This window comes from Schistocerca serialis, chromosome 6 (genome assembly GCF_023864345.2).
Source record: "Schistocerca serialis cubense isolate TAMUIC-IGC-003099 chromosome 6, iqSchSeri2.2, whole genome shotgun sequence".
NCBI classification, from domain to species: Eukaryota; Metazoa; Arthropoda; class Insecta; order Orthoptera; family Acrididae; genus Schistocerca; species Schistocerca serialis.
In genome coordinates this window covers 620,407,359-620,551,537 of record NC_064643.1, presented here as the reverse complement: position 1 = coordinate 620,551,537, position 144,179 = coordinate 620,407,359, and the positions used below count along the sequence as shown (strand labels likewise).

At 42.2% G+C, this 144,179-nt stretch overlaps 1 protein-coding gene across 2 annotated transcripts; it reads left to right on the top strand.

Moving 5' to 3' along the window:
- Positions 1-27,312: 27,312 nt before the first annotated feature.
- Positions 27,313-137,053, top strand: LOC126484416 (probable cytochrome P450 6a14). 2 transcript variants are annotated; one of them, XM_050107926.1, is made up of 7 exons: positions 27,313-27,415; positions 88,212-88,674; positions 91,665-91,919; positions 111,614-111,785; positions 114,062-114,292; positions 129,516-129,767; positions 136,187-137,052. In XM_050107926.1, the coding sequence occupies exons 2-7, from the start codon at positions 88,228-88,230 to the stop codon at positions 136,360-136,362; spliced, it is 1,533 nt and encodes a 510-aa protein (XP_049963883.1). In that variant the 5' UTR covers positions 27,313-27,415; positions 88,212-88,227; the 3' UTR covers positions 136,363-137,052. The 2 variants fall into 2 exon arrangements, with proteins under 2 accessions (XP_049963883.1, XP_049963884.1); XM_050107927.1 differs by having other exon boundaries at positions 27,367-27,415; positions 88,193-88,674; positions 136,187-137,053.
- Positions 137,054-144,179: the final 7,126 nt, after the last annotated feature.

Here is a 144,179-nt window from a genome sequence, read left to right as displayed (position 1 = left end):
ATGCGTTAGTGTGCTTTTGGAAACCTGTTAGAATTGCTTAAGTAGTGAACAGCATATTAATTGAGATTTTGGTGTCTTAAATAATATTAACATGTAACAGGATGCTGAAACGTAAGAGAACGGGACCTTGTCAATGCTGAATTCAAAATAAGGAAACAAAAAGAATAGTGAAGAAATTAAACAAATGTAGAGCGACAACGACATTTAGCTTCACGACAGAAGGAAATGAGCAGATTGAGGGAAGACTTAACATATGAACAATGAGATGAAATTACAGAGGAGGATCGAGTGAGACATTCAGCAGAGAGACTTTTGAAGAAACGATTATGAAATGAACTAAGTACAGTTAAAACGACTGAAGTTTGTGAGAGTGCATAAGAAAAACATTAGTGTATGAGAAGCATAAAGCAGGATAATATACAGGGTATTCAAAAAGAATACCACAACTTTAAAAATGTGTATTTAATGAAAGAAACATAATATAACCTTCTGTTATACATCATTACAAAGAGTATTTAAAAAGGTTTTTTTTCACTCAAAAACAAGTTCAGAGATGTTCGATATGGCCCCCTCCAGACACTCGAGCAATATCAACCCGATACTCCAACTCGTTCCACACTCTCTGTAGCATATCAGGCGTAACAGTTTGGATAGCTGCTGTTATTTCTCGTTTCAAATCATCAATGGTGGCTGGGAGAGGTGGCCGAAACACCATATCTTTAACGTACCCCCATAAGAAAAAAATCGCAGGGGGTAAGATCAGGGCTTCTTGGAGGCCAGTGATGAAGTGCTCTGTCACGGGCTGCCTGGCGGCCGATCCATCGCCTCGGGTAGTTGACGTTCAGGTTTCATAACTAACCTTTTTCGTAGGACTCTCCATACAGTTGATTGTGGAATTTGCAGCTCTCTGCTAGCTCTGCGAGTCGATTTTCCTGGGCTGCGAACAAATGCTTGCTGGATGCGTGCTACATTTTCATCTCTCGTTCTCGGCCGTCCAGAACTTTTCCCTTTGCACAAACACCCATTCTCTGTAAACTGTTTATACCGACGTTTAATACACCACCTATCAGGAGGTTTAACACCATACTTCGTTCGAAATGCACGCTGAACAACTGTCGTCTATTCACTTCTGCCGTACTCAATAACACAAAAAGCTTTCTGTTGAGCGGTCGCCACCTTAGCATCAACTGACGCTGACGCCTAGTCAACAGCGCCTCAAGCGAACAAACGTATAACTAAATGAAACTTTATAGCTCCCTTAATTCGCCGACAGATAGTGCTTAGCTCTGCCTTTTGTCGTTGCAGAGTTTTAAATTCCTAAAGTTGTGGTATTCTTTTTGAATCACCCTGTATATCAGTTTGGCAGATGAAGCTTTCCATTATGATTCCACTACAGAGTACAAGAAACACAAATATGTTGTCACCGGAGAAATGAAACTAGTGCGCCAAAAAATTTAGTAGAGAAAAACCAGAAATGTTTTGCATTAAGTGGAAAAAATTCATTAGCGCGACCGGAAATGTCTCCATCAGAATTATTTCATTGCAGGACTCGAGTAACTCTGGAATTAAAACATTTTCTACAAAAAATGAGAGTGTACAATGCTTGGTTTCAAACGACATATTTTGACGATATTTGCGTGAGCAGTGAAGAACATCAATTTATTCTCGTGTTTTCGATTAAAGGACAAGTGTGCAATAGAGTAGGATCATTGTTACCATTGCCAGACTAATTTTGTAAACTTTTGTAAGTGTATTTCATGGCGATGAACAAACGAAAGCTGATCATCCTTGTGTAAATTATTATAAGTGGATTCAGACAGGAAACCATTGAAGAGGATTTTGCATAAACGCAATCAACTGATTCACATATTCAGAACAACACTGGGTCAAATGGTTTCAGATGAGTATAAATTTATGATTCGAACGAACAAAATACCAGTTGGATAACATGAACGTAGATTCTGTGCATCTCAAGTCAATGAAATTGCTGTTGTAACTGTGGACAGTCCGTCCAAAAGTCATGATATAATTGGTCAGCTAAGAGCAAAAGGAATAAAACTTATCACAGAAACACATCGTTCTTGCGATGCACTTGAAGATCCTTAACTTTTATAACAGGAGAACATGGTTGGCATTTAAATTTGAAAGAAGTGAACCCTAATACAGGTAAAGAAACAAACAGGAAAGTAACTTCGAAGGAATTTTAAGTGTATCACATAATGATCAGAGACAAAGAGGGATACAGACAGATGATCAGTTCCTGCAATTACATCAACAGTATTTAGTCGAGATATACGTAAAAGAAGAGGCAGAACTAATAATATTCTTAGGACAGAATCAAAAGAAATTGCACACATAACAGAACATCCATTTGGTAGACGCAATTATCAATATCGGCAATGTTGACGACATTGGAAAACCATCAACATGCATGAGTACACACAAGATGCTAAGACCTATGTACGAATACATGGTTGTTTTGATTTATTCACAACATTCACTTGCTATTCGCCATTGTCAAGGTTAAAGAAGATATGATTTATGGATAAGCTCCCAGGGACAGACATAACATAATAATCGAGTTTTTCGACAGAAACAAATGAAATTCGTGAATGTCATCGGAAAGTATCAATTTTTGGAATCGTTAGATGCTGGATGTACACAATCAACTGACAGCAACCTCATTTATACAATTTAATTCGGTTAGAGTAGAAGGGGGCAAAGGTGTGCATGGGGCAAAGGTCTGAATCTAGTGTTTTTCCTGCTTGTGAGTGTAGTGTGACAGTCCTGCATCTTCCCTTGAGAGCTTTTATGGTGGAAGAGTCAGGTGGGTTGTGTTAGTGGTGTGCTCTCTGAAGCTTTTAAGATATGAGATGAGCTAGTTTTTTGGAATTTTCGAGGTAAGTATTTACTAGGTAACTGATGTTTATCAGTCAGCTGTAACAATATCCCAAAGAATTATCAATACCTCACAGGTAAGTACATAATCTAACTCAGGCTTTAAGCGTAGCTGTCAGTTTAACAAGCTGTCATATATGGTAACTGATACTAGGAGTTCAGAAATAAGCACCACATGGCAAAGATCCTATGAACTAGCTGGGACAAATGTCCACATATGTACATTCGACAGCAAAAACAGTGGGTCACGCCTGAATTCCAACGTGTAGGCTGCATTGAATTTATGCAACCAACATAGCATATTTGTGTTGCACATCGTCGCAACCCTTCACAGTACAGCCGTTGTAAGATACACGATGGGTACCGCAAGAGACTACTAGAGAACAACGGTCTTTATGACAGTCCGTCCAGATGTAAAGTAACTCCACGACAGTACAGAAGAGATCAGGCAGTCCTTAACGTAAACTTAATTACAATAAGTGAGATTTCAAACGTTATGGGACAACTAATTTTGTCACATAAATCGTTTATTAATCCTTAGGCACAATTAAATATTTGAAAAGTATATGGATTTATAAAGTTGTATGGCAATTGGAAACAAGTTCTTTGCTGTCTAAAAGGTTTACCCACCACATGCTGTACGTCGTTCAACGTTCAACAAGGAGTGGTTTCGCATCAACTTTATGTAATACTAAGCAGTTAAAACAAAACGTGATTAACGGTGGCAAGCACTCTACGGAAATCCCGAGAATAACAGCGAATCACAAGTAACATCGTTGTTCACATTACTCATCAACAGTTACTTGTACACAAAGTCATACTTTAAATGACATGACCACCGTCTTCGTTCTGGATCCGGATGCAAACCCAGAACGTAAAGCAATTGTTAACCAAGCAAAGCTTTGTGCCTTATCGAGACTCGATCACTAGGCAGAAAGAGACGTCAAATAATGACGTTTGCACCAGTATCAGTTATCAATTCTCAACTTGAACGTAAATGACGATAATGTTTGTACGAAACCAGGAACCCTAACATGACAATTACCTTCTTGGTAATTAACCTCGAAAGACGTTGTATATTGTTGCATTGTCAAGGAACAATGTATGCTCATGCTCCATTAAGTTTCGGGAATGCAGCCGCATAAATTCTGCTTCTTCTTCTAATATTTCGGCTGTATACCTTTCAGCCATCTTCAGAGAGAGCCGTACGACTGACGCTCCAGCGCTCGCTCCATCCTTTTAAACTCGAGGACAGCGCCACTGCGCATGCGGCCACAGATAAACAAGGCGCCAGTGATGTTGATTGGCGGCAAAGACGTAACATATGCATGAGTTACGTCTGTGGCTGCGCATTCGATCCATGCTGGTAGGTCGATGTATTACTGGAAGCTGAACTGTAGCGACGTCTTTGTAAGTTCAATATTGAAAGTGCCGGATTCCATGATTTATCTAATGTGAAACCGCTGTCTCTATTAATTAAATTCTTCGCCAAGCGGATTTCAATGGCCTCTTTTACTGCGGAGTCCCAGAAAGATGAAACAGAAGTCAGAATTTCGACATTTTCATATACTATAAAGTGACCAGAATCAATACAATGCTCTGCCACAGCCGATTTACTGGGTTGTAAGAGCCGAGTGTACCTGCGATGTTCCGTACACCTCTCTTGGACTGTACGATTCGTTTGTCCGATATATGAAAGGCCACATTCACATGGTATCTTGTAAACTCCAGGCTTGCGGAGTAGTAAGTCATCTTTAACGGAACCCAGGAGTGCAGCCGTCTTCGCCGGTGGACGAAAAATCACTTTTACTTTATGTTTAGTGAGGATCCGTCCTATTTTGGATGAAAGTCTTCCCACATACGGAAGGACAGCCATGGATTTAAATGTTTCCTCGTCATCTTCTGCATTCTTTACGGACACCTTAGGCTTTATTTGTAGTGCCTTACGTATCTGTTGTGGAGAATACCCGTTGTCCTCAAAAACTCTCTTCAGATGTAAAAGTTCGTCTTTTAAACTACTTTCATCAGATATGACGTATGCTCGGTGTACCAAAGTTCTTAGAACACTGCTCGTCTGCGAAGGATGGTGACAGCTATTTGCATGTAAATATAAGTCCGTATGGGTCGGTTTCCGATATACTGCATGACCCAGAGTGCCATCTTCTTTGCGCCGAACCAAGACATCCAAAAATGGAAGACATCCCTCCTTTTCCACTTCCATTGTAAACTGAATTTGTCCATGGATGGAATTCAGATGGTTTAAGAAGTCCTGCAATTTGTCCTCGCCATGGGGCCACACTACAAAGGTGTCGTCAACGTACCTCCAAAAAACTGTAGGCTTCAAACTAGCAGACTCCTGGGCCTTCTCCTCGAAGTCCTCCATAAATAAATTGGCCACCAAGAGTGACAAAGGACTACCCATGGCAACACCGTCAGTCTGTTAAAAAAAGTCGTTATTAAATAAAAAGTATGTGGAGGTCATCACATGGTGAAACAATGCTAAAATCTCCTTATCAAAACTTTTTCCAATGAGATCTAAAGATTCAGAGAGAGGTACCTTAGTAAATAGCGACACTACATCAAAGCTGACTAATAGATCAGAGGTGTTCAGTTTCAAAGATTTTAATTTGCCAATGAAATCTGCAGAGTTCCTTATATGATGATCACATTTTGCCACAAGCGGCCTCAATAGTGACGCCAGGTGCTTGGCACAATCATAGTTGGGAGAACCAATATTGCTCACGATAGGACGTAGAGGAACGTCTTTATTATGGATCTTTGGGAGTCCATAAAGCCTTGGAGGCACTGCACCACTTGGTTTCAGTCTTCGTATGACTTCCGGTGGAAATGGGGAGGCATTCAAAAGCGACGCCGTCTTCCTTACCATCTTGTTGGTGGGGTCCTTACTGATCTTCCGGTACATACTATCATTCAGTAAGCTGTATACCTTATCATGGTAGTCGTCACGTGACATTAAAACAGTGGCATTACCTTTATCAGCAGGGAGAACCACCGTTTCGGTATGTTGGCGGAGCATACGTAGTGCAGTCCTCTCTGCCACAGATATATTGCTTCTTTGTGGGCGAGCCTTCATAACAGCTCGACAAGTTTCGCGTCTTATTTCATCTGCAGAATCTGTAGAGAGTGGCCGAACAGCTTCTTCAACGGCACTGATGAATGCAGGTATAGGCAAAACCTTTGGCGTGGGTGCAAAATTCAGTCCTTTGCTTAAGACCATCATCATAGCATCGTCCAAATCTCTACCCGTCATATTAATGACGGAGCGTCGAATGATACTTTCTTGCTGTGGAGATGGCTCAAGTCGGCTGAACTTTGCAGTCTGTCCTGATGTCGCTACCTCATGGACCCAGTCTGATTTGGCCCATGTTGTACCCTGTATCCAGTTCCAAGAGTTGCTGGGTGACTCCACAGACATCTTCAGGTGCAGACGATAAAGTTCTTGAGAAACAATATCCAGCTTCCTTCGTGTAAATCGGATCCTCTCCTTAACGATAGCAGAACCAGCTTTAAATAAAATCTTATTCATGGAAGTCGATTTTATAAAATGTACTAACCTGGCAAACTTCGGATGGCTGAAAGGTATACAGCCGAAATATTAGAAGAAGAAGCAGAATTTATGTGGCTGCATTCCCGAAACATAATGGAGCAGTCTTTGCGCCGCGAAAAGATGATGATTCACATCAAGTACCTCTTCGGGGTGGAGATGGTTTTATGTGTTCGACGATTGGACAAGCTACGACATTTGAGAGCGAGATTATTGAGCTCTTTAAGTTTTTTACTGAGGTGCCGTGACCATGGCATAATTCCGAAGTTGATCTCCCGCCGCAACTGCTTCGCGTTCAGAAAGTGATTTTCTCTGCTCCTAGACCCTAGGTCCCTGTCTTCCTACTGTGAGCTCACTCTCTTCCTGCCTGAGCCAAGAGCCCTGTTGATGGTGCCTCTTTCAAGGCAGATCCTCCATCATCTCGTTGCAGTGACAGGATTCGCCGAAGGCTGAGGGACGCTGGACTGCATGCACGACGATCCGCCGTGGAACAAGAGCTCAACGAAAACAACGTTTTATACCAGATTTTACGTACTTCGTTAACAAGCCGATTAGGTGCTGGGTTCGCATCCCTGTCACAAGCTTTACATGATGGCATTTCAATTTTAAACATGAGCATACATTGTTCCTTGTTAATGACACCATATTAAACGTCGTTGGGGGTAGTTTCCAGGAAGGTAACTGTTATGACAGGATTCCCACTTCAGTACAAACATTTTCGTCATTTATTTTCAGCATTTGAAATGATAACTGATACCGGTGCAAACGTCTATACTTCACGTCTCTTTATTCCTAGTGATCGGGTATCAATAAGGCAAAAATAAAGCTTAGCTTGGTTAACAATGGCTATAGGTGCTGGGTTTGAATCCAGATCCAGAACGACGCCGTTGGTCATGTCATTTAAAGTTCAAATTTGTGTACACATAGCTGTTGATGTGTTACGTTCAAATGGTTCAAATGGCTCTGAGCACTATGGGACTCAACTTCGGAGGTCATCAGTCCCCTAGAACTTAGAACTACTTAAACCTAACTAACCTAAGGACATCACACACATCCATGCCCGAGGCAGGATTCGAACCTGCGACCGTAGCGGTCTTGCGGCTCCAGACTGTAGCGCCTAGAACCGCACGGCCACTCTGGCCGACCTGATGTGTTACGAGAACAGTGATATTACTGGTGATACATTGTTAATGTTGAGATATCCGTAGAGTGCTTGTTGCCGTTAATCGCGTTTCTTTACTGGTTCGTCCAATATCCAATTTCCAGAGCCACTCGCCGTTGAGTAACGTTCAGCATGTGGATGGAAAACCTTTTCGAAAGGGAAAAACTTTTTTCCAATTTCCGTACAGCTTTGCAACTCCATATATTATCTCAAGTATTTAATTTCGACTAAAGATTACTATATGACGTAAGTAAAATAATCCGTTTTCTCAGAACTTTTGGAATGTCACTTGTTGTAATTAAGGTTAGTTTATGAGTATTATGGGGTGTCTCATCGCTAAGAACGTGTTTTCTAAAATGTTTTGTATGACGTTATTAGTTGACGCTTAGACTAGCTGCCTTAAAGACCTTTGGTCTCTAGTAGTCTCTTGCAGTACCCATTGTGTAATTACCAGTGACCCACTTTTTTTGCTGTCAAGTGTACTTCCTCCTCAAGACGTTGTCTTTTCTTTCTTCAGTTTTAATGCTGAACATATAGATCTGTTCAACATATTTATTGGACTTTGATTCATAGTTCACTATTTCACCTCGGCTCATTGAGTATTAATAAGACTAACTGAACTTCGTGTTACACAGACTGCGAGAGAACAATGTCCTCCATTGTGCTGTCTTCTATAACGTTAGAGGAGGCTAAATATCTAACAGAAATTGGATCTCCGATTGGAAATCCAGCAAAAAGACTTGGATGTAATGAGTCCACAATATATAAAAGACTTAAAGCAGGCTATGGAATGGCAAGAGGGGGATATTTCAAGAGAGAATTCTGAGACAGAGGAAACTGAATTGACAGAGCATTGTATCAGTCTGTACTTAAGTTATATTGCCTTATGTTTATTCATTTCTGACATTCAATGTAACAGTTTGCCAAAAGTAACAACCCATGTAAAATAGAAAACTTAGTGGCAGGGGAAGAATGGGGTTACTCATTCATAATTTAAGCTCGAGGCAAATGGATGAAATCGGTATCGGGAGATAATGGGGCTCAATAAAGCACAAATAGAATTTGTTCAGCAACTTGGAAATTTTGCAATCTAAATATAATTTTTCGATTCATCGAGTCTATAATGAAGGGGAAAGACAGGTAATCTGAAGAAAAGTGTGGCAAGAAAAGATTCAATAATAATAATAATACAATGTCTTTCTTTGTGCTAAAATGTCTTTTTATTTAAATTAATGATATGTAAGTGTCATGTTTTGATGCTTGATACCATCAAGATGACTGAGACAATGATGGTGGTGATGATTTTGATATAGTAAAACTTTACACAAGTTAATAATAGCAGTACTTGACAAACACTGTACTTCTCCTTTAGTCTGTTATAGTTTTAATAATTTCTTTTTGCATGGAATTTTGCCCCATAACCATAGCACATTCATCGCAGTCCTGGGACAAAGATCCAGTTTCTATATTTGTGACATTTTGTTAAATATAACTTTAATACATCATTCAAGCAATCTTGAACTTATACTGTCAAGTAAAATATGATCCTATTGTGTTTGGTGTACAATGTCCTGTAACCACAAAATCAGAAGGAAAAAATAGACAAGTGTTAAGTGCACACCTATCTCCCCTCCTACCCTACATGGAAAAAAAACCGTCCAAATGGTACTGAACAAGTAATTCAAGCTCAATTTTGAAATCCTAAAGAGTATCCAGACTTATGCAATATAATGGTGTGATTCATTATATATGAATCATCATATATCAGTGAAGTCATGTATACAAAGAGATATTCAAGCCCATATTTAAATGAGACACAAGTAGGAGAGATGGACAGTCTAGGTAAAGAAACAGATAACCAGAAAATGATAGTTTCACTGCCATGTACGAATGTGGAGTAGCCAAGAGATGGAAGCAGATAATCAGTGGGTGGTACCTTACAATCTACTTCTCTCACAAATATTTCAAGCACACATAAACACGGAGTACTGCAACTCTGTCAGTGAACTCAGTTATGTATATATGTGCAAATATGTTAAACAAAGTTCATCCTGTACAAAAGAGTCATGAAAAGATATTTAAACAGTCACGTATTTGTTTGGAAGATAAATGCTTAATAAGGCTACATTCTCAATAACCAGAAGAAATAGGGAACAGCATAGAAAAGATGAAATACTTCAGTACCAAATGGGCAGATATATAAACTGTAATGATGTGGCTTACCAAATACTGAGTTTCCCAATACATAGCACAGAACCAGCAGTTCTTCTTTTGGAAGTGCATTCAGAAAAAGGTGAATGAGTATTTTTTACAAGAAAAACTGCAGAGAGGTTAGGCAGCGAAATATGTGTGAATTTTTACAATTTTGTCAATGTGATCCATTTGCAAGAACATTGACATATGTCAGTGTACCATCAATTATATATGGAATGTAACAAGTCGAATCTTTCAATGAAGAAAACAAGGCACTCCAACAGAAAGTCATAAACGAATCTTCAAAAGTGATGGCTTGGTACAAGTGTGCACCGTGAATTCAAAAAACTGTTTGATGCTTCTGTCATTGAATGCTACTAGATGAAATTCATAGAAAAAAATGTTTCACTCATTAAAAAGACCGATGGATGAAATGTACAAAGAAGCATGTCCGCATTTACGATAACTGGAAAATGATAACCATTGGGAGTTGGCATAGAGAAAGTAAGACACATATTGGCTGTAGTGTTGGCAAAGCGTAGTCCATCGAATCCTAAAGATCATGCAGAAATTAAAAGAAAAGTACTATGTGAGTGTTGATGTAATCCATCAGATGTGACAAGTTCATCCTGTACAAAATATCAGAGTCAATGAAAAGATATTTAAACAGACACTTATTTGTTTGGAAGATAAATGCTTAAAACTAAGCAATCAAGCTTTAGTGGAACTCGGAATGCAAGCGCCGCAAAGATATGGCATCGGTGCATTGGATTCCGAAATACTGAAAGATAAAAGTTATAATGTTGATGAATTATTGCAGTATGTCGCTCAAACAAAACCACTGTTAACAGAATGTTCAAAGCAAACTTATTATCTCAGCACGGATCATGCAAACAGAAGTACTGTTGAAATAATCTATTTGGAGGCTACAAAACGTACTTGAAAAACATTTTTGATAAGTTAAATATTGGCCGGAATAACATGCTAAAAGAGAGACTGTACTTGCATGGCGTCATCTGTAATTGCAGTAACATTAATGCAAAGAGGACGAACTGCCTATTCTACTTTGAAACCGCCATTAAATGTTACAGAAAAAAATTTCAGTCAGTTATGTATTAAGAGCATCCGGAGAAAGCCAACTTTTAAAACAGCTTAAAGCAATCATCTGCATCTACATACATACTCCGCAATCCACCATATGGTGCGTGGCGGAGGGTACCTCGTACCACAACTAGCATCTTATCTCCCTATTCCACTTCCAAACAGAAAGAGGGAAAAATGACTGCCTATATGCCTCTGTACGAGCCCTAATCTCTCTTATCTTATATTTGTGGTCTTTCCGCGAAATGTAAGTCGGCGGCAGTAAAATTGTACTGCAGTCAGCCTCAAATGCTGGTTCTCTTAATTTCCTCAGTAGCGATTCACGAAAAGAACGCCTCCTTTCCTCTAGAGACTCCCACCCGAGTTCCTGAAGCATTTCCGTAACACTCGCGTGATGATCAAACCTACCAGTAACAAATCTAGCAGCCCGCCTCTGAATTGCTTCTATGTCCTCCCTCAATCCGACCTGATAGGGATCCCAAACGCTCGAGCAGTACTCAAAAATAGGTCGTATTAGCGTTTTATAAGCAGTCTTTTTTGCAGATGAACCACATCTTCCCAAAATTCTACCAATGCACCGAAGACGACTACCCGCCTTCCCACAACTGCCATTACATGCCTGTCCCACTTCATATCGCTCTGCAATGTTCGCTCAAATATTTAATCGACGTGACTGTGTCAAGCGCTACACTACTAATGGAGTATTCAAACGTCACAGGATTCTTTTTCCTATTCATCTGCATTAATTTACATTTATCTATATTTAGAGTTAGCTGCCATTCTTTACACCAATCACACATCCTGTCCAAGTCATCTTGTATCCTCCTACAGTCACTCAACGACGACACCTTCCCGTACACCACAGCATCATCAGCAAACAGCCGCACATTGCTATCCACCCTAACCAAAAGATCATTTATGTAGATAGAAAACAACAGCGGACCTACCACACTTCCCTGGGGCACTCCAGATGATACCCTCACCTCCGATGAACACTCACCATCGTGGACAACGTACTGGGTCCTATTACTTAAGAAGTCTTTGAGCCACTCACATACTTGGGAACCAATCCCATATACTCGTACCTTAGTTAGGAGTCTGCAGTGGGGCACCGAGTCAAACGCTTTCTGGAAATCAAGGAATATGGCAATCAGTTGAGATGAATGTACAATCGTGCATAATAGGTAATTAGAATCATTAAATAGAACACTGTATGACCTCTAAAGTGATTCAGAATTATTCTTTCTGGAGATATCAACAAACACTCTCATTTATCGAAAATCGATGCCAGCAGAGGAAATCAATACCTGTTTGAAACAGTCATTTCTTTGGCCTGAAGTGAAGAAAGCACAATTGACAAAAACTATGAGAGTTCAATTTTAAAGTGTTGAAGAAGCGAGAATTTTTTGCTGAAAAGCTCTTTACAAACTGAGGAAGGCACCCACTCAATTGATTGTGTAATGGCCAAATTTAACTTACACATCATTAATGTGACATTGTCAACAGTTCAGATGAATCAAAAGATAAAGCGTATCTGAATACTGTCAACAGGTACACAGATTCAAATTGGTTACCTAAAAGAGCCATTTTAACACTAAAAATGTAGTTGATGAACGCACTGTAAAAATTCAAAACAAGATTTTTGGTGAGAAAATAACATTTATGTAAATAAACTGATTCAGTGGCTGATACAAATGAAAGTGTTAATTTTCACAAGGAATTTTTGAATTCTACAGGGTGATTCACGAAGGTATGCAAATATTTTAATATGTTATTCTACAAGTAAAAGTAAAGAAAAAAGTTCACATGAACATAGGTCCGCAAATTTTTAGTTGCGGAGTTACAACTAATAAAAGATTTTGCCTGCAATTTAGCAACTTCGCTAATATGAAGCCATCGCAAAACTGTACGAGGTTAAAGTAAAGCACGATTTCCATTTATTTTGTTGCTATTCTCTGACATCTCCCAGATGTCTATCTGCAGTAGTTTTCCAGAACATCCAGAGAAGCAAAGATTATTATACAACTAAATTTGTTTACTTTTCATTAAGAACGTAGAAACGTATTTGTCATTGTTGGCAACAGTTAGTGAGTTGTTTCAGTCGTTTCCTAACCTTGAAACGAGTTAGTTTTCTGTATTTTTTAGTGAAAGGACATAATAACAACAGCGTATTTAAGTGGAACCACACAGTAACTGTTGTAGTTTGTAGGTTATTTGCGAAATAGGGATGCCTTTCAAATTTACGACAGAGGAATACGCCGATAAGGTGTTTATTTATGGCAAATGTGATGGTAATGCTACGTCTACAGTCAACGAATATCGCGTTAAGTTATCCAACTCGGAGGATTCCGAATGTACGAGCCATTAGTTTAGTATTTGGAATATTATGGGAGACAGGTTCTCTAACTAGCGTTCATAATCAATAAGAGCACTCAGTACGTGAAGACAATGATGAGGATATTACGGATGTCGTTCAATATAGCCCGGGTACCAGTACACGACGCATGTCTCAACGATTAGGCTTTTCACGATCTGCGGTATGGCCTACACTGAAGTACAATAATGTGTATCCTTACCAAAAACAAAAAGTGGATCATTTACATCCGGGAGATCCTGCCCTTCTTTTGGAGTTGTGCAACTGGTTAAATACTAATCGGCGGTAACTCAAATACATTTTATTTACGGTACTGATGAGGTACAGTTTACTGGAGATGGTATAAACAATTTACATACGGAGCATGTATGGTCTGAAGCAAATTCACATGCAACAGTGCAACGCAATTTCCAACAGCGATTTAGCATTAATGTGTGGTGTGGTATAATCAACACACACTTTGTTGGACCATTCATTTACCCAGGACGTCTAAGTGGCGAGACGTACTTACCATTTCTTCAAGAAGAAACGCCCCGCTTGCTCGAAGATGTTCCGCTTGCTACGCGATTGAAAATGTAATTCAACACGACGGCGCGCCAACACATTTCGCCAACGCTGCTACTACGAATTTAAATGAATATTTTCCCCAGAAATGGAATGGCCGTGGTGCTACATGTCAGTGGCCACCAAGTTTGCCCGATTTAACACCAATGGATTTTTGTGTATGGGGATGGATGAAAGACATAGTTTATGAGTACAAATACACGTGAGGCACTACTTGCTCGCATTATGAATACAATAGACGAAATTAATAACAACCCTGTGAAACTGAAACGAGCAACAGAATCTGTTCATACACGTGCAACTAAATGTATGGAGTCGGTGGAGACATTTATGAAGATATTTTGTGAATGTGTTGTGAAGTTGTATGCACGCTGTACGACTTCCTTAACACTGAGCTGTGTCTTTTCCGGTTTAACCTGAATTAACGTCCGCTATGACATGAATAAAAGCAGATTATCTGACATATTCATACAGTTTCAGTTAACGTTATTACCAGCATTTTGCCAAAATTAACTCCTGTACAACTTCTGTTGAAAACTTTGTGCAATTGTCTAGAATTTAAAAAAAGAAATTGGACCAAGCAGTTAATAAATTAAAAATTTTACGATATCACTTCTTTGTTTCTCTGGATGTTCTGGAAAACTACAGCAGATACACGTCTGGGACATGTTTTATTAGATTCACCAGATCAATAACAACAAAATAATTGGAAACCGTGCTTTACTTTATACTCGTACAGTTATGCGATGGCTTCATATTAACGAAGTTGCTAAATTTCAGGCAAAAATCTTGTATTAGCTGTAACTCCACAACTAAACATCTGCGGATCTATGTTTATATGAACCTTATTCTTTAGTTTTACCTGTAGAATAACATATCAAAATATTTGAATATCTTCTTAAACACCCCCAAAACCAACCCGCCTCCATTCACAGGTCCTTGTGTCTGGTGCTACCCTTCCTCTGTTGAGTACTATAGTGGTTGTGGAGTGGTACCTGATGTGGTTGTGGAAATATGAGTGTAAATGAAATGGTCACTATCCGTTGCGGTTGTCACCTGGACATCCCCAATCTCTTTCTCATCTATGTAAATTTCAAGGGGAAAGTTCAGAATTTTATCAATAATGTTCTCGAGCTTTTACAAATATTCTTGAATGTTAACGAATATTCTCAAATGTTATAAAATATTCTCAAATGTTGTAGAATACACCAGGGGTGTTCTTGATTATTTCAGTGCATTCTTTAATTTTTTTCGAATGTTCTGCATTTTCAGAGTTTTATGGAATCTTCCAAAAAGTTCCTGAGTTTTCTTTAATGTTCTCAAATATTTGCGAATGTTTTAGAATAGCACAGAGTGCTTCGGAATGTTCTCTGTATTCTATGAAGAAAGGAATAAGTGAGTGACAGAGTACTAAATTTCAAATAAAGTTATTGTTGAATACCTAAGTGGATTCAAGAGTGTTTTTAATCATTCAACGGAATTTTTGAGGATGAAATACTAACATTTTTACGAATTTTTGGAAGTTCTGTCTTACAATGTTCTCAAGTGTTTGTAAGTGTATAATACTAACGTGTCGTGAAACACGCTAATGTTACTCTCTGAGAGGATTTCAGAGTTCTACCATGCGTGTGTCTAATGGAAAAGGGTATCGGACTATAATTTCGAATTTTGTGAAGTTGACAGTAAATCAAAAAGGTTCTTAACCTTGGGAGTTAACAGAAGTGGTAAAATTATAAGTGAATGAAAAAAAATGAATGGTCACCAGCGTAATAAGGCACATTAATTTGAAAACATTTGAGAAATTTGGATATTAGCTATTGAAGTTACTTTTGTTGAGATTTCCTTTTGAATAACAAACAGGATACAGGCTGACACAGTACACTTTGTACTGTGTGTAGCAGCAGTTACCAATAACACAGACACCAGTAAATTATGGGAAGCAAAATTGCACCGAGCTTATACTAATGACGGTCACAATCATTAGCATCACCTAATCAAAATACTGAAACATCACCGCATGAAGTGCAGAACTAATTTTGGACTTGAGGGGCTCCCATCTTGACTGACATGAATAACATAAATAAAGATGATTAACATCTTAACTACACTGTTTAAGCTCCTCTACATAAAGCAGTTTTCCTTAGTAACAGTAGTAGTTCATTGTTTTCTTAATAGGAGGACAATATGATGGGGACCCATAAACTGGTATAGTTTCACTAGCCAAGGTTCTTTGATTATTGAAAAAGTAAAAACTATCTCTAAAAGCTTATCATATATTTAAATTACTTTGCAAGGCAATAAAATGCAACACTGGGCTTAATTAACTTCAAAAGGGACCATTCATGATGGATACGAAAACTACACTATCTTTGAAAATGTGCATAAATTCACTTCTAATAACACTGTCGCAAATCGGTTCATTAAAGATGTATATGAACTTGTACTTTAATCACCTGTGAAGCAGATATTCTTGGCAATAATATTTACACAATCATGCACTGTAATCCTACAAAACTATATTTTGTAACAAACTAAGGATATTTAGCAAAAGCCTATCTAACTTCACTTTTATGGTTTTAGCTTTTAAATAATTATGGTTTTCACTTTCCTATTGATTGATCTTTAAGCTTTTGTACTTAAAATTCCTACGTTAACAATTTCACTTGGAGTAGTCCATTAACAAAGCATCCAAATTTTACTCTTACTTTAACTTTTGCTTCTCCTTTTACTTCAGACAAAAAATCACTTTTAAACACATGAATTCCAGAATTGTTCATTTAAATCAGGATACTCGTCTTTCGTAGCACTTAGGTGAGGACCCTGCGTAGGTTCGCGATCAGGATTGAAAATATGGTTTCGAACACGAATTGACGTTTTATGTGATTGTTATTGAAACACACAAATTAACTGATCCATGTCAATATACATTATGAGACTAAATGTATGAAGTCTATGAAGCAGTGGCGAAGATTAGTGGCAGGCGATATGGCGGCTAACTGTACTCACAGCTCTTGATGTGCGACTACTCTATAAAATCTCTTCCTGGCGTCGGATTTTCAACATATTAGAGCCATTCCATTATTCCGTGAATACCCAAATAATAGCGAGTTCCACGTCCCAGGCAAATCCCTTCTAACCCCACACTGCGTGCCGTTTACACAAAGGAGCCGCTCAGCTCGACCGCCAAATCCACCTTTTACATCGCGCCATTTCACTCTCGTTGTGGCATGGACCAGATTTTAACACATATACTTCTTTCATACACAAATTCATATAATAATAATAATTTAAAATTTGAACATATTCTTTTGCTTTTTTCATATATTCATTACAAAACTAATTTTCTTGCCATACATCGAGTTCAAACATCACAGAATGCACACTTTATAAACTGAAGATACACATTTACTTAAAATAAACCTACTCCTAATCGATGTAAGTGTTACAAGTGATTTGTAATGTTCTCAGAAAACAAATGAAAATTATGACCAAGTGAAGCAGATCACTTCCATCTAGTTTAAAATTCAAAAAAATCTTGTTTGTAATACTTTTTCGCAGGCCCTCTTACAGTCATAAAAACGTACACACAATTTTTTAATATGGGAACAGCAGAGTTTTTCAATAGGCAGTTGATATGAACCAACTCGACATTCACCTCTCATACTTGGCGCTCCCTCGCATCAAATTCCCAGTGTTGTCCAGTCCAACGTGTGGTATTTTAGTTGGCAATTATTCCAAAACTTTTAAAATTGTAACTAACACAATTTCCGTATCTTACTTGAGGCTTTCCCAACGGACTAGTTGTAAAAATGGTTCTCGGGCGAGACTTCGTATGACGTTATGAAAACACCATAATATTTTGTCGGTTCAGGTGACTGACATCTTCAGGTGTGGCTGTGATCGAAACCTCCTATTCACGACAATCGGGGAAGAAACTGCGCGGGCGTGAACGCGCCAAGTTTCGGTTAACAACATCGCATGAATGCAGGTTGGTAGCGAGAAAGACGGCTACGCCACCAAACGACGAATGCACGTTTAGAGGCTTCCAGTCATAGTGTGTGCCGTCATCTGCCGCCCAAGCGCCCTCTGTCGGCAGCCGCCTTTTGGAATATACATCCACGATGCTGAGTGTTCATCCTCGCTGTTGTCAATCAAATATGTATGTCGCCACTGCAGCACCATCCCTCGTACGACGAATGTTCTTTTTTGTGTTCGGTGTGATTTTAACATATCCAGTGCTGGATCCCATGCTGGGCTGAGTTGGTGTCCTGTTTCCCTGTTAAGAACACTAGTCGAGCTTCCAATTTTCACTGCTTCCTCGAACTCTATAGCCGCAAACATATTTAAAAATGGACCTGGCCACGCCCTGGTGAGAGTAAGGATTCGTCACACTCTGTGGGAACTGGACTTCGTACCAAGAGATCTACTGTTCCTCCATCTGAAGATTTCGTCGCGACTCTCAGAAGATTCTTGGGCGTGCACGTGGGTGTTCTCGGACTGTAACCGACAACACGACACAGCCTGTTAGATTGGGAAACAACATCGCTTCAGAGACCGTTTTCCACAAGAAAAAAAGTTAGATGACAAACCCCATAGAAACACCGTGTACTACCTCAAGGATACATCTTTGTCTGACGTGGCGGATTCGGCCTTGGACAAGGGGCTGAAGTTTGCACCGTTACCAACTGCTCTGGATACCCTTCAGCTGCCGAGGGACACTGCCAAAGAAGTCAGACGAGAGACTTGCTGTGTGCACCAGCGCCCAACAATAAAATCTCGGCTGCAGAGAAGTCAGTGATTCGATCCCTGGACGACTCTATATATCGCCTTCTAAACAAAGACCTCACTACCAACAGACGACGAGAACTTTCCAATTTCTCAAGAAGAGCACAGTCTCTGACGTTGTGGCCAAGAGACTCTGTACACAGGCACTTGTTCCTTCAAGACTATAAAGACTGCCTAAGATTCACAAGGATACTGAGCCTCTTCGATCAAGACTTAGCAATGTTGGTGACCCAACATACAACCTGGCTAAACATCTAGTAGCGCAATTGTGCCATTTGTGGAAAAAAGTGAGCAAGACATTCGTAACTCAGAATATTTTGCCCGTCGACTTGCGACCTGCACCATCAGATATTTTCATTAGTTTCGATGTGGTCTCACTCTTCACTAGAGAGCCATTGCAGGAATCACTGTTGCTCTTTGGTGAGAAGCTGGAAGGGGAATTTGTTGATTTGTTTAAGCATGTGCTCACCACGATTTACTTTTTTATTCAATGACCAATACCTTGAACAGACTGACGGTGTCCCAGTGGGTAGTCCCTTGTCATCCATTGTGGCCAGTCTTCTTGTGGAAGATTTCGAGGAGAGAGCACTCCAGCCAGCAGAGTTGAAATCTACGTAATTTTGGCGATATGTGGATGACACCTTTGTCATCTGTCCCAACGGCACTGTTTCGCTGGATTCATTTTTGCAACACCTAAACTCTCTTCATTCAAATATCAAGTTCACGATGGAGATGGAGAAAAATAGCGTACTCCAATTCCTGGACGTGTTGGTGTAGAGAAAAGAGGATGACAGCTTGGGCCTCACTGTGTAGCGTAAAGCTACGCACACGACCTTATATTACAGGCCACCAGCTGTCACCATCCTGCACAACGAAGTGGCGTGCTTAGAACGTTGGTACACACAGCACGAGACATATCGGAAACTTGCCTGATGAGCTGCGCCACCTCAGTATCGTATTTTTAGAGAATGGATATTCTGAATGGGAGATTCGCCGTGCCTTACGTCCGGCGCATGTTAGAGAAAGTGAGGAACTGGAAAATATTGATGAACAAAGAGGAATGGTCGTTTTGCCGTATGTCGGCGTCGGCGGTGTTTCTTCGAAAATAGGCAGATTGTTGGAAAAACAAAATATTAAATGCGTCTTCCTCCTGCCAACAATACTCAGAGCTCTTTTAGGCTCAATGAAAGATGATCTTTGTTTGAGATGGCTTGGTGTCTATAATATCCCCTGTAGCTGCGGGATGTCATACATTGGACAAACTTGTCGCACCATGGAGGATATATATGTCTAATATCGACGACATACACATCTGAACCAGCCAGCAAATCTGCAGTGACCGAGTGTTGCCTCAGTACAGGACATTATATGGAATAAAAAAAACACCGAAATTTTGTTGGTTGGTTGGTTGGTTGTTTGGGGAAGGAGACCAGACAGCGTGGTCATCGGTCTCATCAGATTAGGGAAGGATGGGGAAGGAAGTCGGCTGTGCCCTTTCAGAGGACCCATCCCGGCATTTGCCTGGAGTGATTTAGGGAAATCACGAAATTTTGTCGTCGGCGTCTTCGTACAGGGACAGCACCATTAAAAAAGCAGTGGGAATTCGCAACTCGACAAATTTGCGTTAACAGGGACACAGGATACCAACTCAGCACGGTATGGGATCCAGCGCTGGCCATGTTAAAACCACACCGAACACAGAAAAGAGCTGTTGTATGTACGAGGATGACGCTGCGGTGGCGACATAGATATGTGGTTGGCAACGGCGAGGACGGGCACACGGCAGTGCGGATACGTATTTTAGAAGGTGGCACACAACACGTGGCGCTAGGGCGGCCGACGGCAGCGTACAGTGCGACTGACAGACAGGCTCCGCCTTTCCGTTCATCGTCCGACAGGAGGCGTAACTGTCCAACTCTCTACCGATCTGCATATCTGTGATATTGGTCGCCGAAATTTGGCACGCTCACGCCTGCGCAGTTTCTTCTCTGACTGTCATAAATAGGAGGCTTCCCGTCACAGCTTTCCCCCTCATCCCCTGGTTGCTCCCCTCCTCTCCAACCCCCGCCCTCTGCCACGCCTTCACTGTTGTGTCCCCCCTACCCTCCATCTCTACACCTTTCATCTCCTTTCCCAAGGTGGCTTCCGTCAACTCCCCCTCCCGGATCATGCCCTTTCTCCTTCCATTTATTCCTCCTATCAACTCTGATCCTAACTTCCCCCTCCTTTCCTTTGTCCTTTTCCCAGGCTTCCTCTTCCCTCCACCCCTTCCATCCTGCTTTTTTCCCAACCTTCCCTCTCCCTGCCTCCGTTCTCTCCGCCGAGTCCTTTAGCGTTTCCTTCCTCTGCCTTTCCCCATTCTCTCTCGCATCTGCCCTGCTCCCCCCTTCTGAGCCCTCTCCTTCGCCCCCCCCCCCCCCCGCCTTTTCGCTTTTCCTATCTCCCCCTTTTTCATCCTCATCGGTCCAGGTCCCCCCCCCCCCCCCCCCCAAATCTGACCTTGCCAGTGGTGTGTCATCTTCGTGCCGACTTTTTAGTGCAGTGTTTCCAGTGATTGTTGTGCGTCTTTTCCCAAGTGTTGCAAACAGACATCATACTGTTACAGGGTGTGATTTTTTTATCTCTTGCGAACAGAAACCAGACTGTCGCTGTGTTTTTTAATTGTCTGTCTACTATTTTCCCTGTCTGCTTCCTGTGTATTTTGTCATCATCGCTCACCTTTTGTTTTATGTTTTAACTTTCCACAATTTTCCGCCGTTTTACAATTTACATCACCGTTTTATCGCCTGCTTTTATTGTTTCTTATCTTCTTATGTTTTAAGAATTCTGTAGGCTGAAGAGCAGCGTACTAAGCTTCACGGGAATCGAAATCCAACAAAGAAAGAAAAAAAATCACAGCCTGAGCAGTGTGTTCAACACACCTGAAGATGTCAGTCACTTGCGCTGATGAAATATTGTGGAGTTTTCACAACACCCAACGTCTCGACAGGCACTATATTTACACAGTTCTGATAGTTTGAAACTAGTTAGATTTCGTCAAAAGCCGATTTCTTCTATGTACCTTTTCATCCAAACTAGGACTCATAAAATGTAGAAGGTGTTTTCCTGACACTGAGATAATTCTGGGACTGCAGCAGTTGCTTCTGATTTTAATTAATGCAGATAACGATCCAGATGGGACAGCAAAAGAATGAGACTTTGTATAATGTTCTACATGAAGTTTTTAAGGTTGGTTTTGTGTGTGAACAGTGTCCTCTTTCAGCTAAGTTTGAACTGATAATTGTTATGTGGGATGCTCGCGTGCATGGAGGTGCTACATGATGCAGGCAAGCAGACATCTGATAAACATTTGATAATGCACAGTGCCGGTGTACTCACCTCTGATGATCTGGTAGAGATGTGAAATGGAGTGATGAGTCCAAAGACACTTTTCGTCTTCTGTACATTCAGCAGTTGATGATAAACACTTGCACTCAAAAAAATACACGATATTGGTGCAAGTTACGGATTCAGACTGACCTCTTGCCTCAAATGGCAAGTATCAATAATACCGCTACAAAGACTATGGTCGCCGTGCGTATAGCACTCTAAGTTATGTGCAAATGCATCGAATACAGCTCGCGCGCAGTTTCACTACAGTGACATTTACTAGTTGTCAGTGACGAACACTTAAGTGATTGTTAGGAACCAGTGGAGGCGTTGATCTGTCGTCGCATGACATCCCCGTACACCTGCATCAGCCTCTCATCACCGCAGAATGTAGTTGCCTGCTGTAAAAAATTTTCTCAACAACTAGACTTTCACATGAAAATGTATATAATGCAAACCAAAAATGTAATGACTTTATCAATAAATTTATATTTCCAAGAGAAGAACAATTTTGGATGCTTCATGTATAGACACATCATTTATGTACATAGTTGAATGTACTCAAAATCTGTAAATTTAGATGAAACTTTAGACGTAAATGTATCTCACAAATATGTTATGGAGTATCTACTCCTAAAAAATGCAATAACGGCGTATAACTCGTAGTAATGCACCTTGGTCTGGTAGGTTTTTCACCTTGGCTCCTTTCTCCTGCGAGCTGTACCCAAATGAGGAGGAAGAGAAAGCTTAGAGCACTAAAGGCGCCATGAATACCAGATAACCATTAAGTTCTCATGAACGCTGTGAAGTCAAATTAATTTTGTTACCATCAGCGTACTTTCATATGCGTGCTTATCCAGATCATCTTTCGATGATTTACCTTGCTTGTAAAGATTTTTTAAGGAATCAGCTGGGTAATATTCTTCTTATTTGTTATCTTACACTGTATGATTGTTTACTAAAAGCTAATCTGAATATGTTATGTTGAAACGCAACTTCCTGCCACTGCAGATGAATGCTTGTAGTATATACTGTTAACGTGATGATTCCAAACAGTCAAGGGAGTGATAAAATATTTCTTATTTCTTTCTGTCTCTGGTTTCCCCTCATCTAGCTTATAATGTGGTGATTTGTAAAAAGAGAAAATAATTTCATTTTTAAAAAAACCGTATAATGAAAGACAATATTCACCAAAGATCAAAAGAACATATTTGATACATAGATACTTCCAGAAACTGAATAGGTGGTAAATATGAAGCTTCTGAAAAATGTGAAAGAGTTCTGTTGATTTGTCATATTCTTGTTAACTTATCTCTTGTTCGTGGAAGTTCAAGCTGAGCAAATGTAAGTTAGGTAACCTCTTGACTGTTGGCTGGATAAATATTACTTACGTCTTTATATTTTGTTGAGTCCATAATTAATCTGAACCAATACCTGTCTCCTTATCGTTTATTCAATTTACTTTGTGATTTATATATGTTTCAGAGGAAAACAGCCCAGGTTGGTGGCGGATTATTTGGAGAAGAACGACTGAACACTGTTGGTGTCCTTTCATTATTCGCTTTTCGATTAAGAGCTAGAACCCCCCCCCTCCCCCCCCCCCCCCCCCCCCGAGATACCTTATCCAATCATTTTCCTGCTGTACGTGACACTTTATAGTGAGAGTCACATGGGTCTGAGAGGTTACCATTTCTGAACAATGACGCTGGCAGCCTACTCACTGGCTTGATACAATGCACACTATCGTGAAAAAAATCGAAGATAGACTATAATAAGGTAACATGGATCTCTCGGAATCCAATGGAGTTCCAGTTAGATCACGTGGCTGTTTCTAAATGCAATTTTAAAGAAATCATGAATGTAAAAGTAGCAAGAAACAGGGAATTTGATTCTGATCATTACCTGCCTAAGATTAAACTGAAAAATCTCCCTAATAAAAACCAAAAGAGACAGAAAAAATTAATTAAATATAATACAGACAGGCTCAACATCACCAAAGAGGTAGTAAAAAATTTTCAGGAGGAAATTAAAGGAACTAAATCAGGGAAAGGGGAAGAAATATCGAAAGAAATCAACAGTGCAGCGAAAGATGTTTTTGCAACAAAAAGGGAAGACGAAAGTCTGATGGAATGAAATCTGTGAAGAAGCAGTTACAGAAAGAACAAAGCAGTGGAAGAAACAGAAATTTTCTGGGAAGCCTGAACACCTTGATGCATTTAGAATGCAAAGAAAAGAAACAGCAAGAATAATAAAGAGTGCTAAAAGATCTTTTGAGAAATCACAACTCCTTGACATACAAGACAACTTTGTAAAAAATAGCTCATGGAATTTCTATCAGATGTTTAAAAGTCATCTAAAGGGCTACCAAGCTCCAAGTATTTGCGTCACAGATGAAAATGGTGGCCTAAGCAACAGTCAGAATTGTGAAATACTAAGAAATTACTTTGAAACATTATTGAACTGTGGAGATCCAAAATGTAATCTAGAATTTCCAGATCTCCATGAAAATACAGAAGCGGATCCACCACCTACAGCTGAAAAAGTTAAAAAAGCAGTAAGTACCCTGAAAAACAACAAAGCCAGTGGAGAAGACTCAATTACAGCTGAACTTATTAAATGGTCTCAACCAAAAATTATAACTAACCTTTATCTCATGTTTGAAGAAATATGGGAAACTGAAAAGATACCACAAGAAGACTGGAAAGTGGCTCTCATCCATCCCTTGCACAAGAAAGGTGATAAGCAAAATGTAAATAACTACAGAGGTATATCTTTGTTGCCAGTGGGTTATAAAATATTTTCAACAATACTTCTAAACAAGGTAGAAGCAACACTTGATAGCCAATTGGGAGAGTATCAGAATGGATTTAGAAAGGACAGCTCTTGCTCAGATCAGATTTTCAATCTAAAGTCCATATTTCATCACAGACTTACAAACTCCAAAGATATAGTTGTAACATTTATAGATTTTAGAAAGGCATTTGACTCACTTGATAGGGAAACACTAGATAAAGTGATCAGAGAATTTAGCATCAAATCTAAATTAGCAAACCTTATTCATGAAAGGCTCACAGATACCAAATCAAAAAGGATGAAATATCGAAGGCATTCGACATGAAACAGGGATAAGGTAAGGTGATGGCCTCTCTCCACTCCTCTTTAACTGCGTACTAGAGAAATTAGTAATAGAAAGGAAACAAAAACTAAAAGAAGAGAAGCTATCACTAATCAGACTGGGAACTAAAAACAAAGGTATTGAAATTTGCTGTTTAGCATTTGCAGATGATTTTGCCACTCTTTCTGAAAACTTAACAAATGCTGGAATACAAATCAATCTCTTAGAAGAAATAGCCAAAACAGCAGGTTTAAGAATATCTGTAGAAAAAACAAAAATTTATGACAAATATAAAAAATTCTCCAGGATACCTAGCAACAGAGATTGGCCAGATAAAAAGGGTAAATAAATTTAAATATTTGGGAGAAGTTATCCAAGAAAATGGCTTAAAAATTCGCTATAAAACAAAAGGGTACATAAAATGGAGAGAGCTACAACAAAAGGTGTCTGTCTAAAAATTTGAAGATACAGCACTAAAACACAGTAGTAAAAGCAGAATGTCTTTATGCAAGTGAATGTTCAGTACTGAACTACAAATTATGCAAACTTGAAGTCCTAGAAAGAAAAATCATTCGAAAAATACTTGGACCACCAAAAAATACAGAGGTATAGAAATGAAGAAGCAATGAAGAAGTTTATCACAACATAGAAAACATAAATGAAACATTATGGAAGAGGAGACTGCTAGTTTTTGGACACTTATACAGAATGAACAGCAACAGGTTAACCAAAGAGATTTTTAAATATCTTTGGGATAGGAAGTCAACAACAGTCTGGATTCAAGCAGGTAGGAAGTATTTGGAAAGAAACAACATAAGTGAAAAAGATGCAAGAGAAAGAGAGAGTTTCAAGAGAAAAGTGTTAAAAATGGATGGATTCCAAGGCAAGAGGGAGGAGAAGACAGGGTCAAAATGGTCTGAGGAAAGAAAAAGGATACATAGTGAAAAGATGAAAGAATACTGGAGTAAAAAGAAAGAACAACAAAGAAGGAAGCACTGTAATTGGTGTGTAGTCCTTAGATGACCCAAACGAAGAAAGAAAGAAGGAAGAAGTAGGTAACCTGTTAATTAAAACCATCGAAACTTCTATAGCTTCACTGCATCATGCTAATTACGTAAAAACTGTCCATTCTCAATGTTGCTAGCTACCATGTCACAGCTGTTATAGTGTACTGAGCTCCATACATTGCAAATTGCTAAATTAATGTCGCATCTCTGAGAAATCTATACAGTAGTCTTCTCATTATAAGGCAGGAGGTAATGCCACAAAATGATATTTTAAGACGATTAAAATATGAAGATATTGTTAGTATGAAGTATAGGTGGAAACCAATTAGCTAAAAAGATTATTTAAAATTTTCGTTTTAAGGCTGACTACTTGGTTAAGTATTGTATTTGAATGGAATATAGGAAAAATTTGCTCGGTTGATACATTTCTTTTCTTATTATTAATTTACCTAATAAAGATATTTGCTTATGGCTGCAGTACATTTTTAGTAAAAGAGAAATGCTGATTTTTGCGTTAATCTGGACTTTTTTGTAGGTGTGCACAGCTATGTTAATAGATCGTGTTGAACACGTTAAATGATTTCAGTTCTTCTGTTTTTTTTCCCATTCTAGCAACTTATTAAACCATAGACTGCATAGTAAAATTTTATAGAATTAAGTAATAAAACTTAAAGGCTGCATTATAGGCTTTAGATTCTGAAACTGCTGTACAATGTAATTTTTTGCAGGTCGTTTTCATAAAATGTCTCCGAGTAGGGCCAACACCACATGTTCAGCAATAGGCTGTATGAATCCTAAATATGGGCTAGGGTCGTACTGAGGTGGACGTATGTGTGGCATCAGGATCCATTCCCCAGGGATACTTGCAAACCACTGTGTCACCCTATGTCAAACACCTTGGAGACGTCAAGGAACAGCGCTTCCTAAAGATCGTGACACACTTATAGTGTTAAAGTCCTCTTCCGTCTGTCCGAGTAGTTGCTAAACGCCAAAGTGCCCTAGGCGTGACTCAAACTACTTACTACTTACTAGTACAGCCGTATCACATCCGCGCACACTCCGCTGCAGAGTGAAAATCTCATTCTGGAGCCGTATCAAAGTTTGCCACCTCCGGCGAGGACACAGATGAGTCAGCTGAAGTTCCTCGTCCTGCCGCCATGCAGCGCTGCCATCGGTCCGAGTTACTCATCCTCCGGCCTCGTAACACAGGCCACAGAAAGCGGTGAAGGACGTGTGTATCTAGATTTGGCGTTCGCCTGGTGTTGTTCCGCGCGAGATACAGGTAATTACGAGTACTATCTACTCAGCTTCAATACTGCTGTTCTGATATCTTATTTTCGTCTGATGAACCTATTCTACTAACGATTAACGCAAGCACGGTTTATAAACTTCCCAATGGAAGAAGTTGTTTACTATGATATTTATGGCGACAAACACTTTCTCCTGTTATTAATTGCTTTCAGTGGACAGTAACTAGCGAGACGTTGGAGACGATAAGTCTTAACAGATACAGTGATTAATAATACGCACTTTTGGTTTATCGATATGCTTGACTTCACGGTGACTTGACTAATTTTAAGACGGCGTGGGAATACAGCGATTAATGAGAAATGATTTTTTTGCTGTTGCAGTTTTCACAGCGAATTACACAGTAACGCTTGTACTTGCGTTACTGAACTAAAATTTAAGTTAGTCTGTGAAAATTATACTCAAAGTTGTCAGTGGAAATATTTTCCTTGATGCTGTCTGCGTTGTTATAATAACGAATGGAGCGCACATATCGGATGCACCCACCAGATCGAGGTTGGAAACAATGTCCTTAACGTATGGTTTTATTGTGGCGTCCCTACTCCACTTGACAGTTCTGAATATCCTTAAATACTTGCATCGTTAGGTACTTCATCAAACATCCTCCGCAGTTGACACTTGTACTTAGAGAATTCCTTTCATTGACAGGTAACAATACAGTATTGTCCCAGTTTTACAAGAATCTTGTCAGGATTAATCTAACACTACATACTGCACTCGTGGAAGGGCGCCCATGTGATAGTTTGTAAAGCGCGGGGGGGGGGGGGGGGGGGGGGAGGTAGACCTGGGAGTATTGAGTATTTTTAATATTTTTGAAGACGAATGGCGACATGTAAGTAGCCATAAAAAAGTTCAGTTACCGACCCTGTTACAAATCTGCTTAATAGCGGCTTTTAAATCATCTTCTTGGAAGAAAAACCCCTGAGTGGCCTATAATTTTTCCTTTCCTTGAGAGCTAGGGTGGGGCGGGGGTTGGCGGAGGGGCGCGGTCCCTCCCTCCCACCCTTACCGCCGCGCGTGGGCGTCCTTTCACTCGTGTTCTAAAGTGTGATGTAGTTCCATATAGTACACATTGATTTGCAGTCTTTGAATGTAGGCGTAGAAGCACTGTAGTGAAATGTGCCTCTTTTATTAGATTCTTTAATTTCGAACTGTGGAGAAGAAAGGTCAGAGTTAAGCGTCTTGTTGACGTTGAGGTCTTTAACGACGGTGAGAAGGTAAACTGGAGAAAACTGGGCCTTAGAAGTGACTGTCCCGACATTAACCTGTACTAGTTTAGGAAAAATCTAGTGAAAGACTAAATCAGTATCGGCAGAAGATGATCTGAGACGCGCACCTTCCTCATAGGAGTCCATTTTCTTAGCCACACTGCTAAACAGTTTGGCTTTAATTTCAAACATGTTTGAAAAATGTGACACAATGCTTTAGCTAGAAACTCGTATACAAAATACAAATTTCCTCTGGTCGCAATTTATCGTGATAAGAAACGTACAGGTGAGAGATACATTGCTAAAATAATTTAGAGTGCATCATATTACAAGCAAACATTCATAGGTGAGATAAACCTGAAAAACAGTGAATGAGGTGGCACAGTACTTACAACACTAGATTCACGTGGTTTCTCTAAATTAGCTAATGAGGATGTCAGAGAACACTCCTTCGAAAACGACATCGGCAACCCCCATCCCCTCTCCACTTTCCACCAATCTTGGTTCAATTCGTATTTCTGCTCCGTCTCCACCGAATTCACACGTTTTAAAAAAAATCTAGATCTTGGACTACACATGTCAAGATATGACTTTTTAATCTATAGTTGTGATGGCAAACAATACTTTTTATGGAGCATGTCGCTTGGTTTTACTCCATAATCTTTGTAAGTTAAAAGAAAAGCAAGTAGCGATTCCTTGCACTTGTTGCTGCTGCAAAACAGGACCTTCTTTAACGCAAAACCTTACAATCGGACATACGCAGATTAAGTGACTTAAAAGAAACTTACGAATTCACGTTTAACGTGGACTCTGTCTTCTTCTGTACAATTATTCCCTAAGAGTGGTACTTCTGTAGTGATGCAGTGGAAGGAAACGAACACGCGCTGTATCTTTCTGCTTCAAATATGAATGATATTTCTGTAAACAGTAGTTGTAAGATTAGAAAATGTGTCTGTCCTGAATGCCTTCACTGACACAAGACACAGTGATATTCCTCTTTCAGAATCATCGCAAATGCAAGTTTCACTGACTAGTAGTCGCCTGACATTACGGCAGCCTGCTCATTCAGACAATAGTAGACAAATAATGTTGTTATATCTAAAAGAGAAGAAAAAATGAAAGGTAAAAGAGAACAAAACCTAAAATAATACTACGAACTACTTTTCTTAAGTACATGAACTTTACACGAATTATTTCCTAAATACATCTAGAACAATGTGCGTCCTGCGCTGATAGCGCCCCCTCGCCCATTGAATCCGCCACGCGAATTAATAACGAGGTCTGGTGAACCGGGCAGGCCGAATATTGTTCTTAGTCGGTTTCCATATACCACTAGATGAATATCTGGCTGGTACGCACGCCCCATCTCAGGCAACCGTACGGTGAGTCTCTTACCTTTAAGCGCATTTTCTCTGGCGTTTCGGCAGATTTTTGGAATTTCATTTTTTCAGCGTGTAGCTCGAGTCAGCCAAACAGATACTGCCTATCACGTCTTTCATAGGACGTCCAACGTCGATAGAAAGCGTCGGCTAGTTTCCCGTTGTAAACAAAATGATCTTTAGCGGCCCCATGTTGGTCTAATGCGTTATTCGTTTCACCGATGTGTATTAACAGGTACAGTAAAACACAAAGAGTAAGGAATACTCCGACAGTGACAGCACCAACCCAGTACGTGCTGCTCAGTCGCTGCTGGAGTACTGATTATTCTTCCTGTTTTACTATTCCTATTAATGATGATGATGAGGTCCCATACTCCGAGAAGCGTAGGGGACGATGCGGGGGACTCGTACCGCTGTACTAGGCAAGGTCCTAGTGGAGGTGGTTTGCCATTGCCTTCCCCCGACCGTAATGGGGGTGAATGATGATGATGAAGACGACACAACAACATCCAGTCACCTCGAGGCAGAAAAAATCTCTTACCCCGCCGGGACTCGAACCCGCGAGCGTGAAGCGAGAACGCTCCCGCAAGACCACGAGCTGCGGACTCCTGTTAATAAATATCGGTAAAACGAATAACGCACTAGACTAATATGGGAGCACTCTATCGAATTGGCCCGTAAAATTCCGATTTAAAAATCGTTTTGTTTGTAATGAGAAACAAGCTGACGCTTTCCGTCGACGCTGGGCGTCGCATGAGAGACGAGACGAACAGTATTTATTTGAGGTGACACCAGCTACATGTTGCCGAAAGTAAATTGCAAATATCTGGCGAAATACCAGAGAAAATGCGTCTGACGATCCCTAGAGGAGACACCCGGTTTATTATAGGCGCAGACGGATAGAGTACACAGATTCCATCCCATGGGGTTGGGGGGTGGGGCTGGGGGGTGGGGAGAGGGAGGAATAGTGGCGTCAGGAATGGCGACCGGCTACCAACTGTCACTAACATTGACAGAATCTAACAAACAATGCTGAACCAGTAGAACAAACAGGAAAAGGAAAGGGACAAGAAGAAGAAGAAGAAGATCTAGAACACTGTGCATTGTATTTTGTTAGATAACAGTTTACTTTTGATCTGCAACACGTCTTATTTCTTGCAGCGATTCATATGATTAGATATTCTGGATATTTATCGTGACAGAATCGTTGCGTCTTATATGCATCTATATCATATATCGTTTATTTATTTTCAACAAATTGTTCTGAGCACGTTACTTCTTTATAATCGAATATCTATTCCGACTGTTTCTAGCAACGCTGCGTAGTTATCTATTACACGCGTGATATTACTTCGCACTTTTGTAAAGGATGCTGTGAGCGGAGGTATCGACAGTAGTCGGCTGGTATTCAATTTAGCATTGTGCAGTAGAATTGTTCATTTGTAGCTACAAATTTCAGTAGCGACTACACAGGGCGATTTTTTTCTATCATGTACAAACTCTAGGGATCGATTGACGAGAGGCCATGTGCCTCAGCGCATGAGCGTACGCAGCGTAGCATGTTCTGTCTCACACGTTCATATGGGCCAGACTGCATCTGAACAGTGTCGAAGTCAGCATGAATACACTGTTCCAGTGTCTCCATGTCTGGAATTGGCTCTGCATACATGATATTTTTCAGATGGCCCCATAACCAGAAATAGCACGGGTTGAGATCTGGTGAACGAGCAGCCCATGCAACTGGACCCCCTCGTCCGATCCATCGACCAGGGCAGACATGATTGCGATGCGTCCGGACGTTAACGGCGAAGTGGGCTGCAACACCATCATGTAGCAGCCACATAACCGTTCGAAGCATCAATGGTGCTTCTTCCAGCAGGGGTGGCAAAGTCACCTGCGAGAAACGCCGATAGTTCCGGCCTGTTAAGCAACGTGGAAGGAAGACTGGTCCCAAAATACGGTTTCCAATTATCCCGGCCCACACATTCTGACTGCACGACGCTGATGATTCACTGTCACCATACCATGGGGGTTCTGCATACTATCCCATAGATGACTGTAATGAAAGTTGAAGATACCACTCTGAGTAAGGGTGGTCTTAACTGTGAATAAAATGGATGACACAAATCCCAGGATCGTTTTTGCCCGGTGAAGAAACCAGTAACAAAACTACTCCCGATGTGGAAAGTCTGTCGCTAGTAAGCCCTGCACGGGCTGTAGGTGATAAGCGTAGCAACATTTGCCATGGAGAATGTGCCAAACGTCCGTCTGGCTTACCCTGCACTGGCTGGCCAACAGACTGGTACTGACACGGTGGTCGCCTCCCACAGTGTTAACCACTTTTCCTCCAAGTCTGGTGTCCAAAATATTTCGGGTACGTCCTTCATGTTTTTCTGCTTCCTGAAATGATCCTGTCTCATACAAACGGCGAAACACTGTTGCAAACTTTGAGTACGGTGGTTGTTGTCGGCGAAGACAGTTCTCTTGATACAACCTTGCTGCTCGCCGCTCGTTGCCATTTGCCTTTCCGTAAGTAAAACACCAAGTCGGCAAGCTCTCGATTCGAATACGGAACCATTGTGTACAATGCTGCATCACATCCCCTACAAGATGAGTCAGCAAGAGAAGTAAATCGGACACAACATTACAAATACTATGGCAGGAGAGGGCGGTAGGACATGACGTATGAGGAACATTACCACCCTCTAGGAGGAAACCATGCATACTGTAACTGTGGCTGCATGGTACAGCGCGTATTAGACCGCGGTCTCTGTGACTATATACGACTGAATAATGGTCTCTGGCATGTAAACCATGCATTTCCGGACATAAATTCATTAGACCTTTTTTGTTCCCTATCCTCTTACCGATCAATCCCTAGAGTTTTTACACGGTGGAAAAAATCGTCAAGTATAAACTCATTCCATACCATCATTACTCTCGTTTGTGACCTCTGCTTAGGTAGCAACACTGACGAATATTCATTTTACATGTTGCTTGCACTGCCAGAGAAGTGTTTCTGAGAAGCAAGGATCGCTTTCTCCACCCTTGCAAAGACCCTATTATATTACAAGTCTAGTAGACTTGCAAGATTGCATTTCGTTTCGATGAAATTGGATACAACTAAATAACAAATAAGTAACGTAACAAATGAGCACATCAACTGCATATATCTACTGTAGAAGTCAAAGGAACGCTTTTAAGGACGATAGGCAAATGTATTTAATCTTGTCAATGCTGATCCCACTGACTAACTAATGCACGTCTTTGGTTGAGCATATAAATATGTTACGTCAGCTCTCCTTCACTATGAAGTTGAAAATTATTGTAGCAAGTAATTTACATAATTTTTTTGTTTGTGTTATAGTTTGTCTGCTACTGTCATTTCATTTGCTAAATTGCTGTAAACCATCTGAATGTGGTACTTTTTCTCAATTTTTTTCAGAAATGTGTATATAATATGCTGATTGCCTGTGAACATATAAAACAAGATGAGTATTTCACACGTCTACACAGTACTGATACAGAGAGCGCTTGATTTTGCTAGACTGATTCAGATCCAGTGTTTCATGCAGCCTGTTCTATACATTCGCCACCTGCTGCGTTTTGTTGTTGTTGTGTTCTTCAGCCCAGCGACAGGTTTGACGCATCTCTCCGCGCTCGGCTGTCCTATGCAGGCCCCATCATCTTCGAATACCTACCGTTACCCATATCCATTTGAATCTTGCTACTGTATTCAAGTAATGGTCTCCATCTGCAATTTCCACACCCCACACTCCCTAGTGTTACCAAACTGACAATTCACTGATGCCTCAGGATGTGTTCTACCGACCTATCTCTCCTTTTAGTCAAGTTTTCCGATAAATTTCTTTTTCCGCCAATTCCATTCAGTGATTTCTCATTTACCAATCTAATCTTCAGCATTCGTCTACAGCACCACGTTTCGAAACCTTCTACTTGCATCTTGCTAGAAATGCTCGTCTTGCACGTGTCGCTTCTGCACCAGGCTACACTTTTTCTATTTCTTATGTCTTTGCCGCGCATCTGCCCAGTCTCGATATGGTTATTTAAAGATTTTGCACGGTTAATTTAAGGGATGGCCGCTTGCCCAACCTGTCGTCACCCCCCCCCCCCCTGACTTTCTTAAATCTATTTCCTAGGATAAACCTTATTGCCTCACGTGTTCCTACATTTCTCTGGAAGCCAAGCTGATGTACCCAGAGGTCGGCTTCTACCAGTATTTCCACTCGTCTGTAAATAGATTGTCAAGATTTTGCATCCATGACGTATTAAACTGATGTTTCAGTAATATCCACATTTGCCATTTTCCCTGATCTCTGAGGGTATTTCATCTGTTTCATAAATCTTGCATCCCACAAGGAATTATTTTCTCATGATTGGCTCTCCCAGGGATGCCAATAATTCTGGAGACTTATTCCCACTTAGATCTTTCGCTGATCTGCCGAATTCTTCTCACCGTATCGTATTTCATTTCCACTCACTTCCTCTTGTGTTTCTATAACACATTCTAAGGAACAAAAATTACGCAACGCAAAAGAATTATTCGAATGGGGTGAAAACCGTAGACGTGACGTGCGTGTACACACAAAAAATGAATATAATTTCAGAAAAAATTGGTGATTTATTCAAGAAAAAGAGCTTCACAAACTGAGCAAGTCAATAAGGCGGTGGTGCACCTCTGACCCTTATGCAAGCAGTCATTCGGCTTGACATCGATCGATAAAGTTGTTGTATGTTTTGCTGAGGGATATCGAGCCAAAGTCTGTCCAATTGGCGCGTTAGATCGTCTAAATCTCGAGATGGTTGGAAGGTCCTGCCCATAATGCTCCAAGAGTTCTCAGCTGGGGAAAGATCCGGCGACCTTGCTGGCCAAGGTAGGGTTTGTCAAGCACGAAGACAAACAGTGGAAACTCTCGCCGTGTGTGGCAAGCCCACAATGGCTTGCCATGAATGCCAACAAAACGGGGCGTAGATTATTATCGACGTACCGCTGTGCTGCAAAGGTGCTACGGATGCCAACCAAAGGGGTCCTGCTGTGAATAGAAATGGCACCAAAGACCACCACTCCTGCTTGTTGGGCCATATGGCGAGCGATACTCAGGTTGGTATCCCACCACTGTCCAGGGCAGACACATCTTCACTGGTCCTCAGGGCTCAATTCGAAGCGCGAGTCTTACTGACTGGAGCAGAATCGTCTCCATTGATGAGTCGCAGTTCCAATTGAGCCCCGACGACCAGCAAAGACGTGTCTGGAGACGCTTCGGACAGTGGTGGGGTACCAACCCGACTGTCGCCCGCCATATGGCACGGCAGCCAGGAGTGAGGGGCTGGAGTTCCATTTCATTTCATAGCAGGTCCCTTCTGGTTGTCATCCTCGGCACCTTTGAGGGACAGTGCTAAGTCGACGATATTCTACGTCTTGTTTTGTTGCCCTTAGTGGAAGGGCGATTACATTACAGCAAGATAACGCTCTTCCGCACTCGCCGAGAGTCTCTGCTGCTTATCTTCGTGGTTGCCAAACCCTACATTGGCCAGCAAGGTTGCCAGCTGTCTCCCCAATTGAGAACGTTCGGAGCATTATGGACAGGGTCCTCTAACCATCTCGGGATTTTGACGCTCTAACGCGCTAGTTGGACAGAATTTGGCACGATACCCTACAGGAGGACATCCCACTACTCTGTCAATCAATGCAAAAGCCGGATAACTGCTCGCCCGACAGAGGTGGACCACCACGTTATTGAGTTCCTCAGTTCGTGAAGCTCTTTTTCTTGAATAAACACACACACAACCATGCCCTAGGGAGGACTCGAACCTCCTCCGGGCCCAGCCGCACAGTCCGTGACTGCAGCGCCTTAGACCGCTTGGCTAATCCCGCGCGGCTGTACTCTTTTGTTCGTCTCTACATGCACGTCACATCGATCGATGTCCGTCCCGTTCCGACAATTCCTTCGTGGCACGTCTTTTTTCCTTGTCTTAGAGTGTTCGTTTATGGGCTATTCAAGAGACTTCAGATGATGATGATGATGATGAAGATTGGTTTGTCGGGCGCTCTACTGCGCCGTTATCAGCGCCTGTACACATCCCAATCTTTACACAGTCCAATCTCGGCACTTTCACGAATGATGATGAAATGGTGAGGACAACCAAACACCCAGTCCCCGGGTGTATAAAATCCCCAACCCGGCCGGCTCAAATGGCTCTGAGCACTATGGGACTTAACTTCTGAGGTCATCAGTCCCCTACAACTTAGAACTACTTAAACCTAACTAACCTAAGGACAAAACACACATCCATGCCCGAGGCAGGATTCGAACCTGCGACCGTAGCGGCCGCGCGGCTCAGACTGTAGCGCCTAGAACCGCTCGGCCACTCCGGCCGGCAATCGAACCTGGGACCCAGTGATCCAGAGGTAGCAACCCTAGACAACGAGCTGCGGACAAGAAACTTCAGGTTGTGAACAGAGGCTTGCGTTCACTTTATCTCTCCTCTCAATAAGAGGGAACAGCAGAGACTGAAAAATTTTGCGAAGACCTTACTATAGTGTATTAAAAAGAAGCCTGTGAAGAGTGGAAGAGAATTATGATTACCTATTTTATGTCCCTGTATGATAGGCCTCTCTACGAACGCAGCAGATTGTTTACAAGCGAACGCAATTCATTTTCGAACAATGCTGGTCTATTTGGAGTATGTATCAGATCAACTAAGACCGTCTGGAACTTTTATGAAGAGATGGGGCATCCCATTGTGCTGCTCAGCATACTTCACTGAGGTATGCTGTACCATCTGTAGGACTGCTGCCGTGATACTGAGAACTTGTTATTGCACAAGTTTTAAAAAACAATCTTTTGTCTGGGTGGTGAGACCCACTTTATTTAAAAATCATATAAGCTCCGCTCTTAATTGACCACAGGATTACAAAATAACGCTAAGCGGATACCCTAATATGTAGGCGTGCTGAGAAGTAATGCCTCGCCGGCCGAAGTGGCCGTGCGGTTAAAGGCGCTGCAGTCTGGAACTGCAAGACCGCTACGGTCGCAGATTCGAATCCTGCCTCGGGCATGGATGTTTGTGATGTCCTTAATTTCGTTAGGTTTAACTAGTTCTAAGTTCTAGGGGACTAATGACCTCAGCAGTTGAGTCCCATAGTGCTCAGAGCCATTTGAACCAAGTAATGCCTCCGATTTTTTTAAAGATAAAACTAACATTATTATTATCTATCTACATCATTATTCTTCGTGTCTATGTATTTATTTCCCAACATAGTCACCGTGGCGACGAACACATTTCCCCAGCTAGACCAGTTTGTCGATACCTTCACTGTAGAAATGTGAGACTGTCGACGGAGCCACAACCTCATCTCTGCCTGCACCGCTTCATCACTATCAAAGTGAAGTGCTCGAAAGTGTCCTTTAAGTTTTGGAAACAGATTAAAACGGGATGGGGCCAAGTCGGAACTGTATGGAGGACGATCGGTAACAGTGAACCCAAGGCGTCGGATTGATGAAGATGCCGCACCGCTCCTGTGTGGTCTGGCATTGTCTTGCTGGAGGAGAGGACGTGTGGACGAATTCGTGCTTTACATCACGCTCTTTCTCACGCACCGATATAGTAACGTTACACACTACAGTTCGAAGCCCTCTAGCGGCAGACGGCTACAAATAGGTAGACATGATTAATGAATATGTAGAATGTTAATAGCGTTTGTTTTATTTAAACGATTTAAGATTTTCACATTAAAATTTGGGGTTTACTACTTTTCAGCACGCTCTCATATGTTGCTTACGAATGCACTGTCTCGTCTTGAGGCGAACCGAAATGTAATCTGTGTCCATAAAGCCCAAGACTGTTGCTGAAGAAGGACGTTGTTCCACCCGGCTGCGTTTCAAATATTTTATTTTCACTACTACTTTCGGGCACCGAACTTTCTAAAGTCCAACTAAAAATCATAACAATACGCCATAAAAAAGAGAAGAAAGCTAAAACATGAAAACATGAGTGATGATCTACACATGGTATAGTGTTAAACCACTACTACTACTATGCCGGTTTAATGCTAGATCCGATGTACATATATTAATTTCAGTTTTAGTTTTTTGTCTTTTTTATCGTGTGTTTTTATGTTGTTTATATGCACTTGAGAGTGGGCAGTGCCTGAAAATAGTAGCGCAAATAAAATATTTTAGACAGCCTGGCGGCATAACGTCTTTCTTCAAATCTGCTGAGGCCCGCCCAGAAGAAAGTGACTGTTGCTGAGCTAAACATAAAAACGGCCAAGCACATATCAAACCCGAGGCCGCAGTTGTAGTGCAGAAAGCAAAGCGTATCTGAAGTTAAAATCTTCTGAGTTGTTAGGCGCATCATATTTCTTCAGACGTTCGACGTTTCGACCCCTCTGCTTTGATCTTCTTCAAGATCTTGTGGTGTCCACATTAGATTGAGCACTGCCAGAGACCAGTGTCGCCTTTTATTATGTAAGGGAGTCTTCCCGAGCTTGTGCTGGAGAAGTGGGATTATTGGGTAGGAATCTCGTGGCTACCGTGGGTGGGCCGTAGTAATTGGTTAGAAAGGAATTTTTCCCGCACTTACGATGGAGAAGAGTTGTCAGTTAAAATTCCTCCTCCTACTATTGGCAGGTCAACATCATTGGCTAGAAGCGAACAGAGCATTTCAGGAGAGTGGTAATATTTATCCAAAATATTGTTGTTGGCAGACACCCAGGGCGTTGTTTGCATCGCTCGCTGGCCGCTGCCGCGTATTCGCATCCTTCATGGCGGGGACCCACGGTGTCGGAAGCGTGTAGCCGTCGTCTCCATTGCAGTTACATGCCATTCTTTGAAATAGCAATCGCTTCTCAGACTTGTTCTCTACAAATGTTGGTTACCTTAACAAGCACACATACGTTATTGAAATCGATGACAAGGCAACAGTTCTCGTGATGTTCCGCTACCGCCGTTTTATACTTTGTTTTAGCCGCAACTGATGTTCGTGTTCCGTAATACATACTTTAACGGTTGTTCTCATTTCGCCTGTGCGCACGCACTCTGCCGCATCCTCATGTCATTTCGTACACGCCCGCAGTGTGCAGACAATCAGGCGCATACTTTTCCGTCGGAAAATGTCTTTTGTTTTGACTGAAGGAAGTGATCTGAAAAGCATTTTTCCTTAGAATTCTGTTTATGCGATCAGTGACCCCACGAAGAAACGGTAACTTAATAGAGTGGGAAGGCGGTTTCTCGTCGTTCCTATTAGCATAATTAATATTTCTCTTAAAAGCCCTGTCTATGGACAAATTGTCATAGCTATTGGTCTTCATTTTCTTGGCTCTGAGCACTATGCGACTTAACTTCTGATGTCATCAGTCGCCTAGAACTTAGAACTAATTAAACCTAACTAACCTAAGGACATCACACACATCCATGCCCGAGGCAGGATTCGAACCTGCGACCGTAGCGGTCGCTCGGTTCCAGACTGTAGCGCACAGAACCGCACGGCCACTCCGGCCGGCTTCATTTTCTTCTTTAAAAATCCAACTCCTTGTCCTGTTCCAAGCTATTATCATAACTGATATGGAAAGCTTGTGAAGACAGAGTGTTGAACACTGATTGCATCTGGGTTGGGTGGTGGCACGAAGTGGCGCCTGAATACCTCTTTGTGTTAGCAGTATGACGTGGTCGAACAACCAAGAAGATCTTAACTCCAGTGACAGCAGCCAGGAAAGCCTACGTTACACAAAGAGTACCTCTTTGGGAGCATGTGAACAAACATCCATTCCAAGTGTGGCCGAAGCACAGTGGCAGTGCCTGCAGCGCGGCCAAGTTTCAAAACCACCTGCTGACCAGCGAATCTGAATTACGCGCAGCGCCTCCTAAGCCTCAACTTCTGCGTCTATTTCGATGCCTAGTGGGAGTATTAATTAATTAGTTAATTAATTACCTTGCATCTTCGTAGGTAAAAATGAACCACAAAGTCTACAATGATAACATAAGTGAGGTATGTTCGTGTATGAAAATCGAAAGGTATTCGCTAGCATTCGCATCATCCATCAATGATATAGCGACGGATATAAGTACGTAATTAACTAAGTAAGTAACTTATGCTATATGTTTTCATCTGCTAGATTTCGCCATAGTCTTTTCTTCATTACCATTATATTTCGTAGCAACAAGAACACAATTATCTCACATGTCATAATACTCACTAGACACTTAGGTGACAGAAGTCATGAGATATCTCTTAATATTTTATCGGATCTCCTTTGCCCGGATTAGTCCAGCAGCTCAACGTGGCATGGACTCAACAAGTCGTTTGAAGTCCCCTGCAGAAATACTGAGCCATGCTCTCCCTATAGCCGTCCATAATTGCGAAAGTGTTACCGGTGTAGGATTTGGTGCAAAAAATGACCTCTCGATTATGTCCCATAAATATTCGACGGGATTCATGTCGGGCGATCTGGATGGCCAAATCATTCGCTCGAATTGTTCAGAATGTCACTGAAACCACTCGCGAACACCTGTGGCCCGGTGACAAGGCGCAATGTCGTCCATAAAAAATTCCAACATTGTATGGGAACATGAAGTCCATGAATGGCTGCAAATGGTCTCCAGATAGCCATAAAATAATCATTTCCAGTCAAGATCGGTTCTGTTGGACCGGAAGACCCAGTCCATTCCATGCAAACACAGAACACACCATTATGGAGCCACTGCCAGCTTCCACAGTGCTTTGTTGACTACTTGGGTCCATAGTTTCGTGGGTTTTGCGCCACACTCGAACACTACCATTAGTTCTTAATAACTGAAATCTGGACCACCGTTTTCCAGTCGTCTAGGGTCCAACCGATACGGTCACGAGCCCAGGAGAGGCGCTGCAGGCGACGTCGTGTTGTCAGGAAAGGCATTCGAGTCGATCGTCTGCTGCCATAGCCTATTAACATCACATTTCGCCGCACTGTCGTAGCGTATACACTCATCATACATCCCACATTAATTTTTGCAGTTATTTCACGCTCTGTTTCTTGTATGTTAGCACTGAAGACTCTATGCAAATGCCGCTGCTCTCATTCGCCAAGTGAACGCCGTCGGCCATTGCGTTGCCCGTGGTGAAAGGTAATGCCTGAAATTTTGTATTTCGGTACACTCTTGACACTGTAGATCCCCGAATATTGAATTCCCTAACGATTTCCGAAATAGAATTTCCCATGCCCTAGCTTTAACCACCATTCCTCTTTCAAAGTCAATTGCCCCCGTGCGGCCATAATCACGTCGGAAACCTTTTCACATGAATCACCCGAGTGTAAATGACAGCTTCACCAATGCACTGCCCTTTCCTACCTTGTGTACGCTATATTACTGCCATCTTTATATGCGCATTTCGCCAGCCCATGACTTTGTCTCCTCAGTATACATTCTGTGAAGAGGGTTCAAATGGTTCAAATGGCTCTAAGCACTATGGGGCTTAACATCTGAGATCATCAGTCCCCTAGACTTAGAAACTACTTAAACCTAGCTTACCTAAGGACATCACGCACATCCATGCCCGAGACAGGATTCGAACCTGCGACCGTAGCAGCAGCGCGGTTCCGGGCTGAAGCACCTAGAACCGCTCGGCCACAACGGCCGGCTGTGAAGAGGGAAAATAAGGTCACTACATCGGTATTTCAGCGAGTCTCTCGTACATCCGAGAAAATAGTTCATCTCTTTTAAGGCCCGAAAAACATCGTTCGGAAACTTGCGGCGTTTATAGATGTAGGTAAATTAGGTAAGTGAACTCGCAAAGAAACACAAACGTAAACAGAGTGATGACAATGGCTCACAAAATAATCAGACATCGCATCTGTCCTTCACACTTACAGAGTAGAAAGCACTTGCCTTATGTGGAGGAATGTCTCGCATAAACAAGATAAGAGCGTATCCAGGATAACCTTCAGCGAGAGGTCAGGTTAGGAAGACTGAGAGGCCAGATGCATTCATTTCTTCGCTGTCCCTCGCACAGAGTTCATCAATGAAATATTTTCATTGTCTCAATTACGCTTCTAATGACTGATTACTTAATAATGACGTCTGACAGCACTGTACTCCGTTAAACCTAATTTTAGGTCTACGTATGTTGCACTTACGTTATTATATAGTGCATGGAGATATGGTGCAGAAACCAGCATTAGTCTCTTTCTGTCCGATTATATTCGCGCATGCGGTAAAAGGAACAATGACTTCTTATCTCCGTAAGCACCCTGATCGCTCTCAACTTGTTCAGTTGACTGCTACAAGAGAAATGCCTTCGAGTTGACGGAATTGCTGCACTGTCTTCCTAGAATGCTGAGTCCCTCAAATTACTTAAAAGGATTTCGTGATAAATACGTCGTTTTTTGTTCCAGTGATTGCAATTAAAGTACGCCGAGAATTTCTGTTACATTATCGTATGGGCTACACCGACCAGTTAAGATTGTAGCAGCACGTTTAGGAAATTCTTTGGTATTTACTGCAATTTCTTCTTAATAAAGACTCCAGATACTGAATCACTACCCTACACTGTGCCTGGCACCTTTTTTTTAATAGCTTCAGCTATTTCCGAACAAAAACTCACCCATTTGTGAGGTGGTTGTAGTGCTCCGAAATATTGAGCCATATCACTGCCGGTCTTTACGGCATCAATGGTATATGGTAAGTCGATTTATGTTTGAATATAATTATGACTTATGATTTTATATTTATGTAATCAGTACTCTTCGCACATGATTACACAAGGTGTTGTTTTATTTTGTTCCATGAGCTGCGCAGCAAGAAATATGTCTTCACATCCGAGAGAGCAATTAACGTCATCGGACACAGAGGGATGAAGAAAATGCCGAAAGTGTCAAACCGCGGGAGGTGGCGCAGTAGTTAGCACACTGCACTCGCATTGGGGAGAACTTCGATTAAAACCCGCGTAGGCCTTCCTGGTTACGTTTTCCGCGATTTCCCTAAATCGCTTCAGGCGAATGCCGGATGGTTTCTTTGAAACGGTACTGCCGATTTGCTTCCCGTTCCATTCCTGAGCCTAGCTTGCGCTCCGCGTCTGATTACGTCGTCAGGATGGTTCAAATGGCTCTGAGCACTATGGGACTTAACAGCTGAGGTCAAAAGTCCCCTATAACTTAGAACTACTTAAACCTAACTAACCTAAGGACATCACACACATCCATGCCCGAGGCAGGATTCGAACCTGCAACCGTAGAGTCACGTGGTTCCAGACTGAAGCGCCTATAACCGCTCGGTCACTCCGGCCGGCTGTCGACAGGACATTAAACACTAATCTGCTGCTCCTCCTCCAAGAGTGTCGAGCTATGCCTATTTTTGTTAACAAAAAAAATGGTTCAAATGGCTCTGCGCACTATGGGACTTAACATCTATGGTCATCAGTCCTCTAGAACTTAGAACTACTTAAACCTAACTAACCTAAGGACTTCACACAACACCCAGCCATCACGAGGCAGCGAAAATTTTGTTAACAGGAGGAGGATATTAGTGTTTAACGTCCCGTCGACAACGAGGTCATTAGAGACGGAGCGCAAGCTCGGGTGAGGGAAGGATGGGGAAGGAAATCGGCCGTGCCCTTTCAAAGGAACCATCCCGGCATTTGCCTGAAGCGATTTAGGGAAATCACGGAAAACCTAAATCAGGATGGCCGGAGACGGGATTGAACCGTCGTCCTCCCGAATGCGAGTCCAGTGTGCTAACCACTGCGCCACCTCGCTCGGTTTTTGTTAATAATGAATAAAGAATGGAAGAGATAATTTGTATAGTAAAACTTTCAACCTCTCTTTAGACTTTGAAATGTAAAGAGTCGTAATCTGATGTTGTTATTAAATGTTATTACATGACACAATGTTGTACGCAGTGTTCCAATAAAACTTCTGTGAAGTTGTTGGAATTAATTTGAAGACGTTGGTATTCTGATCACTTTGAAAATTTTGTGAAGAGAATATTTGAAGAAGTGGTACTAGCTAAAGTAATATCATTTTAGGAAAGTGCATAATTAATGACAAGATTCATATTGACATTAATGAAAAAGTAAGCAGCATCGGTGTAAACATTTTCAGAACACCTTGGGAGTGCATTTGGAGGAACAGTATGTTGATGCATAATTAATGGTTCGTAAAAGGGTGACGTACATATAACGATCTCAGCCACGATGTGAAGAACTGGTCAGCTATGTGCGTGTGATTCACGACGACCAGCACCGTGCTGCTAGAGAGTCTGTATAGGCTCTCTACGTGCGGCGTGTTTGCTGCAACCTCAGGCCACGCAGCGGTCGAAAGCAGAACTACGTGTACGTGCCACACAAAATTAATGTCGCCGCCACTCTCAGAGTCTGTCTCTACATCGCTGGAGTGCTAGGATATTGGAGTACCGGTACGAGCAAGAGAGCAAACTATATCACTGTAGTATTAGGGCTGCATTACGAAAATTACCGGTTACAAAGAATGAAGACCAGAAAATAAAAACGAGTGCATGTGTCCTTTGCACGAAGACTTAAGCGCCAGTTACTGGATAAATACGAACAGTTAGCATTTACTAATTCGTAACATTCTCTTTAGTTTCCCCAGAGCCATTGACTGAAATAATTTAATTGAATTTTCTCATGATGACAAATCTGAAAGAGCGACCTGTTTTGCTAGGTAAAAACTTTCTAAAGCCAAGATCACTTAAATATTTCTTTTTGCAAACAACCGGCTTCAACAGACTTTGTTGGCATCTTTTGAATCTTCAGAAATTTCTGTTATAAAATGTTAGTTACAGCTCAAAATGAACAAATTTTATTACAAAAAATTTGGACACCTGATGATGAGAGCAAAGTCTGTCGAAACCGGTTGTTTGTACATAAACAAATGTTTATGCGGTCTTGGCTTTAGAAACAATTTACCAAACTAAAATAATGAAAACAGCATACAGTTAGTTAATGATCGTGTCTTACAACGGTATTACAGGGTTTCAAGCCACTACTGACAAATCTGAGCTGAGCTGTAGTTAAAGCCGCAGTTGAGTTGTAATATAGGCAAATGCATTCTTTTTCAAATCCAAACAAGAGACAGTCGCCACTTCATCACAAAAGTCTAATGAAGATTAATTTCGACAGAGTCCTAAAATGAAATTTTAGTCATCACGCGCCACTCAAATGACACATATACAGTGTGTCCCAGAAATTTCGTGACATACTTCTAGGGGAGGGGAGGCACACCATAAGGATTCAGAGCTATAGCGTGTAATGGTTCTTTATTTACGTGACCATTACGGCACACCAACCACAGTTCTCGATACCAGTAATATCGTACTACTTTTCTGCGAAGTAACAGACATATTTTTGTGACAATAGTCACATTTCGTTTTATTAATGCATAGGTACTCCGATGTATCGATATATTACAGTGATATGGTTCTTGTGTTTATTCATTTCTGTGAGACTGTCATAATCTTTGACTTACTTGTAATCGTTTTGGCGCGAATGCGCACAGAGCAGTCTTTGTTTCACTTTGCAGAAGTTATGTTGTTATTTCGCTTTGTAAAAGAACAGTGAAGTCTTGTGTTTGGTTAAAGTAGAAATTAAATATATGAAGATTGATACAAAACTGTTTTCTTGATGATGTGACAATTAAGAAGAAGTATATGTGAATTTACAAGAAGTTTATTAAAAATGTGGATCGTGAACACCAAGTCAAAAATTACTTCTACCATACCATTGTTCTGATCTGGGATTGTCTGATCATTAAGAATTTCCTGAAAAACGCATTTGTTAGGTCTTCAAATATTGCTAAAATACAGATCCGGACCTTCTAGCAGCCAAAGTGGAATCACCCTAGAATCAACAAGATGAGCCATAACTACTTCGACGAAATCTACGTGGGAATCCATTCAAGATAAGTGCCAAATTAATGACTTTTTTTACAATGACATCATTATTTCTATTCTGACGATACCATCCACAGTCAATAATTTAGTTGTTGCCCTATAAAGCGAACATATGCTGCGTGAGCAACATTATTAATCTGATTTCTAATCTACTTTGCAAGTGGTGGTATTGTTAGAAGCGCAACCCATGGTCGCAAATGTCGTCGTATGCCGCTAAGTGGTACTGTACACGAGAATACTGGAACAGGTTCTTGCTGACTAGCTTCAAGATGTTCCAGCAAATTTGAGGTATAGCATGTGGTTCCAGCATGAGGGGGCGCCTGCTCATTTTCGACTGGCTGTTCGTAGGGATTTGAACATGTCGTTCCCGCATCTGTGGATAGGGTGTGGTGGACCGGTTCCGTGGTCCCCACACGCTCACCGGCTTTATTGAGACTTGATTTCTTTCTGTGGGGAGCCATGAAATCCTTCACGCATCGCGATCCTGTGGAGTCTGAAATGGATCTAGTTGCAAGAATCGTCCGTACAGCTGCAACAATCAAAGAAAATCCCGGCGAGTTGGGGCACGTCCGGCAGTCAATGCACCGTCGGTATTAGGTACAATTAGAGCTGTATTCACGTCGTACGCCCTGTGTACTCATTATGTCAAATATCTTTTTCTTTTTTTTTTCAGATGGATCAGTCTCTTGTTTCCGTTCCAACCTTCGACCTCTGCTACCACTTTCCCCTGACGTTTGCGGCCATGGGCTACTATTCTCTTAATCTTTATGTGCTCTTCGCTTGGTTTCCTAAAACCGAACAAGAAAGAGATACAAAAATTGGACAGGCTGTGGCAGTAAGGATAGAACCAGAGCCAGAGGCTGGGCAGTCTTGTGCGCTTTCATCTACGCTATGGGAACAATTGACACTCATAATTGTATCTGGCGGGCCGCTTGAATTTGCGTGTACAAAGGCCTGATTGGGTAACTTCAATGCTAATGAACTCGGAAACAGCGCCCTCTGTATTAACCCCCTGACGCAAATAATAAAACAGAGAGAATAAATTTTTTTAAGATGGAAGTATTACACTTGTCGCATAAGAAAGTACAGAAAATTATCTTAAGCAGAGGCTTCAACGTTTTATTTCATGTTGCTTCTCACAATCCAAACTTCGACACTTCGGCAGAACTAAAGATGCCCATTGAAACGCTTGGTTTCCGTGACATATGGAAACCAACAAATGCATCAGTACCAACTTAACATGTACGTAACGAATACAGCTGAACAAAAATGTGAAACACCAAAGACACAGCGCATTGCTGTGCCTAAGACGGTATAGGAAAGCCGTTGACATACAAAACAGCTTTCAACAGTCGTCTCGGAAGGGATAAATACGGATCCTGTAAGGTTTTTAAGAGAATGTTATCCCATTCTTCCTGAGCCAAGTTCACGTAACGATGATGGAGGTATATAGCGATCATGCACCCATCTCTTCAAAGCAGGTCGCAAAGGCTCAAAAATATTAAAATCTGGATCAGGGGAGATGCAACAGTTCATCCTCATGCTCGCAAAAACAGTCCCGTAAGATGTGATCTATGTGAACAGGGGTCCTGCCGTCTTAAAAAAAGCAGAACGATCGCGAAGAAAGATTGTACCATGGAATGGACCTGATCAGCCAAAATGGTCACATAATCCATGGCAGTAATGTGAGATTACAGAGTACCTATGTGGCCTATGGAATACAACGATATGGCTGTCCAAATCATCACCAAATCCTAGACCCTACCATTTTTCACTCCTGGGACGTAAACTCGGCCAAAAATAGGGAACAGTGTGAAGCAAGACTCATCCGACCTAACGACATTCTTCCATTGCTCCACTGTCCAGGTTTTATGGATTCGGTACATCGTTTTAATGTTGCGGGCATTTGCATCGCTGGTGAGTGGTTTTGGAATTTCAGCTTGTCCTGCAATTCCCTGCTTATGGAGTTCCGTTCTTGTTGTTTTGGCGCTAAAAGAGTTCGCGCGAGCGACATTCAGGTCTGAAGTGACTTTTTCAACTGTTGTCCTCTTATCTTTCGTTGTTGTTGTTGTTGTGGTCTTCAGTCACTGGTTTGATGCAGCTCTCCATGCTACTCTATCCTGTGCAAGCTTCTTCATCTCCCAGTACGTACTGCAGCCTACATCCTTCTGAATCTGCTTAGTGTTTCATCTCTTGGTCTCCCTCTACGATTTTTACCCTCGACGCTGCCCTCCAATACTAAATTGGTGATCCCTTGATGCCTCAGAACGTGTCCTACCAACTGATCCCTTCTTCTAGTCAAGTTGTGCCACAATCTCCTCTTCTCCCCAATCCTATTCAATACCTCCTCCTTAGTTACGTGATCTACCCACCTAATCTTCAGCATTCATCTGTAGCACCACATTTCGAAAGCTTCTACTCTCTTCTTGTCCAAACTGTTTATCGTCCATGTTTCACTTCCAAACATAGCTACACTCCATACGAATACTTTCAGAAACGACTTCCTTACACTTAAATCTATACTCGATGTTAACAAATTTCTCTTCCTCAGAAACGCTTTCCTTGCCATTGCCAGTCTACATTTTATATCCTCTCTACTTCGACCATCATCAGTTATTTTGCTCCCCAAATAGCAAAACTCCTTTACTACTTTAAGTGTCTCATTTCCTAATCTAATTCCCTCAGCATCACTCAACTTAATTTGACTACATTCCATTATCCTCGTTTTGCTTTCGTTGATATTCATCTTATATCCTCCCTTCAAGACACTGTCCATTCTGTTCAACTGCTCTTCCAAGTCCTTTGCTGTCTCTGACAGAATTACAATGTTTTGGCGCTAAAAGAGTTTTTATTTCTTCTCCATGGATTTTAATACCTACTCAGAATTTTTCTTTTGTTTCCTTTACTGCTTGCTCAATATACAGATTGAATAACAGCGGGGAGAGGCTACAACCCTGTCTCACTCCCTTCCCAACCACTGCTTCCCTTTCATGTCCCTCGACTCTTATAACTGCCATCTGGTTTCTGTACAAATTGTAAATAGCCATTCGCTCCCTGTATTTCACCCCTGCCACCTTTCATTATAATCCTCTTAAATGACCGTTTGACGCGATCACTCAACGCACAATTTCGTCAGCGTTGTGACACAGTGGATGAGGTTCTCCGCTTTCGCTGTAAATTTGTGGTAAGGTCTTATGGGACCAAACTGCGGAGGTCATCGGTCCCTAAGCTTACGCACTACCTAATCTAGCTTGAACTAACTTACGCTAAGGACAACACACACACCCATGCGCGAGGGAGGACTCGAGCCTCAGACGGGGCAGCCGCGCGGACCGTGACATGTGTCGACGCCTGAGACCGCGCTTTCGCTGTGGGTGATACAAACTGTTGATACGGTGCCTATTGAAATACCACTTCGGCTCCGTTGGTTATGGAAGCACCCGCTATAAGACCACCAACAATCTACCTACGTCAGAATTGACTTACTTCCAAACAATGCACTCACAACCACGACTGACACGGTGCAACTTGTAGGCTTGGCTAGCATCTGCTTTTATGTTCGAGCATATACACTCCTGGAAATTGAAATAAGAACACCGTGAATTCATTGTCCCAGGAAGGGGAAACTTTATTGACACATTCCTGGGGTCAGATACATCACATGATCACACTGACAGAACCACAGGCACATAGACACAGGCAACAGAGCATGCACAATGTCGGCACTAGTACAGTGTATATCCACCTTTCGCAGCAATGCAGGCTGCTATTCTCCCATGGAGACGATCGTAGAGATGCTGGATGTAGTCCTGTGGAACGACTTGCCATGCCATTTCCACCTGGCGCCTCAGTTGGACCAGCGTTCGTGCTGGACGTGCAGACCGCGTGAGACGACGCTTCATCCAGTCCCAAACATGCTCAATGGGGGACAGATCCGGAGATCTTGCTGGCCAGGGTAGTTGACTTACACCTTCTAGAGCACGTTGGGTGGCACGGGATACATGCGGACGTGCATTGTCCTGTTGGAACAGCAAGTTCCCTTGCCGGTCTAGGAATGGTAGAACGATGGGTTCGATGACGGTTTGGATGTACCGTGCACTATTCAGTGTCCCCTCGACGATCACCAGTGGTGTACGGCCAGTGTAGGAGATCGCTCCCCACACCATGATGCCGGGTGTTGGCCCTGTGTGCCTCGGTCGTATGCAGTCCTGATTGTGGCGCTCACCTGCACGGCGCCAAACACGCATACGACCATCATTGGCACCAAGGCAGAAGCGACTCTCATCGCTGAAGACGACACGTCTCCATTCGTCCCTCCATTCACGCCTGTCGCGACACCACTGGAGGCGGGCTGCACGATGTTGGGGCGTGAGCGGAAGACGGCCTAACGGTGTGCGGGACTGTAGCCCAGCTTCATGGAGACGGTTGCGAATGGTCCTCGCCGATACCCCAGGAGCAACAGTGTCCCTAATTTGCTGGGAAGTGGCGGTGCGGTCCCCTACGGCACTGCGTAGGATCCTACGGTCTTGGCGTGCATCCGTGCGTCGCTGCGGTCCGGTCCCAGGTCGACGGGCACGTGCACCTTCCGCCGACCACTGGCGACAACATCGATGTACTGTGGAGACCTCACGCCCCACGTGTTGAGCAATTCGGCTGTACGTCCACCCGGCCTCCCACATGCCCACTATACGCCCTCGCTCAAAGTTGAAGTTGGAGGGTATCGCATACTTCGGTAAAGTAAAGCCTTTTATAGGTTTCGTTACAAGTGTCAATATTCTTTTCTACAGTCTTTTGTTTTTTGTGATGATTTTGTTCGTTGTTTTATTCTAGATCTTCCTCTGTTAGCGACCAAAGAGCCGGCATTTTCGGTTGTATCACGACGTTGTTTCCTTGCGCCACTAGCCAGAGGGAACTGATCGTTTCACAGTTCTCAGACAGACATGTAGCAACATACGCCTTTGTTCCCATTTCTTCGATTATCATTTGTTCCTCATTCGTAGTTTCCATAATTTCCTCCTCCTTTTGCTTAGTTACTGACGACTCATTTATTTCTTGATCAAGAGTGCATGCCAAGTCCATTTCATGGATTCATTGCTGAGTATCCACAGTTTATCCATTCTACTAGCGTTCATTTCTGTTTCTGTCTGCTCATTCTACATTCCTAGACACTCTAGGGCCGTATAAAGTTTGTTAGATTTTGGTATAGTTGACTGTGATGTACCCGCCATTTCCATTTTATTTGTTTTCACTCATTATTCGTTGCTTCTACACATTCAACCTCATTCTCTTGATTAGACTGCCAAACACTGATTTCCTTCTGCCTCGGCCAAATGGTTGCGTACGTACGTATCGGCTGGTAGTCCGTGTCACTAGGAAATTGTACAGACTTTCTCCGATCACAAGAATCCCTCAGATCCTCCGCTGAGTTGCCTATTTAACAAGTACGGGGCTAATTTTCGTATTTTATATACGCTCTGTGGCCACTGGTAAACAGGTAGGGCGTGATTCGTTTCTACATATCTACTGTGGCTACCCTGTTTCCATTTAGTTTACCATACATACATTTTACCGATCATGCATCCTCTGTAACATAGTGTACAGTGCCATAAATATTCAGACTATCTCCTATTTTATCAGATGAAACTTCAAAGGACAAATTGTAAATTATGACAGACCGAAAAACTTAAGGCTGCATAAGTAACACGAAAAATAATATCATTAAAATAAATATTCAAAAAATAAAAGTTAAAAGATAAATCTTAAAATTAGAAACTGCAGCAGAGTTTATCGAACCATCAGCGTGTTTAAATTTACCGGCAACATTTGTATTTGGTTCTATTGTTTCACAAACTTCACTATTGATACACTTTACAAACAGTCTTTTAACTGGACAACACACGAATACGCTATTGACTGAAGACGCTTGTCATTCACATGTGATGCCAAACTGCCTTTCTTTGATGTTCATTTTCTACCTAAAATGTGCACGGGAAGAAATTTTATTACAGGCACAGTATGCATGGAATCGCGGTGTGGCATTGAAGTGCCCGAATTTCGGTTCACCACAATCTTTGTACCTGACGTCTAAGAATTACAGATCACGTCATGGGGGAAAGACTTCTGTTCGCGGCGATGCCAGAATCGAGATTTCACCGAACTTCCTAGCAGCATCTACTAACCAGGTGTGCTGCCTGCTACCAACCCAAGTAAATTAACTGAGTGACTTTCAAGACGGAAAAAATTTAAGGATGAGTGACTGTAAGCGGAGAAAGCGAATCAGGAACTTAATTTTTCTAGGCCTACCCCCTTTCGTAAGGCACAGACGAATCGATTATTAGCAACATACAAGGCATATGCATGGCGCAGAGTCGCGGGGAATCGTCAGAGAACATTTTGTCTCTAACAAAACTTTGTTCCTCGTGACATGACCTTTTATCCATAAACTTTGAAAGACTGTTTAAGGAGGTTAGGCGGAGGTACCGGCAGAGGGCCCCTAGGGCGCGTGCAAATTGAACGCAACAGTGTAAATAAACGTAAAGAGAAATCTTTGCGATGGCGAAAACATTTCTGCATTTAAGGAGTAAAAGCGGAGAGAAAAACAGAGTGCAGGGAAACAAAAGGCAAAAGTCATGACAACAATTCATTCCTTGTCAAGTAAGTCGTCCTATAAGTACAAATACAGGAAAATAATAGTAGTTGCATTAAATTTTACGAGAAGTGATGTGAACAAGGCACTCAGCGTAGAATACGTTCGGTGGAGTACATAAGCGAAAAGAAATACAACAATAACAGCTTTAAAAGTTGCACAAGACACTCCAGTTTGCAGAGCGAATAACGATTAATAGCTGATACGCTACCAAATATTACGTAAAAATTTCGCACATGCTAACCCTGTTTCATCAAGTGAACTCCGCCCGAAATTTGTACGATATAATCTGCTGCGAATTTCAGCCTAAGTACATTGGACTGAGATACGCGAAAGTGATGTGTCATCAGTTTAAATTTATTGTATCTCGATCTCGTTATTCCTTCTGGGACTTACGTGACAAGCATCGACGGTCAAAATATAGCGCGACTCACATTGCTCGGCATCAGAATCTGATAACGCAAGGTGAACTGTCAAACGACGCTTCATCGCCTGTTGAACAATGGCGTGTAACTCAAAACGCGAGATAAGGCTGTCGTTCAGATAATTACAGCGGTTACCTCTAAAGGGTGATAAAAGTTCGACGGTAGTGACTGGTTTTACGTTCTTTGTTTCGTTTGAGAGTTTGTTGACTTCCACAACCACTAAAAACGTACACAAAGTCGTAGGAAATATCATTTTATTAAAGATCAGAACCCTCCTAAGTGCTGCACGTAGTGATTCCTTGAAAAAGTATATTTTAATATCACAAATATTTCTCGTCACTCAAAGGATAACATCCTACGTCAGTACAGACAAAATGCATCAGACTTTGAAAAACTACAGTCAGTAGTAAAATAATAGATTTAAAAACTAAAAGTGCTCCCATCACACCTGCAGCATGGGAGTAGATTCGAATAAGTAAGAGTCAACGGACATTTTCATAACTCCAATGTCAGTCACGAATGGTTAATCTGCAAGTAACATAAGTAAGAACAGTATAATCCAATATATCATTGCCAGAAGTATGAAAATGAACGTAGTAGAAAAAAGAAATCGAAATTGTCGATAAACCTCTGTCATCACATCTTTGTGATTTAAACAATATAAGACTGCATCAGTTAGTTTTTGCATGCATAGCAAGTGTGTTCCCTGATTATCAAGTGCAAAAATTCACAATGATGTTTTCTGCGATGTTTGCGTCAGAGGTGTTCTGCCTCTCTTGCCCTGCAGTCATTTTTTGTAATTTTACTGCAATCGCAAAATCGGGAAATATAAATCTTACAATTTTTTTCCGTGCCAAGGTTACAAAAATTGTATTTTTTCCTGCCTACGTACAGGTGCTGTGTCTCCTTGTGGATTTCTGCACAATGGTACTCTCAACAACAGATAGTGTACAACTCTCAACTATGTGACGACGGACTTTAAAATGAATGTAAAGAAAAATTTAAAGATAGGTTAGGTAAAAGGTTTTGCGAAATGTTTCTATATAGTGAAATTAGAGAATTGTTTAAGAAGAAGTCCACGTGAGGAGATGAGTTGTATTAAGTACCTTACGGTTATTGAAGGCCGTTTCTGTTGTTCAATTCTACGAATTGTATAGGGATATTAGTGTCTTAGTTCTTAAAGAAAAACAGACTATAGTTTTAACTCGAGAAGAAGTTACTAGATTCAGTAAAAAAGAAAGATTGCGTTAAAAATGGGGTAGGTAAATGTGATATGAACAATAAAACCTTTTATTTAAGAGTTGAAAACTACGTTAACATAGAGTTCTCCAGCGAGTAAAATCGATATGTTTCCTTTTACGAAAACTAGATCGTAGAAGCGAAATATGACTATACTAGTAGTTTTTAAGCAGGACTTAAGAAACTTTTAAAGAAACTTAGTTTTTGTTCACTAAAGAAGAAATAGAAAACCTTACTATAATGAACCTCGAAGCTTCGTACCTGGATGCCAGGAAATCAGGGAACCAGTGAGGTTAATTGGCATTACGTTACATTAATACTTTTTCCACAGATAATAAAGACTCCGTTTCTTAGTGATGTGTAACGTGTCAGTTTAACGTAAAGTTTCTTAACATGATATAATTATTTTTTCTTTTTTTTTACATTTACTACTTCATAATTAAAACTTCATCTACTGAGAAGAAGGAGTAGTCATTCAGAAATTCTTTTAATTAGTTTTCAAATGTGGGTTCGCTCTCTGTCAGGATTTAATGCAAGTTGGTAAATAAACAAAGACTTCTGTGGTAGCGTAGTTCGCCCTTTTCTGTGCAAAAGTCAGATTTAACGCACAATAGTGAAGATCATCCTTTCTACCAGGTATGAACTTTACTACTATTTTTGAACTGGAATGGGTTACTACAAATTTCTTAAGTGAATATATGTACTGTGAAGGTACTGTGAACATGACTAGCGTCTTAAATAAAGGTGTGCAAGCTGATTTTGGGTGGCCTCCAGCTGTTATTCTGATGGCACACTTTTGTGCTATCAATACTTTTTCTCTTAATGATGCATTACCTCAAAATATACTGTGTTTTCTCAAAATTTTGTGAGAGTCCATTCACAGAGAACCACTTAATAATTCAGAGGTTGAAAGATGTTGGCTGGATCAGTACTGTCGGTGTCTTAAGTGCGTGACAAAGCGTCAGCAACGACATTGTGAGCTGACATCAAAAATTCTAGTGCTCTATGATCTGTGTATACTGTAGTGTGTCTACCAAAAAGAAAAGGTCTAAGTTTGGCAAATGCCGATACAACAGCCAGAGCTTCTAATTCAGTGATGGAATAGATTCTTCCTGAAGAAGATAACACTCGACTAGCAAATACGATGTTTTTTTGTACCTTAGTTTCACCTTCAATGAGCTCTTGAAAGAGATGAACTCCAAGGGCTGTGTTTGAGGAGTCTGTTGAAATGCAAAAATCAGTAGTAACATCTGGGTGAGATAACAGGGGTGCACCTATGAGAGACTGTTTTAGGGTCTCAAATTCCTTTTGAGCAGTATTATTCCAAATCCACAGACAATTTTTTCCTGTTAATTTACATAAAGTTGGCGTATCTAAAGCTTTGCTGCTAATAAACCTGCGAAAAAAGTTCATCATTCCAAGAAAACTGCGAAGTTGCTTTTTAGTGCGAGGAACTTGGATGTCATGGATTGCTTGTAGCTTATCAGGGTCCGGTTGAATTCCGGATGATGAAATAAGATGGCCTAAAAATTTGATTTGGGCTTGTCAAAAATGAGATTTTTCTAAATTCACTGTAACACCGAAGCTAGAAAACGAGTGAAGAAGTTGAGACAATATTCCATTATGCTGTTGCCAGGAAGAAACGGCAATGAGAATATCATCCACGTAAGTGGTAATCCTGTCTTTCAAATGAGGTGGCAACACAGTATTTAGTCCACGGATAAAGGCTGCAGATGAGATTGTTAACCCAAAGGGGAGTCTGCAAAACTGGTAGCACTGACCAAAACAGAGAAAAGCTGTGTATTTGCGGCAGTTGGGGTGTAATTCTATTTGGTAAAAACTGGACCGAAGATCTAAGGAGGAAAAAATAGATATGCCGTGAAACTGTTGTAAGATTTCATCCAAAATTAGTGGCCTATCCGTCTCTGGTATGATGATCGTATTGATTTGCCTTGAATCCATAACAAGACGAATTGAACCATCCCGTTTAGGCACAACATGTATTGGAGAATTGTATGGACTGGTAGCAGTTTCAATAATATTGTGAGCTACCATAGATTGGATTTCCTGTTTGACTTTGTCACGGTGAACTAGCGGTATTGGATACGGTGTAACAGCAAAAGGGGTATGGGGTTTTACTTGAAATTCATATAAAAAATCTTTAATTGTGCCTGGAGCCGTTTCAAAAACATGGGAAAACTCAGTTAAAATGGCATGTAAATCTTCCTTTTCTTGAACTGAAGCTGAATCACCTACTTTGATTTTATCCTGAATAATGTTACCAATGTCTGGTGTCGTATGGTCATTGTCAATGTTTGGGGAAGGAACCAAAAATGACGTCAGTGTTACGTCCGACGGGAGCTGAGATTGAATGAAATTAATTTTGTTAAGGTCTTGTTCTGCTTGCGACAAACGTTTGTGAAAGTCCAAAAAGAAGCAAACTCCATCATCACAGAGACGAATCCAATGATCTTCAAAATCTAAAATTGCTTTATATCTGTTCAAAAAATCGATCCCAAAAACGACGTCTGTAGTGAGAAGCGGAACTATTAAGAATGTAGCATATAAAAAATGTGTATCGACTTGAAACTGCTGGTAACACTGCTATTTAATATCTATACTTTTGCCAGGAACAGCACCACTGACCTTAGTATGAGAAACCGGAAGTGATGGAATAGTAGAAACAGTGGCGCATTTTTGGAAGAGACTTCACTAATAACAGAAATGGGAGAACCCGAATCAAGGACTGCAGAGAATATTAATGAGGGGATGATGAACAGTTGGTTGTAGTTCGATTTTTTCCAGCAGAAGGTCCTCTCGTAATCACAACGGATAACGTGTGATGTAAAATTTTCAGAAGAAACATGGCTCCGCTCGCGCTGCAGCGAGCACGCGGTAGGCAGAGCAGTTAGTTGCTATTGTTGGTGTTCTGTCTCACGCTGATGATCTCCATTGTTTCGTGGATTTGGTGGACGAACTTCTACAACTGTACTGTTCTACCTGATGAATTGTTGAAATCATGTCTGGGGTGGAACCGGTAATCAGGCTGATGAAATGGTACTCGTCTGTCATTGCCGTAATTCTGTTGGCTGTCTTTGGTTTGTCTCTGGTTATGACTTGGATAATAATCACTACGTTTTGGAAAATTCTGTTGACTGTACTGATGAGTGGGTGGGCGATCAAAGGTTTGTCGTCGTTGGTAGTAATCATTGGTTCCGTATGGTTGATGGCGGTTCTGTTGCCACATTTGGTTTCTTTGTACAAAAGAAGTGTTGGAACTATTCCGCTGATTCTCCCAGTTTCTCTGGTTGTTACTGTACCGCCGATTATTTTGTGGGGTATTGCCATATTGTCCATTGCGGAACGACATTGATGGAAGGGGATGATAATTTTGATTCCTGGATGGGTAGGCATTCACAACATTCTGCTGATACTGGGATTGTGGAAGAAAGCATCCTGCATTTCCATATTGAGGTCCATTATTCGGAAACTGCCTGCCGTTATTACTGAAACGGTTGTCTCTATTCTTTTGTGATTCCGGTTCAAAACTGGTTCAAATGGCTCTGAGCACTATGGGACTTAACTTCTAAGGTCATCAGTCCCCTAGAACTTAGAACTACTTAAACCTAACTAACCTAAGGACATCACACACATCCAACCCGAGGCAGGATTCGAATCTGCGACCGTAGCGGTCGCGCGGTTCCAGACTGTAGCGCCTTTAACCGCTTGGCCACCCCAGCCGGCGTGTGATTCCGGGAAAGCGTGTTGACTAGATCGTTGATTGCGTGTTTCATCCAGTTCAAGAAGCTGTAAAACATCACGAAAAGTGGTCAAGTTTTCTGTGCGATTTCCTGTCAGCAACGGAACTCTCAATGATCTAGGTAATTTTGAAATACAAAGCTGAATGAGACCGGAAGGGCTGTAAGGTTCAGTTAAATGTTGATTCTGTTGAATCATGTGGTCAAAATATTGTGTCGAAGTGCCAAATCGTGAATTATAAAAGGGTGGCATATTTACAACCGATCTTTCACAGCACGCTGTGAAGTGGGATTCCAGTAAGCATCAAGAAATTGTTGTTGGAATGACTGGAAAGACATTGCCGTGCAATGTATCTCATTCGCGTTGCAGGTTCGCCCTCCAAGAAACTGCAGACAAGTTCTAATTGATGTGCCACTGGCCAATTTGGAGGAAAAGCTAATGTAAATTGCTGAATCCAATCAAGAGGATGTAAATCATTCGGGTTATTCCGGAACGTCTTAAATTTGACTGATTGGATTGACAGGAAGTGTTTGTAATCTACATTGTCTTGGTGTGGAAAAGAAGGAGCATCATGGGGCAAAGGAAAATTGCCTGGGAAGGTACTACTTTGCACAGGGTAATCTCGTGCAAATGTAGCCTGTGAAGTTAAGAATGGGGGCTGTTGTTGCTGGTATGCAAACGGATTTTCCTGCTGTTCTGGGACAAAATTACGAGGCGCACTGTCGTCCTGTAATTGGTGCTGAATATCGGAAAGTTTACTATGAATTGAGTTGAGTTCTCGTTTTTGTTGTTCATTAATAATTTGTTTAATCTTAAATTTAGCCAGAGCTTGGTATTCAGTTGTCTCTGAAAAGGGAAGTGGGGTTGTCTGATCTAATTCATTTACTGCATGAGTTTCCAAAGCACCTACTCTTTCCGTTATGTTTTCTTATTGTCAGTGGAGTTGCTCTCCCTGTTCACTGACCTTTGTTTTAAGTTGAGTGACGTCAGATGTCAGGGATTCGGTACATGATTCTAAGGCCTGTATGTGCTCAGAATGAGCAGGGAAGTTTGTTGCAACTTTTCAATAGATTCTGGTGGAAGAACTGCATTGATTCTGTCCCTAAGGTCAGTAACATCGCGCTTATGCGTTTCAATGATATCCTGTAATTTATTGTCAGTTACTTCTTTAAATGTGTCGATAGTTTGGGTTAATTTGTGATGGTACCGGTGAGGTATCCGTCACGTTTTGCGTTCTGTTCATCACGCTTAGTATTCTCTGCACGGTATTGAGCAAATTGTTCATCACGTTTAGCACTGTCTGCACGGTATAGCGCAAATTGTTCATCACGCTTTGCGTCACGTTCGCTCAGTAGTCGAAGAAAACAGTCTAATTTATCTTCAGCTAGAGCTGGGGATGTCACCTCGGGACTTGGGTGTTGCAACTCATATTGCTGGGAAGGGTTGCTAAAATCTTTTTGAGAATTCTCAGATGAAACAATTTCTCTGTCCGTGGAAGAACACTGCATGAGAAATTGGTTGTCGGAATCAACCACATGGCTTTGTGAAGGTTGAATTAACACGAACGAGCCATGGGAAACTGTTTCTAATTGGCTTACTGCGTTCTGAGAACCCGAAGGTAGAAGAGGAACCGACGCGGAATTTTGTGGCTCTGTGGCGTCATTACTTGCCGCAGCATTGTTGTCAAATTCCTGATCATTTTGTGAAGTAGTAGGGTTAGCTCTTAGCTGACAAAACTAGGGCATTGTCCGGTTGTTGTTGCTTACGCGATTTTGAGGAACTGCGTAATTGTACTTTATCACCCTGTCGATTTGTTTTGGACAACTTGAGGGAGACAATATGGCGGACAGAATCTCAAAATGGTCGTAATTCACAAGACGATATTTTTCACACAAAAGGTAAAATATTTAGAACAGACACATAAAATCAGTATAATCAGAAGCAGAGCTAAAAAATAAATATTCACAAGCGTAGCATCAAACTCAATATTACTTAACTAGCAATGCAGCGCACGGCTGAAACAGTGGTGGCGAAAAGAATGCTTGAAAACAAAGTCCACAGTTACAGAAAATATATCAAAGAACGTCTCCACAGAGGATGTCGCCAAGTGAAAAGTATCATTGATAAGATTGTTCTAAATTAATTATTCAGCAAACCTGCATCTGACTGCGTCTGTGAACTTGTTTCTTGCACTCCTCCATTTTGCCAGAAATGCAACTATATTTGACTCAGCAATAAAATTTAAGAGAATAATGCCGTTTGTGCAATGGCATTAAGATGGTACTGGAAAATTAACTTTTGGCCCTGATGTTTACTTGGTTCTTTCATTGGTGGGTAACTTTACTATTTATTTTCATATTCAATTTAAGCAAAGGATTTGGATTATGATTCAGGCTGTTAGATTTAAACACATTGTTGATCTCAATATATATATTGTTAAAATTTTAAGTCATACACAATACCTATCATTTCCAACATTTTTGTAGCACGAAACACTCTTACAAAAAATTTTACCAAACGCTTACTGTGTCAAACCTTGGACATACAAAACCTAACTCTGAATATTATCTAACAAAACTAATTTGAAATCATTATACATCTTCTCCCATTTACGTGCTAAGGTTTGGTCTGGGGCAGCGAGCGCGACCTACCTTATACAGCTGTCACCACACGTCTACTTCCTCCGGGCACCTACCTGCGACTCCTCGGTTTTTTACTGCACGCGCCCGGCTCTCTTAACCATCAAAGAACGTCCTACTCAAAGATATTGTACTCGTTCCACCTTGCGGTTGGCAACTACCGACTATATTCTGGAGCTACCCTGATCAGACCTTTGCACATACCTTTCAAGGTTGAAAATTCCGCTGCAGTTGTAAAGTTCTTTAATTATCACAGGCCGGATTCGGGCTCTTGTACGCTATCTTCAGGTCTGGTAACTAGGTGTTGTGATCCATGAGCGCCGTGGTGGGCGTGTACAAGGCGGTGTTTGATGATGAAGGCAATGAGAACACTGAAGTGAAGCCATTTTCGATGACGTCGGAGCAGTAGAGATGTGAAGAACAGGAAGCGAAGTAAATTTGATGACCATTGTTAACGTACAGTTAAGCGACGTGGGGCGGTATGTCACGTGCAGTGTAATCGATGTCACCGTTGTAAATGTTTTCCTGCGTCTAATGGAAGGGAATACACCAATAACACCCGAACGCAGGTATTGCAGGTTTAAGCATATATTCGTAAGCGCACAATATACAGGGTGTTACAAAAAGGTACGGCCAAACTTTCAGGAAACATTCCTCACACACAAAGAAATAAAATATGTTATGTGGACATGTGTCCGGAAACGCTTACTTCCCATGTTAGAGCTCATTTTATTACTTCTCTTCAAATCACATTAATCATGGAATGGAAACACACAGCAACAGAACGCACCAGCGTGACTTCAAACACTTTGTTACAGGAAATGTTCAAAATGTCCTCCGTTAGCGAGGATACATGCATCCACTCTCCGTCGCATGGAATCCCTGATGCGCTGATGCAGCCCTGGAGAATGGCGTATTGTATCACAGCCGTCCACAATACGAGCACGAAGAGTCTCTACATTTGGTACCGGGGTTGCGTAGACAAGAGCTTTCAAATGCCCCCATAAATGAAAGTCATGAGGGTTGCGGTCAGGAGAGCGTGGAGGCCATGGAATTGGTCCGCCTCTACCAATCCATCGGTCACCGAATCTGTTGTTAGAAGCGTACGAACACTTCGACTGAAATGTGCAGGAGCTCCATCGTGCATAAATCACATGTTGTGTTGTACTTGTAAAGGCACATGTTCTAGCAGCACAGATAGAGCATTCCGTATGAATTCATGATAACGTGCTCCATTGAGCGTAGGTGGAAGAACATGGGGCCCAATCAAGGCATCACCAACAATGCCTGTCCAAACATTCAAAGAAAATCTGGGTTGATGACGTGATTGCACAATTGCGTGCTGATTCTCGTCAGCCTACACATGTTGATTGTGAAAATTTACAATTTGATCACGTTGGAATGAAGCCTCATCCGTAAAGAGAACATTTGCACTAAAATGAGGATTGACACATTGTTGGATGAACCATTCGCAGAAGTGTACCCGTGGAGGCCAATCAGCTGCTGATAGTGCCTGCACACGCTGTACATGGTACGGAAACAACTCTCCATACAGTGACGTGGTCAACGTTACCTTGTACAGCAGCAACTTCTCTGACGCTGACATTAGGGTTATCGTCAACTGCACGAAGAATTGCCTCGTCCATTGCAGGTGTCCTCGTCGTTCTAAGTCTTCCCCAGTCGCGAGTCATAGGCTGGAATGTTCCGTGCTCCCTAAGACGCCGATCAATTGCTTCGAGCGTCTTCCTGTCGGGACACCTTCGTTCTGGAAATCTGTCTCGATACAAACGTACCGCGCCACGGCTATTGCCCCGTGCTAATCCATACATCAAATGGGCATCTGCCAACTCCGTATTTGTAAACATTGCACTGACTGCAAAACCACGTTCGTGGTGAAAACTAACCTGTTGATGCTACGTACTGATATGCTTGATGCTAGTACTGTAGAGCAATGAGTCGCATGTCAACACAAGCACCGAAGTCAACATTACCATCCTTCAATTGGGCCAACTGGCGGTGAATCGAGGAAGTACAGTACATACTGACGAAACTAAAATGAGCTCTAACATGGAAATTAAGCGTTTCCGGACACATGTCCACATAACATCTTTTCTTTATTTGTGTGTGAGGAATGTTTCCTGAAAGTTTGGCCGTACCTTTTTGTAACACCCTGTAGAACGCCACCTTTCTATTGCATCGCTCAGCGTGTCCAAAGCGCAGACGCTGCGCTCCTCCCCTCGCTCACGTTGATCAGCGATCTTCTTTGCCTCGATGTCCCCACATCAGTATGTTGTAGTGCGAAATAATGATTTCTGCTTCCCTGTTTTAAAGATTTTGATAAAGAGATAATGTAGTACCAAAATATGTTGTAGTACATACGTCACACATTTTCGACAGCTGGTGCGTAACATTCTCAGTACCGATTTGTGATACATTTGAACGATGGCTTCACAGCAGGGTCACAGGATTATTTGACCGATACGAGAGCGACACGGAATCGAAGCAAAGCCTGATGTGACAGATGTTTCAAGATAGGGTCTCCTATGCCATGAAAGCCTCATTGCAAAGTATAAGAAATCATTGCGAAGTGAAGAAATGGTTCAAATGGCTCTGAGCACTAGGGGACTTAACATCTGAGGTCATTAGTCCCCTAGAACTTAGAACTACTTAAACCTAACTAACCTAAGGAATCACACACATCCATGCACGAGGCAGGATTCGAACCTGCGACTGTAGCGGTCGCGCGGTTCCAGACTGAAGCGTCTGCTTCCCTGTTTTAAAGATTTTGATAAAGAGATAATGTAGTACCAAAATATGTTGTAGTACATACGTCACACATTTCGGCCGGCGCGAAGTGAAGAATCTGCTATAGAAAGTATACTACAGCCCCCTGGGTGTCGCTGCGGAGGGGGCTGAAAAGACAAGATTAGATTAATTATAGAGCACAGAGAGACACTGTGTCGTTTTTCCCGCGTATCATATGTTAATAAAACAGGAAAGAATCTTAATATTTGTTATACAAGTGGTACCCTTTTGCAGAGTATACATTTATATCTAGATGTACAAATAAATGAAGTCCGTCCGGTCTTCTCTTCCTCGCCATGTTCTCTCTCCATCTTACCACCCCCAACCTAATAGGAGGTCGCTTGTTCTTAACCTCACTGTATTTCTTTCCAGATTGTAATTGTCTACCAAGTTTGACTGAAATCGATCAAGGGGGTTAGGAGGAGTTTTTTATCCATGGCTTTGCTTACTACATACATGTGGTATATATTTAAAATACACTGAAGAGCCAAAGAAACTGGTACACCTGCCCCCGCGAGCAAGCAGAAGTGCGGCAACGCGACGTTGCATGGATTCGACTAATCTCCGAAGTAATGTTGGAGGGAATAGACACCATGGAACCTGCAGGGCTGTCCATAAATGCGTAAGAGTACGACAGGGTGGGGATCACTTCTGAACAGCACGTTGCAAGGTATCCCAGATATGCTCAAAAATGTTCATGTCTGGTGGCCAGTGGAAGTGTTTAAACTCAGAAGAGTGTTCCTGGAGCTACTCTGTAGCAATTCCGGACGTGTGGGGTGTCACTGGAATTGCCCGTCAGAATGCGCAGTGGACTTGAATGGATGCTGGTGATCAGACAGGATGCTTACGTACGTGTCACTTGTCAGAGTCTTACCTACACGTATCAGGGATCCGATATCACTCCAACTGCACACCCCCCACACCATTACAGAGCCTCAACCAGCTTGGACAGTCCCCTGCTGACATGCAGGGTCTGTGGATTCACGAGGTTGTCTCCATACCCGTACTCGTCCATCCGCTCGATACAATTTGAAACGAGACTCGTCTAACCAAGCAACGTGTTTCTAGTCATCAACAGTCCAGGCGAGATATAACTTTGTGACGTGCAATCATCAAGGGTACGCGAGTTGCCCGAGTGGACCTTCGGCTCCAAAAGCCCATCGTTGATGTTTCGTTGAATGGTTCCAGGCTGACACTTGTTGATGGCCCTGCATTAAAATTTGCAGCAATTTGTTGAAGGGTTGCAGTTCTGTCACGCTGAACGATTCTCTTCAGTCGTAGTTGGTCCCGTTCGTGCAGGATCTTTTTCCGGGCGCGGCGATGTCGGAGATTTGATGTGTTACTGGATTCCTGATATTCACGGTACACTCATGAAATGGTCGTACGGAAAAATCCCCACTGTATCGCCACCTCGGAGATGCTGTGTCCCATCGTTCGGTCGCCAACTATAACACCACGTTCAAACTCAAAATCTTGACATCCTGCCATTATAGCAGCAGTAACCGATCTAACAACTGCGCTAGACACTTGTCTTATGTAGGTGCTGCCGACCGCAGCGCCGTATTCTGCTTGTTTGCATATCTCTGTATTTGAATGCGCATGCATCTTTGGCGCTTCAGTGTATTTCACACATAACTGCACATACATTTCACCTGTATCACTGGCGAATTTTGCCCTGCAGTTTCATTCCACGCAGCTCAGTGTTTATGACATCATATCTCCCAAACTATGTGTCACACAATGATACAAATATCGCTACGTTCAGCGGCATATTTGAGTGCTGTGTGAAATGTTTTGCGAAGAGAATTAATAGCAAAGACATAAATTTAAACCTCAGGCATATTGCAGCAGTTTTTCACGCATCCCGGTGTTTATGACATCATTACTCCTGAACCATGCGCCGTACAATGATTTAATTTTGTAGGTGCACTGAGCGGCATATGCGGATATTATTTGCGAGTAGCGTTTCGAATAGAGTTAGTAGCAAAGAAGCACGAGGGTCGTTCAACAATTAAAGAGACAAACTGGTCTGGAGAAAAAAGCGTTTATTTTTACAAAACAATACTTTTTCTACTTTTCAACATAATCCCCTTGAACATTTATGCACTTTTTCCAACGGGCTAAAAGAATTTTTATTCTGACTGCAAAGAACTCTTTATCTTGATGTTTGAACCAATTTCCCACAAACTTTTTCACGTCCTCGTTGTCCTAGAACCTCTTCCCACGTAGTGCCTCCTTCAGTGCAACAAACAAATGGAAATCACTAGGTGCTAAATCAGGACTGTAAGGGGTGTGAGGCAGTACTTCCCAGCCCACTTAGTCGATGGTTTCACGGGTTAGTTGAGCAATATGAGGACGTGTGTTGTCTTGCTGGAGAATCACACTTCTCCTCTGAGATCCAAGACGTCTCTCTCTCATGGCTGGCTTCACTTTGTTTAAAAGCAAATCCGAATAGTACTGGCTATTCATTGTACGCTGATCTTCGAGATAATCACAAAAAACTGTACCTTCAACATCCCAAAACACCGTCAACACGACTTTTCCTATTGATGATTGGGTTTTGGATTTTTTTCTTTATCGGCGAGTTGGTGCTTCCACTCCGTGCTTCGTATTTTTGCTTGTGGCTAATGATAGTGAGCCCAAGTTTCATCACAAGTTAAAATTTTGTTGAGGAAGTGCTCACCTTCTATTTAATAATGTTCCTTTATCTCTGTTCAAACTCTCAACCTCATTTCCTTGTGTAGCCCCATCAACTCCTTTGGGAGCCATCTTGCCCATGTTTTGCGGGACTTCAGCTTGTTATGAACTGAACCAGTTCTAATTTGAACCTTATCAACTATCATTTCCACAGTCACAGGCGGTCGGCACGAATAATGTCATCAATTCGACTTTCAAGTGAGGAAGTTGAAACTGCAACTGGTCGGCCAGAACTGTGTTCGTCAGTCGCTGTGTCGCGACCATTTTTGAACTGCTCTACCCACTTGTAAAAATTTGCAGGATTCATACAACCTTCACCATAAGATTTAAACATTCTACAGTATATATTCACTAGTTTCTCGCCTTCAGCAAGTAAAAGAAAATGAATAACAGACCGTTGTTCAACTAATGTGGACGTCTGAAGCGGACTCGCCATCTTGAAGTGTATTTTTGAGGTTATAAAGAAAACAATGTTTCCAGAATGAGAATTTCATTCTGCCACGATGTTTCAAAAAAAAATGTTGATACATCAGCTGATCAGGGCTCATCCCAGTGATGCCAACTTAAAGCCATAAAAATACCAATCTTCCGCTACTAACAATTTTTTCTCCTGACCAATTTGTCTCTTTAATTATTGAATGACCTTCGTAATAAAATTGAACGTCATAATGATGCTGCAGTTTTTCACGAATTTCAGTGTTTATGACGATATGTCTCCTGAACTATGTGTCGTACAATGGTATACTTTTGCAGGTATTTTCAGCGGTACATGTGAATGCTGTCTGCAAACTGAGTCGCGAATGATGTTGGTAGTCCAGAAGTAATATACTGAAACGTCATGTCTGATGCGGCAGTTATGCTGCACGAACAGCGAAAACGTAGTTAGCGGTAAACTTTTTCCTTTCATCATTTTGTTGGGGGTTTCAGTGGAAAAAAGTTTCGTAAAAGCTTGAAATGGTGTGTAAAGTTTGTGGCAAGTAACTAAGTGCTCTCATTCTTAAATACTGGGTAAATGAAGTCTGAAAATTCAGGCGTCGTGAGCTACCCTTCTCTTTCACCCCTACCCCCACCCCTTTGATGGTAGGCATCCACAGTGATTCTTTCCTCACAGTAAGTGATATGGATACCACGTTTGGCTGACATTGGCCCAGTGGTTTAGGGAGAGATATGGAACTTACATACATTCATATATAGGCCGCAGTCCTTACGTACTTGCTTTTATATATGCCTGCATTTATTTTCCCATTTTCCTTTTGATATATTTCACAAGGATTTAGGTCTTCCATCACAAGACGATAGACTTTTCCTTCTCTGAGAAAATTATTGCTGAATCGAGAAAAGTGGCTACTTGCTCCCACTTGCTCCATCGACACAAATATATGTCTTAGAAGATCAGTAAAGGTACCATTAAAATTTTTTATTGCTTTAAATATTCTCATGCCGCAAGTTTTCTTGCTATTAAATGCTATATTATTTCTCCAACTTTCAGCGACACGATTATGCTAAAGTTTCATCAAGTTTTAAGCCATTAAATGAATAAAATTAGATTGCTTGCTGTGTGAAGGCAGAGGGTATTAGAACAGAAGGATAAGAGATAGTTCGTATTTTTTTCTGGAAGCCATTCGCAATCGGTAACGAAGCTGCACTTTTGTGAGTTAAATGTATTCACAGTGCCTCTAACAGTTTCTAAGAGTTTAGTGTAGTAAATAAGTGCATCTAACCATGTGCTTTGTGTTAAAATGGGTTCTAGTTGCATTTTATGTCAATTGGTGCTGTTTTAAAAACCTATTTTCTGCATGATGATTCGACAAAAACTTTCTTCGCCTCAGATAACAGCTTAGGAACAAGCTGAAAATTTCTACAAGTAGTTCCCGCAACAACATGCGTTTTTTGGGTAAATCAGGTCAAGTGTATCGCATTTTGATATAATTTAAAAGCAAGTAAATCTTTTTAACACATAACTTTCGTCGTTTCCCACAGTGGGCAATATAAGCTCTTACTAAATGCTATTTGACCATAGTAAATTAATGGAAAAAGTGGTGTAACTACCAAGGCTTTCATCGTTAGAAACCACTCTGCTATAGCGAGATACGGTGTAATGTTGTTCTTATTTAGTTATGAAACTACAATGTTTGTCAGAGACTTGTGCTTCGTCGAGTTACTTAAGTAAAAAATACTTTTAAATTTTGTTTCTGGTTTTTTAATAGTATAGTGACACTTTGCACTGTGTTTACTTGTGCGTATAATTTCTCAAAAGAAACTGATTGATGTTGACACTACAATAGATACAAGGAAAGAAACTGCACAAAATTCTAAAAACTACACTAACAAAATTAATTAAACAGGTTTCCTGCAATATTACATTCCACTGATTTGATTCTAAACTTTTCTGCACATTTACTTTTGTTCAGAGCCTGAAGACTTGGAAAGGTTCTTCAGAAGCAGCGGCGTCAGGTGACAATGACTTACTTGCAATATTTATTTATTTTGTATGTGACAAAACTAATAAAGAATTGCAGCATGCAGCTCTGGGTGGAGAGGAAACAACGGTAAGAAATTAAAACAGAACAGGAAGTAAAATGGAACTAACAGTTCTGTTGGTTAACCAAAACTACGATTATATCGCATTGTTGACTGCAATATTCAAAATTGAAACTAAGTTTACGAACACCACAGAAAAATTGAATGCAGAATTACTTAGTAGTCATTTCATTGCAAGATAGGCATCATTAGTAGATATTTTAGAAAACATGATGTTTCATTACAGAACATGAAAAATGCACACTTTCATCCACTGTAAAACAACGTAAAATACAAATAAAGAAGAACAGTTATTGCTTAATAGGACATGTTTGCAAAACTGTGAAAGCCAGGAACAGAAATCACGCCTTCTGACAATGAGCGGGGCATCTGAACACGCCAAGATACTTGAAAGAATCAGAAGCGGAAAGTCATTGGGTGCTGAATTATTTTCTACACGTTTGCTATCACACAGCCACGATGCTTCTCAAGCAATTTCATTCCTATAAAAACAGTACGAAAGATGCCTTGTGGAGGGGAGCGTAACAGATAAAAAATTGCCAACATTTCACATAGAACATTCATTGGTGGCTGTGCAGCTTTATCACTCCATCACATGCCGATAACGTTATCGCTCAGAGTTAGAGACTTGTAAAACCATGAGTGCAGTGTATCCAGAACAACGCATATTCGTCTCAATTTGCTGTCTGTACGACATCCTGTCACTTCATTAGCTAAAAGAAGGTATGTCTCGCAGAAGCCTCTGTTTCAGACAATATGAAGTATACACATACATTTTTACTGTGTACACTTCTCTGCACAATTTTTGGTTGCTTGCAGTTTAACTGCAACGTCTGTTCATTGAAAGCAGTTAGTTATTGTATGTAATTATTGTAGCTTTTAAGATCCAGAAATTTTTAATAGTATTATTAAGTACTCATTGCTGTCGAATTTTCTATGAGTCCGTAAGAAGTTGTGGTCAGCCGTTAGAGCCAATGAAGAGAATTTAAGCGAAAATGTCACTATAAGCTGTAATTGGAGGAATACTACCAACACAAACCCGTTTGAGTGGAGCTATAATCTACAAAAATACAATACAAAACACAGGAATAATTATCTCTAGACTTTATCTCCTTGTCTACGGATGGAAATGAGCGTACGGTATTGTGGGCCGGTAGTCCACCATTCGGGGAATTCGGCTGCCGAGAGCAAGTACTTATTGCATTCGCCGCCACATGGCGATGGGAGATGGGGATGAAATAATGATGAGGACAACACAACACCCAGCCCCTGCTCGGAGAAAAACTCCTGTCCCAGCCAGGAATCGAACCCGGGCCCCTTGGCATGGCATTCCGCCACGCTGACCACTTTTTTTTTTCTTTTTATCTCATTTTTGTTCTATATTGTTCGTTGAATTGTTCATTACGGACGTCCGATGACAGCCGTTTAGTGTGTTCGTTGTTTCGTTCACTCAGTTTTTTTTTATTACAGAGGGTAGCTCTGACCGAACACGCTGAGCTACCGTGCCGGCATCACTCAGCTAACGGGGGCACCTACAGATAAGATAGAAGTTATGCACTGTGGTCCAAAGATATTCAGCAGTATCGCATTCAAAATAAAGAAATTGGGAATCTCAACCAAATCTAACGAAAATTAAAGACATGCTTCACTAGAAACTTTTTCCATAAATTATCTGAATATCTTAATTCACAGATTTAAGAGCTCTTTTAGCTACATGGTAAATTGCAACTTTCCTTGTAAAGGTGCATGACAAGGCGTAATGTATTGTAAATATGTGTTGATAATATTTTAAAAATATCAACGCAAAGAAATAAATATTAAGCTAAAAGAGCAGCTTGTTCAGAATTACGACTTTGTCATTTACTTGCTTAAATTTAGTTGATATGAACTTTAACAGCTTTAAGCTGTATAGTGATTCTTCATAGTTAATAGATTGTCCACACTAGGTTTTCATGATTTGCCTTTTTTTTAAAAAAATGCATTCCTTGGTACAGTCACGGCAAAAAAATCGCAACACCAAGAAGGAGTTGTGCGACATAAACGAAAGTTGGTAGGCGTGTTTCTATACCTGAAAGATGATGTCCATTCCCATTATGCGCCAGCTGTGTAAGACTCGCGCAAGTGGAGCCTCTATGAGGATGCAAATCAGGTTTGCTTCAAATACACGCTGTAACGGTCGTGAGCTTTAGTTACCTTTGAGACTGGGCGTGGTAGTTGACGTTCGTCACGAATGCCTTTGGCCATTTCAGACCTTAATTTTTTCTGGAGGAAGGAAAATTTCTCTTTATGCTGTAATGTTCTTAGGTGATTTTTTAAAATGATTTTAGATGCAAGAGCTATACAAAAATATGTATCTGTTTTCAAAATATACTTTGTACACCTGGCATCTTTTTATGGACTAAAACAACTAATTTTGAAATGTTGACTGTTGTAATAAATAAACTGATCATTCAATAATTACCATGCAAAGTAACAAAAATGATATTCATTTATACAGGGGAACACTTCCAGTATTATGACGGTCACAAGCTGCTGCGCACTGCTACATTAACTTGTCGATATTTTTATAGTGAGCCCCGCAGTTGGCAGCACTTGTACATCATAAAAAAACTGAACATTCATCATTGTGTACATGAGATTTCCACTGGAGAAAATATTTCTGTTGCAACTAAGAGACAGTAAAATTTAATGTACAGAATTGTATCCAGTGGGTCTGAAAGACGCCATTATCACCACGTCACTGAGATTGAACGAGGTCGTGTAATAGGGCGACGAGAAGCTGGATGTTCCTTCTGCGAAACTGCAAAAACACTTGGGAGGAATGTAGCCACTTTACATGATTGCTGGCAGCGGTGGCAACGAGAATGTACGGTCGCAAGAAGACCGGGCTCCGGACTGCCCCGTGGCACTGCGGAGAGGGACGACTATGGTATTCGACGAGGGACTGTGGAGCTACTGCATCTGCAAGAACAAATTGAGGAGCAGTTGGCACCATTGTGACATAACGAACTGCTGCAAATAGATTATTTCAAGGAGAGCTCCGAGCCACACGCCCTGGCGCGTGCAGATCACCACCATTTTCGACTTCAGTGGTGTCAATTGAGAGCTCATTGGAGAGCAGGGTGGAGGTCTGCTGTGTTTTCTGGTGAAGGCTGGTTCTGCCTCGGTGCCAGTGATGGCCATATGTTGGTTAGGAGGAGGTCAGTGGAAGACATGCACCCATCTTGTCTGCGTGCTAAACGCACCGGACCTACACCTGGAGGTATGGTCTTGGGTGAGATTTCGTATGACAGCAGGAGCATTATCGCGGTTATCCCAAGCGGCCTGACTGCAAAACTGCACGTCAATCTGGTGATTCGACTTTATGTGCTGCCATCCCAGTGGGTGTTTTCCAATAGGGATACGCTCGCCTACATACCGCTGTTACAAGCGAAGATGCTCTACAGAGTGTCGACATGTTGTACCTTGGCCTGTTCTGTCACCAGTCGAGCACGTATGGGACGTAATCGATCGACAACTCCAGCGTCATCCATAACCAGCATTAACCGTCCCTGTATCGATGAACCAAGTGCAGCAAGCATGGAAGCCTATCCCACAAACTGACATCCAACACTGTACCATATAATGCGTCCACATTTGCATGCTTGTTTTCAACATTTGGCGGTTACATCGGTGTACCAGTGCTTCACATTTGCAATGGCTTATCTCACGCTTACATTAACCTGTGATCTCGCAATGTTTATTACTTAAATATGTTATCTAGACAAATGGATTCCTGAAATTTCGTTACTCTACATTAATTATATTTTGGTGCTGGGATTTGTTTTCCTTGAGCGCAGTTCCACATCCCTGAAGGTTATCCTTCTTAATCGGATGTATGGAACACGATGAGCGAATGTATGGGTGAACAGGAGGCACATATCAATTATGCACACGTCCATGTCTCCAGGGGATTATCAGGCGTATCGTCTTTCATCATCCAACACAATGAGCTTGGATCCTGTGGAGATGCTACATATAGTACGTAAGGAGCACGTAACAGTTATCTGTATGATTATAAACTGCTACTTGACAATGAAAGGCTACTTCGCATTTCTCGCATTAAACAGGCTTTGCGGTCAGGAGTAGTTATCCAAGCAGAATGGCATTCTTTGACGTGAATGCAAAGGGAGGTGGCAAATTGTTCGAGATATCTTTTATAATGCTCGAATATGATATTTGTTAAAATACGGAATATGTCAAAGAAATTTGAGTAATTTTGGCTATCTGCTATCCCACTAAGTGTGGTGTAAAGTAATGATGCCACACTAGAATTTAGAAAATGATGTACACGCTCGCAATCTGCTTCTTTTATCAGATTGTTGAAACACGTTAATTCTCAAACAGAAAGCCGTCTGTGCTTTATAGTTTGCAAAGGGTGCGTCTGAAATAACGGTTCACGTGCATTCGTTATTAATTTAACTGAATGTTTATCGTGACGTACCTTGATTGGACGTTTGTGGGCCAGTTTTCTCCATTGAATCAAGCCAAATTGTAAAATATAATACTGATCTACAACTATAGCTTTCTCTTCAAGTGTAACAGCAATCATACAATCATAGAGCTTTGTTTGGCGGCAAGATATTTTTTTCCCAATTTTGATAACTTTGTACAGCACTGGTTGAAAGTAAACGTCCCCAATCGCCTGACAGGCAGCAAGGGACACGATGGGACTTTTATTAACCGTCTCTTCCAAGTTCACCCAATCTATCACCGAGTGATTTTTTTCCTTTTGGTGTCTGAAGGATCAATGGAAGTATAACAGTCACACTCCACTAGACGAAAAGAACTGAAACAGCTGTCATATGAGTTACACAAGAACCTTGTTTATCCGGGCTTGGTAGGACCTGATGTGATTCGGATGAACTAAAATCCGGATAACGCGGAAATATTTTTACTGCATGCAAAAACTCCAGTACGTACTACATTATACAGTATACACGTTCAGTTTTGGCTTTGACAAGAAACACTTTTTTTGGCACTTAATCTCTACACGAACTGTAGTTTACTCAGGTTTATTTACTGAAATGGCGTGTAAAATTCGCTTAAAAAATAAAGACTTGTGTGGCGTTCGAGAGCAGCACGATGGCATAGACGCTTGACGAACAACAGTTGGGCTAGAAATGTTTCCGGGATACGTTCTACATAAACCATTATTTTTTTCAGCTGTGCTGTCGCCTCTACATGAGGCACTATCTCTTTCCCTCATGGCCGAGCGGTTCTAGGCGCTTCAGTCTGGAACCGCGTGACCGCTACGGTCGCAGGTTCGAATCCTGCCTCGGGCATGGATGTGTGCGATGTCCTTAGGTTAGTTAGGTTTAAGTAGTTCTAAGTTCTAGGGGACTGATGACCTCAGATGTTAAGTCCCATAGTTCTCAGAACCATTTGAACCATTTTTTCCCCTCAAACGCCACTTTCTTTGTCCAATTCACCGTAACTGTCATTCACTGTAGTACGACAGGCGCAAATACAAATTTCAATTTCGGTCATCATACGATGAGCAGCATCATCGTCATTCTGCAACAAGCATTTACGTCACAATAGTCCACATATGAACAACCAGGAACGTCTGCTGATATTTTAAAGGATTCAAAGGTGTTGACAACATCACAAATTTCAGTGGTGGAATTACAACTAGCAGGTCAATCTGCTTTCCGCGCCTTCAGACTCGATAGTTCAGCAACTTGATCCCTGTGGTGCCAACATAACAACTGTGCACATACCGTATCATACCAACTGTACATCGCACATTTTTGCGTTAAAAAAATTTAAAAAAAAGGAAATAAAGAATGAACCTGGATAAACCGGGAATTCGGCTGGATAGGCTACGTTCCTGTGTGCTAGGAACATTCTAATGTGAAATGCTCCTGTGGAGACTGAATGTGTGGCCTGTGATAAATGGTATTCACATTGCACATTTCAAGGACAAACTGTTTTGAGTTTCTTTCTCATATCATTTGTCTACATAAGTCAAAGTTAATAAACAATACAGTAAAAATTCAGTGTTTTTGTCTAAGTAACTGGTATATTTGTAGTTCATAAAGTGTTGAGTGATTACTCTGATGTTCAATTAATCTGAAATTCCCAGACTGCATCCTTAAATCTGCAGCCAAGTGTACGCTGTGGCGGAACTTGCTGACACACTAAAGCTATGTGCCAGCCAGCCGCCAGTCCCCTGTGCTTATCTATCGCAGGCAGCGCTCTCATTGACTGAAATATTAAGGTCCTACCGTCATCTTGCAAATGTAGTCATCCTGCCGCCTCAGTGAATAATGTAGTTGACAGTGATCGCAACAGACAATATATTTAAGATCTGATCAGCTGTTGCACACAGGGTGCATTACGAGATCTCAGGGCCTTTGTTTTCACTCAGATTACTGATGCGCGGCTCACCCGAAGCTGTTCGTACACAGAGCCTGTCGCTTGGCATCGTGTTAAAGAGTCTCCGGCGAGTATCTCAATTCGGGTAAGATCGCCGCCACCACTATCAGTTGCCGTGGACAGAAACGAAAGAACTGCCGCTGATTAGCTACACAGACAAGAAACAAATTTTGATAGTAACCATCAATATCTTAGCTGTCATATCATGCGAGGTGTAGCACGAATTAACAAAAAATAAAGCCTCTTTACGTTGGTGTGGTTTGTCACGATTGCCGTTGTAGCATGAAAAATACTTGGTGAATATTGTCTTTGCTTTAAACGCATTGTAAGTTAAAATCAAAATGGTAACATAAACGACTTCGCTTTTAAGTAGACGTTGAGCAGAATTATTTTCAATATGGCTATTAAATGTCCTTGCAGAGCTGTGGCATTATTACGTAACACGCAAACCTTTTTGTCTCACATCAGGCTGTGGAATTGTTACGTAACATGCAATCCTCTTTTCTCGCACCAGGCTACAAATTTTTTGAAACATGAGCTCTGTTATTCATCTCAAGTATCTGGTTCGATTTATATGTAGACAACAACCCACATTTTATTTGGTTAAGCTCACTAATGATATTTACTTAACATAATGTAAAATTTTCCCGTTCTAGCAGCTATTAGTTAACGCATTCGGCATTTGTAATTTGGTACGAGTGAAAGTTGACGCAAAATCTGAAAATTCTTACCACTATTATTAAATATTTCATCACATGTTAAGGAATTATCACATCTCTTTAGCAAAACTTGGCTCTCTGGGCCCTATTTAACAAAATTAATACTATGCGCCTTAAAGGCGGTCAACAATGGGAATAGTCCACTAATCTTAAAGTCCTACAACCCAGGAATGGACGATCTTTTACGTAAACAAAAGAATATTGTTTTAAACTTTATGATAACAAATGTATTTTAAAACACAAAGCAAGAAATTATTAATTGGTACTGTCGAGCAAAGTGTTAGTGCGTCCATTCAGTTCTGCGGTACTAGCCAGACAGATGAAACATTTTATCAAACAAAACACTTGTCATCTAGTTTTTGTCATGTCTTTATCTTTTCCTGCCAGATCTGTCTCTCTCTCTCTCTCTCTCTCTCTCTCTCTCTCTCTCTCTCTCTCTCTCACACACACACACACACACACACACACACACACACACAAACGCTATTCAGTGTTATGTCTTTGGTTCAATTCGCCTTGCGAGTAAGAGATGAGTATTTTTTTTTTTTTAACATACATTTAATGTCTTTACTAAAGTCATTTCCAGGGGACGGTACAAACGCAATCTTCTTACTCCGAGGAACAGAACCAATCATCCGACAATAGTACAACTGCCCCCAATAAGTACAGGGTAGACAGAATAAAATGAACAAAGTATAAGTAAAATAAGACCCTTGGTGCTGTTAGGTCATGTAACGCGGCTTACCTGTCACACCGATCAGAGTGATGAAGGCAGCACTTGACTTGTATCGTCGAGAAAAGCAGAGCGATTGCTGTTAACGGGCGCTCGAGGCATGTTATGCGTAGTTACGATTCTCCCTCTATTCCTACGGTCAACAGTTCTCTCTGTAAGTATCCGAAGTGGACCGTATCTTCTAAGAAGAAGCGGCAGGGAATAATCCGTAATGCTATTTAAAAACCGTGTAATCTTGTACACGTTGACAGCAATTAAACTTGAAACAATGCAGCGAACGCTACACGAAAGCCATCAGTCAATACGTGTCCCGAGCCTAGTCCGACATCTTACGTAGCCATTCCTGTAGCTACTCCGTACACTACGTGCCTTTCAATAAATAAACAATTCTCATTTTGTTGCACTACCAACCCGTCAATGCAGATCTTCATAGTCTCCCACTAACTATCGCCATACCGAGATAACTGAAGCGACATAAATTGAGACTCAAGTAGTCAAGACCTTAAAAAAGTTTATGCAGAACACAAACTAATGAACGTAACCTTCTTGAACATAAAGTATTCACTGCACAGAACACTGTAAGCATAGTATCTAGTGTCCATTCTGGAAGGCAACATGGGCAGCTGTACAATAACTAGGCATATTTAAACTTCTAGTCCCTTACGAAGTTTGTTGTGAGGAACCACTGACAGATCGAAAATAATCGTAGTTAACAGGACACGTAAATAACAAGTCTAAAATATCTACGTAACATCAAGTATCAGAGTCGAAAGGGACTAAAATAAAACCTGTACAGAAAAACCATTTCAAGGGCAGTCAGCTAAGCTACCAGGACAATTAAAATTATACAACGAGCGGACACACCTATGGTTTAAAAGAATAAGATCTGAATTTCAAACTATCGTAACAAATGTACGTAATCAGGCTTTAGCCGGCCGATGTGGCCGAGTGGTTCTAGGCGCTTCATTCGGGAACCTCGCTGCTGCTACGGTCGCAGGTTCGAATCCTGTCTCGGGCATGGATGTTTGTAATGTCCTTAGGTTAGTTAGGTTTAGGTAGTTCTAAGTCTAGGGGACTGATGACCTCAGATGTTAAGTCCCATGGTGCTTAGAGCCATTTGAACCATTTTAAACAGTCTTTAAGAAGGAAATATCATGAACGACTAATTGTGGTAAGAATTTGGATTGACAAGTTTCGTTTTTATGTGAGGCATCCAAAAGCCACGTACCTTATAATGCCAGACTGCCAAATCCTGACGAAGGATGAATATGTAAGGAGAGGCAATAAGGAGTTATCACGCCAGTACCTGCAGATATGCAGAGGCCTTGGTGTAAAAGATCCCTCCAACAAACAGTACAGCAGCTCACCTAAAGCAGCAATAACTACTGGACATAACTTTTCCTTTTACGACAAACAAGTACACGCTGATCGACCTGTTCCAGCAATAAAAACCTCAAGATATCATTGTACAAATTCTGTTGTGTATTAAAATAGTTACAAACATAACTTGGTATTGTCTGAAACAGCTTATGCTGGGCGAAAACGTTGTAAATTTACCGGCGCTATTCCTAGGAAAACTGGAAGTACTCTGGAGTCGACTTCTAACCCAATAAATGGAAGCACTTGTTGTGAAAATTATCATAATAAGTTGTATATATTGTCAGGTTACTTTATACTGCATCGTTTCGGCTAGTTTTCTTCTGGTGTTCTTGATTCTAGCCAATGAGTTCTTGATAAATTTTTGCAGCTACAAACAGGACATGGAAGACCTAGAATTCGTGTTTAAATATTTGGATTAGACTGAGAAATGTAGATTATGAATTATTCATTGAATGCATATTTTCCAGCTTTTGTACAGTCGAATAATTTACTTCAAGGAGGGGTTACAGAATGAGATACTTGTTAGATACCATCATTATCACATTATTAGTGATCATCCATTTATTATTTTATTCTATGGCTCCACTTGTAATTTCTCCCAAATCATTAATAATTTTAATGAAGGCCAAAACTAAAATGTGTTGATCATGTATATGGTGAAATCGAAGTATCTAAGATTCCTGTGATCGATCCACTTAATTACTCCTGTTTTCATTCCTTACTTCGACTCTCTGGTTGTGTTACTTAAGTCTTACAGAAAACGACAATACCCCTTTCAAATCAGTCTTCATTCGTTACAACGCCATGAAAAATATAAAGGAAGCTATTTTTGTCAGACGTCTGTACTAATTTTCTGCGCTTTGTGATATCGAAAATGTTTCTGCAAAAGAAGCAGCTCGTATGCTTTAACAAATGACAAGAATTGTGAAGTTCAAATGGCTCTGAGCACTGTGGGACTCAACTGCTGAGGTCATTAGTCCCCTAGAACTTAGAACTAGTTAAACCTAACTAACCTAAGGACATCACAAACATCCATGCCCGAGGCAGGATTCGAACCTGCGACCGTAGCGGTCTTGCGGTTCCAGACTGCAGCGCCTTTAACCGCACGGCCACTTCGGCCGAGAATTGTGAAGTAAAAGTTAAGTCACCTCCTTCGGTTACGAAGACCCTTTCTGATTTATCTCACAATTCTGGCAACAGCGTGCACTACTGAAAGGTCATTTAGCATCCTGAGCCAGTTGAAGACAGCGCAGTTAGTAAAGAACGGCTTTTAAGTTTGCGTTTATCAAGTTCTCAAAGGGAGAGAATTAAAGAGATGAACTTAGATGACTTGATCATATATAACTATTCTAAGTGCGGTGATCCCCAAAACTGGATAACATTTTCAATTTTTTAGCGCAGCTGTAGCTTCTGTATTACCACAGAAAACTGGTAGAAAAGTGTAATCAATTCCAAATGCCGTTTTTACGTACCATCTTCACCTTCTTGTCGCATCGGCTGCACTGTTTCAGCTGTACCTTTCCTGTTTCTTGCCCTTTGGCTTCAGATTTAGATTAATATCCCCACAGTACAGTGAGATAAGAGAAGTCATAGGACAACGATATGCACATATAGAGGCGGCGGTAGTATCTCGTACACAAGGTAAAGTGGGGAAGTGCTTTGGAGGAGGTGATTCTTGTGAAAACGTTTCCGACATTGTTGTGGCGTACGACGGGAATTAACAGACTTTGAAAGCTGAATCAATATTCCGAGATCCACAGTATTGAGAGAGTGCAGAGAATACCAAATTTCAGGTTCTATCTTTCACCACGGATAACACAGTAGCAGATGGCCTTCACTTACCGCCCGAGAGCAGCGGCGTTTGCGTAGAGTTGTCAGTACTAACAGACAAGAAACATAGGGTTAAATAATCGCAGAAATCAATGTGAGACATACGACGAACGTATCCGTAAGGATAGTGCATCGAAATTTGGCGTTAATGGGCTGTGGCAGCAGACGACCGAAGCGAATGCCTTTGTTAACAGCACGATAACGCCTGCAGCACCTCTCCTGCGCTCGTGACCATATCGGTTGGATCCTAGACAGCTGACTAAATCAATAACAACAAACTAAATGGAAGTCGTGCTTTATTTTAACCTCGTACAGTTTTGCCATGGCTTCATATTAGCGAAGTTACTAAATTTCAGCCAAAATCTTTTATTAGCCGTAACTTCGTAAATAAACATTTACGGACCTATGTTTATATGCACTTTTTTGTTTAGTTTTACTTGTAGAATGACACATTAAAATATTTGCATATCTTCGTGAATCACCCTGTATATTGTGGAAGTGGACCTATAACACTCCCTTGGGGTACCCCTGAAGTCAGTTTTACGTCTGAAGATTTCTCTTCACTGAGCATAACATGGTGTGTTCTGTTGGTTAGAAACACTTCAATCGACTCATGCAGTTGGTCTAATATTCCGTGCGCTTGAATTTTGATCATTAGATGGCACTGCAGCAGAAGTGTATCGAATGCCTTATGGAAGTCAAAGAACGCGGGATATACTGGATACAGATTTGGGTTGTAATGAATCTTGCCTCCTCAGAACTTTCGTACTTCGTTTGAAATGTGCCGATTCTGCATAAGTTTCGGCCTGACTTAAGTCGATTTTTATACTTAAATTATATATTGCACGTTTAAAGATAATTTTGCATGTATTTTATCACAAAAACACAGTTTTTCTGATAATATAATTTTATTTGTCATATAGTTCCATTTAGCAACATCGATCTTGGTTCAAATGGCTCTAAGCACTGTTGTTGTTGTGGTCTTCAGTCCTGAGACTGGTTTGATGCAGCTCTCCATGCTACTCTATCCTGTGCAAGCTTCTTCATCTACGGTACTTTATATCTGAGGTCATCAGTCGCCTAGACTTAGAACTACTTAAACCTAACGATATCACACACATCCATGCCCGAGGCAGGATTCGAACCTGCGACCGTAGCAGCAGCGCAGTTCCAGACTGAAGCGCCTAGAACCGCTCGACCGCCATCGATCTTGAATCATGAAATTTAACAATCACAATTGTTAGCTTAAATGAGTCAAAAACCACTTTACTGTGAAACTAATATTATTGTGCTTTAGTTTTCATGTAAACTAAATTTCTGTTTTAATTTTTAATTTTTTCTAATTCTATATCGATAATTCACTCGATAATTATACAAAGAGTTTTTATACTGTCTGAATTTGCGACCTCCATCATTAATTACTAGGCTCGTAAATCTTTATACAAATAAATTATTTATATAAAGATTTACGAGCCTAGTAATTAATGAATATAATTATTTCCGGAAAACATCACGTAAATTATATCTGAAAAGTAATTTCAATTAAGACGGTGATAATGAAATTAATTTTAAAAAATCCTGTTCTAGAAGGATCTGGAAGCTACGCATGTGGTACTTCCAGAAAATTTAGGTGCCAAACGCGGCATAATATTTTCAATTATTGTCGAGACTGGCCAATGTAACTATCAAATCCTTTGTGTTTAGCTGAAATGTTGCACAATGCATTTACTTAACAAGCAGTGTTGAAAAAGTGTCAAGAATTTATGAATACATACTAATGATGTCGGAAACCAACTATATTCCAGCGACTATTAGTGAAAGAAGAAACCTATTAATTGGAAACAATAAATAGGAACCGACACCCTAGACAGTCGTAGGCAGATATACCGAGCGATGTGGCTTAGTGGCTAGCACAATGGACTCGTATTCGCGAGGACGACGGTTCAAACCCGCTTCCGGCCAGCCTGAATTAGATTTTCCGTGATTGCCCTAAATCGCTTCAGGCAAATGTCGACATGGTTCCTTGAAAGGGCACGGTCGACTTCCTTCCCCATTGTTTTCTAATCCGAAGAGCTCGCTGGTTGGTTTTCTCTCCTCAAAGCAGCCAACCAGCCATAGCAAGATTTGTAACATTTATCTGTTAATATAGTGTTTCCGTCCTTATGAAATTACGCAGGGTGTAACAAAAATGTACGGCACAAATTACAAGACACATTCCTTACAGGTAGACGAAGAAATTATGTTACATGATCATGGGTCTGGGAACATTGTGTTGTTATAATTCATTTTCTCCAACTCATTAATCATGGAAAACACACACGAACAGAACGCACCAACATACCACAGGCAACTCTTCCCCAAAGGTGATTTTCAATACGTCGCCCGTGGGGATCGATGCATGCATCGAAAAGGCGTCGTAGCGAATCTCGAATACGTTGACGTGTCCCAAGACCATTGCGTATGGTTTCTCAGCCTTCCGTAATACGGGCACGGAGACTGAACATCTTGTCCTGTAGTTCCATACACAAGATCTTTCAAATGCCCCCACAAAAAAAAAAGTCCAGTGAGTTTAGGTCCAGAGAGCGTGGAGGCCAGGCAGTTGGTCCATCTCTGCCTATCCATCTGTCACCGAATCTTATTTAGAAGCCGACGGACATTAACACTAAAATGAGGAGGTGCTCCGTCGTGCACGAAGTACATGTTTTGTCGCACAGCTAAGGGCACGTCAGCTAACGGATCAGGTAAGACATTCTATACGCAATCATGATAATTTTGTCCGTTGAGCAGGGTTGAAGAAAGTGAGGGCCTACAGAACTGTCACCGACAATGCCGGTCACCGACAATGCCGTCCCAAACATTGACAGAAAATCTTTGTTGATGAATTGTTTCAACAGTTACGTGAGGATTGACACCTGCCCATACATGCCGATGCACTGAAATTAGGGTTGATACTTGGTTGAATAAACCATTCGCAGAAGATTACCCGTGCAGGAAAACCAGCTGCTGATAGAGCGGTCGTCGTCAGTTGCATGAAAAACTGCAGCCTGACGTTGCTGCGTCCTCGTCCTTCCAGGCCTACCCCGGTGGCGATTATCAGGCTTAAAAGCCTCATGTTCCCTAAGAGGACTATCAATGGCTTCAAACATTTTCCTGCTGGGGCAGGTTCGTCCTGGAAATCTCTCCGGGTACAAATGTTGAGCGTGAACACCATTGCCGCCAGCTAATCCATACATCAAATGATCATCTACCATCTCTGCATTTCTATACACTGCCTTTGCACGTGCGAAGTCTGCGGTTAACTCTACATAGTAGATTGTGCGCTTGCAACGGTCGTACTTATCACTGGAACAGTAGATGTTACCTCTAAACAAACAATGGCATACGTCGCATGGCAACAGGGACATGTAAAACAAAATACTAGCGGTGCACCACGTAACCAGACTTCACCAAGAGCGCATGTTCCCCATGATTCTAACGTTCTGTTCTTGTGTGTTTCCCGTGATTAACGAGTTAGAGAAAATGAGTTGTAAATAGAAACAAAGGTTTTGCGGACCCATGTTAATGTAATATAATTTCTTCGTCTATATGTGAGTAGTTCGTCCTGCAATTTGTCCCGTACATTTTTGTTGCACCATGTATAAACGTTGACAACACTAGAATAGTTAGTTCAACGTGGGATATTTACTTTCTGCACATCTACGAACATTTTGATAGTAAGGGATATATAACATTCTTAGATGTAACAGAAGAAGGCAGCCTACGGGTACAACTGTCATGTATTGTTTATTACTTAAAAAAAATGGCTCTGAGCACTATGCGACTTAACTTCTGAGGTTATCAGTCGCCTAGAACTTAGAACTAATTAAACCTAACTAACGTAAGGACATCACACACATCCATGCCCGAGGCAGGATTCGAACCTGCGACCGTAGCGGTCGCTCAGCTCCAGACTGTAGCGCCCAGAACCGCACGGCCACTCCGGCCGGCTTATTACTTACAATTATTCAGTCTTGTTGGCCACGGGTAGCGCCCACCGATACTGCGTCAGGCTCCACGGACATCTCCTATAAGCGAGACTCAAGCAGATCTGGCCGTGGCTCCTGCCGTTGTCCAAGCAAAGGCGACTGAATGAGAGTGACTAACAGGTGAACCAGTACCCCGAACTATGTACCGGAAGACGGACTGCTATGGCTAGCTGTGCAGGTCTCAGTGGCGCAAGGCTGCGGAGACGTTAGTTGAAGCCGCGAAACATGGGAAGGTAGCTGGATCCTGGCGAGTACTGTAGACCTGCGGTGCCGGCAGAGCACAGGGCTGCCAAGAGCCTCGGTGGTGAGGCAGCAGTCGAGGGCTCGAGTCCTTGTGACGGTGTTGGCAGTTGCATCATAGCTGCATTGTCGTCTTTACGGCAGCCTCCGACACAGGGTGGGGATTACAACGTAGGGTCAAATCGTGCAATGCGCCGCATGCGGTGTATACTGCACACCCCTCGTAATTTTGACAAATTCCGACAGAGTGTCCGCGTATCGGCACTGCAGTTGCTCAGCGGACACCAGGCCATAATGAAGTGTTTTACATTTCTATCGAGGAAGTCTTACATAAGCTCTTTGGAAATAACTGAGATAAGTCTAGAAATATCACTTCAAAACCTTTTTCAGCGTCACGATTAGTTGTTAGTGTATGGTCAACAGTAAAATATTTCCAAATGTTTGAGCAGCTGTATTAACAGTAAGTTCTATTGAGTGCTTTTGATTCTCGTGCGGTCATCTTGACTATCAAGGTCATGAACTTATAAGGAGCAGCGTCTCTCCCTTACAGATTGTGTGGCACATGCTGCAATAAAATCCGGAAGATGCGCCGCGCATTTTTTCGCAAGGAATACTTGCTGCGCAAACAAGTAACAGTTTTAAACACGAGAAAACATTTATGTTTCGTTCAGACGACTTAGCATGGACGTTTCAAGTCCAGACGACTCGGATGACGCCATAAGAGAATAAAAAAAGTATCTCTAGATATGTATAAGGAGAGCGGAGAATTTACTCCTAAAAATTGAAAAAAAGCAAAAATTACACAGCTGTCGATTTTTTTTAGTCGGTCCTGTCGAGAAAATAGATAGAAAACCAGATCAATTAAGTTTGTAATTCTTACTTTTTTTGATTCAGTATTTCACTAGCAATTATTGACTGTGTTAACTAAAGATAAATGTATCATATGTCTTAGTTTTAATATTTCCAACTGTCAGTAAGTAAACTAGTTATCTAAACCAGCAAACTACTTTGATGTACAAATTAGATAACATTAATTAAAAAAACTATTGTTAACATTTCATCCTCTTTTCTTCACCGCACTACATATTTATTACCAGATATATATAGGTTTTGACTTAAAAAAGGGTAGTTTTGCGGGTTTTAGCATGTGGCATATCACACACAGCATAAGGGATAGATGCCGCAATGTCAAGACATTTTCATAGTCAAATATCGTGTTTAAATGTTCCATAGAAAAAAATCAGAAAAACTGTATGTCGCAGACAACTGGAGTGTTTAGTTTGTACAAAAGAAAATTTTTACTAAAAGTTCACAATTGGACTTGACATACGCGATTTTGAGATGTGCGCCATTTCCCCCACATTTACCCTACCCCAGCTGTCTGACGATGACTGGCTGGCTCCTAGTCGGTATAAATATTACTGTAAGGTCACCAATTATGCGGAAGAGGTAGCACTGACACATTATTTGATCACAGAGAAGCTCCAGAGGGGTGATATGTGTTCGATGACTCGGTCATTACCTCTCCAGAGAAGGTAAGAGCGCGGAAGCGGTTTGCTGGTGAGGGTGCTGCATTGACACGGGTCGTTGACTGCGGCAGTCAGTTCCCAGAACACAGGGCTGCAGGTACAGAGACAGTCTGATTCGTTACAGTACCATCTAACATTCATATTAAATATAAATGACAGGTCTAAATGTTGGCAACAGCCAGGAGTGGTGTGTGCTGACCCCGATCCCTTCCGTATGGCATCCGATGATGAATAGCTGAAGATGACACAGTGGTTGATCAACTATGGCGTGGTCTTCAGGTCCTGATCGCTGTTCTTTTTTTTTTTGTTCTTATTATCAGCTTTAGCTCTTATTCTTTAGTGAATTTCATTTGAATAAATGTGACAAATAGAACAAAAATGCCATTTGGACAAAAACTGACATGTTGAGACTGTGACTGTGTGGAAATACAGTTTAACTCTTACAATAAAGTACAAACAGCAATTAGCCACTGTTGTTAATGCTATTAATTAATCCCTAATAAATGGAATTCTCAACAGCGGCTTGTCTTTGTTTTTCCTTTAGTGTAAGAATTAACTTGTATAGAACAAAAATCTACATTCTTCATGCAACTCGCAAATTGTAGAATATGATACTAGTTACTTATACTGAGGTGACAAAAGTGATGAGATACCTCCTAATTTCGTGTCTGACTTCTTTATGCCTGGCGTAGTGCAAAAGTCATTGGAAGTCCCCTGAGCCATGCAGCGTCTGTATACCCCATAAATGTTCGATGGAATTCTTGTCAGGCGATTTGGATGTCTAAATCATTCGCTCTAACTGTCTAGAACGTTCATCAAAACAGTCACGAACAATTGTGGCCCAGTGACATGGTGCATTGTCATCCATAAAAATTCCGTTGTTGATTTGGAACGCCGGCCGATGTGGCCGAGCGGTTCTAGGCGCTTCAGTCTGGAACCGCGCGACCGCTACGATCGCAGGTTCGAATCCTGCCTTGGGCTTGGATGTGTGTGTTGTCCTTAGGTTAGTTAGGTTTAAGTAGTTCTAAGTTCTAGGGGACTGATGACCTCAGATGTTAAGTCCCACAGTGCTCAGAGCCATTTGAACCATTTTTTGGTTGGGAACATCAAGCCTATGAATGGCAGAAGAATGGTTTCCAAGTAGCCGAACATAAAATTTAAAGTGAATGATCGGTTCAGTTGGGCCATAGTACCCAGCCCACGCCATGAAAACATACCTTTTGGAACCACCAGCAGCTTGCACAGTGCCTCATTGACAACTTCGGTCCATGGTTTCGTGGAGTCTGCGCCAAACTCGAACCCTCCCATCAGCCCTTTCCAACTAGAATCGGGACTCATATGATCAGGCCATGGTGTTCCAATCGTCTAGGGTCAACCGACATGATCACGAGTGCAGGAGAGGCGCTGCAGGCGATGTCCTGTTACCAAAGGCACTCGCGTCGGTCGTCTGCTGCCACATTTCGCCGCAGTCTCCTAGCGGATACGTTGATCGTACGTCCCAATCCGAAAACAAAGGAAGTAGGTTACAGTACACTTGTTCGCCCACTGCTTGAATACTGCTCACCAGTGTGGGATCCGTATCAGATAGGGTTGATAGAAGAGATAGAGAAGATCCAACGGAGAGCAGCGCGCTTCATTACAGGATCATTTAGTAATCGCGAAAGCGTTACGGAGATGATAGATAAACTCCAGTGGAAGACTCTGCAAGAGAGACGGTCAGTAGCTCGGTACAGGCTTCGAGGAGTCAAGCAGTATATCGCTTCCTCCTACGTATATCTCGCGAAGAGACCATGAGGATAAAATCAGAGAGATTAGAGCCCACACAGAGGCATATCGACAATATTTCTTTCCACGGACAATACGAGACTGGAATAGAAGGGAGAACCGATAGAGGTACTCAAGGTACCCTGCTCCACACACCGTCAGGTGGCTTGCGGAGTATAGATGTAGATGTAGATGTAGACGTAGATTTCTGTGTTATTTCACGTAGTGTTGTTTGTCTGTTAGCACTGACAACTCTATCCAAACGCCACTGCTCTCGGTCGTTAGGTAAAGGGCGTCGGCCACTGCCTTGTCCATGGTGAGGGGTAATGCCTGAAATTTGGTGTTCTCCACACACTCTTGGGATTGTGGATCTCGGAATATAGAATTCCCTAACGATTTCCAAAATGGAATGTCCCATGCATCTAGCTCCAACTACCATTCTGCGTTCAAAGTCTGGTAATTCCCGTCGTGCCGCGATAAACCTTTTCACATGAGCCACCTGAGTACAAATGACAGCTCCGCCAATTTGCCACACTGTTATACCTCGTGTACGAGATACTACCGCCATCTGTATATGTGATACCGCTACCCCATGACTTTCCTCACCTCAGTGCGGTTACTCTTTACGTAGCAGTGTACATTATTTTTGTAAATTTAAGTATTTTCTGCATTGGAGACTTCAATCATTTAATGATTTTGGTTTCCCTCCCCATCCATTCCATTTTCCCTTAAAAGGGCACCATTGTCCCAGGGAAACCTGTTAGACGTCGATATGGCAGTCAGCTGTTGTGTACAGGACTCAAGCAAGCGCATAGTGGTTTGTGTTCACAACAGCCGCTGTTTAACGCTGGTTCGGTGTGCCTGATAGGCGGCCGGTGTGGTTGCAGGAGGGACAGATCCAGCATGCTGCAGCTGGTGGTCGCCGTGGTGGTGGCGGCGTGCGCCACGCTGGCGCTCTACGCCTACTATTCGCTCTCCTACTGGACGCGCCGGAGCATCCCCCAGATCCCTTCGGCGCGCTTCCCTCTGGGCCACATCTGGAAGACCGTGCTCCTCCGGCTCTCCTTCGGAGAAGAGTGCAGCAGCCTCTACGAGAAGGTCCCGGCGTCGACGCCGCTGGCCGGCGCTTACTTCTTCACCAACCCTGCCGTCGTGGTCAGGGATCCGGACCTCATCAAGAGGATGCTGATCAAGGACTTCCAGCACTTCCACGACCGCGGCTTCTACATCAACGAGAAAGTAGATCCGCTCTCCGGACACTTATTCCTGATGAATGGCGAGAGATGGCGCTTGCTGAGGAATAAGCTGTCTCCCACATTCACATCGGGAAAGATGAAGATGATGTTTCCGGTACGTTTCTAAGTGTGTGGTGCCGATAATGCACGAATCTGGTGTATGTCAACTGTGGTGTCTGTCGTGCTTTCTGTTTGTTCACTTGAAATTACATTCAAAGTGTTTGAAGCTGCTGTGTATCGTCACTTGTTTAAGAGACTTGTAAATACATGATTCCCTGAACGGACAGTGCCGGGCAGATACACTGAACAGGTTGTGAACCTCAATGATTTCACTCTGTTACACAAAAACAGATAACAGCACTTGCCCACTTAATAGAAATTCACATTTTTCACAAGAAACTATATGTTTCCAGAGACCTTTTCAAGTCTGAAACATCTACTATGTATATGTTGTTGTTTGTTGTGGTCTTCAGTCCTGAGACAGGTTTGACGCAGCTCTCCATGCTACTCTATCCTGTGCTAGCTTCCTCATCTCCCAGTACCTACTGCAACCTACATCCTTCTGAATCTGTTTAGTGTATTCATCTCTTGGTCTCCCTCTACGATTATTACCCTCCACGCTCCCCTCCAATACTAAATTGGTGATCCCTTGATGCCTCAGAATATGCCCACCAACCGATCCCTTCTCCTAGTCAATTTGTGCCACAAATTTCTGTTCATTCCAATTCTATTCAATACCTCCTCATTAGTTATGTGATCTACCCATCTAATCTTCAGCATTCTTCTGTAGCACCACATTTCGAAAGCTTCTATTCTCTTCTTGTCTAAACTATTTATCGTCCACGTTTCACTTCCATACATGGCTACACTCCATACAAATACTTTCAGAAACGACTTCCTGACACTTAAATCTATACTCGATGTTAACAAATTTCTCTTCTTCAAAAACGCTTCCCTTGCCATTGCCAGTCTACATTTCATATCCTCTCTACTTCGACCATCCTCAGTTATTTTGCTCCCCAAATAGCAAAACTCCTTTACTACTTTAAGTGTGTCATTTCCTAATCTAATTCCTGCAGCATCACCCGATTTAATTCGACTACATTCCTATATCCTCGTTTTGCTTCTGTTAATGTTCATCTTATATCCTCCTTTCAAGACATTCTCCATTTCGTTCAGCTGCTCTTCCAGGTCCTTTGCTGTCTCTGACTGAATTACAATGTCATTGGCGAACCTCAAAGTTTTTATTTCTTCTCCATGGATTTTAATACCTGCTCCGAATTTTTCTGTAGTTTCCTTTACTGCTTGCTCAATATACAGATTGAATAACATCGGGGATAGGTTACAACCCTGTCTCACTCCCTTCCCAACCATTGCTTCCCTTTCATACTCCTCGACTCTTATAACTGCCATCTGGTCTCTGTACAAAGCTTTCTCTAAGTCTGCAAATGCTAGAAACGTAGGTTTGCCTTTCCTTAACCTACTTTCTAAGATAAGTCGTAGGGTCAGTATTGCCTCACGTGTTCCAATATTTCTACGTAATCCAAACTGATCTTCCCCGAGGTCGGCTTCTACCAGTTTTTCCATTCGTCTGTAAAGAATTCGTGTTAGTATTTTGCAACCGTGGCTTATTAAACTGATAGTTCGGTAATTTTTACATCTGTCAACACTTGCTTTCTTTGGGATTGGAATTATTATATTCTTCTTGATGTCTGAGGGTATTTCGCCTGTCTCATACATCTTTCTCACTAGATGGTAGAGTTTTGTTAGGCCTGGCTCTCCCAAGGCTGTCAGTAGTTCTAATGGAATGTTGTCTACCCCTGGGGCCTTGTTTCGACGTAGGTCTTTCTGTGCTCTGTCAAACTGTTCACGCAGTATCATATCTCCTATTTCATCTTCATCTACATTTTCTTCCATTTCTGTAACATTGTCCTCAAGAACATTGCCCTTATGTAGACCCTCTATATACTCCTTCCATCTTTCTGCTTTCCCTCCTTGCTTAGAACTGGGTTTCCATCTGAGCTCTTAATATTCATGCAAGTTGTTCTCTTTTCTCCAAAGGTCTCTTTAATTTTCCTGTAGGCAGTATCTATCTTACCCCTAGTGAGATAAGCCTCTACATCCTTACATTTGTCCTCTGCCATCCCTGCTTAGCCATTTTGCACTTTCTGTCGTCATATTTTCTCCTTTCATCAATTAAATTCAATATCTCTTCTGTTACGTTGTATATATGCAGACTGAAACAACGAAAATTGGTACAAAGGCCAGGATTTTAACCAACGTCTCTTGCTCAGGAGGCAGATGTGCTAACCACTACGCCACACTAACACACTGGCTTTGCACAACTGCGAGTACTACCCTAGTATGCCTCGCTTCTCAGCCCACATTCCCATTCACGTCTCACATCACGTGGTATTCCCCCTAAATTCAAACAGCAGTGTGGCATGCTAAGTTAGTCCACGAAGTAGTACAAACCCAGTGTGCTAGCGTGGTGTAGTTGTTAGCGCTTCTGCCTAATGATCAGCAGTGATCTGTCCTTGGTACAGATTTTCATTCGTCGCTTCAGTCTGCATATATACAGCTCCACATTTTTGTATGCCGCGTTGTGTTTCTTAACCAAACGATGTTGCTGTCGTTGTGGTGGTGGTGGTCTCTACTCCGAAGATTGGTTTGTTGCAGCTCTCCAAGCTAGTCTGTCCTGTGCAACCTTTTTCATCTCTGCATAGTTACTGCGAGCTACACCCATTTCAATATATCACATCCAAGTGCCTACATGGTTTCTTTTAAAGGGCACTGAAGATGATATTCCTCAGTCCCATCTTGTGCCCTGTCTCTAACGACCTCGTTGTCGACGTGACCTTAAATTCTGTATTCTGTAATTTTTACAGCAGAAAACCACTACCAAAACCTTGCCCAGAATTTCTGCTCTAGAGTCAATTTCTTGACTGAAGGACTGACTTCGATTATCACGTCCAGGGTTGGAACAGCGGAGGTTCGTGTCAGACCCAAAAGTCGCCATCGTTTCGAGTAATTAATGCTTCTTCTAGCGTTGGACGTGCAGAGCTTAAGCGCACTAAAGGGCAGACGCTGTGCTGTGCTGTGCAGATAATGGAGAAGTGCGCACGCGAACTGGCTGAAGTGCTGGACGGCGGCTCCGGGGAAGCCGAGTTCCGCGACCTCGCGGCGCGCTTCACCACTGACGTCATCGCCTCCTGTGCCTTCGGATTCGAAGTGCACAGCCTGCAGCACCCCGATGAAGAATTCCGCTACTGGGGCAAGCGGTTGGTTACGCCAACGACCGTCGAATCGCTCCAGGCGAACTTCTGCAATTTGTTCCCGAAACTCGCCGACATTTTTTGGGTAAGTGGTTAAGGTTACACTAATAATAAAAACACTCTTAGGTTGCACAATCTTCTTTACTAACTCGAGAACGACACGCTTCGCCTGGGTAGGGCATTGCAGAGTTGTCTCGAAATACACTGAAGAGCCAAACAAAGAGAGATACGTAAACTGGCATAATATGGCGCTGCGGTCGGCAACGCCTATACAGGGTGTTACGAAAAGGTATGGCCAAACTTTCAGGAAACATTCCTCACACACAAAGAAAGAAAATATGTTATGTGGAAATGTGTCCGGAAACGCTTACTTTCCATGTTAGAGCTCATTTTATTACTTCTCTTCAAATCACATTAATCATGGAATGGAAACACACAGCAACAGAACGTACCAGCGTGACTTCAAACACTTTGTTACAGGAAATGTTCAAAATGTCCTCCGTTAGCGAGGATACATGCATCCACCCTCCGTCGCATGGAATCCCTGATGCGCTGATGCAGCCCTGGAGAATGGTGTATTGTATCACAGCCGTCCACAATATGAGCACGAAGAGTTTCTACATTTGGTACCGGGGTTGCGTAGACAAGAGCTTTCAAATGCCCCCATAAATGAAAGTCAAGAGGGTTGAGGTCAGGAGAGCATGGAGGCCATGGAATTGGTCCGCCTCTACCAATCCATCGGTCACAGAATCTGTTGTTGAGAAGCGTACGAACACTTCGACTGAAATGTGCAGGAGCTCCATCGTGCATGAACCACATGTTGTGTCGTACTTGTAAAGGCACATGTTCTAGCAACACAGGTAGAGTATCCCGTATGAAATCATGATAACGTGCTCCATTGAGTGTAGGTGGAAAAACATAGGACCCAATCAAGACATCACCAACAATGCCTGCCAAACGTTCACAGAAAATCTGTGTTGATGACGTGATTGCACAATTGCGTGCTGATTCTCGTCAGCCCACACATGTTGATTGTGAAAATTTACAATTTGATCACGTTGGAATGGAGCCTCATCCGTAAAGAGAACATTTGCACTAAAATGAGGACTGACACATTGTTGGATGAACCATTCGCAGAAGTGTACCCGTGGAGGCCAATCAGCTGCTGATAGTGCCTACACACGCTGTACATGGTACGGAAACAACTGGTTCTCCCGTAGCGCTCTCCATACAGTGACGTGGTCAATGTTACCTTGTACAGCAGCAACTTCTCTGACGCTGACATTAGGGTTATCGTCAACTGCACGAAGAATTGCCTCGTCCATTGCAGGTGTCCTCGTCGTTCTAAGTCTTCCCCAGTCGCGAGTCATAGGCTGGAATGTTCCGTGCTCCCTAAGACGCCGATCAATTGCTTCGCACGTCTTCCTGTCGGGACACCTTCGTTCTGGAAATCTGTCTCGATACAAACGTACCGCGCCACGGCTATTGCCCCGTGCTAATCCATACATCAAATGGGCATCTGCCATCTCCGCATTTGTAAACATTGCACTGACTGCAAAACCACGTTCGTGATGAACACTAACCTGTTGATGCTACGTACTGATATGCTTGATGCTAGTGCTGTAGAGCAATGAGTCGCATGTCAATATAAGCACCGAAGTCAACATTACCTTCCTTCAATTGGGCCAACTGGCGGTGAATCGAGGAAGTACAGTACACACTGACGAAACTAAAATGAGCTCTAACATGGAAATTAAGCGTTTCCGGACACATGTCCACATAACATCTTTTCTTTATTTGTGTGTGAGGAATGTTTCCTGAAAGTTTGGCCGTACCTTTTTGTAACACCCTGTATAAGACAACAATTGTCCGGCGCAGTTGTTAGATTCGTTACTGCTGCTACAATGGCAGGTAAATGTAAATGTCGTGTGACTAGGGCTTCCCGTCGGGTAGACCGTTTGCCGTGTGCATGGCAGGTTATCAAGGTTTAAGTGTGACTGAATGTGGTGTTATAGTCGGCGCACGAGCGATGGGAGACAGCATTTCGGAGGTAGCGATGAAGTGGGGATTTTCCCGCACGACCATTTCAAGAGTGTACCTTGAGTATCAGGAATCCGGTAAAAACTCAAATCTCCGACATCGCTGCAGCCTGCAAGAACGGGACCAATGATGTCTGAAGAGAATTGTTCAACGTGAAGAAGTGCAACCCTTCCGCAAATTGCTGCAGATTTCAATGTTGAGTCATCAACAAGTGTCAGCGTGCGAACCATTCAACGAAACATCATTGATATGGGCTTTTCGAGCCGAAGGCCGACTCATGTACCCTTGATGACTGCACGACACAAAGCCTTACGCCTCGCCTGGGCCCGTCAACACCGACATTGGACTGCTGTTGGCTGGAAACATGTTGCCTGGTCGGACGAATCTCGTTTAAACTTGTATCGAGCGGATGGACGTGTACGTGTATGGAGACAACCTCATGAATCCATGGACCCCGCATGTCAGCAGGGGCTGTTGAAGGTGGTGGAGGCTCTGTAGTGGTGTGAGGCGTCTGTGGCTGATACGTCTAGATACGACTCTGACAGGTGACACGTACTTAAGCATCCAGTCTGATCACCTGCGTCCGTTCATGTCCACTGTGCGTTCCGACGGAATTGGGCAATTCCAGCAGGACATGCAATACCCCACACGTCCAGAATTGCTACAGAGTTGCTCCAGGAACGCTCTTCTGAGCTTAAACACTTCCGCTGGCCACCACACTCCCCAGACATGAATATTATTGTACATATCTGGGATAACTTGCAACGTTCTGTTCAGAAGAGATCTCCACCCCCTCGTACTCTTGCGGATTTCAGACAGCCCTGCAGGATTTATGGTTTCAATTCCCTCCAGCACTACTTCAGACATTAGTCTAGTCCATGCCACGTCGTGCTGCGACACTTCTGCTTGCTTGCGGGAGCCCTACACGATATAAGGGGAGGACGACATTACAGTCAACCCGACGTGGTACTGCCCTGGGCTGCTGCAACAACGAAGTGAGAACCAGGATACAGGTCGAATGAAATAGCACAGCAGTATATACGATAACTCATGTAAATAGATTTAAAGTTCCTGCCAAGAGGCATGTGTCAATTACAGTTATGATACTAAATTGCAAAAACTGAAAAACAAACCATAAAAACAACTGAAGAAAAACGCTGGGAACAGGGAGCGATAGGAAACAGAAGAAAAAACGAGAGACCCGAATTCCATCATGAGTGTTGGTGACAACAGTAATAGTAGCGCATAATAAGACCACGCGCACAAGCTGTTAATATGGCCGTAGACCAAAACGGGGCCGGAGGCCCGACCACATTCACATAGAGCGCACACTTGAATGATAATAGCACGACCACGACCACAGTACTGGGCTACTAGAAACGACAAGCGTTCGTTGGCGCAGTAAGATGTGGGTGCAGTTCAATAACAGCAAAAAGTCGTAAAATAATAACGAACAGATTGACATGCAAATGTAAACCATATTGGAATAAAAAGGCAAATATACGTAGTAATCGAAACTGTGTGGTTTCTTAGGCGCAAACGCATTACAATAGAATAAAAGTAAAGTTCGTAAAAGTAATAATAAATGAAAAGATGTGCAACAAATATAAAGCTAAAATAAAACAATGAAAATATAAATAACGTACAATGAAATATATATGATAAGTGACATAGGCCTTCGTCGTAAAGAACAAGACGAACTAAAAAGTCATAAATTCTTTAAAAATGGGAAACATGGAATAACAGAAGACCTGAATAACTGATCATTAATCAACACATGTTTTTAATGTACGAATGCTCAACAATGTCAGTTTTTTCAAGAAGGCTGAGTCTCTTCCCTTTGGGAGCGTGGAGTAAAACCGTTAGGTTCCCGAGTGTGGGTGGTTGGAGGCCACTGGACTTGAGGTGTTCCTCACAGGCGAAATTATATTTAACCTGCACCTCAATCAATGGCAAATTATATGACTTTGGTATATGCAAAAAACATCGCTGTTTGATAGAGAAACTACTCTTAGCCGCATACCTCAGGACTACAAATATACTAAGCTTTCACTTTTAGGTAATGTGTCTTACGGTCTAGCTAAACTTTTTCGGGGCAAAATAGGTGAACAGTGTTTACCAGCTCTAACAACCAACAGCGTACGTATATTCACAACGAGCGTCCTCGAAAAGATAACTCATCATGCTCCCTCTCACGTACGCGGACTTGAGTACTGTGAATGTCAAGCGGCTTACACTGGCTTTTAAAACTAGGTTTCACGAACATGTACTCACAACAATGGTCAGCCTTTGCAGAAAACCTTGAATCCAATGGCTGTTAACCACCCTATGTGTATTGTATCGTGTGTATTAAACCGGGGACCTAGAAACGACAATGAGGCTTCATCCCACTGTAGCCCTCAGTAGTTCACAACCCCACAACAGGCCACAGCAGTCCACCCACCCCACCGCCGTCCCACACCGAACCCAGGGTTATTGTACGGTTCGGCCCCCAGTGGACCCACTTGGGAACGTCTCATACCAGACGAGTGTAGCCCCAAATTTTTGCGCGGTAGAGTAATTATGGTGCACTCGTACGTAGAGACAGTGTTTGCGCAGCAATCGCCGACATAGTGCAACTGAGGCAGAATAAGGGAAACCAGCCCGCATTCGCCGAGGTAGATGGAAAAGCGCCTTAAAAAGCATCCACAGGCTGGCTAATCCACTAGGCCCGAGCAGGAAGACATGCTGGTCCCTGGCACAAATCCACCGGGATGATTAGTGTCGAGGTCCGGTGTGGTAGCCAGTCTGTGGATGGTTTTTAAGGCGGTTTTCCATCTGCCTCGCCGAATGCGAGCTGGTTCCCCTTATTCCGTCTCAGTTACACAACGTCAGCGATTGCTGCGCAAACACTGTCTCCTCGTATGTGTACACCATAAGTACTCTACCATGCAAACATTTGGGGTTACACTTGTCTGGTATGAGAATTCCCAGAGGGGTGGGGGGAGGGGGGTCCACTGGGGGGCTGAACCGTACAATAACGCTGGGTTCGGTATGGGGGGGTGGTGGTGGGAGGGTGGGGGGTCTGCTGTGACCTGTTGTGGGGTTGTGAACCACTGAGGGTTACGGCAGGACGACACCTCTTCGTCGTTTCTATGTCCCCAGTTCCATACACAATACACAATCCGCCAAGCGGATTTGTGCTTTCCCACATGGGAAGCAGCGCATTAGACTGCGTGGCTAGTCGGACGGGCTTAACCACCCATACTCGGGAACCTAATGATTTTACATCACGCTCCAAAAGACAGAGACTCAACTTTCTTGAAGAAACTGAAATTGTTGAACATTCGTACATTGAAAACAATGTGTTGCTTAATTGTCGGTTGACCAGTGTAAATAAAGTTCTGTGATTCCCTGTTTCCCACTTTTAAAGAATTTATAACTTTTTAGTTATTCTTGTTCTTTACGAACAAGGTCTCTGTTACTTATCATGTATTTTAGCTTTATATTTGTTGTAAATCTTTTCATTTATTATTGCTTTTAAGAACTTTACTTTATTCGGTTCTACTGTGATTGCACCTCTGGCCTTTATGCTTATGCTCCACACATAGCTGCGTTTTTATACGTCCTGGACTACTTATATTTTAATTTCTACTCTACTCCAATGCGGTTTCCATATGTTCGTAACAATTATTATTTTCACTATTATTTTACGATTTTTTGGTGTTGCTACAATGGACCCCGTCTAACTGCGCCACCTGCTACTAGCCCAATACTTTGCTCTTATTACTCATATTACGTACACTCTTTGTGAATGTGGCCTCTGGTGTCGTTTTCGTCTAGGGCCATATTTACAGCTTGTGCGTGTGATCTTGTTCTGTGCTGTTGTCACCAACGCTCATGAGGTAATTCTGCTCTGTCGTTTTTTCTTCTGTTTTCAACCGCTCCTGTTTTCGGTGTTTTTATCCAGTCCGTTTTCATGGTCTGCTTTTTCCTGGTTCTCTCTTTGCTGTTACAGTAGTCCACGACAGGACCGCGTCGGATAATTGTAATGTCATCCTCCTCTTATATTAACAGATAACCTAGTGGCACACTACTCGGACGAAAAACGTCATTCTTGAGTTAATAAAGTACATTGTGCAGTATACGACAATTTTTAGTAGTAGCCATAATAAGGTCGCTGTATCACCATGGTACGATTGAATGGAATAATTTGTATAGTGTTACACTATCGTTCTAACTCACATGCTGCTTGACATCCATTATTTCGTGGTCTATAGCCTGTAGCTAACATGGGAATATTATTTATTTAAATTGATGGGGGAAAGTTTGCCCCACCTGCATATCACGACTGCTTGTTGCTTCAATTCAGGAGGAACAGAGAATGGGAGAATAAGCCTTATGAAACCAAATGTAAGTGTACTCTTAAATAAATTCAAAATAAATGTATTTTGTTTGAAAGGGAAATTCTTCGAAAAACTGTGAAATCTGAGGGAGGGCAAGTGAAAAGGATAAGAATGGGGAAGGGATGAGAACGTAAAAAAAAAGAAAAAGAAGTGCTATATACAGGGTGATTATAGTCAAAGAATGACGTCAAATTTGGTCGGAATATTATATAATAAGGGGGAAACAATATGGGAACAAAAAGAATTTAACGAAAATTTTCACGCTAGATGGCGCAAGTAAGCGTCATAAAGTAAGCTGGCTCGACTACAAATGACAGATGAATCTCATCACGACGGTTAGGGTGTGAGTTGCACATTAATCCAACAGTACTCTGCAATGTGCATGACCCCACAAGTTTGGCATTCACGGCAAGGTTGACCACATTGGATGCGATTGTCCTGGGGTAAAAACCGCATTAAAAGCAAAATGACACCTGTTTCTAATTTTCGTGACACTTACACAATACCCAAATGTTCAGAACGCTGTCCACCGTTTCCTGTCACAAGCTGTAACTGAGAAACACTATGTTCCACAAGAGATCGAAGTGTCTCTGGGGTCACGTTCAGAATGTACTGCGCAATGCGTGGCTTCAGTTCATCTGCGTTTGTAATCAGAACACTAAACAGCAATTTTCAGATAATCCCACAGCCAGAAGTCACACGGGTTAAGATCAGCCAATCTAGACGGTGACGCTGCAGGGAAATGGCGGCTGATAATTGTAGCGTTTTCAAAATTCCTCTGCAGTTGTGCAATTTGCAGAGGGGCGCCATTTTGCATAAAAATAACCCTACCCACACATCCAAGCCGTCGAAGGGCTAGAATGACGCAGGTGTGCAGAATACTCTCATAGTGTCTCCCAGCGACGATACAGGTACCAGACCCCATCTCCTTTGACAAATAAGGCCCTACTATGAACGATGCCGACAACCCGCACCACACGGTTACCTTTGCAGAATGAAACGGTACCGGTTGATGTGCGTGCGGATTTTCCGTTGCCCATATTCTGCAATTCTGGATATTGGCATGTCCTTCGAGATGGAAATGGGCTTTGTCTGTCCACAGAATGTTCTATGACCACTGATCGTCCACTTCCATGCGAGCAAGAAATTCTAGAGCAAGCGTTTTCTCATTGGTAGGTCAGCATGAACAACTCCTGAACATGGTTAATTTCGTATGAATAACAATGGAGGGTGTTTCGTAGAATTTTATGCACTGTGTTCTCAGGCATGTTCAAAGTTTGGACAATTACCTATGCGTTGCATGTTTGCACCCACCGCTCGACCCCTCCTGTATTGCTGTGACAACGTCTTCCACTGACGTCGGATCAATTCTTTTCTTCCCTTTGGCAGATTGCACTTGAAAAGAACCTGTGTTGTCATATTTCGCAATAATTCTCTTCAGTCCCTTGGCAGACCAGGAAGCAACGCCTTTTTTCACACCCGTTAGTGTCCTTAACCAGTCGGCCGGTGTGGCCGAGCGGTTATAGGCGCTTCAGTCCGCAACCGCGCTGCTGCTACGGTCGCAGGTTCGAATCCTGCCTCGGGCATGGATGTGTGTGATGTTCTTAGGTTAGTTAGGTTTAAGTAGTTCTAAGTTCTAGGGGACTGATGACCTCAGATGTTAGTCCCACAGTGCTTGGAGCCATTTTAATTTGAAATGTCCTTAACCTCTGCAGAGCTAGTGGCGCACAGTCACCGTTCTTGTACAAGAGTTTTGCCAGCAGCATTCGATCCTCCTTTGAGACAGTCAAGTCGGGCATCCCAGACGCAAACAGGAACAACCGTGTAACTTGCGTCTCTTATTTTGGTTATTCTGCCGCTTACCGCGCCATCTAGCGGTAAAAATTTTCATTAAGTACTTTTTATTTCCATTACGCTTTCCTCTTCTCCGATAATATTCTGTCCAGATCGGACGTCAGTCAGAGCAGTGGTTCTTATTTTACAACGTTTTGAAAGTGGAAGTTTAATTACTGGGTGATGCGTAACACTGTATCGTTTTTCCATACGTTTAATCAAGAGAACAGGTACAATAAGAGAGAGTTTAATCATTAATAACATATTCTCCTTCACTATTTACAACAGTCTGCCAACGCTGGGGTAACTTATTGATTCCGCGACTGTAGAAATCACATATTTTGAAGCGAAGAAGTCGTCGAGCCATTTTCGGAGCGCATTTTCATCGGGAAAGTAAGTACTTTGAAGATTGTTCGATAGAAAAAGTGTAAAGGTGAAAATCTGAGGGCGCAAGATCAGGTGAATAAGGTGGGTGCGGAATGACTTCCCAACCCAACTCCTGAATAGTGGTTTTTGTCAGTCTAGCTGAATGCGACCGGGCTTTGTTGTGGAGTAGCATCACTTCACGCAGTCTTCCTGGTTGTATTTGATCTGCGTCTAAGAGACATCTCAGTTGTTGAAAATAAATATCAGCAGTGATCATTATACCTCGGGAAAGCAATTCAGTACACCACACCGTCACTGTTCCATCAGACATATAACATTATCTTTTGTGGATGCACGCGGGCCTTTGTATAGGAACTTGCTGCTTTGTTTGGTCTCAACCATTCCTTTTCATCAGTAATCATAGAGGATAGGTATGGTCGTTGTCGTTCACGAACCAATTCATGACGAGCTAGCAGAGATGCAAATAAGGCCAACCACTTATTTATGTGATTTTGGCTTAGAGCGTGCGGTGCCCATACATCCGATTTTTGAACCTTCCTCATTGCAAGCAAATGTCGCAAGATGGTGGAATGATCACAGTTGATCACATTTGTCAGTTCTCGAGTATACTGGCTTGGATCTTTGTGGACTAATGCGTTTGAACGATCTTCATCAAACCCCGGAGGTCTTCCTGAACTTGGAGAGTCACTAATGTCAAAAGGATCCTCCTTAAAACGAGAAAATCATTTTCTTGCCGTGCTCTGTCCAGTGGCATTATCCTGATACATGACGCATATGTTTCTGGCTGCCTCCGCTGCTGTGTCACCCCTCTACTGAACTCAAAAAGAAAAAAATGTCGGAAATGTTCCAATTTCTCGCCTTGACACTCCATTTTATAGCATTCACAGCGCCTGTCACTATCTTCAAATAAGGAAATGAAAATATATACACTCAAATAGTAACAGTGAATTACAAATAAAGAATGACAATCGATAAATCAGCCCGTAGCTACTGGAATATTAGCAATCAAAACAAAAACACCAGGAACTTCTAGTTCTAGTGCACCAACCTATTATAATCACTCTGTGTTTGTCCTCTGAGAGCGAGGTCGATATCCTACGATAATCGCTGCCCAGATGCCCAGATGACACAAGTATTGCAATAAATAGTATGTCGAGTGTAGTTCTAGAAAGATCTGCTAATGATATTTTCATGGATATTAATAAATGGTTTAAAGCCAACTCACTGACATTAAACTTCGAAAAGACTCTCTATATGCAATTCAGAACCTGTAAGAGGTTTCCACCCAGCATATGCATAAAGTGTGAAGAAGAGTAGATAGAAGAGGTTGACAGTCTTAAATTCCTGGGATTACAACTTGATAATAACTTCAGTTGGGAGGAGCACACCACAGAGCTGCAGAAACGCCTTAACAAATCTGTATTTGCAATTCGAGTGTTAGCTGACATAGGCGGCATAAAAATGAAAAAGCTTGCATACTTTGCCCACATTCATTCCATAATGTCATATGGTATAATATTTTGGGGTAACTCTTCAAATCAAACAAAAATTTTTCAGAGTCCAAAAGCGTGTAATACGTATTATTTGTGGAGTAAATTCACGGACGTCACGTAGAAACCTCTTCAAAGAACTGAGTATACTAACTACTGCCTCTCAGTATATTTACTCCTTAATGAAATTTGTCCTAAATAATATATCTCTTTTTCCAACAATCAGCTCAGTTCATACATAGAATACCAGGAAATGATCTGCACAAGGACTTAAAAAGCACTTACTTCAGTTCTAAATGGGGTCCACTACTCAGGAACATTCATCTTCAATAATTTGCCAGCAAACATAAAAAAATTTAGTTACAAATAAAGATCAGTTTAAATGGAGCCTGAATGACTTACTAGTGGCCAACTCCTTCTACTCCATTGATGAATTTTTTAATAGAGACAAATGATGTATTGTATATATTCATACTATTAGTATTATTATTTCAGCTTAAAAAAAATTGACTTGTTTCACATCCACGAGGATCTCCTCAGCACGGATCTATGGAACGAAAAACTAATCCAATCTAATCTCTAATGTAGTCCGCCGGCGGCCGACAGGAAGCGCCTGAAGACTGCCACGTGGGAAAGGCCGCTGACGTCATACAGAGCATGTAACTGATCGCTCGGCTAAACTGACACATCATATCGTGCTGTGATCTGCTACTATTCTCTCGCCGGCGCTGCGCTTACTTTATGTGGCTGTTTACGTGGATATCTCTTTCGAAGCCCTTAGGATTGCTAGCTGAACTGCTGCTGAAGGACATGGCGTGATAACGGACTATATGGGTAACTCCTCTAGGCTTGCCTTCAACAGCACCAGGACCTGGCGCGGAGCTATCAATGTGTCATCTGCAAATAGCCTCACGGAGCTACCGATGTTGTCAACTAAGTCATTTATGTATATTGTAAACAATAAAGGTCCTATCACGCTTCCTTGCGGTACTCCCGAAATTACCTCTACATCTGCAGATTTTGAACCGTTAAGAATGACATGTTGTGTTCTTTCTTCTAGGAAGAACACAACAGTCATTCTTAACGGTTCAAAATCTGCAGATGTAGAGGTAATTTCGGGAGTACCGCAGGGAAGCGTGATAGGACCTTTATTGTTTACAATATACATAAATGACTTAGTTGACAACATCGGTAGCTCCGTGAGGCTATTTGCAGATGACACGGTTGTCTACAAGAAAGTAGCAACATCAGAAGACTCGTACGTACTCCAGGAGGACCTGCAGAGGATTAATGCATGGTGCGACAGCTGGCAGCTTTCCCTAAACGTAGATAAATGTAATATAATGCGCATACATAGGGGCAGAAATCCATTCCAGTACGATTATGCCATAGGTGGTAAATCATTGGAAGCGGTAACGACCGTAAAATACTTAGGAGTTACTATCCGGAGCGATCTGAAGTGGAATGATCACATAAAACAAATAGTGGGAAAAGCAGGCGCCAGGTTGAGATTCATAGGAAGAATTCTAAGAAAATGTGACTCATCGACGAAAGAAGTAGCTTACAAAACGCTTGTTCGTCCGATTCTTGAGTATTGCTCATCAGTATGGGACCCTTACCAGGTTGGATTAATAGAAGAGATAGACATGATCCAGCGAAAAGCAGCGCGATTCGTCATGGGGACATTCAGTCAGCGCGAGAGCGTTACGGAGATGCTGAACAAGCTCCAGTGGCGGACACTTCAAGAAAGGCGTTACGCAATACGGAGAGGTTTATTATCGAAATTACGAGAGAGCACATTCCGGGAAGAGATGGGCAACATATTACTACCGCCCACATATATCTCGCGTAATGATCACAACGAAAAGATCCGAGAAATTAGAGCAAATACGGAGACTTACAAGCAGTCGTTCTTTCCACGCACAATTCGTGAATGGAACAGGGGAGGGGGGATCAGATAGTGGTACAATAAGTACCCTCCGCCACACACCGTAAGGTGGCTCGCGGAGTATAGATGTAGATGTAGATGTAGATCTTCGTAGTAATCTAATCTGTGCAAAACTTATACAGGAGCAGGCGTAATAACAATAATAAATAATAATAAGAAGAAGAGTATGAGGAGAGGAGGAGGGGTTAGCGGAAGGAGGCGGAAAAGTGTACAAATGAGTGAAAAGATCTCCTTGTTGAATGAAAAATACTCAAATTCTTATCTCTTCTCGATACAGGAGGCTGTGCTACAACGCTGACAGAAAGGACGTGTAGACTAAATGAAAGTTTTGCTAAAATTTACAGCTGTGATGTGGTTGGTGGACAACTGCGTGTAAAAAATTTGGCCTGCAGAATGCTGCTATAGAGCCACGATGCCATCATACTGTCAAAACCAGAAGCACTCTTTTAGTTGATTGTTAATTTTTTTGTCGTACATCTTGTGACTGGTTTGACGCGCCCCACCACAAATTCCTCTCTTCCGCCAACCTCTTCATCGCAGAGCAGCAGTTGCACCCTATGTCGTTAATTATTTATTGGATATATGCCAATCTTGTCATCTCCTACAGTTTTATCCTCTGAAGCTCTCTCTGGTATCATGAAAGTTATTTCCTGATATCTTAAAACATGTCATATCACCCTTCTTCTTCTTCTTGTCAGTGTTTTCCATTCATTCCTTCCATCGCCTATTTTTCGGAGAATCTCCTCATCTCCTCACTCATCATCTTAACGGTCCATCTAATCTTCAACATCCTACCGTAGCACAACATCTCAAACGATTAGGTTATCTTCTTTTTCAGTTTTTCCGTCATCGTCACTCACTATCATACAATATTGTGATCCGAACGTACATTCTCAGAAGTTTCTTCGTCAAATTAAGGCCTGTGTTTGACTAGTAGATTTATTTTGGCCGGGTTGGCAGCCCGAGCTGGGCAGACAAGCAGAGGTCCCTCCTTCGCGACCCGGCGGCAGCAGAGATAAGGCAATGGTGCAAACGGACACAGACTGGGCAGGCGGCCGAACCATGAAGAGCTGGCACAGGCGTGGTTAAATACTGCTTCCATGCGCTAACAGTCGCGGAAGGCGCGACGGTAGCGTGTCTCACCAATCTACACTCCTGGAAATGGAAAAAAGAACACATTGACACCGGTGTGTCAGACCCACCATACTTGCTCCGGACACTACGAGAGGGCTGTACAAGCAATGATCACACGCATGGCACAGCGGACACACCAGGAACCGCGGTGTTGGCCGTCGAATGGCGCTAGCTGCGCAGCATTTGTGCACCGCCGCCGTCAGTGTCAGCCAGTTTGCCGTGGCATACGGAGCTCCATCGCAGTCTTTAACACTGGTAGCATGCCGCGACAGCGTGGACGTGAACCGTATGTGCAGTTGACGGACTTTGAGCGAGGGCGTATAGTGGGCATGCGGGAGGCCGGGTGGACGTACCGCCGAATTGCTCAACACGTGGGGCGTGAGGTCTCCACAGTACATCGATGTTGTCGCCAGTGGTCGGCGGAAGGTGCACGTGCCCGTCGACCTGGGACCGGACCGCAGCGACGCACGGATGCACGCCAAGACCGTAGGATCCTACGCAGTGCCGTAGGGGACCGCACCGCCACTTCCCAGCAAATTAGGGACACTGTTGCTCCTGGGGTATCGGCGAGGACCATTCGCTACCGTCTCCATGAAGCTGGGCTACGGTCCCGCACACCGTTAGGCCGTCTTCCGCTCACGCCCCAACATCGTGCAGCCCGCCTCCAGTGGTGTCGCGACAGGCGTGAATGGAGGGACGAATGGAGACGTGTCGTCTTCAGCGATGAGAGTCGCTTCTGCCTTGGTGCCAATGATGGTCGTATGCGTGTTTGGCGCCGTGCAGGTGAGCGCCACAATCAGGACTGCATACGACCGAGGCACACAGGGCCAACACCCGGCATCATGGTGTGGGGAGCGATCTCCTACACTGGCCGTACACCACTGGTGATCGTCGAGGGGACACTGAATAGTGCACGGTACATCCAAACCGTCATCGAACCCATCGTTCTACCATTCCTAGACCGGCAAGGGAACTTGCTGTTCCAACAGGACAATGCACGTCCGCATGTATCCCGTGCCACCCAACGTGCTCTAGAAGGTGTAAGTCAACTACCCTGGCCAGCAAGATCTCCGGATCTGTCCCCCATTGAGCATGTTTGGGACTGGATGAAGCGTCGTCTCACGCGGTCTGCACGTCCAGCACGAACGCTGGTCCAACTGAGGCGCCAGGTGGAAATGGCATGGCAAGCCGTTCCACAGGACTACATCCAGCACCTCTACGATCGTCTCCATGGGAGAATAGCAGCCTGCATTGCTGCGAAAGGTGGATATATACTGTACTAGTGCCGACATTGTGCATGCTCTGTTGCCTGTGTCTATGTGCCTGTGGTTCTGCCAGTGTGATCATGTGATGTATCTGACCCCAGGAATGTGTCAATAAAGTTTCCCCGTCCTGGGACAATGAATTCACGGTGTTCTTATTTCAATTTCCAGGAGTGTATCTGGAGTGAAGGCAATGACCGCCTCTCGTGATTGGTAGTGGATCGAGCTTGTAATATTATTGGTATTTCCGTCCTATGAAAACTTTGAGTGCCCTTGGAAAGGCATTCAACTATCTGTATATTAAATGATCAACTTATGAGACATATTCTTTGAAAGACATTTATTTTATATAATTAACATGAAAGACATTTGTTTTATATAATTAACATTACTGTAAAGATGCGCATCTAGCGCGGACGCTAATACATCGATTGCGCAGTCAAAGAAACATTTTAACAGAAGCTGAACGACGTTCCGCTTCGATCTAAATAAAAGATGACAGTAAAAAAAACTTTGGTAGATCTTCAGATTTTTTTAATGTACTTCTGCTTGTGGTGCGAAAGCGTGAAGAAGGTCGACTTTAAGCTAAAAAAGTGAGCGGTCTTGCCAGCGTGCAGACAACATTATTAATCAATAACATTCAAGTAATTTATGTTCAAAACTGTAACTCGGCAAGCTATTGTTATCGGAGGCGTTGAACAGTGCAAGAATTGTCTTTAACGAAGGAGAAAAGTGACTGTAATTTGTGACAAAAACGTGAACATAGTAGCTAGTAAAGGACAGGCTGAAATGTGATCGCACCATAGAGTTAGATAATTACTTACGTAAGTTATGCTGTCTATAAAGTAGCTCTAATTGCTTGTGAGAATTATTAGAATATATTTAGTGTTTACCAGATTTCCTATTCTATTCTTTTCCTTTATACTTTTTTATCCTCCATGCCATATTATTTTTATAAATGTCAAACAGCCTTTACTACAGCAGAGAATACTGCGGCATCCTGGTCGTAGACAGAAGGCCGCTCTTTGTCTTCTATACAACTCATAGCTGCCCCATCTATTAATAATTTCATTTGCAAATGCATTTTTTTTACTATTCATTGTTAAAGGTCCCTTAGGTAATTATAAAATCCATGCTGATTACGTAAAGAAATCCGGGTTGTTCTTTTCCAAATAATGGAAGTCTTTGCGTAATCAAAAACTAGTCTCCTTCTGACAACGATCAGGAGCCGACCAGAAGACGGACGTCTTCGACCGCTTTCGTGTCTCCTGTGGCAAAGCTGTGCCAAACTGGGAACACGGCATTCTAGTATGAAATACAGATTTAAATTGATAGAATTGAAATATATTTAACCTAATAATAGTAATAATTTTTTTATCATACTAGAAGCTGCATTTCTTCCTGGTTGCCGGTCGGATTGCATCGCACGGGCGGCAGTGACTCGGAAGCTGCAGACGTCCACTAAGCTCCAGGGTCACTGATCGCCGCCTGACTGACTCCATAGTGTGACTTTATCGCAGTTTCGGCCTTTGACTTCTGCTTCAAGTTCTCCTACTGTTTTGTGCCATTGCAGTGTGTTGGCATGCCTCCAGAAGGCATACCTATCTCTGCATTGCTGTCTTACTTACTCCTCGGCTAATGACTCATGGATTCATTGCCCGCTGACAGACCTATGATTTTATTCTGTCCATTGGCTGTCTGCACCTTTGACTGTTCCCGCTTGTCAGTTTTCTTACTGGCCTCCCCCATTCTGCCCTCCAGGATGCTGAATTTTCCATCATATCAGCTTTGTCATTGGTGGTTTTTATTTGCAGTTTCACCGAATGAACGATCAATGCTGTGTAACTAAGCATTCTAGTCGTTGTACAACGTGAAATTTCCTATCTTTCAGGGATGGTGTTCAACCAGGGAACTTCCACTTCATTCTCAAGTCGGTTCCTTGTTGTAAAACCTTCCAGCATTTTCTACTGTCTCCTCTGCGGATTGTAGTCTGTTAGGCGTTGCTTCAAGTGTTTGTTTGCATTCTGAGTTGTTATGAAAGCGGCAACCCAAGAACAAGCCCACTTGTTTGTAATACGAATGCCTGGGCTTTTCTCAAGAGTCCCGAAGAGTTTGTGATTCAGCGGCATCCCTACTGCTGACAGTCAGACTTTAAATAGGACAACGCTTTCCAAGTGAAGCAGATACTTAGTTAAGCCGTACCTATCTGGCTTTTGGGAAAGTGTCCCCTCGTGCAGTGTGGGATCCGTACCAGATAGGGTTGATAGAAGATATAGAGAAGATCCAACGGAGAGCAGCGCGCTTCGTTACAGGATCATTTAGTAATCGCGAAAGCGTTACGGAGATGATAGATAAGCTCCAGTGGAAGACTCTGCAGGAGAGACGCTCAGTAGCTCGGTACGGGCTTTTGTCAAAGTTTCGAGAACATACCTTCACCGAAGACTCAAGCAGTATATTGCTCCCTCCTACGTATATCTTGCGAAGAGACCATGAGGATAAAATCAGAGAGATTAGAGCCCACACAGAGGCATACCGACGATCCTTCTTTCCACGAACAATACGAGACTGGAATAGAAGGGAGAACCGATAGAGGTACTCAAGGTACCCTCCGCCACACACCGTCAGGTGGCTTGCGGAGTATGGATGTAGATGTAGATGTAGATGCCCTGAGCGCCTTGTCCTAAATCACTACAACAGAATTAATAGCAGGCGCGAAAAACTTAAAACTTGACTTAGAAGCTTCAATGATTTACACCGCCAAGGGACCGTGGACCTTAGCATACCTACCCGTTCCTGTGTTAAAGGGCTTTTAAAGTCGGGCAGACAGACAGACAGACAGAAGGACAGACAGATGGGCAGACAACAAAGTGATCCCATAAGGGCTCCGCTTTTACGGTCTGAAGCACGAAACCTTATATAGGAAAGAAAAATGTGGAAAGACATTGGAAGTTGTGGGTGAAAGTCGAATTTTGCCCCTGGTGGCATTTACCCTGGTTATGACACTGGTTAATACATTTAATATCATGTATTATATCGTACTTGAATACTCTTCGAGATGTTGTCCGATTCTTCAGTGGTGACTCTCTTGAGGTCATCCAGTGTGTGAAGAACATTCCCGGCGACGGTCACTGCAAGTTCCAACTAATTGTAAGACTGCTCTATCGAGTCGATGTCATGAGATACCATTTAGCACTCCCTTCGATTGACTGCTGTCTGCCGGGGGAAGATATTGCCTAAATGGACACGGTGTGCTCGCTCGTTATCGTCTCGAGAGACGAACACATCGTCGAGACGCCTGTCCCGAAACTGCACAGCGCTCAAGTTATCCTAGAGAGCGACGAGAGGTATACATTTCTACTTGATACTGGCCCTAAACATGACTGACTTAGCACCATAATGTACCCACGGGACTGCGTAACTTGAGACGTACTCTTCCACGATGATCATCAAGCGACAGTCAAAAGCTGTACTCATCGCTGAGGAGAACCTGTCTCCTTTAATCTACCTCCTTCTGCCACGACGGTGCTGAGAGATTTGTGCTGTTCCAGCATGCAGTGCTGCTGGGTTCTTGCCTGGGTGCCTACGACCCACAAATCTGTAGGTGACAGTCACCAGCTAATGTTGTTGACCACAGACGACTTTTATGAAGCAACTCTTCAATATTTTGTCTATTAAAAGAGCCTTTGGATCTTAAAATAACGTCGCCGTGGTGAACATCAATTCGCCGGCAACTTCATGTGCTCTCTCGAATGCAGACATTGCATGCCCTGATGAATGCACTGGGCACGCAATTTCTCATTTATCTCTGTTAAACATGTGGCTGTTCATAACGATGGCCCGTAGTCGAAAGGGTATTGAGAAAGAGGTTCCCCACAAACAGAAGTTTGTGATGTGATATGCTGACAATTGGTTATCAATGTGTCGGCTGAGCACCAAAGTTAGTATTTTTGGACGATGTTCAGTCAAGAGCTTCCATCACGAAGAAGAGTAGGTTATTAAGCTATTACTCTGATAGTTACATGTAGAGTACTTAATTGTTTATGTTTAGATTAATGAAAGTTTTTATTCAAGAAACAAATCTGAGGGTTGAGTACGAGTACTGGCGCACAGGGCTACACAGTCAGGCAGAAAAAGACATTTTCAAACAAAGGCGTTTAAGAGAGTATTTCTTCATCTCGTGCATCGTAAAAGATAGTATGTATTTAAAAACTAAAAAGGTGATTATATCAAAGCCATAACATCTCAGGTTGCTGATATATGTAACTTATATTTCGAGAGATTATAAGAATGGAATAAAGGGTTCATTGTTATGCCTAACTGAGATTGATAAAACGTTGGCAGCGTTTTTAATAACAGAATATTTGTAAATTACTCTGTAGGAAATACTGCAACGAGGCCACATTATTTCTTGAAAAGATTTTATTATACCATTACTAGTTTCTGGCCTGAGCTCATCGTCAGATGGTAGCGTTGAACTCTTGCAAGTTTTACACTTGTGTCCTTTGCTAGATGTGTACTTTTACTGTTGTTCTTTATGTTCACTTTGATGTATTTTAGAATCACTTTTACAGCTAGACAAATTTTGTTAAATGTTATAGCAAGTATTATTTTCAATAGTTGAAGCTAGCACTTCAGTAAGTTGCAGTATTTCCTACAGAATAATTAAAAAAGTCTACGATGTTGTCCAACCAAAATGGATAAAATAATGTCGTTATTATCCGGCCAGGTAAAGACAACTGTGAATGACTTCAGAAAGTGCAAGCTGACGATGCGCCCAGGCCCGAAACTTGTGACCTGGCTGCAGTATTTCCTACAGTGTAATTCAAATAAACAGCTGGGGATAAAATAAAACATCTACTGTACCCCATTGTTTCTACGAAGGACACATACACTTGTAAGGTTGTGAATTACAACTCTTCACGGTAACGTTGATGTAATGTGCCACTATTGAGAATAGCGTCGAGATGTGAGAAAAGCACAAGTTAGATGGTATCTAGACAACTTTAGAAATATTGACGAAGCTGCTGCGCCATCCATCATTGGAACACACTGAGACATTGATTCCGGTTACTCGCTAGTTGTTTCGATTCCGATGTTATTTAGAGTTTAACGCCTAAGAGTTGACGGAGCTATAAGGCCTGTTCGTTAATAAAATATTTAAATGATTAGAAACAAATTAGATGTGGTGTATAAGCTGGTAAAGTCTCCGTTCAGAAGGCAAATAAGTTCTATCAGTGTTTTGCAATGTTTTAGACTGTAAACTAGTTTTGAGCATTAATTTTCCTATTTTTTCACTTTAGATCCATTCTGTACCTTTAGACGTGGACAGATATTTCACTAATTTGGTGAAGGACACCATGAACTACCGAGACGCTCAAAAAATATCAAGAGGGGATTTCTTGCAACTTCTCATGAATTTGCGTGACGACCAGAGGGTAGCCGAGGGAGATCAACAAAAGTCGGCTAGTTCAAGTAAGTTACTCTATAGTTTGGAAAGAAGTAACACCAGTAAGTTAAAATTTTATTTTATATTGAAGCTGTCTCAAAAACTCATAATATTTCCACTCTTCTTTAAGTTCTTGTACGCTGTTGCTGAACCACTGTACAGGGTTATTACAAATGATTAAAGCGATTTCATAAATTCAGTGTAGCTCCATTCATTGACATATGGTCACGACACACTACAGATACGTAGAAAAACTTACAAAGTTTTGTTCGGCTGAAGCCGCACTTCAGGTTTCTGCCGCGAGAGCGCTCGAGAGCGCAGTGAGACAAAATGGCGACAGGAGCCGAGAAAGCGTATGTCGTGCTTGAAATGCACTCACATCAGCCAGTCATAACAGTGCAACGACACTTCAGGACGAAGTTCAACAAAGATCCCGCGGAAGTCGACGAATAAAGCAAGCAGGGAGCTAAATGTACCACAGCCGACGGTTTGGAAAATCTTACGGAAAAGGCTAAAGCAGAAGCCTTACCGTTTACAATTGCTACAAGCCCTGACACCCGATAACAAAGTCAAACGCTTTGAATATTCGGCGCGGTTGCAACAGCTCATGGAAGAGGATGCGTTCAGTGCGAAACTTGTTTTCAGTGATGAAGCAACATTTTTTCTTAATGGTGAAGTGAACAGACACAGTGTGCGAATCTGGGCGGTAGAGAATCCTCACGCATTCATGCAGCAAATTCGCAATTCACCAAAAGTTAACGTGTTTTGTGCAATCTCACGGTTTAAAGTTTACGGCCCCTTTTTCTTCTGCGAAAAAAACGTTACAGGACACGTGTATCTGGACATGCTGGAAAATTGGCTCATGCCACAACTGGAGACCGACAGCGCCGACTTCATCTTTCAACAGGATGGTGCTCCACTGCACTTCCATCATGATGTTCGGCATTTCTTAAACAGGAGATTGGAAAACCGATGGATCGGTCGTGGTGGAGATCATGATCAGCAGTTCATGTCATGGCCTCCACGCTCTCCCGACTTAACCCCATGTGATTTCTTTCTGTGGAGTTATGTGAAAGATTCAGTGTTTAAACCTCCTCTACCAAGAAACGTGCTGGAACGATGCTTTCGAACTCATTGATGGGGACATGCTGTGCAGAGTGTGGGAGGAACTTGATTATCGGCTTGATGTCTGCCGAATCACTAAAGGGGCACATATCGAACATTTGTGAATGCCTAAAAAAACTTTTTGAGTTTTTGTATGTGTGTGCAAAGCATTGTGAAAATATCTCAAATAATAAAGTTATTGTAGAGCTGTGAAATCGCTTCAATCATTTATAATAACCCTGTACATATGGGGAAAATAAACATAAGATAAATATAACCGGAACTGATACCATTAGAGAGAATCGACATCATAATTTGATTAACAAGAGAATAGCCAATGACAATAATTCCAATGGAACGACAAACGGAAACATCTGTAGAATAAAGAGTACTGCTGAAAGCGGTGAGAGGCATCTCAGCGCCTGGGATGCCTTCACGGGAAGGGAAGCGTGGGCTGCTAGCTGCTGGGCAAGTCGTCTGAGGTGTTGGGCCACGAGTGGTTCAAATGGCTCGGAGCACTATGGGACTTAACATCTGAGGTCATCAGTCCCCTAGAACTTAGAACTACTTAAACCTAACTAACCTAAGGACATCACACACACCCATGCCCGAGGCAGGATTCGAACCTGCGACCGTAGCAGTCGCGCAGTTCCGGACTGAAGCATCCAGAACCGCTTGGCCACCGTGGCTGGCCCACTTGTGGCAGTCAGCTCATAACATGACCTGACATTTCATTTGATCTTTTTATTTCTGAATTTTAACTATTGTAACATGACAAACCCTAATCATAGGAGCGAGCATACTTAATAATGTGTAAATGATGTGCGCCGACAGCATATTTTCATTGGACAAATGTCACATCGCTTCAGTATTTGGTGTTTTTCCAACGCAAAGTTTTACTCACAGGCGTTTCTGAAGAAGATCCATAGAAGGCATGGTCAAAGGTTGAATAAAATCAGATTTAGTTGCAACCGGTTGGCTGCTTTGGGGTCATTTACTGATACGTAAATGTGTTTATTAAATTTTTTGAAACTGAAACCATAAGGATAATTATCCGGGACGATTAGTAATACGTATAAACATATAATAACAGTATTTGTTCATTGTTAATAGCTTCTTAAAGGGGTTCTACACTAGTTAAAACGAACCACTTGCGTCATTTCACAATGTCTCATGTTCCACCTTTCTGTGTTTACAGAGGACATAAAGCTAAACACTGGGCAGCTTGCAGCACAGTGCGTAGTATTTTTCCTGGCTGGTTTCGAGACATCCTCAACGACGATGAGCTTCGCGTTGCACGAGCTAGCGCTCAATCCAGACATTCAGAAGAAATTACAACAGGAGGTCGATGAGACTATACAAAAATCTAATGGGCAGTTGACGTATGATGACGTTATGAACATGCCGTATCTTGATAAGGTTGTTTCAGGTAAGAACAATAAATTTAAAGAATAAAGTCTCTGTTTCTAGAGTTTTGCCTATGAATATCACTTAGTTATGTATTCAGTTTACTAGTACAGCAGTATAATAAAATTTTGGTCTTAAAATACCTTTTCGTATCGATGCTGTTTTTTGTTTTGTTTTGTAATTTTTGTTTGTAAAAAATGTAAAGCCTCAGTTTAGATCAGATTACTGATTAACACTGTCTCGAATAAGTGGCAGGAATAGAGCCTTCGTAAGTCTGTCTCACTGCTAATACCACAGCGTTCCAAAAAGCATTGTTTACCGTAAAATTATGAAAACAATTACTAAAACTGCTGCTCCATTGTCTTTTACGTCTCCTGGTACTTTACTAAAAAAAAGTGTTCCGCTATGAAATACTAACAGAACTTGGTGTTCGTGTTAAGATGTGCGGCACTACGTTCCATATGGTGTGTTCTGCTCGAAGTCCTAAATAATGACGAGAGGACAGGAAACGAGTCGTGACTGCTTTGAACATAAGCCAAGCGTTTCTCTGCCACCTCACTCGATTTCCAGTATTACGATTAAGAGAAGAACAAAGTTGAACAATTACAACAGGAAGACTATTACGGGGAAAAACCGGCTCTCTGTGGAACTAATTACTGGATGAACCTCCTGTCTGTCGATGAGGTTGAATACAATGGACTTCATCCATTTCCGCAGCTGGTTTGAATCGCGTTGAAATACTCGTGGGAGTACTGGCTCGTCGCCACATAAAATACTTTAAACACCGGAATAATAAAATATTCGACGTTTCGACTGCAATGTGGTGGCCTTCCTCAGAGCATAATCTAATTTACCTCGATGAGGATAAATATATCGCGTTGCTACCACCTGTGTTAATTTTCTGAGGTACCAGAAAGGGTTTCAATTAGGTTCACCGAAAATTATTTGTAAAAGTTTCTGTGGCATATGGGTTTCAACTCCAGACCCACAAATCTGTTACTTTTTATTCAGAATGCCCCCATCTGTCCGACTATTTGTTTATGACATGCGTACAGCTGTAGATTTAACGGTAGACTTGCCATCTACTTAACCTGATGACAGGAAATTGTGGTCCTCATATCAAAATTTTGTGTGTTACCAGAACTCTTTAATGAACTCCTAAGTGGATTTTTGTGATGCTCATCAGATTTATTTTGACCACAACCGTCTAGTAATATTTCAGAACAGCAGTAGATATTTCGATAGGTGTCTGAAAGCTATATGGATTAATATACTACAAAAATAGTATTGAACTGAACAAGAAAGTTTCTTCCTATGGTAAACATCTGAATAAAAATAAGTCACTAACTTAGTTAACAGAGAAAGGTCAGTAACATGTCGATTCATTGCTTTTCTTTCAATATTTTAAGCAAAAAACGAATTAACTATCGTGATAAATGATGACATTTTCTGCAAATAAAAATACTAACTTTTTGATGAGTTATAATTACTGAAATAAGTAACTTCTTATATACTTGAAGCTCCTTTAGATACAGACGAGAATTAATATACTTGTTGTATTGATCCATAGTTAACTATTTCATTGTTTACCTCTTTCACGTTCACTTACGGATCATCACCATTTCAGTATCCATTGCAGCAGAAAAATATATGGACACAGATGAGATGGCGTGGGTCTCACAACAAAATAGTGTGTAAAGGTTCCACAGACGGTGAGCTGGGAGCATTGTATGGGCTGAATGCCTGACCCAGATGTTTCCTTGCCAGCGGCATTAGGCCGCGCCAATGAGTTCTTCCGCTGAGTGTTTAACAAGGGCCTGGCTGTCGCATCGTGCTGTGCTCTTGGTTCCGTGTGCTAGTTGGAATTTGGAGAACCCGTATTTGAAGCTGATGGCAGAATGATTCTACTGCTGCCAGCAGACATTTTGTTAAGGACCGCGAGGATAAGATGGGGGAAATTAGGTCTCTTACGGAGACTTGCAGACAATCGTTTTTTCCTCGTTTTATTTACGAATGGTACGGGACAGGCAATGACTTGTAGTGGCACGAGGTATCATCCACCATGCACCGTACGGTGGTTTGCGGAGTATTTATGTAGATGTAGATCTAACAAAGAGGCCATCCGGCAATCAGATTTTTGTAACTTTTGTATTTATGTTACGTGAAGTTCAGAACTCAAATTTCAATCTTTCTAAGCATTTCGATGCAACTCGCAAAAATTCTCAAGAAAATCGACATTGAAATTTTTCGAGGAACTATAATTCTCTACAGTAAAGGCAAGTTTCATGACCATCTGCGTGGCTGAATCACTTCCGTCTGCAACAGCACGCAGTTTGGACGTCCGCATTTGCATGACAGGGATAATAGTACTTGCGTACTCTACGTTCCGTGCAACCATTTAGTGTTTACTCGTTGTCTTTGTGTTATCACTTTTTATTCTTCTGCATTAACGATTACGGCCGCCTGTTTGTCATGGTGTCCGCCTCAGAAGGTGAGTGGTCAGCGCAGCGGATTGCTAACCGCAGGGACCCGGGTTCGATTCCCGACCGGGTTGGAGGTTTTCTCCGCTCGGGGACTGTGTGCTGTGCTGTTCTTACGTTCGTGTCTTCAGAAGTGATATTCCACTGATGTGATGGCAGTGTGAGTATGTCCCGAAAGTCAATAAATAGGGAAAAATAGTGCTGATTGTATCGAGAATGTTTCCCAGAAAATGCAGACTTAGTTTCGAATTAAAGAAGGCGACAAGAAATGTTTGACCAAATTCGTTAAAAGTGTATGACTGGATCGTGGAAGTAATTGGAATCGCATCAGATCAAGTTCACACTGCTTGACAGAGAGCTCTACTGCTATTTGTGAAGCTCTGAATCCTTGAGTTGCGGAAAGGAAGAAAACAATCCTAGTCTCTTCAGCCGCTATTTGAGTTTCAGATTGGGACTTTTTTTCTCTGAGCAGCAATAATGACATATTTGAAGGCTCCGAATTTGTTTTTCTTCCGTACTGCATTGACATTTGGCTGGATTATATTTCTATGTCATCCGCCAGGCAGGAATATCTCGGCAGATGGAGGGTCTTGCCGGCATCGGAGTCCATCTATTCTTGTGTCCCTTCTGGCCTGTGTCGTAGACGTATCTTCCTCTGCAGGCAACTTCCTTCCGGTTTCCCTTTCGTTTCCTGCTTTACTGCTATCTTTGTTTTGCTAATCGAGAGTTCGTACTTGCTGATCTGCTTGTTTTGTTTTGGCGACTTGCTGCGGTGCGTGCTGTGTATACAGGGTCGTCCATTGATAGTGACCGGGTCAAATATCTCACGAAATAAGCGTCAAACGAAAAAACTACAAAGAACGAAACTCGTCTAGCTTGAAGGGGGAAACATGATGTGGCTATGGTTGGCCCGCTAAATGGCGCTGCCATAGGTCAAACGGATATCAACTGCGTTTTTTAAAAATAGGAACCCACATTTTTAGTACATATTCGTGTAGTACGTAAAGAAATATGAATGTTTTAGTTAGACCACTTTTTTCGCTTTGTGATAGATGGCGCTGTAATAGTCACAAACGTATAAGTACGTGGTATCACGTAACATTCCTCCAGTGCGGTATTTGCTTCGTGATACATTACCCGTGTTAAAACGGACCGTTTATCAATTGCGGAAAAGGTCGATATCGTGTTGATGTATGGCTACTGTGATAAAAATGCCCAACGGGCGTGTGGTATGTATGCTGCTCGCTATCCTGGACGACATCATCCAAGTGTCCGGACCGTTCACCGGATAGTTACGTTATTTCAGGAAACAGGAAGTGTTCAGCCACATGTGAAACGTCAACCACGACCGGCAACAAATGATGATGCCCAAGTAGGTGTTTTAGCTGCTGTCGCGGCTAATCCGCACATCAGAAGCAGACAAATTGCACGAGAATCGTGAATCTCAAAAACGTCGGTGTTGAGAATGCTACATCAAAATCGATTGCACCCGTACCATATTTCTATGCACCTGGAATTGCATGGCGACGCATTTGAACGTCGTGTACAGTTCTGCCGTTGGGCATCAGAGAAATTACGGGACAATGACAGATCTTTTGCACGATTTCTATTTAGCGACGAAGCGTCATTCACCAACAGCGGTACTGTAAACCGGCATAATATGCACTATTGGGCAACGGAAAGTCCACGATGGCTGCGACAAATGGAACATCAGCGACCTTGGCGGGTTAATGTATGGTGCTGCATTATGAGAGGAAGGATAATTGGCCTCCATTTTATCGATGGCAATCTAAATGGTGGAATGTATGCTGATTTCCTACGTAATGTTCTACCGATGTTACTACAAGATGTTTCAATGCATGACAGAATGGCGATGTACTGCCAACATGATGGGTGTCCGGCACAGAGCTCGCGTGCGGTTGAAGCAGTATTGAATAGCATACACTCCTGGAAATTGAAATAAGAACACCGTGAATTCATTGTCCCAGGAAGGGGAAACTTTATTGACACATTCCTGGGGTCAGATACATCACATGATCACACTGACAGAACCACAGGCACATAGACACAGGCAACAGAGCATGCACAATGTCGGCACTAGTACAGTGTATATCCACCTTTCGCAGCAATGCAGGCTGCTATTCTCCCATGGAGACGATCGTAGAGATGCTGGATGTAGTCCTGTGGAACGGCTTGCCATGCCATTTCCACCTGGCGCCTCAGTTGGACCAGCGTTCGTGCTGGACGTGCAGACCGCGTGAGACGACGCTTCATCCAGTCCCAAACATGCTCAATGGGGGACAGATCCGGAGATCTTGCTGGCCAGGGTAGTTGACTTACACCTTCTAGAGCACGTTGGGTGGCACAGGATACATGCGGACGTGCATTGTCCTGTTGGAACAGCAAGTTCCCTTGCCGGTCTAGGAATGGTAGAACGATGGGTTCGATGACGGTTTGGATGTACCGTGCACTATTCAGTGTCCCCTCGACGATCACCAGTGGTGTACGGCCAGTGTAGGAGATCGCTCCCCACACCATGATGCCGGGTGTTGGCCCTGTGTGCCTCGGTCGTATGCAGTCCTGATTGTGGCGCTCACCTGCACGGCGCCAAACACGCATACGACCATCATTGGCACCAAGGCAGAAGCGACTCTCATCGCTGAAGACGACACGTCTCCATTCGTCCCTCCCTTCACGCCTGTCGCGACACCACTGGAGGCGGGCTGCACGATGTTGGGGCGTGAGCGGAAGACGGCCTAACGGTGTGCGGGACCGTAGCCCAGCTTCATGGAGACGGTTGCGAATGGTCCTCGCCGATACCCCAGGAGCAACAGTGTCCCTTATTTGCTGGGAAGTGGCGGTGCGGTCCCCTACGGCACTGCGTAGGATCCTACGGTCTTGGCGTGCATCCGTGCGTCGCTGCGGTCCGGTCCCAGGTCGACGGGCACGTGCACCTTCCGCCGACCACTGGCGACAACATCGATGTACTGTGGAGACCTCACGCCCCACGTGTTGAGCAATTCGGCGGTACGTCCACCCGGCCTCCCGCATGCCCACTATACGCCCTCGCTCAAAGTCCGTCAACTGCACATACGGTTCACGTCCACGCTGTCGCGGCATGCTACCAGTGTTAAAGACTGCGATGGAGCTCCGTATGCCACGGCAAACTGGCTGACACTGACGGCGGCGGTGCACAAATGCTGCGCAGCTAGCGCCATTCGACGGCCAACACCGCGGTTCCTGGTGTGTCCGCTGTGCCGTGCGTGTGATCATTGCTTGTACAGCCCTCTCGCAGTGTCCGGAGCAAGTATGGTGGGTCTGACACACCGGTGTCAATGTGTTCTTTTTTCCATTTCCAGGAGTGTATTTCATGACAGGTGCATTGGTCGTCGAAGCACCGTACCATGGCCCGCACGTTCACCGGATCTGACGTCCCCAGATTTCTTTCTGTGGGGAAAGTTGAAGGATATTTGCTATCGTGATCCACCGACAACGCCTGACAACATGCGTCAGCGCATTGTCAGTGCATGTGCGAACATTACGGAAGGCGAACTACTCGCTGTTGAGAGGAATGTCGTTACACGTATTGCCAAATACACTGAGGTTGATGGACATCGTTTTGAGCATTTATTGCATTAATGTGGTATTTACAGGTAATCACGCTGTAACAGCATGTGTTCTCAGAAATGGTAAGTTCACAAAGGTACATGTATCACATTGGAACAACCGAAATAAAATGTTCAAACGTACCTACGTTCTGTATTTTAATTTAAAAAACCTACCTGTTACCAACTATTCGTCTAAAATTGTGAGTCATATGTTTGTGACTATTACAGCGCCATCTATCACAAAGAGAAAAAAGTGGTCCGACTAAAATATTCATATTTCTTTATGTACTACACGAACATGTAATAAAAAATGGGGGTTCCTGTCTAAAAAAACGGAGTTGATATCCGTTTGACCTATGGCAGCACCATCTAGCGGGCCAACCATAGCGCTATCTGGTTTCCCCCTTCAAGCTAGACAAGTTTCGTTCTTCGTAGTTTTTTCGTTTGACGCTTATTTTGTGAGATATTTGGCCCGGTCAGTATCAATGGATCACCCTGTATTGTCCGCTGCCTGTTGTGGTTCAAGAGGCGCTTGCATGTTGGTCGGTGTGACTTCCTCTGCTGCTGCCTAGACTGCTTTTATGTAGTTTTTGAAACGTCCGTTTCAGGTACCGGTTTCGCTCTCTCTTGCCCCTCGATTTGTTCTAAATCAAGTACCTCTTCGTCTGTGCTGCTTCCGTCTCACAGTCGACGCCTCTTGTTTTCTAATAGCTGCACATCAGCTATAGTAGGTTGTTTTCCTGCTACCAGTTTTGAGGGTAACAGGGAAAATCTGCACATGGTAGTTTTGGCTTCCGTATCCATCACTTGGTTCTCCATCACAAGTTCAGCGACGACCAGTTCCCTGCGTTGCTCTAACGAATTTTTTGAAACGAAGACTCGTCTTGCGAAGAACGTTCTTTGAAGGCCACATTCATTACAGATGAAACAAGTTCGTATCCGTGGACCGTAAGTAGCATGCACCTTTCATCCACAAACCGTTAAAAATGAGAGGGAATATTCTGCCTGACACGCATTTCGGATTTGTTTCACTCCTCCATACTTATTTAAAATCTTTCAAGTAACAGTTCTCAACCTCAGGAGGCAGGGTAAACAAGCGCACATTTTTGTACTCTAGGTCAGCGTTTGGAATTATGACAGTACTCACAGAGGCGTCACGGTAGCGAAATTGTTTTCCTTCCGTTTTTGAGAGAAATCATTTCCAACAACACAGGGTTCAAGAGCTTCACGGAAAAGCAGTAGAGCTTCGTGCCACAGTAAGCAGTGTGAAATTGATCTGATGTGATACCAATTACTTCCACTATCAAAAAAAATGGTTCAAATGGCTCTGAGCACTATGGGACTCAACTGCTGAGGTCATTAGTCCCCTAGAACTTAGAACTAGTTAAACCTAACTAACCTAAGGACATCACAAACATCCATGCCCGAGGCAGGATTCGAACCTGCGACCGTAGCGGTCTTGCGGTTCCAAACTGCAGCGCCTTTAACCGCACGGCCACTTCGGCCGGCTTACTTCCACTATCGTGCACTTCTAATGAGCTTCGCTGAACATTTCTTGTTGCCTTGTCAAATTTGAAACTGATTGTGCTTTTTCTGGGAAACATTCTTGATAACATCGTGACTAACATGTGGCCGAAAACGCTACCACAAAAGAACACGACACACGATAACAGAAAGATAACGAATAAACACTAAATGGTTACACAGAACGCAAAGTAAACTTCTCCTATTCATGGCTTGCAAATGCCACGGCGAAGCGGAACTGACCAACACAGTCCGTCGTGAAAACCACCTTAACTATAGGAAATAAAAATTCTTTAGAAAACTTCGAAATCGTTCTCCTTGATAATTTTTGAGTGTTGCATCGAACTGCTTTGGCCAAAAAATACTTGAGTTTTGAATTACACGTGGGTGGTCTCCTCGTAAGCGAAAAACCAGTCAACTGGAAGACGGCTATCGAGAACTTAAGTGCTCACCAGTACGCATCATCAAAAGAGGCACACGATATAGGGTTAAAACTCAATCTGTCCAAAACCATACGCTCCTGATTGCTTATTCTAGGCTCATTAGCCCGAAATATCGGGAGTATATCATCATATTTAATTCTAAATTGGATAAATATATGTTTCTCTCTTTCGGCGAAGAGTGTACGGTAATAATGAAAATCTAAACAGGGCTGAACTCGTAGCTGCGATGTACGAGAAAGTATTACCGTCTCTGCATGCCCTACAAAAATATAAAAAGCTGTCCCCTCTCCATCTGACAACGAAAGCTGTACAAATGCTTTTAACTTCAAATTGTTGATTACAGCGATTTTATTCTGCAACTTGATTCTTAGGCAGGCTCACAGCGCTTAGAACTTGCGATGACTGCCTGCGAACAGAATTCCTGTGACAGTCGATTTTTAAATATATTTCACCGTCTTATGCACAGATATTCTGGCTAATTGCAGACAAGTTCAGATATATCCATACACTATCTCTCCTCTACCGTGTTATCAACATATAAAGTCTCTCATATCTCTCTTCTACCTTAACGCTCTTGTCGGAACAACACAGCAGAAACATTCATTACCATCAGAGCAAAATCCATTGTGTCCTACTCCATCGTCCAATCGCTATTGCGGGGGCCTTTTCGGCACCAGAAACCCTATTCTGGAATTATTTCCCTTTAACATCAAAGAAATGAATAACATCTCCTGTTTAATGACATATCTTCTAAAAGTTCAAGAATGTCTGTCTTTGTTTTGTACACACTCGTTACTCCATTACAGCTATTAGAGTACCAGTGTTTCCAACCACACCTTCCTCTTTAAGCACTTAGCTAATGCAGTCTGCATGAATTTCTCCCCTTCAAAACTCCTTCTGCCAGAAAACATCATTTGAGATAACTTGTAATCTTGTATCTGTTGCTACCGTTATTATTGATGATATTCCTGTTGGGTGTGCAGCCGAATTATGAAGTAATTTGGATTCAATATTTCTACAGTCTTCTTCAGATAAGAACGCTGCATGCTAATCACGCCGGCGAGATGGATAGAGGAAATATTGTGTATAGGTGACTGCATGATCTGTCTGCAGACCCGACGAGACCAACATCAGTTATCACGTTGACCGTCGCAGGAGTAGTAAAGGATTTTTTAACGCCAAGCCAGCCGCGGCGTCTATATATATAGGTCATCTGACGATCACGTTCTAATTTCAGTTGCTCGTTCTATGTTCTTTTCTTTTCTTACAGTATGTTTTCATCGGTTCACTATGTTACTTCTTTCTGTCTTCAGACCATTTTGAACCAGTCTTTTTAGCTACTCTCCCTTGGAATCCTTCCATTTCCAATACTTCTCCCTGAAAGGCTTCTCTGTTGTTTATAATTTCTGTTTTTATGTTGTTTCTCATTAAATCCTTTTTTAGTTCGTTGATCCAACTTGTTCTGGACTTTTTACTTCACAAACATTTGAAAATATTATTTGTTAATCTGCTATCTTGCATAATGTCCAAAAAACATGTATTCTTTATCTCATTACGTTTGAATTTTTTTTTTTTTTACATTTTGGTATATTTCAGCATTACTTTGTAATTTCTAGCCTTCTGCTGTGTTTATTGGTACTAATATTTTTCTTATAATTCACCTTTCTAGTTCTTCTAATTTATCTCAATTATAAGATCCTTGAGTTTCTCCCGGCGTATTTGATAGTCAAAATATCCACGGGTGTGCTGCCGGTCTACAGTGTCCAACGGGCACAATATTTCGGCGATCATACATGTCGCCATCATCAGGTGAACTGACGGACTGAGCTCCTGTGAACGTGCCGGCACGGAGATCCGTACGCTATGGCTGCTCAGAGGGAACTGGGTTCGGTCGCGGCGGCGGCTGATTTAAATACCCTCCGCCCGCGGCGCGCTCCCTCCGCCGTCCGCGCCCCGCGCCACGGTCGCGCGGTGGAACAGATTGCGACGGCGTCTGAGATGACGTCGGAGTGATGGCTCTGTCCGCCGTGGTCGTCACAACTATACGTTTGCTCGATTTACTCTTGATTAACCCGATCGCTGGTTCCCAAGCCTTGCTAAGATTATAGCCACAGTCACGGTTTATGAGGTCGTCATTGGTGCGAATTTCGATGGCCTCTCTAACAACGCTGTCCCAATATCTCGACGTCTGTACCAGAATCCTCGTGCGGTCATATTCCATGGCGTGATTTTCCGACAAACAATGTTCAGCGACCGCCGACTTGCTCGGATACATCAGACGAGTGTGCCTCTGGTGTTCACGGCATCGATCCTCGACGGTACGCATCGTCTGACCAATATACGACTTGCCACATTGACACGGAATCTGGTACACGCCGGCCTTCCTCAAACCGAGGTCATCTTTGGCGCTCCCCACCAGTGCACGAGTTTTATTTGGAGGACAAAACACAGTCCCGACCCGGTGTTTCTTCAGAATGCGAGCGATTTTCCCCGAGAGTGCGCCTGTGTATGGAATAAATGCAGTGCCTACCTCCTCCCTCGTGACTTCATTCATCTCAAGAGGTTGTGCTGCAGTGGTTGGGCGGAGAGCACGTTGAATCTGCCACTCTGAGTACCCATTTTTTCGAAATACAGTTCTCAGATGTTCCAATTCCTGGGGTAGACTCTCTGCGTCAGAGATAGTGCGCGCCCTATGTACTAGAGTTTTAAGTACCCCATTCCTCTGTGAAGGGTGGTGGCAGCTGTCTGCGTGCAAATACAGATCAGTGTGCGTAGTCTTCCGATACACCCCATGACCTAGGGTGCCGTCAGCCCTTCTCTTGACCAAGACGTCAAGGAAAGGTAATTTACCCTCCGTTTCAGTCTCCATAGTGAATTTGATGTTGGGGTGTATGGAGTTTAGATGTGTAAGGAAGTCAAGGAGTTTATCCATACCATGTGGCCAGATGACGAACGTGTCGTCCACGTAACGGAAAAAGCAAGTAGGTTTCCATACGGATGACGACAGGGCTTCCTCCTCGAAGTTCTCCATGTACAAATTCGCTACCACCGGTGAAAGTGGGCTACCCATGGCGACTCCCTCCGTTTGTTCGTAATATTCTCCATTAAAAAGAAAATACGTGGAAGTCAAGACATGCCTAAAAAGTTCAGTGGTCTTCTCGTCAAACTTCTGACTAATCAATTCTAGTGACTCTCGCAGGGGTACCCTCGTAAACAAGGAAACGACGTCAAAACTCACCATGATACAGATATCATGGTGAGTCCAACCTGAAGCTGTGAAGGCGTTTAACAAAATCGACGGAATTACGGATGTGATGAGGGCATTTACCCACATAAGGACTTAATATTCCCGTCAGGTATTTGGCCAACAAATATGTAGGTGCCCTGATGTTGCTGACAATGGGGCGTAATGGTATCCCCTCTTTGTGAACCTTCGGGAGTCCATATAGTCTAGGCGGTACCGGACCTTGGGGTAACAATTTCTTAGCGTCACCCTCCGGTAAAACTGCGTCCTTGAGAAGCGCCCTCGTCTTGTTCTCCACCTTCTTTGTAGGGTCAACGCTGATCTTCCGGTAGGAATCGTCATTTAGCAGGCTCTGCATCTTATCGGTGTAGTCCTTATGGGAGACAACAACTGTCCGGTCGCAGAAATTGTTAGTGCTGTTGAACAGGTTGCAGCTCGACTTCCGCCAGAATCAGCCGAGGAAATACGTCGTGAAACGTGTCGTGCCTTGACGAAATCCAAGCCGATGAAGTCAAATATCAGCAGTAAAGAGAGGGCGGCCATTCGTGATTTGAGGAAGCGCTCTGAAATTGTTGTCTTACCGGCTGACAAAGGCAATGCTACAGTTGTTGTCTCCCATAAGGACTACACCGATAAGATGCAGAGCCTGCTAAATGACGATTCCTACCGGAAGATCAGCGTTGACCCTACAAAGAAGGTGGAGAACAAGACGAGAGCGCTTCTCAAGGACGCAGATTTACCGGAGGGTGACGCTAAGAAATTGTTACCCCAAGGTCCGGTACCGCCTAGACTATATGGACTCCCGAAGGTTCACAAAGAGGGGATACCATTACGCCCCATTGTCAGCAACATCAGGGCACCTACATATTTGTTGGCCAAATACCTGACGGGAATATTAAGTCCTTATGTGGGTAAATGCCCTCATCACATCCGTAATTCCGTCGATTTTGTTAAACGCCTTCACAGCTTCAGGTTGGACTCACCATGATATCTGTATCATGGTGAGTTTTGACGTCGTTTCCTTGTTTACGAGGGTACCCCTGCGAGAGTCACTAGAATTGATTAGTCAGAAGTTTGACGAGAAGACCACTGAACTTTTTAGGCATGTCTTGACTTCCACGTATTTTCTTTTTAATGGAGAATATTACGAACAAACGGAGGGAGTCGCCATGGGTAGCCCACTTTCACCGGTGGTAGCGAATTTGTACATGGAGAACTTCGAGGAGGAAGCCCTGTCGTCATCCGTATGGAAACCTACTTGCTTTTTCCGTTACGTGGACGACACGTTCGTCATCTGGCCACATGGTATGGATAAACTCCTTGACTTCCTTACACATCTAAACTCCATACACCCCAACATCAAATTCACTATGGAGACTGAAACGGAGGGTAAATTACCTTTCCTTGACGTCTTGGTCAAGAGAAGGGCTGACGGCACCCTAGGTCATGGGGTGTATCGGAAGACTACGCACACTGATCTGTATTTGCACGCAGACAGCTGCCACCACCCTTCACAGAGGAATGGGGTACTTAAAACTCTAGTACATAGGGCGCGCACTATCTCTGACGCAGAGAGTCTACCCCAGGAATTGGAACATCTGAGAACTGTATTTCGAAAAAATGGGTACTCAGAGTGGCAGATTCAACGTGCTCTCCGCCCAACCACTGCAGCACAACCTCTTGAGATGAATGAAGTCACGAGGGAGGAGGTAGGCACTGCATTTATTCCATACACAGGCGCACTCTCGGGGAAAATCGCTCGCATTCTGAAGAAACACCGGGTCGGGACTGTGTTTTGTCCTCCAAATAAAACTCGTGCACTGGTGGGGAGCGCCAAAGATGACCTCGGTTTGAGGAAGGCCGGCGTGTACCAGATTCCGTGTCAATGTGGCAAGTCGTATATTGGTCAGACGATGCGTACCGTCGAGGATCGATGCCGTGAACACCAGAGGCACACTCGTCTGATGTATCCGAGCAAGTCGGCGGTCGCTGAACATTGTTTGTCGGAAAATCACGCCATGGAATATGACCGCACGAGGATTCTGGTACAGACGTCGAGATATTGGGACAGCGTTGTTAGAGAGGCCATCGAAATTCGCACCAATGACGACCTCATAAACCGTGACTGTGGCTATAATCTTAGCAAGGCTTGGGAACCAGCGATCGGATTAATCAAGAGTAAATCGAGCAAACGTATAGTTGTGACGACCACGGCGGACATAGCCATCACTCCGACGTCATCTCAGACGCCGTCGCAATCTGTTCCACCGCGCGACCGTGGCGCGGGGCGCGGACGGCGGAGGGAGCGCGCCGCGGGCGGAGGGTATTTAAATCAGCCGCCGCCGCGACCGAACCCAGTTCCCTCTGAGCAGCCATAGCGTACGGATCTCCGTGCCGGCACGTTCACAGGAGCTCAGTCCGTCAGTTCACCTGATGATGGCGACATGTATGATCGCCGAAATATTGTGCCCGTTGGACACTGTAGACCGGCAGCACACCCGTGGATATTTTGACTATCTCAATTATAGTTTAATGCCAGGCATTCGCTTGCATACAGGCACTCTGCCTTCACTGCTGTGTTGTAGCACCTATTTTTGCACTAGAACTTTTTATTGTAGAGGTCTTTGGTTATACCATATGCTCTCCACATTTTATGCAACCTTTCCTCTATTGCAGATTTTTCCAAAGCATTTTCTTGAATTGTCTCCACTATATATTTGAATTTTTCTACTCTCTCTACATCTGTTTTCAGGAATTTTGTACCATCCTTAACTTTTGTTCCAAATTTTGTTTTTTCTGCAGAAATTCTTAAGCCACTTCTGTTGGCTATTTCTTCTAAGAGGTTTATTTGTGTCATAGCAGATGCCACACTAGCGCAATGTATATCAAAACCATCTGCAAATGCACGACAATTGATTTGGATATTTTTGCTTCCCCTTGCTAACCTAATAGGCGAGATGTTGCGTTCAGTAAGTATTTTGTTCCAAAATGTCTCTGTTTCTTCTAACATACTATTAAAAAGAATTGGGCATAGCCCGTCAGCTTGTCGTGCCCCTGTCTTTATTTTGAAAGGCTGTGAAATTTCAGCCTTTGCAGATTGTACATGTAAGTGTTTCACGGGTTGGGTTTGTCGGTTTAGGCTTTACGCCAAATTCTCGAGCTATTTTATCTATAGTTCCTCTGTCAACAGAAGCAAAAGCCTTTCTGAAATCCATAAACGTAAATACAATGTCCTTTGAATTAAGTAATATGTGGTGAATTACTGACTTGAGATTAAATATTTGTCCAAAGCCTGACCTTCCCTTCCTAAAACCACCGTGATATTCACCTAAATGACTGTCTAATGTTGTGTATATTCTGTTTAATAAAATCTTGGAAAATACTTAATACATTCCTGGCAATATTACAATTTATCAAATGTTACTTACTATTACTTTGTATTACTATTTATCATATTAATACTGTCGACATTTATAAGTAACTACTCGTATTTTTTTAAAAATAAAGTATTTGTGACTCCCTAGTATTGTGTAAGAGATAGTCTGAAGGTCTTAATATGATCAAGTTATATACATAAATGAAGTAAAATATTGGAACCACGTACGATTGCACTTCGACGAAGGGTGAAAAAAATGGTTCAAATGGCTCTGAGCACTATGGGACTTAACTTCTAAGGTCATCAGTCCCCTAGAACTTAGAACTACTTAAACCTAACTAACCTAAGGACAGCACACACATCCATGCCCGGGGCAGGATTCGAACCTGCGACCGTAGCGGTCGCGCGATTCCAGAATGTAGCACCTAGAACCGCTCGGCCACCCCGGCCGGCGAAGGGTGAAATGGGAACTATTAGCCTCCTGTAAAATGGACGAATCAAAAACAGCCCCATGATCATTATGAGGACGCAGGTCTGTAGTGTGAAGTGGCGCCTGCACGTCTTTTTCAGAGACGCTGCGGAAGTATCCGCCGGTACCAACGCTGAACCGCGAGGTGACGCAGGAGTACCAAGTGCCGGACACGGAGTGGGTACTGGAGAAGGGCACCTCGGTCATCATACCCGTGCTGGGGCTGCACTACGACCCGCAGTATTACCCACAGCCCCAGCACTTCGACCCCGAGCGCTTCTCGGAGGAACAGAAAAACGACAGGCACGACTTCGTCTACCTGCCGTTCGGTGATGGCCCACGTGTTTGTATTGGTGAGTATCAGTAACTGTGACTTCCTTTCAGGAAAAAAAAAAAAAATAACAACGGGAATAGACCAGCCTTCTACATCGCACTCTATTCATGGGTCACTTTTAAGGAAATCTGAATAGCTCTACCCAAAGTTTTGTATCAGCAGAACAATTCGCTTTCAGTCTCTGTTGATCCATTGTGGACAATGGACAGCGGTTGGTCAACTGTTTAACAACGAAATTCGCCAAACTGCCATGCAGTTGAGACGTTATTTTATTTTATTTTCGCTACCAGTTTCGGCAATTCATTATGGCATATTCAGGCCCCATATGCATCTCTCAAACCTAATCGATATTGGTGTACTGGGACCATACGTTTCTGTATTTCGTGAATTTGCAGCTCAAGTGCTTCCTTCGAAGGAAGCACAATTGCAGTCAAGTTTTCGAAGCACTTGAGCTACGAATTCACGACATCCAGAAACAATGGTCCCAGTTCATCAACATCGATTACTTTTGAGGGGTGTATATGGGGCCTGAAGATGGCATAATGAATTGCCGAAACTGGCAGTGAAAATAAAATAAAATAACATCTCAATTGCACGACTGTTTGGCGAATTACATTGTTAAATGAAGTTCGCTATCGTTCTCCTTTTCTCTCGGTCAAGTTCCTTTTATCTGAAAGTGACACTGCTCACAAAAGGACTGCGATATGGTTCTGGTGCGTGTGTGCAATTTACTGTCTGTTAATCGTTGGTGATAGATTTTTGGAAGTTGACCTGTGCATTCATTCTGAGTTCTAGTAAGACGGAACAGGAATAGACATTGATAGAGCAACGTTAAAGTAAAGCCTGGTTTACACGACGACGTTTGGTTGCGTGGAATGAGTTGCACGCAAGTGGTTTCACATATGACTGTAGACACGGAGACATCAGTATACACTTCAGTTTCGTCGTTTTGTCGGTCCCTGAGTCGTGTCTGAAATGAAAGTTTTGGCAGCTGCCAGTGGCACGAGTTGTGATGGAGTTAAAGCTTGTTGGATGGAATCGCTACATAAGAAAAAAATAAGAAACGTGTTTCGATTCGTGACTGGATGAAGAAAAGACGTCAGCTCGATTGCTCAGCATCCTTGCTGAAATAATTTATAACGGAAGATCCAAGAAGTTCTTTTAATTATCGTAGAATGTCACCGGAACTGTTCACTTTTTCTAAATAGAGTTAATTATGCAATACGGAATAAAGGTAATGTAATGCATGAAGTACTGTCGCCAGAACTGAAATTACGTATCATATTGCGTGCATTACAATCGAGAACACTCGGCATGCTATAAGATACGGTTTTAGTTGGTGATGACGCTATTTCATTAACACCAATAATTATTAACATTAACAGTAATAATTATTAACATTAGCAACAATATTTATTCGAAGCAGGCCGCATTAAGAAGAGAATGGTTTGCATACTACTCTCTTGAAGCTAGATCTGTACAGTGGCAATAGTTCAAAATTCTAACATATGTGAATGGGGAGCACTGCAGCGAAGTTTTAAGTAGATGAATATTGAATGCAGCTTCTTTAATTTGTATACCCTTCCCTCCTGTCAACAATATTCCTTAACAAACAGTTGGCCAACTCAAACGATGGGATTTTAGTCTTGTAGACGAGAGCATTACCACAACTAGAATTACACTTGCTTGTATTTTTCTTAACTCAGTTGTATATGTACTCCTAACTCAATAAATGTTGCCCAGCAGCTCATATATTGTCAAACCATCTATGTTATTTATAGCACATGACAGTCTCAGCTGCAGCAATATGTTGCTTATTTTTGTTATCAGTACCACTGATATCCCACAAACATCTATGCAAAGCATAGATATCCAAAAAGCGAACATTATTCTCAGTTTTCCACTTCATATTTCAGTTTGTCTACACTCTACGAACACACATAACCTCAAACTCATGCAACTAGTGTCGCCAAAGTTGGAACACGCCGAAAGTGTTTTAGTTTCATCAACGAGTTGAGCAAACGCGTGGCGCGCATGCGCAGTGGCCGGTAGCGCAGTTGCAGTTGCCTGCAACCTAGTGTCGTCGTGTAAACTAGGCTTAAGTAATGTAATTTTCTACTGTCGTTAATCCGTTTTAAATACCTTTATTGTTTAGTATAAGGAAGCTAATTAACACCATATCTACAAGACGTCACAGAGGGCTGCAAAGCTGGTTTTTATTTGCAGATTAATTTCAGCATTTTGTAATAAAAGGGAGCCAGCTATCTTGAGGGACAGATTCTTTCGCAATACGTGACGTCACCAAGAGTTCTTTTAGAGACACATTCAGTCGCGTGGCACTCAGAATTGTGTACTCGTACACGTAACATTTAACAAACAATTCAAGATATGAAGCATCTATTATCGTGGCATGATGGCTGGTTTACGAATGATTGAAGTATTGTGAGCCCAGTGCCACGCAGTTATGTACTCCGTGTCGTGTTTCTTGCACTTTGGCAAGTGGCGTAACGGTTTTTGCTCATCAAGATGCGTTAGACGTGACCTTGGAAAGAAGTACGAGTAAAACGTTGCGCTGTTTAGCACCTCACACTGGTGCGTCAGTCAGTAAATCAGATACTGTTGCACATCGTCGGCACTGCAATAGGCTCTTGCAGTCTCTGCATTATGAATGGGTTTATACTGAATTGCTCATATTTTCTGATGAAACATGGCTGCCTTTATCGAGGAAAGTAAATTTTCAAACCAACCGACGCTGAAGTACTGAAAATCATCATCGATTACACGAAGAGCCTCTGCACGATGTGAAAATAGGAATCTTGTGTGCTGCTAGAGCGACACGAAATGTTGGGCCGATCATTTCCATCAGACTAAAACCTCTGGTACCTTGGTATGTGAACAATATACTTCAGTTCTTTTTTCAGATAACTAACAACTACTGAAAATACTTGCGGTTATTTCATGCTGAATAATACAAGAGAATGCACCGCCAATGTTTCTACGACAGAATTACTGGGTGTTTTTGATGGTAGCCATTATCCTATGTTAAGGAAACATAAGTTCTGAAGTACTAAATGGTGCAATGACGTTTTCGGACTTCTGACCAAGGCCGCTCTTACTTCGTCTAATTCGGGTAAACATCGGACTTCTTACCATGGCCGCTCTTCGTCTAATTCTGTCAAAGGCCGAGGAACAAGACATGGTGTACGTTGCGCAAAATGTCGCACACAGGCAGTATACAGGGTGTGACAGGTAAGGCAGGCAACGTCGAATATACCTGGAACGAGGAAATAAATATCCAGTTGCGGTTTCCGCTGAGTTTTACTGGACACTTTGGCGAATTTTCTAACCGACGAAAATGTTACCTTAACGTTTATACCTGTCGAATTATGACACGATTTTTTAATGGAAATACATTTTTTTTACACTGGAAAGAGCCTAACGAAATAACATATATCGTCGCTAGGCAATGAAAACCTCGTAACTCCATCGGAAAATGAAATCCACGTAACTCCATTACCAAATGTAGACAATTATGCCACATAGTCTGTTGAAACCTTCCTTCTTCGAGTTGTACGGTGTCGCCACCTAGCGGCAATAATGAAAAACTCACATCTCCAGCGATATGTAGTTTGTGCTGTAACAACGCCACCTAGGAACAAGGTGGCGTTGGCTGTAAACCTCGCATCTCCGGTAATCACCATTGTGAGTGTGCAGGGCGAACGCATGCTCCGAGATTCGTTCTTCCACAAAACTCTACTTGGAACCTTACTGGCAGAGTAAATCAGAACTACATAGGGAATATATAGAATTTTGCAAAAAAAGAGGGCAAATCCCAGCTGTTTACAAACAGTACTGCGAGGTATTCGATGAAAATAATCTTAACTTACTTTCTCCTAAAAAGGACCAATGCGATCTTTGTTATTCTCACCAGACAGGCAATATCTCAGACAATGGATACTCTTTGCATATGGCCCGAAGAACTGAGGCAAGGGAAGCGAAAAATGGTGATAAATTAGGGCCAGCAAGTGTGTTTACTATGGACGTAACTTTTGCTTTCTCCCACACTAAAAACATCTGCACTGTACTATAGAAGCAAACTAAAGGTCCACAAATTAACCATCTATGATTTAAAAAGTAACGATGGTTATTGTTACCTTTGGTACGAGAGTGAAGGTGGACTAACGGCTTCGGAATTCGTCAGTATACTGGTGTATTTTATAGAAACGTACGTCCAAAATGATTCAGAAGCTATTTTCTATAGCGACGGATGCACGTACGAGAATCGAAACTCAGTCATGAGTAATGCACTGGCTCATTTCGCCAATCAGAAAGGTAAACAATAGTGCAAAAATTTCTGGAGAAAGGTCACACTCAAATGGAGTGTGATTCTATAAAAAAGGAAATTAAAAAACAGACACATTTTTACTCCTGCTGGCTATGTAGAAGTTTGTACTACCACAAGACAAGGTCCTAGACCTTAGGTTGTCAATTATTTGGACCATACGTTTTTCAAGTCATATGATAAACTCTCGTTGTATTCGTCTATTCGGCCAGGATCCAAAATTGGGGATCCAACAGTGAATGATATCCGGTGTCTTAAGTATGATCCCTCCGGAAAAATGGAATATAAATTGAAATTCAGCTCTACATGGGAACCACTTCCAAGAAGGATGTCAAACATACGCAACTCATGTACAGTGCCCCCTCTCTACAGTTCACCACTAAATATCAGTGCAGAAAAGTTTACGCACCTGCAACAACTAAAGGATCCTAAGGATGTGCATTCATTTTATGACATACTGCCTCACATTTGTAATGAGAGAACATGTCCGTGCCTAAAAAAATGCAGCCGAAAATAAACTTGTTTACAGCCACCTATGACTGTGATTGTGATAGTAGCAGTAATAGTAACAATAATAAATGTTAATAAGCTGCACAAATGTTTACAGTAATAAATGTTTAATTAAAGCTAACAACATTGTTTCTATGTTTTTTAAGCACTGTAATTTATTAACATCCAGATTCCAGTATTTTGGTTAATGTGAAATTATTCATTTCACTTCATATCTGTAACAATGTATCCTTACAGATGTTTCATAATACACAAATAATGCAAAGTTTAAGTAAGTATTTTTTAAAACAAATTAAATATTCATTCATTTCAATCCTTAACCATGCACTCGTTACATGCCCCTTATCTCCATCACTACCAAAAAAATAACTGTGAAAACCTTGTAACTCCAAAAACCGGTAAAAAATTTGAAGTGCATAATAAAGTCTTATGTACCAATGACCGGATCCATATTGTGTAGCAGCAACCACTACATTTGACTAATCAGGTACCCATGCGATACTATAATTAGTTTTTTGTTTCTCCTGTAAAATTTGACCAATTTGAGTTACGAGGTTTTCATTGCCTAGCGACGATATGTAGCTAGCTCAAATAGGAACAATATAATAGCGCCGTACGCCACTATCCCCCCGTCGGCAGACGAGGTCCCACACACGTCTTCCCTACTGTGAGATGGGAAGAGTGGGCCGGGGTTCAGGGGGGTGGGGAAGGGGGGACGAAGAGTAGGATATATTGATGGAGACAGTGGCGCACTGTTAGGGTTGGCACAGCCCTCCCATATCTAGTTGTTCACCTACGTGGCCTACATGCTACTACTGATTGTTGGAATAGTTGGACGGTTTTCTACATTAAAGTAAGACAAAACCATGGTGTGACTATGTTTTAAAAATGGTGTGTGTGTGTATGTGTGGACAGGTCAATTTTTAAGGTTTCGTGGACGGTTGACAGAGACGTGATGATGTTAGATACATTTTAGTAGCGGGAGGGAGGAGAAAACTGTTAATGTAATTCCGCAACAGTGAACCTAATGACGGGAACATATCTTCTTCAAAAGGTAGTCAACAAGAATAGCATCATGTACTTTAATGCAATAATTTCAAGATTGACTTATGAGAATTGATAAAAGCAAATTGTTTCTTCTAAAATTTGTTAGTGAACTAAGAAGAATACAAAATGTTATCGTGTGTCTCTGAATCTTACAAAAGTTCCTTCTTTTTTACAAACGTTGTGGAAGGGATACTGTTTTATCTGAAGGGAGAAAAAATGTCAGAGTCTGTGCTTTGTCATGTACAATGAGGGAGCACAGAAGTTTCGAAAACATAAGAATAATTTCGTACGGAAGTCTATGAAACACTGCAGGATGGGAATGACGGACAAACAATACATATGTGACGGACAAACAATACATATGTGACACGAACACATGATGATAAAAATGATGGAGGAAGTTATAACGGAACAGCAATGAATGAAATTTAAAACAAAGATAGTGTGTGACAGTGGGATACGCGCATCTCGTATGCGTGTGTGTGTATGTGTTTTGATTTGCCTTCTCTGAAGTAAAGCACAATGATTTCCGTTCACAGGTATGCGATTCGGCCTGATGCAGACCAAAATCGGACTGGCTAGTTTGCTCAGTCGCTACAACATAGAGACCTGCAGCCGGACTGTCAAGGAGCTGAAGATGGATCCGCGTTCGTTCATCTTGACTCCAGTCTCTGGCATTTGGCTACGTTACGTTGCGAGATCCCAAAAACCTTAACTGTGTTTTTGTGAGCATCTGTAGACATAAATTTTGTAAACATAAAGTCTATTATTTTTATAATACTTGCCTCAGCAAGATGTTTCCGAAAGCAGTTGCCAACTCTCAGCAGGTGGAAAGAGGCAGAAATTTAGATTTAACTGACTTTTAAACTGTCATGATTTGCTTATCGATGTGCGCAGGGAAGGATTCTTTGAACGACTCCAGCATACACTTGTACAGAAAATACGTGTTAACGACAACCAAAGTCCGCTGTGTGTGTATGTTACACCTCTTCCGCAATATAGGCCATTTCTATATGCGTATTTTCTTATCTGCACTATTTATGTGTATGTCTAATTATGTACCGTCAAAGTCTTTTATGTTAGCTGTTGTTTTATGTAGCGTACCTTAAGTGAATTAGAATATAAAACATATGAATTACGTATCATCTATCGATATAATCTTAATGAATCTTTGACGTTGTTGGAGCAGATGACTGTTAAGACCGTCTGCACTTCGCATTGTTGTGTGTTCTTTACGAATCAAAAGATAACGTCATTGTGAAAATTTGAGAGACATTGAGCTCCAGATTGAATTTCAGTTGCAGCACTTCGTTGTCTTATTTCTGAGACAGCATGTTGTAAGTTTGTTTGTCCATCTTTGATAACTGTGTAGAGCTTAGACGAAAAAGTTCGTGTTCTGTTGTAAGGCTTGTTATCATTAATCTAAAATAAACACCTACAATAAACGAAAAATTTTTTGTACCATGACAACGAAATAAATACCAGTATTCGTTATAAGTTAATCGTCGCTTAACCGAAGGGAAACAAGCAACTCAGGAAATTATGTATCAAAATTATGAAATTTAGACCAGCAGAAGAAGACAGAGCACGCCGTAAATCAATCAAGAAAACTTAATTTAATACAAGAAGTAACGAAAAGAAAAAACAGAAAACTTTTGACTTCGTGTGTTTTCTCCCTTAAGGCCCTTGCCGGCCACTGTTGTCGAGCGGTTCTAGGCGCCTCAGTCTGGAACCGCGCTGCTGCTACGGTCGCAGGTTCGAATCCTGCCTCGGGCATGGATGTGTGTGATGTCCTTAGGTTAGTTAGGTTTAAGTAATTCTAAGTCTAGGGGACTGATGACCTCAGATGTTAAGTCCCATAGTGTTTAGAGCCATTTGAACCATTTGAACCTTAAGGCCTTTATCTTAAAGCATGTAACGGGTAGTAAAATACGGTTATGAACAAGCAAATAAAAGGTAAAGTTGTCAGCATTAATTTGTTGACATATCTACTGTGCCTGAAGACCAGTTTGAGGACAAAAATATGACTTTCTGCTCGTATAATACATTTTACTGTTAGACAATGTCCATGGAATCCAGTTAGGGTACATCTTTTTAGAAGTACAGGGAATCAGCTGCTCCGTTTCATCGATATGAAACTGATTTAGAGTATCTTAGAAAGATATTCCTCACTAGACCAACTTCTTTTTCCCTGTTTTTTCTTTCTACCCTGCACTTTATTCGTAGCGTCTGCCATGGCTGTCTTCACAGAGTGTCACACTTTCTCCACGTCTCCTTCATTATCTGCATTTTGTAGTACATCGAAACGGTTATTTATATCTAATTCAAATTCTTTACATTTTTCCTCACTTTTTAGTTTTGCGACGTCAAATCCTGTTGTTCAAACGGTTCAAATGGCTCTGAGCACATGGGACTTAACATCTGTGGTCATCAGTCTCCTAGAACTTAGAACTACTTAAACCTAACTAACCTAAGGACATCACACACATCCATGCCCGAGGCAGGATTCGAACCTGTGACCGTAGCAGTCGCGCAAATCCTGTTGTAGCGACCTGGAGATCGACCGGGAAATCACAAGTCGCAATTGACTGTTACGGCGAAATAAATTTTGTCTTCTGTGAATTCTTTGTATTCTTTTTGGCGAGTTCTCTTGTGAGCTAGCGACACTGTTTTGTGTAAACTTTGAGTCTGTTAAAGATGTTTACTAACAAGTTGTGTGTGCTATCATTCTGGACCAGCGCATCACTCACGGAACCCTACAGTGGTGACCCTAGCAGGAACACGGGATAATGACGTATCAACTTGGAAATGGCAACGTTAAACAGGAGGACGCGAACGAAGTACACCTCACTGCAAGCAGACTCCTCCGTCGTCCAGTAACTACCGATTCATCCGTTTCCTGCACGAGGTGGGACTGCACAAGAAGTCAAACTGCGGGTGTTCTGGACATCTAGACCAGGAATCTTGTTCACACAAGCTGAAAGCATTTTCTGTCAGCATGGTATTCACCACGGTACGGCACAATTTTACTGCATTATTGCACATTTAAATGAATCGTAGCCTGTACTGGCGGAGGAGGCATTGAAAAACTGCTTAATCAAACAGTTTCCACCTACTCCGGAGATTAGGTTACAGAGGTTATTAGCGGACCAGCGCTTCGGAAGCAAGTCACACACGAAGAATTGCTAGAACTTCGGTCACTGGGGGGAGGAGGGGGAGGGTCGAAACTGTTGCCTGAAAGTTCATTGACAATACTTTGATAAAAAAAATTCCTGATAACCTGTGGATGATGAATGATACTACCGGCGGACGCGGAATTGCCTCTGACAGAGTGACAGTGCTGGCAGAAAAAGCCGTTGCTGCTTGTCTACATTTCAATGCTGGCAGCACTGTAGCTAGAATCGACATGGCTTGCGAGCGCGAACCAAGCATTTCAGTGGCAGTTTCACGAAACGGCCCCGTTCAAGGCATTCAGTCGGATGCTCTGGTGGATTCCACAGAACAGATGGCAGAGAGCGTTCAGGTGTAACGTGCAAGTCGCAGCACTACAGAATAGACAACATGCGGAGGACACGAAAACTAATCGAGGGCGTCAGCACTCAACCAAGAGTATAAAGACAGGACAAATAAGGATAAGTATTATTGATGTTGGTTTCACCAGCGTTTTGGAGACTGGACGCGCCTTGCTAACACACTAACTCTTTCGACGTCCTCTAAATGGCACTACCGACTGTCGTGCTGCATTTTTCAGTCGTCCTGCTCCCCTCTCCTGACGCGACTGCCGCGCCGGAGGTACTGGAGAAGCCCGTAAGCGAAAAATTCCGCGGCGTGCACTTGGGCCCACAACGCAGGAAGATTTCCACGGAGAAACCGTCGCAGTGATTTTCTGCACACGGCACTAAACGGGTAAATTGTTCTAATTCCGGAAGGTCTCCTTTTCCTGAACCGTAAAGGTCTCAGCCCTAATGTACAGAACAACGGGACATCAGACTTTTTTCCGCACGGCAAATAAATGTGGTCCTGTGCTCGGCACTGAATTACTCAACGCACGACGTTATTGCACTACTTTTGCTTCTCTCTGTGAGGACCTCAGCTTCGAGGAGTTCCGATTTCATTTCCAAGATGCGATCAGTAGTCCTAACGTGCCTAGTCAGAATCTTCAAAGAATTGGTTTTCCGGGCGCAGTCAACGTATCTCGGTGGCTCTTTGTGGTGGAAACAAATTCAGCAACAGAGTTTTGGAGAACACTGGTTCAGAACTAAGTTCGCCGCTGATAAATCATTCCTAACCGAACAGTATGGTGGCTCCTCTAGTTTTACACTGGCGAGCGATTCATTCATCAAGGCATGCAGCATGAAGACAATGAAATTATTCACCGGCTTAAAAAATTATTCGAACGGAATTTTTTGTATCAGATGTCAGTGACCTCATTTTCGGGGCGTATTAATACGCCATTTCAAATTTGTCGTGCACTGCGGACAGTTGCTGAGATCGCAAGTGTTAAGTACGGAGGGAATCTGAGTTATATTTTTGATGAGTTTCCAGACATTATATCAATAACACAGGCAAAGACTAAGGTCCAGCAAAACACGCACTTCATCCGCACCTCACCAGGTCCAGAGGCGGCAGCCAAACCCTGATGGCTCACTCCAGAAAATTTCGCGGCAGCAAGAAACGACGTACAGGTAGACAAGCAAATTCAGGAATGAGTGACAAGCCCATCTGGGAGCCAGTAGGCTTCTCCTTACATATGGTACAAAAATGTGATGGCACATGTGACAACTATCGTGCGCTGAATCCAAGAACACCTAACAGGTATCTGACACCACACATCATGGATTTCAACAACTCCATGGCGAGAGCTAAAGTTTTTAACGTCATTGACTGTGGCCAACGTTATTCACAAATTCCTAGGCACCTACTGACGTTAAAAAGACAGCACTCAATATGCCATTTGAATTTTTCCGAAAGTCAAATGGTATACCGAAAGAGTCATACATTCTACACACCAAGATGGAATGTTTTCTATTCCTTCCGCCTTATCTGATCTTAAGTTCTACAAAGCTCTTTTAAATTCTGATGTTCATTCATCACCTGCTCAGGGGCCCCGAATTCCTCTTTTGTTCTATGGATGACATTCTGGTTTTCTCAGAGCCCACACTCAGAGCAAGGTCGAACTGCTCCAAGTTTTTTAGCGTCTACAATAGTATAGAATTGTAATCAACCAAGATAAATGTGTTCCTAGGCTTTGAAGTTTTGTTAGCGGGAATCACACTCTTATCAGAACGTGTGGGTACTATCCGCAACATATCTCTGCCAAAAATATAAAAAGATTTGAGGTTTCTGAGCGTGCTAAACTACTACTGTCGGCACCTGTCCCAAACAGCTGTACTCCTAAAAGGGAAATATACAGCCGAAAGAAGAATAACTGATAGCTTGCGACAGAGTCAAGGACTCAGCAGTGCAGCCTATACTGCTTGCATATCCACACCATAATTCGCATGTGGCACCATCGACAGAGTGTTACACGCCATGTATGGCGCCGTCTGGCATTTTAGAGACTCACTTGAAGGGAAACATTTCTCCACCTTGTAATGGTCGCCTAGTCGCAGATATTGCTAATTGCTATAATCGCACTATTTCACTCCCATTTACGGAGCTTGTTAGCACTTGATGTTAGGTTGGCGCCATTAAAATGCATTGTGGTAATCGCTGCTGCTTGCTGGATCGCTGCTGTGTCTCGATGCTGATGCTGGCTCTAAATCTGGTTGTTTAGGGTTAAAAACATGAGGTCCCGTGTTTTTTATGTGCTTTTGATGATAAAGAACGAGCGAAACCAACAAATATGTAAACTTCAAATATTTATTACTCTGGTGGCCATCTTAATTCCACTGTCCACCAAAGACCATGAAACAACACAAAGTAGTACTTCTTTTACATCTTCTTTGCATTGTTTATCCACCTCAAACAATAACACACAAACACACTTTACCAAAGTGACATTCCGACTGCGCCCTCAACCCTTCTTGCTGCTTGTATTTATAACCTTGTCAAAGAACTACTAAAAAGAGAGATAGTTTATAAGTCACATGTACATCTGTTATCATAATTTGTGCAGAAAAGTTATTAATTTACAGCAAATGACATAATTTAACATGTTATTAGAATTACAGACAGATTTGTTGACTTGACAGAATAATTCTTTGTTACAAAAAGGCCGTTTTTTAGAAGTTTGTCAATTGACTTCTCTAATTTGCATAAATAAGTAAACAACATGAATTATTAAGAATTACATTGGTTTTCGTCTAAAATAGGATTGATTACGTGAATACTGAGTGTAAACGCTCCTAGTGAACAAATAGGTTTCACTGGGTGATTTTTGTTTAAGGAGATATAAAATACCTAAGTTGGCCACTATTTTTCGTACTTCATATTAATTATTTAAGATGAACTTAGTGTTTTTACACGATGACATTTGCTGTATCAGTGATCAAGTGATATTAACTTTTGTGTGGGTCAGTTATTCAGTATAATTTAATGGGTTGACTGTTTATGGAGACATGTTATGCAATCATTGTTAACATACACAATAACTGTTCTATTATCATAAATACTCGTTAAACTGGTTGAATTTGGAGGGTATCGCATACTTCGGTAAAGTAAAGCCTTTAATATGTTCCGTTACAACCTACACTGACCACGCTCCTCTAACGGCACTCCACACAAAAGGACTCTCAAACAGGTCACTTAGGCATAAAGAATTAGTGTCGCAGTTTACGATGGATGTGCTTCACATCAGTGGAACCAGAAATGTGGTCGCATACATTAAGGCTGTACTGGACTCGATCCTTTGTTTCCTGTGGGAACAAGGACATTCCAGCCTGGAATTAGGACAGGTGTATGTCCCGGAGTTGGCTGTATCTTTGTGGTATGACAAATCTCGTAACACACTTCAAGTCATGTTCCTCGAACACATTCGGCGTTTGGTCTTCTATGCGTTGCATGATTTGTCTGATCCGGAAGTTCATGTCATTGTGAGGTTACTGACAAAGAAAGTTATTTGGCCCGTTTTAAAGAAGGATTGCAGAACGTGGGTAACGTTACCAGCAATGCAAAGTAGGTATTTATGAGTCGGCGCCTAGATGCACTGAGGACCTGGTAGCAAGGGTGCCCATACGGTAGTTTGTAGAGCGATGCGGGTCCTAGATCTGGGGGTTCGAAATATTTTTAACGTTTGAATGTTTCTTATAATATTTAAAACTCGTGTTCGTAAGTGTCAAGTGTGTATCTGAAAAATGTGCAAAACTTATTTTTGATGTATGTAATCCTCATTGCAGGGCAACAGAACTATGTGAACATTTGTTTTTAAACAGAAATACGCAGAGCTCACGCTACACGATGCGAAATCCAGGCTACCCGGTACATCAAACAATTCGTCTGCGAGAAATCAATATGATTTCAATGAAAACAAAATGACTCAGTTTAAAGTATTAGCCCTGGATATTGTTAATCTTTATCTTAAGTTTTGCAATCATTGCACTAGGTCTGTTACTGTAAATACACAGCAAATGAACATAAAAATTAACGCATCTGACTTTCTGATAAAACTACTTGAAAATTCTCTGATGTTAAGCCTTTGAACTGATATAGATATTATTTTCACAAATACACTCTGACAATCAGTATGTCTTACACTGGACATGAACTTTGATGGTAATTAAATTTATTGGCCTCTGCGCTCTGAATGCTCATCTGCTCTGCAACTTATTATAATTACGTAACTGTAAAAATCAAATTTCATTTGCAGTACTTGCGATATACAGTGCAAGACAGTATCATAACAATTTTCATAAATGCTTCTCAGTACATAATTAGCGACGTGCAATGCGAGTATGCAAACACAGTCATGAAAGCAAATGAAAACGGGGAACTAATATTAACGACTGATAAATGGGAAAAACACTCCAAGTTTAACTATGTTTCATTTAGCCACGACAACCATACACCTCTTCATAAAGTTCTCAGACCTAGACAAGTTAGAAAAATATTTCTTAATAACTTTCCTGTGTACAGTTGCCTCCCTTGACACCTGTTTCAATTACAAGACAAAACCATATACTTCATTATAAAATTTCTACAGCAACCTTCAACCATACGTGATGTTTTAACAATCAGAAGCTGCACAGTTACAAATATTAAAAAAAAACTAGATTACCTTCAAAGTTGGTTTTCATCATGCTTTCATTAATATAAACTCATTTGCTTCTTCCCTAAAACATATTATTACAAAATCCTTCTTAAATAATGCTACGTTCACTACAAAGCCGGCCAGCTTCCACCCTTTTTTAAACCAATTACGTTGCCAGACAGTCCAATGCATTCCGCTATGCTACTATCTGACTCATTCTGACAAAGCAAAGTTAACCTCTCTGACCAACATCACTGGTCTCAAATAGTCTTACAAAGAATATGATTATATCGATTTTACAGAGGTTGAGTACATTTGTTAAATTCGCAACTTCATTCACATTT

Excerpts from the sequence above, each read along its gene's own strand:
- LOC126484416 (XM_050107927.1), top strand. The coding sequence starts at position 88,228 with ATGCTGCAGCTGGTGGTCGCCGTGGTGGTGGCGGCGTGCGCCACGCTG. Across the intron at positions 91,920-111,613 it reads AACTCGCCGACATTTTTTGG|ATCCATTCTGTACCTTTAGA; the intron begins GTAAGTGGTTAA and ends TTTTCACTTTAG. Across the intron at positions 111,786-114,061 it reads ACAAAAGTCGGCTAGTTCAA|AGGACATAAAGCTAAACACT; the intron begins GTAAGTTACTCT and ends CTGTGTTTACAG.